Source organism: Schistocerca nitens, chromosome 4 (genome assembly GCF_023898315.1).
Source record: "Schistocerca nitens isolate TAMUIC-IGC-003100 chromosome 4, iqSchNite1.1, whole genome shotgun sequence".
In the NCBI taxonomy this organism is placed as follows: Eukaryota; Metazoa; Arthropoda; class Insecta; order Orthoptera; family Acrididae; genus Schistocerca; species Schistocerca nitens.
In genome coordinates this window covers 552,557,961-552,702,139 of record NC_064617.1, presented here as the reverse complement: position 1 = coordinate 552,702,139, position 144,179 = coordinate 552,557,961, and the positions used below count along the sequence as shown (strand labels likewise).

The 144,179-nt window shown below is 41.6% G+C and overlaps 1 protein-coding gene across 1 annotated transcript; it reads right to left on the bottom strand.

Moving 5' to 3' along the window:
• Positions 1 to 61,284: 61,284 nt before the first annotated feature.
• LOC126253066 (para-nitrobenzyl esterase-like) lies at positions 61,285 to 142,554 on the bottom strand. Its single transcript, XM_049954152.1, has 10 exons — positions 142,444 to 142,554; positions 129,945 to 130,079; positions 120,539 to 120,815; positions 117,512 to 117,697; positions 114,207 to 114,409; positions 108,513 to 108,663; positions 96,316 to 96,497; positions 82,601 to 82,730; positions 74,328 to 74,460; positions 61,285 to 61,955 (listed from the first exon to the last, which is right to left on the bottom strand). Exons 1-10 carry the CDS (start codon positions 142,504 to 142,506, stop codon positions 61,787 to 61,789), a joined length of 1,629 nt encoding a protein of 542 aa, XP_049810109.1. The 5' UTR covers positions 142,507 to 142,554; the 3' UTR covers positions 61,285 to 61,786.
• Positions 142,555 to 144,179: the final 1,625 nt, after the last annotated feature.

The window sequence follows — 144,179 nt, the reverse complement described above, 5'->3', positions numbered from 1 at the left end:
ATGTTTGGGACTGGATGAAGCGTCGTCTCACGCGGTCTGCACGTCCAGCACGAACGCTGGTCCAACGCGCCAGGTGGAAATGGCATGGCAAGCCGTGGATATACACTGTATTAGTGCCGACATTGTGCATGCTCTGTTGCCTGTGTCTATGTGCCTGTGGTTCTGTCAGTGTGATCATGTGATGTATCTGACCCCAGGAATATGTCAATAAAGTTTCCCCTTCCTGGGACAATGAATTCACGGTGTTCTTATTTAAATTTGCAGGAGTGTATGTAACGCGCTGTTGAGGATGCGATTATGTTGTTCCCAAGAGTCTTCTGCTATCAGAATATCGTCCACAAATAAGGGGATGTGACGTTTTAAGAACGCAGGTAATATGGAATTTAGCCCACGAATGAATACTGCGGAAGAAATGTTCAAACCAAAAGGAGGTTTCCGAAATTGATAACAAACGCAGAAACAAAGAAAAACTGTGTATTTTCTACATTCTGGATGAAGTTCGGTCTGATAAAAGCTGGATCTGAGATCAATGGAAGACAACACTTCCACACCATTCAAATTTTGCGGCCTATCTGTTTAAGTAATGATGATAGTATTGTTTTGCCTCGAATCCAAGACAAGCCTGATCGATGCATTTTGCTTCCTAAAAACATGTAATGGATTGTTGTATGAGCTTACTGCAGGCTCAATAATGCCCTCGTCAAGCATAGATTGTATTTCTGTTCTAGCACAGTCCCTATAATGTGCTGGAATTACGTATGGTCTAACACAAAATTTAGTGTCCTCACGAACACGAAATTGGTATTGAAATCCCTTGATTGTTCCTGCTTTGTGATTAAAAACTGTGGAATGTGCTTGTAAAATCTCAAAAAGGTCCTGCCTATCAGTATCATTACAATTATCAATTGTTTGAATTTTATTATGAATTAACTCATTAGCATCAAATACGCCGTCGATATCATCCCGGTCAGTACTTGCAGAGTGATTGTTGCTGTCTAGTTCCGTCGAAAATTCCGAACTGTTGTCTAACAGAAGGCAAAGCCGATTAATGTCCTCTTCATGGTTTGAGAGCCATCTTCAAATTTCAAAGCTATTGACTTGCCTTCTTTCTGTAAACTTATTTAAGCATCGTGAAAGTTTAAGATCGCTTTGTATTCATTCAAAAAGTCTACTTCCAATATAATTTCCGTCGACAATAATGGAACAATAAGAAAGTTCATAGAGAAGGGGTGGCTTTGACAAAAGAATTCTACGTTGGTTTATTGACGTACATGTACACTTTTTCCAACGATTGCACCTTGTAATCTAATCTTACGTAAAGGAAGTGTGGGGCAATCATTCGATTTGTTGCATTTGCTAAAGGTTGTTTCACGAATTACTAAAATGGGACAGCCAGAGTCAAGTACTGCCGTAAATTTTACGTCATGTGAATTACAGGATATGCAATGTTGTTATGTTTTACGTCGTGTTCCTGGAGTAAGATGTCCCTAATGTCTTCCTAGCCACGGCAGCTACGTCGTCAGCTTCAAAGCACGTTTTGTGGCTGCCAGCAGTGTGAGTCATTGCCTACTCTCTCTTTGTTGGCGCGCATCGTTATTGGGATTAGGAGACCTAACTTCTACAAATTCACCTTGCCGAGAGGGTCCTGCCCTGTTTGAATCCCTCCAGTTCTGATGAAATTCAGGTCTGTCGTTATGTCGGTAGTTTCCATAGTTTCTTGTTTGTCGCTCATGTGGTGTAGAATTTCTCCCTGAATCGTAACTGCGCGGTGGACCGTTGCGTCTGAAGTTATTCTGTCTCCCTTGATAATAATTATTTTGGTTCCCATATTGTCTGTTTCCCTGACTGTCTCTGTCATAGTCATTAATGCGGAGAGGTGATCTTTCCCTGTAATTATTACTACTCTGCCAACGGTTATCATACGGGTGGTGTCTGTTTTGTTCACGAACTGCGTTGTAAGAATAGTCTTGTCGTGTCCAGTTATTATTTCTTTCATCGCGGAATTGTGACGGATGTGACCTGTAATAGTTGTGTTCCTGTTTTCGCATCCCGCGATTGTCAGTGTCAATTTCCAATTCTTGTAAGAGTACCCGAAAAGCTTCAATGTCGTCTTTGCAACGTCCTGCCTAAATAATATGCCGTAAATGTTTAGGCAATTTGATTAAGCAAATGCGGATGAGTTCTGAGGGGCTGTATGGGTTTGACAGGTACTGATTCTTGTGCAACATTTCAAAATATTTCACAAGACTGGAAAATTCAGTTTGTTCCAAATGTTTCATCATTATGATGCTATGTGTTACTCGGTCTTGTGTAGCATGAGATCAATATGCTGAGAGGAAGGCATGATAAAATTCTCCTCCCACTGTGACAATTGTGAATGATCGATCGCATTCTCACAGCTGGTTCATTCTCTAAGTAGCCACACATAAATTCTAATTTGTTCTCCAATGACCAGTTGGGAGGAAAAGAATGAGAGAATTGATGAAGCCACGCTTGTGGATGAATGTCGTTGCCCGAATTCTGAAATGTTTTGAGTTTACATGTAGTAATGAACAGCTTATAGTCAAAGTCATCGTGTCGGCTAGTCGGATATCAGACATTGTTACGTCGTGTCGACCGTTCCATCTCAAAATTCGGTGCACCTTGCCAATTTCTTTCATAACTTCCGAAATGCCCTGTGTTATTATTTTGTGGCTTTTCCGTATTTCTAAGTCCCTCTTCCCATGTTGGAGCGCGAGTCTCCTCTGAAATATGTAATTCTTGTATTACTTGTGCCAACAGATCTTGTACGTCCCGGATTTCTCTTTTCTGTTGCGTATTAATTTCATTCTGATTTTATTTGAATTTCCTAATTTGTTAGTATTCTTCTGTGTCATTAAAGACTACCGGTCTTCTGTCATTCAGATTATCATCTACCTTCATAGATAAATTATTTAGCTGATCCAAAAGCTTGACTACTTTATCTGATAATGAACTAATTTCCGCCATGTGTCTTTCTGAACCAATTTTCAGAGTGTCAGTAGGGGGACAACCTTCGTGCCAGCACACGTTGCATTGTTGCCAAATTTATTCAAGATGACGTCATCCAAGATGGTGGCAATTGGAAACATCGCATGACATCATCCAAGATGGCGGATTTTGGCAAGAAAATAGGCCAATTCTGCTACGTCCACTAACCTCAACAAAATTTCAGACATTACGGTCATGCAGGTGTGTCCCAACTGACTTCTCCATGCTCACACAGCGAAACTCCAGAGCGCAGCTGACATACGCGCGGCCGGCTGAGCCCGCTCCGTTGACAGCTCCCTGGCCAGCAGTCGTCAAGCAACCAGCGGAGCCCGCACACCCCCACGGCCAGCGCGGCAGGTGGGTGGTGAGCGGCGCCTCAGGGTCCCGCTATAAACGGTCAGCCGCGCTCGCCTCAGAGTCTGACTACATAAACATATTTCCGCGCCCGCGAGCACTTTATGCTGGACAGGATGGAACCTGTAGACCGTGTGCCGGACAAAAGATACGTTTTGCGCCGGAGTTTGACTGACAGTGGAATCCACCATGACCATATAACTCACCACCCCGCTATATTAATAATTGAATTTACAATTTCATATACATATGCAAACATGTTCAACTCCCTAAATTCAACTACTTTTCGAGGACCTGACCGCCACCTTCTCCTCCTAGGAACTAGCGACAAGTTTGAAATCCGCCACTAAACAAAGCTCACTTGCGCTTCCGCCACCAACCTAAGAAAATTGTTTCAAACTAAGCCACCAGCACTCAACCTCTTCCTACACGTTTCTGGTAAACGGACTTACCCTGCACTGGGTCCATTGATGGGGGAACGAATTTACTTTATTTAGGAATGGAGTATATGTATCACACCGACATGTGCCACATCATACAGACCTGCAAAACACTCCTACATAACTCATTTATAATGTCCTAGACACACGCTTGCTAATTGTAAACAGTTAAAAATAACTCATAGCACAGCCTACAGACATGCGAACCGCTCGTAAATAATGCAAAACATTTACCTCGAAATGGCCAAACAACTGCTAATTTTCGGAAATAATTTCAGTGCATAGGCTGATGGAAGGAGGAACGAGTGTACTTTTATTTATTTGCGACATATCTTTTTGAAACTTTTATTTCTCATAGGTTGCGATATCCCCCCCATGAACAATGGACCTTGCCATTGGTGGGGTGGCTTGCATGCCTCAGCAATACAGATAGCCGTACCGTAGGTCCAATCACAACGGAGGGGTATCTCTTGAGAGGCCATACAAATATGTGGTTCCTGAAGAGGGGCAGCAGCCTTTTCAGTAGTTGCAAGGGCAACAGTCTGGATGATTGACTGATCTGGCCTTGCAACAATAACCAAAACGGCCTTGCTGTGCTGTTACTGCGAACGGCTGAAAGCAAGGGGAAACTACGGCCGTAATTTTTCCCAAGGGCATGCAGCTTTACTGTATGATTAAATGATGATGGCATCCTCTTGGGTAAAATATTCCGGAGGTAAAATAGTCCCCCATTTGGATCTCCGGGCGGGGACTACTCAGAGGATGTCGTTATCAGAAGAAAGAAAACTGGCGTTCTACGGATCGGAGCGTGGAATGTCAGCTCCCTTAATCGGGCAGGTAGGTTAGAAAATTTAAAAAGGGAAATGGATAGGTTAAAGTTAGATACAATGGGAATTAGTGAAGTTCGGTGGCAGGAGGAACCTGACTTCTGGTCAGGTGACTACAGGGCTATAAACACAAAATCAAATAGGGGTAATGAAGGAGTAGGTTTAATAATGAATAGGAAAATAGGAATGCGGGTAAGCTGCTACAAACAGCATAGTGAACGCATTATTGTGTCCAAGATAGATACGAAGCCCACCCCTACTACAGTAGTACAAGTTTATATGCCAACTAGCTCTGCAGATGACGAAGAAATTGAAGAAATGTATGATAAAATAAAAGAAATTATTCAGATAGTGAAGGGTGACGAAAATTTAATAGTCATGGGTCACTGGAATTCGGTAGTAGGAAAAGGGAGAGAAGGAAACGTAGTAGGTGAATATGGATTGGGGCTAAGAAATGAAAGAGGAAGCCGCCTGGTAGAATTTTGCACAGAGCCCAACTTAATCATAGCTAACACTTGGTTCAAGAATCATAAAAGAAGGCTGTATACATGGAAGAACCCTGGACATACTAAAAGGTTTCAGATAGATTATATAATGGTAAGACAAAGATTTAGGAACAAGGTTTTAAATTGTAGGACATTTCCAGGGGCAGATGTGGACTCTGACCACAATCTATTGCTTATGACCTGTAGATTAAAACTGAAGAAACTACAAAAAGGTGGGAATTTAAGGAGATGGGACCTGGATAAACTGAAAGAACCAGAGGTTGTACAGAGTTTCAAGGAGAGCATAAGGGGACAATTGACTGGAATGGGGGAAAGAAATACAGTAGAAGAAAAATGGGCAGCTTTGAGGGATGAAGTAGTGAAGGCAGCAGAAGATCAAGAAGGTAAAAAGACGAGGGCTAGTACAAATCCTTAGGTAACAGATGAAATATTGAATTTAATTGATGAAAGGAGAAAATATAAAAATGCAGTAAATGAAGCAGGCAAAAAGGAATACAAACGTCTCAAAAATGAGATCGACAGGAAGTGCAAAATGGCTAACCACGGATGAGTAGAGGACAAATGTAAGGATGTAGAGGCTTACCTCACTAGGGGTAAGATAGATACTGCCTACAAGAAAATTAAAGAGACCATTGGAGATAAGAGAACCACTTGTATGAACATCAAGAGCTCAGATGGAAACCCACTTCTAAGCAAAGAAGGGAAAGCAGAAAGGTGGAAGGAGTATATAGAGGGTCTATACAAGGACGATGTACTTGAGGACAATATTATGGAGATGGAAGAGGATGTAGATGACGATGAAATGGGAGATATGATACTGCGTGAAGAGTTTGACAGAGCACTGAAATACCTGAGTCGAAACAAGGCCCCGTGAGTAGACAACATTCCATTAGAACTACTGACGTCCTTGGGAGAGCCAGTCCTGACAAAACCCTACCATCTGGTGAGCAAGACGTATGAAACAGGCGAAATACCTCAGACTTCAAGAAGAATATAATAATTCCAATCCCAAAGAAAGCAGGTGTTGACAGATGTGAATATTACCGAACTATCAGTTTAATAAGTCACAGCTGCAAAATACTAACGCGAATTCTTTACAGACGAATGGAAAAGCTAGTAGAGGCCGACCTCGGGGAAGATCAGTTTGGATTCCGTAGAAATGTTGGAACACGTGAGGCAATACTGACTCTACGACTTATCTTAGAAGCTAGAATAAGGAAGGGCAAACCTACGTTTCTAGCATTTGAAGACTTAGAGAAAGCTTTTGACAATGTTGACTGGAATACTCACTTTCAAATTCTGAAGGTGGCAGGGGTAAAATACAGGGAGAGAAAGGCTATTTACAATTTGTACAGAAACCAGATGGCAGTTATAAGAGTCGAGGGACATGAAAGGGAAAGAGTGGTTGAGAAGGGAGTGAGACACGGTTGTAGCCTCTCCCCGATGTTATTCAATCTGTATATTGAGCAAGCAGTGAAGGAAACAAAAGAAAAATTCGGAGTGGGTATTAAAATCCAGGGAGAAGAAATAAAAACTTTGAGGTTCGCCGAAGACATCGTAATTCTGTCAGAGACAGCAAAGGACTTGGAAGAGCAGTTGAACGGAATGGACAGTGTCTTGAAAGGATGATATAAGATGAACATCAACAAAAGCAAAATGAGGATAATGGAATGTAGTCGAATTAACGAGTGATGTTGAAGGAATTAAATTAGGAAATGAGACACTTAAAGTAGTAAAGGAGTTTTGCTATTTGGGGAGCAAAATAACTGATGATGGTCGAAGTAGAGAGGATATAAAATGTGGAGTGGCAATGGGAAGGAAATCGTTTCTGAAGAAGAGAAATTTGTTAACATCGAGTATTGATTTAAGTGTCAGGAAGTCGTTTCTGAAAGTATTTGTATGGAGTGTAGCCATGTATGGAAGCGAAACATGGACGATAAATAGTTTGGACAAAAAGAGAATATAAGCTTTGGAAATGTGGTGCTACGGAAGAATGCTGAAGATTAGATGGGTAGATCACATAACTAATGAGGTAGTATTGAATAAGATTGGGGAGAAGAGAAGTTTGTGCACAACTTGACTAGAAGAAGGGATCGCTTGGTAGGACATGTTCTGAGGCATCAAGGGATCACCAATTTAGTATTGGGGGGCAGCGTGGAGGATAAAAATCGTAGATGGAGACCAAGAGATGAATACACTAAGCAGATTCAGAAGGATGTAGGTTGCAGTAGGTACTGGGAGATGAAGAAGCTTGCACAGGATAGAGTAGCATGGAGAGCTGCATCAAACCAGTCTCAGGACTGAAGACCACAACAACAACAGGTTTCTATATGTAAGGCTGACATAAGGTAGTTTCTAAACTCCAGTAGTGCACTACACTTGGCAACACACCCATCAAGATATTCATTCCAATCCACACCTGTAACTCCTCTACACATAAATTTGTCCACTTCTTTCTCTACTCACTCACATTCTGACCAGATTGCCGTTATTGCGCAAAAACAGCTCAGACTGCGTTGTGCTGCTCGAGGAAGTAAGAAAGGGCTGCACTCTATTTATGTGGAGCCCTTTTATTTAGTTATGGAGTATATTTGTCACAAAACACCCACACTTATCCGACTGTGGTCATCTGACACCGGCCGCAAACACGTAAAACAACTCCTAATTTCACCACACAATAGCAAACAGCTCTTAAATAATGCAGTACACAATATTAGCAGACGAGCTCTGTACTCTTAAACTGTCCAAATAAAGCACCACACATTGCACAGACATGCTCGCAAAATAGTCCAACAGACGCGCCCAAACACCACCAGCTGCCAAACCGACCAAGAGTCTCTGCTCGGCCTCCCCCCCAAACATGACCTCAACACAGTCGCATTCGCACCTATCACCGGAGAAATTGATATCGCCTATGCGTCTTAGATTACACTCCAAAGCAGGCCGCGTGTGGGTGTGGTCGGCGGGGAAGGGAGTTCCAGAGTCTCCAGCCATGTTCAGCTTCCTAGCACTCGTGACAGCCGACACATGGGAAAGCTGCATTGTTCTTCTCATGTATACCGCCAGCGTCTCTGGTCTGGACCTGCCTTCACGTCTATTGTCAGAATAGCTCATAGCTCGTTGACACACTCGATTAACGCAGCTGGGAAAACATTTACTACTCGCATGCAACCAAGATGGTGACGGAAAACCAATCACACTGATCTGCGCTGCAGGCGCGTGTAATCATTGAGAACACTCTATTTATTTTTTTCGAACAACTTATTTAACCATACAGTATATCTATCACGCTACCACAAAACACCAATCGCAGATGTGCCCTGGGCCATGTTGCACAGCCCACAGACACACACCCAATCATAATTTCAGTACATACTATAGCAAACTGCTACTAAATAATACATCACACAGATGTGTAGATACGCTCAATACTCGCAAACTATCCTAATAACGTATAGCAGAGCCTGCAGATCCGCTCGCAAAATAACTGAGCAGGCGTGCGCAGGTACCCCCACTCTGCGCCTTGCCCACAGGATTGTGAAGTCACCCATTCGTCTGATTTCAGACCTCGCACAGCCCCTGCTCGGCTTCCGCAAGCGTGAGTTGGCGCGTATAGCGTCCCCAGTGCTATATTACGAAAAGACTTAAAAAACAGTATTTATAAAGAACTGACATTTAGATATTGAATAATGTATTTTTATCATGTAGCCGTAAAATAATAATTTATTTGGGTAGGTTTCGACTGCAAAGGAATAATTTATAAGAAAATGATCTAAAGAGATGACAAGATACGCTCTTTTGGTAATTTTTTAGACGTCTTCACTTCTTCTCTTGTCTTGATTGTGTATCGACGGACATCTTGCGAGTGCTGGCAAATGTAAGCATATTTGTATGAGTTAAGCATATAATATATTCATTTAATATTATTGCGCACTTTTAATTTGTAAGAGGTGATCCCGATTTCATGTCCACCTTCCTTGAATTAACCTGCATTCAAATAATATACAGTTCAACAATCGCAGCGGCCGATGTAACCAGCGACGCCATTACGTGGCGATATTAACTTATGAAAAATTAGCGAAAGCGAAATACTCGCCCGCTATTAACATAATATTAATTTTTCTCCACAGCCGCACGAAGTTGCAGAAATACGTGGCTTTAAGATTCTTATTTTCAGTACCATAGCCGAGAGCCAGAGCCAGGACTCCGACTACAATACAATGGTTAACGGAGGTAAGAAAAATACTCTCGCGCGTGTGTAGGCCGCAATTGTAATTAATAACTAAAGATTTCTTGCTTTAAAGTGAACTGACTAACCGAGGAAATTAATATGAAAAGTTTATTACATTGTTCAGCTTATATACTCATGTTTTAAAAGATTCAGCGAGTCTAACATTCATTAACGTAACAAATAATTTGAGATTAATATTGTCAAAAAGGAGAACTTCAGGAAAGCATTTAATCGTATATCAAAATTAAATGAAATATCATTTTTATTAATGCCCACCACGTAAGTCGGCAACAATCAAAAAATAATAATAACAATAATAATATATTAAATTACGACGGCCGACGGACGCGAGATTGGCGCCGCAACTTTAGGGCCCGATCAAAGAAAATACGAAATTTTCTAAATCTGACTCTATTGTAATGAATGTAATTATGTATGTGTCTAATTGTTCTAAAATATTAATGCCTATATGAATTCCTTTACATGTACAACAACAAAACCACACCCTGAGGAGAGCTGGAGAAGAAAAAGTGTAGAAAAGAAAAGGGATTACGAGAAAGAAAAATAAAGGTAAGGCCTATTGTGCAAGCATCCTGTCTAGCTCTGTGCGGAATATCGAACCCATATGCACATGAGATACCCTCGGTGAAAAAAAAAAATAGTAAGTAAAGTGCAATTTAAATTGTGTGCATTTGTGTATTTATGCGTTTATTTTTGGAGGGGATAATTATTCGTGTGTGTATCAGTGTTAAAGATTTGTCAGTGGCTTAGAGTGAATGTATTATGGGTAAGATAGGACAAGCTAAAGCATCCGTACCAGACGAACAAAATTTTGTTATTATGGAAAGTGAGGGTCATTTGCAATACGTAAACGAATCCCAAGCCACCGCCTCGGATAACATAATTTCCGGAGGGGGGGGGGGGGCGAGGATCTGTGGACGGCGAATGACGCTCCACAGCAGAATGGGAATAGAGTAACAACTCCACTGCCTGGGCAGGGGGGGCAATCGAGTGCTAGATTAAGCGGAGCACCAGTATGCTCAACGATAGCAGACCCATTTGCAGAATTTCTGCGCAGGTTAGAGGAAAGAGATAGGGAAAGAGATCGGAAACTGGCTCAGATGCTCTATGAGCAAGAGCAACAAAGAGAACCGAAAGAAAGGGAAAAAGAAAGAAAGTCAGAACAGAGGGAAAAACAAAGAGACGAGAAATTGGCTCAGATGCTACATGAGCAGGAGAAAAAATTAACGCAAAAGCTCACTGAGCAAGAGCAGCGCAGTGAAGCGAAGCTAGATAGTATCCAAAGCGAACTTGCCGAGATGCGGGACGCTTGCAAAGAAATCCCCGATCTTGTGCAAAGCTTAGCAGGCGAGGTGCAAAAATTACAGATATCGCAGGCTAGGCTTGAAGACAATGTCCAGGCTTTAACCAACCGCGTGGATAATGTGGAGATAGATGGACGGAAAAGTATTGACGCATATTTGGAAGTGCAAGCTCAAAAAGTAGAAAACGAATTAATGAATGGCTAGAAATAAAGGAGCGCGAGATATCTGCAAAGATTGAAAGCGACGTAAAAACAGCTGTAGAACAAGCGACTGCGGCCGCGAATGTAAATATTGACGCTAGCACTGCCGCACTACGTGCCGAATTAACACAGATCAAATCCCGTGTGACAGCGGAGTTGCCAAATTGGCAACAGGAGGTCGCGCGGAGACTGTCTGCGATGGAAAGCAATGTAAGCAGTGGCGGACAGATAATGAATCCAACTGATTACTATAATAACGCAGACTGTATGAAGGGTGCGAGTGCGCAACCGCAACCTAATGTGAATTATGAGCACGAACAACATGCGATGCCGTGCAGCGCACATCACGAAGTAATGAATGTCCCAGAATGTAGCAATCAGATGTGCAAAAAAGAGGACAGTGTAATAAAACACAGGACATTCCAACCCTTCAGTAGCGAAAAACGAAATGTCCACCCTGTTGTATTTATTAAGAGCTTCAGGAATGTGTTTCCTAGGACATGGACGGAAAGACAAAGAATACAGTTCGTGGTCTCCTTTATTCAAGGTGACGCGGCACTGTGGGCGACCGACGTGTCCAAAAAATGTCTAACGATGCAACAGTTTGAAGGTGTTTTCTTGCAAAAATTCTGGTCCGATAGCGTCCAAGAAAGACTACGAAAGGAGTTGTACAGTCCAGAAATGTACAATCCTAAGATGGGAACGTTACGCAAATATTTCGAAAAGTGTATAAACAAAACCAGGTACTGGGACGAGCCAATGTCCGATCGTGACATAATCAGATTAATAAAAATGAAGTTGCCCAGTGAAATTAAAAGATATTTCATCAATGTGCCAGAATACGATATAGAACAATTCATGGAAATAGTGGATTCTGTTGACTTATTGATCGAAGATATGAAAACCGAAAACAAGTGGAACCATGCAGGCTGTAATCAACAAAGAGCCGATTACAATAGCAGCCACAGTAACGGTAGTAACTTAGCACCAAATGGTAGTATGTAGACATACCGCAGAAATGTAACCGAACCGACAAAAGTGTTGTGCAGGCTATATTGCAAGCAGATATGTACGGAGCACCAATACAGATAATAGTCGATACCGGTGCGTCAACCAATGTCATGAGTGCAAATTTTTACAAGTACTTGAGTCAAAATAATAAAATACCAGTATTTCCAGTGAAGAATTGTCGTGTAACAGGTGCAATAGGTGCACATTCTCATATCATAAAGCACCAGGTGCAAGTCGAGTTTGCGGTAGGAAATGAAGCAATGAAAAGCTCGTTCCTAACAGTTAAAGGATTAGGTGTTGCTTTCATCCTGGGGATTGAATTTTTACGCCAGAGGGACGCCAAAATCGACCTCTTGTGCGGGGAAGTAAGCCTTACGAATGAGGGTAGACGGGTAACTTTGCCGTTGTTGAGGACACGGGAAGTGCACGGTAAATATTGCCGGAGCTTTCAGTCGAGATTCGAAGGTATACAGGTAATGAATTTATACTCTGACTTAAGTACAAGACAAGCATGTTATAAAGAATTTATTACTGAAGACAAAGAGGAAAAAAGGAAACTGATAGCCATGAAAGTCAGGGAGTCAGAACATTTGACTGAAGCACAACAAAACGAATTGACTCAGCTACTTACAGATTATGAGAATGTGTTTCCGGAAAAACCCGGTGTTATCGAGGGCTACACCTATAACATCGAAGTGGTACCTCACGATACTTTCTGTCACGCAAGCTACACCATCCTGTGGTCAAAGAAGGAGGCAGTTACGAAGGAAACAAGAAAAATACATACAAAGACTTAAAGATGTTCGCTCAGTAGAGCAACGTTTACATAGTATATGAGTAGTAGATTAAGTTTATAGTGTATTTTTTTTTTGAGTAAATGTTCAGATTTTAGTGTAACATTTAAAGACAATGAGGCACACAAGATTAGTGCGATTCAATTTTGTAGATGTTAAGGAATAACAGTATTTTTAAGCAATAGCATTTGGAGAGAAAAAAATGAACGTAGGGTTAAGAATATTTTACAGATTTCATGTATAAAAATGCGTTAATAACATTTTTAAAAAAATTCAACAGCATGTAATGATGAAAGAATTTTTCATTAGTGTGTCATGAATGTTTTTGAACTGTAGTAGTAATGAAAGTTATGAAATTCCATATTATAGAGTATATGTTGTTCCATGTATTTATGTCTGTACCGATTTTGAAATATGCTTAATCATAATTTACTAAACAACATGAGTGCAGGATGTACATCACCCAAGGTACCTTATGTGTTGTGGTCAAGGTACAAAGCACATCAGTAAACGCGACTACCGCTAAGCACTGTTAAAATATATTGCCATCTGCTAAGGCACAGATTTGCACGAATTTATCGTGTAAACAAAAGTCACAAATCTAACACTAGTCTAGGAACTTGCACGCTAGGCCTAGATTATAAAATTTGTACAGTAATGCGAGAGGCAAAGTTTTGTGAAGTCGAGCCTGGCTCTGGAGGGCAAGTACGCAATGAGTGGGCAGACATGACGTGGGGACTTACCTCAGATGAGACGGAAGTACAATTGTATAGTCAATAGTCAATCTGAAGGCAAGTACTACTCTAAGTGGAAAATGAAAAGAGATAATTAGTGCGAGAGACTGGTAAAGCCGGCCGAAGTGGCCGTGCGGTTAAAGGCTCTGCAGTCTGGAACCGCGAGACCGCTACGGTCGCAGGTTCGAATCCTGCCTCGGGCATGGATGTTTGTGATGTCCTTAGGTTAGTTAGGTTTAACTAGTTCTAAGTTCTAGGGGACTAATGACCTCAGCAGTTGAGTCCCATAGTGCTCAGAGCCATTTGAACCATTTTAGACTGGTAAAATCCAGCACGAGTCAAAATCCGGTTCAGACTGAATTAGGAACAAATTAGTGTTTGTGAACTAATCGAAACAGTTACTTTAAGCAGTGTGAGAATCTGTGAAGGTGAAACTGTGATACGGACAGTGAAGTGCTAGTATTGAACGTTCAACAGCGGTGAAGACGCCAAACGCCAATATTACGCACGAAAAACTGTGAATTTACTTATAAATGTGAACGGTTAACGTGAAGTGAACCCACAGTCAATATTTTTGGGACAGACTGTAATTTCAGAGAGTACAACAATGCGAGATTGGAATGCGATGCGTGGACTGTTGCAAAACAGCGACCGCAGAAATGGCGAATGTTTGTGCTAAGCTCGTATTGGGACACTCACCAGTGCCTGCGAGTGCGGCGAAAACATAAATAATTTTGTCAAGACAAAAACTGACGTGTAATGGAAACAGTATTGCATCAAAACAGCATTCACGGGAGAAGATCCATGTCATGTATTCTGCAGGACAGTGCTGGCTTGACACTCGGAAACTGGCGAAAACTTAACAACAACTGCCGCACTAATAAATGCTTCTTTCCCACTAGCGTAACCATCTGCAGCAGGAAACAAATATTACGTTGGTTGTGTGTATGTTTCATGTACTACGTCGGAGATGCGTAGCAGAGCTGACTCCCGCCAACAAGCGCGCGGGGCGAAATAATGTATTAAATTACGACGGTCGACGGACGCGAGACGCGGTCAACGCGCTCGTCAGCGGTCAAAGCACACACATACGTCCGTCCAGGACCGCGATCCCGAGCCGCGACCACACAACGCGGATGAAAGTCAACTTTATATCAACATAGCATAATTCCAAAGCGCAGCCTCCATACGCGAGGCACATCATAGCAGCAAATGTCTTTACCTCCTATGACACTGTAGCATACTGCGCATTGCTCCTCACACGACATTACACGGCCCTTTAACTAAACATAACTACACATCCCTGCTCTCGCCTCGTCGCGTGACCAGCCATCTAAAAACCTTCTCAATATTATTCATACTTTACAACATTTTTTTAAAAAATAAGGTCTAATTTACACCTCCCATTCACGAAACATATCTTCAAATATGTAAACACACTTACTCAACTACACAGCGGTCCCGCTGAGTACATGACCTTCAGTATTACAGTTCTTAATCCAATAACCACCGTAACTAGTACTAAATGCTCAAACTAATCCCATAGCGCCTTCAAAGCGAGTGTCCGAGCGCCGCCGGCGACATGTCAAAGCCACATAGCTGTCCATCTAAACAGCCATCCACTCAGCGCCAGGACCAGAATGCTTAAGTGGCCTTTCCCTATACCTGCTCTCCAGCTGTTGTCTAACGACATACAGTGCACAAATGGATTCCTGAATAGCGCATATCTCTATTTCCCCCTTGCATCTCCAACAGGACATGTAAACAGTGTCTCCCCAAGCCAGCGAACCCGACGTCATTCACCTTTCGCTTACAATTTCCACTCGCATATATAAAACCATATTCACTCCAGCCAAAACTCACTTAACAATAAAAAAGCATTCTCCCTTTCTAAGCATAGATGAGTATGCATTTATCTTCACCCATCTGTCAATTTAAGTCGGAGAAAGACATATCTATTATCTTCTGCAACCTGTCTATAAACAGAACGATCTCAGTTACTACAACAGGACCTTGTTTTGACCATTCGCCGTAAATGCAAGCAATGTTGTACACGGGAAGAAGGATGTATGCCTGACAGGACGGAAAAGTAAGCGATCTAAGGTTATTGCCCGTTTTTAAGTGCTCAACGTTCTAGTCTTAGGAGTGTGTCTGTGTTTATGTTCTGTCTCTCTCTCTTTCTCTCTCTCTCTCTCTCTCTCTCTCTCTCTCTCCTACCGGTACCCTCAATGCACCGATCATGGACTCTAGAACAATACTTTACACATGATAGATCGGATGATTTGCTTGAAAATCTGTCGAAGTACGTTGTTTATAAATATCGCTCCATTCTTGTTCTTCTTAACTGTATGCTATTAAATTAAGGCACTTTGAGATCTGTTACTATAGGTCGATATGGTGTGCTAAGCTCCAAGACTTGGTTACATTTCGAGATATGTGGTGCACTTGGATGGGTTAGGACTAGGAAAGCTCTATTCAGTCAAGAGAGGTGGAGTGTAGCTGTATTCGTCTGCTCGGTTGAGGAATAATTGGGTAGCCATGTTGCGGGGTAGGTAGGTCAATGCCAAGGTGAGGATTGTCTTTTAACGTAAGAGGACTAGATAGCTCTGTGACCACCATACGCAGAGAGATTGATCGAGTACTATGCGCAAGGTCCTAGAAATATGTATATCATTGTATGGTATAATTTGATCGTCTTTATGTGTTCGAGAATTAAGTGAGAATGGAAATGCTGAGCAGTCATCTATGAATGGTCGCAATGATACTTGCAAAGTAGAGGATGTATGGTTTAGCTATGATGCTGAAATTAAGAAAACAAGCTGTCACATGATTAAGCAGTGTTGGACTTACTGTAAAGTTTTTCGCGATATCAGCTGTGATGAATCATATTAAAGTAGATCGATGGTGTCTTATCCATCGCATCTGTGCATTGGGTACGACATAATGATTGACTGACAATGCTTGCTTGAGTTGGGGGAGAATGGCTCTGAGCACTATGGGACTCAACTGCTGTGGTTATCAGTCCCCTAGAACTTAGAACTACTTAAACCTAACTAACCTAAGGACATCACACACATCCATGCCCGAGGCAGGATTCGAACCTGCGACCGTAGCAGTCGCACGGTTCCGGACTGCGCGCCTAGAACCGCGAGACCACCGCGGCCGGTAGTTGTGGGAGAAATATTGGTTGATGGACCGCAACTTCCAGGGTTGCTAGCACCGAAAATGGTGATCCTGTACTTGTGTGCAACAATGACCAATCACTAGAAATGGAATGCAGAGTTATAAACTATTTAGTCACTGCGACATATGAGTTTAAATGTAGAAGTGGTCAATCACTTTCGAGGGAAGTCGCTACAACGCCAGCAGGCTCTTCTAGTTTCCTTGTGTTGTGGATGTGCTTTATTTAAAATCATTCACCGTTATGCTATCGACTGTAAGAATATGATTTATAAGGTGCAAAGTATAGTTTCCTGCGAGAGGCCATGCATCAGTCCGTGTTAATGTCTGTTTAGAATCAGACAGTTACTTCAAAGACGTGGCAGAAAGACGAAATGCTCGGCAGTGTGCAAAAGTGTGTTAGAAAACACTGTTTGAACAAGAGCTAGAGGCAGCTTCTCATTCGCTTAGAGTATTGGCGATCAAACTTTAAAGGGGTCTCTGCAGCGTGTGTGTATATTTAATATGATCTTGTTCATATAGGCATCTGTAGTTTGAGGTGTTGGATTTGGCGAGCTGTTAGGAATTCTTGGATGGTTGCACTCTGAGTTATTCGGGGGGGAGTACAGTGAATTCCGTTTATCCACCCCGGAGGTAGATCGCATTGGTTCCTTCCTGACTTTTTCACTGTTTGATGGTAGAGGATAAAGATGATAGGGTGTTGAGGATATGTTGTACTTGTACCTAGTTTGAGGTGTACAACATTGCGTGCATTTCTGGCGAATGGTCAAAACAAGGCCCTGTTGTAGTAACTGAGATCGTTCTGTTTATAGACAGGCTGCAGAAGGTAATAGATATGTCACTCTCCGACTTAAATTGCTGAGATCAGATGGGTGAAGATAAATGCATACTCATCTATGCTTAGAAAGGGAGAATGCTTTTTTATTATTGAGTTTTGGCTGGAGTGAATATGGTTTTATATATGCGAGTGGAAATTATAAGTGAAGGGTGAATGACGTCGGGTTCGCTGGCTGGGGGAGACACTGTTTACATGCCCTGTTGGAGATGCAAGGGGGAGATAGAGATATGCGCTATTCAGGAATCCATTTGTGCACTGTATGTCGTTAGGCAACAGCTGGAGATCAGGTATAGGGAGAGCCCACTTCAGCATTCTGGTCCTGGGGCTGAGTGGACGGCTGTTTAGATGGACAGCTATGTGGCTTTGACATGCCGCCGGCGGCGCTTGGACATTCGCTTTGAAGGCGCTATGGGATTAGTTTGAGCAGTTAGTACTTGTTTCGGTGGTTACTGGATTAAGAACTGTAATATTGAAGGTCATGTACTCAGCGGGACCGCTGTGTAATTGAGTAAGTGTGTTTATGTATTTGAAGATATGTTTCGTGAATGGTGATGTAAAGTTGATGGCGCAGTTTAGCTACCACTGTAAAAAATAGCTGTCTGCTGCTGAAAGAAAGAAAGAAAGAAAGAAAGAAACGGATGACCTTGCCCCAGACCTGATGGATGAGTTATTAGATAAGGGCAAGTGATAGTTGAATGATGGTATGTGTTTGGACATAGGAGTCTCTAAATGGAGGGGCAAGATTTTTTTATGTGGAAATTTATGCAATCTATAGATAGTGATATTCGACTGCTAGTGAGAACAGTTAAGAGCGGAAAAATAGGTACAAATAGAACGCCGGCAGAATGTTGCGGCAATGGTAATAATATTTAATTGAAGGTGGAGGTGGTAAATATGGACCAGGCTTTGAATATTGGTGTGAGTGTCGTATGTGCTTGATCCTCTGTTTAAAAGTTTGACTCTTGATTTGCGTTTGGTATTTTTGAGAGTGTGTAAAACTAATTATACTGTTGAAAGTGCGAGAAAGATGAGTTGATTGGTGTTTAGATAGAGGCTACGTTTGTAATTCGAAAAGAGGGGATGAGAATGTAAATTGATTGATGGGCATGGTTTGTGGGGTGATATATGACTGTCAAGCTAGGGTTAAGGACGTATGTTGATGGTGGGATGGGTGTGAGGTTAGGTGCAGTGGGAGGTGTAAATTAGACCTTATTTAAAAAAAATGTTGTAAAGTATTAATAATATTGAGAAGGTTTTTAGATGGCAGGTCACGCGATGAGGCGAGAGCAGGGGTGTGTAGTTATGTTTAGTTAAAGGGCCGTGTAATGTCGTGTGAGGAGCAATGCGCAGTATGCTACAGTGTCATAGGAGGTAAAGACATTTGCTGCTATGATGTGTCTCACGTATGGAGGCTGCGCTTTGGAATTATGCTACGTTGATATAAAGTTGACTTTCACCCGCATTGGGTGGACGCGGCTCGGGATCGCGGTCCTGGACGGACGTATGTGTGTGCTTTGACCGCTGACGAGCGCGTTGACACCGCCAACTCACGCTTGCGGAAGCCGAGCAGGGGCTGTGCGAGGTCTGAAATCAGACGGATGGGTGACTTCACGATCCTGTGAGCATGGTGCAGAGTGGGGGTACCTGCACACATCTGCTGAGCTATTTTGCGAGCGGATCTGCAGGCTCTGCTATGCATTATTAGGGCAGTTTACGAGTACTGAGCGTATCTACACATCTGTGTGATGTATTATTTAGTAGCAGTTTGCTATAGTGTGTACTGAAATTATGATTGGGTGTGTGTCTGTGGGCTGTGCAACATGGCCCAGGGCACATCTGGGATTGGTGTTTTGTGATAGCGTGATAGATATACTGTATGGTTAAATAAGTTGCTCGAAAAAAATAAATAGAGTGTTCTCAATGATTACACGCGCCTGCAGCGCAGATCAGTGTGATTGGATTTCCGTCACCATCTTGGTTGCATGCGAGTAGTAAATGTTTTCCCAGCTGCGTTAATCGAGTGTGTCAACGAGCTATGAGCTATTCTGACGACAGACGTGAAGGCAGGTCCAGACCAGAGACGCTGGTGGTATACATGAGAAGAACAATGCAGCTTTCACATGTGTCGGCTGTCTCGAGCGCTAGGAAGCTGAACTTGGCTGGAGACTCTGGAACCCCCTTCCCCGCCGACCACACGCACGCGCGGCCTGCCTTGGAGCGTAATCTAAGACGCATAGGCGATATCAATTTCTCCGGTGATAGGTGCGAATGCGACTGTGTTGAGGTCATGTTTGGGGAAGGCCGAACAGAGACTTTTGGTCGGTTTGGCAGCTGGTGGTGTTTGGGCGCGTCTGTTGGACTATTTTGCGAGCATGTCTGTGCAATGTGTGGTGCTTCATTTGGACAGTTTAAGAGTACAGAGCTCGTCTACTGATATTGTATACTGCATTATTTAAGAGCTGTTTGTTATTGCGTGGTGAACTTAGGAGTTGTTTACGTGTTTGCGGCCTGTGTCAGATGACCACAGTCGGATAAGTGTGGGTGTTTTCTGACAAATATACTCCACAGCTAAACAAAAGGGCTCCAATTAAATAGAGTGCAGCCCTTCCTTACTTCCCCGAGCAGCACAGCGCAGTCTGAGCTGCTTTTGCGCAATAACGGCAATCTGGTCAGAATGTGAGTGAGTAGACAAATAACTGGACAAATATATGTGTAGAGGAGTTACAGGTCTGGATTGGAATGAATTGTAAGAGGTCCAAGCAGATGTAATTTCGATGTATTGCTCATGCGCTGCCTGCGATATGCAAGGTATCTGACCAGAGAGCAGTGTTCACTGCAGTAGGAACTGTGTAGCTGTAGCAGTAAGTTGTTGGTAGTCTGGAGTCTGCTCTGGTCTGGTATGGTGTATCGTGTTGGCTGGCCCGGTCGCGGTGCAGCGATGCCGGAGCCTGAGTATTATTGTATAAGGTATAAAGCAGCCTCGCGCATATGTAGTAATGTTATCTCAAGTCGCATGTAAATGTTTTAAAACTCTCGTAATAATAATCTTCCTCTTAAAATGTAACTTTTAACACCCATTCATTTCAATTTAAAGAATTTACTAATTTCTCCCATCCATGATCATCCCGATTATTGCAATAGAAAAATCAGTTGCTCCCTTTCATGAATGACAGATAGGTCGGCCAGCATTGCACAGAGCTGTGCCGGAAAAATTTATTGTAAGAGCAGATATATCCAGCGACTTCATTGAGGTAAGAATTTTTCCTTTTTTTATTCAGAATGATCTTTCAGGGCCATGACGCAGCACTGCTGTCGTCCAAAATTTACCAGGTTAAATTCACAGTGAATTATTGAAAAGTCATAAGTGAGCGACAATTTAGTTGAGAGGTTAGTTACATTGTTTTATTACCAGGTTACTGAATTTATTTTTTTTATTGGGACGTTACACTGAATGTGAACGACATAATTATAATTTTTACTGTTGAGAGGCTTAGGAATTTTTCTGTTTTGAAGTTACACTAAATGTGAATGAATTTTGAGCTTAGATTAAATCAGAAAGAATTTAGTGGGGAGATTAAATGTATATGATTTTTGTGGGGAGGTTACACTGTGAAAGAATTTTGTTTTGAGGTTACACTAAATCAGAATCATTATCCATAATATTTATTTTATTTTATGGGGTGGTTACACTTGGCGACCCTGCCAGGATCGTATTTCTTTGTGAATCTCTGAGAAGTAGTCATATATCTGCTCTTATTTACTTAAATGTAGTTTGCATCTGGCACAACGCATTTACTAATTTGTCACTTTTTCTTTCACAGATCATCGGCAATTTATTGCTCTTTGTTGTAATTGTGTTTGTTCCATTTTGCTTTGACTTTGTTTCATTTTGTGCTTAATTTTGATTTGTGAAAAATGCCGCGAAAAACCGTTAACAGTACATCGTGATGTGCAATGAGTGAAATAGCCGACTCGATTAATTGGACCGATAATAATTGCGACACTCAGTGTAATAGTGATAATCGTCTAATTACAGATAATCAGTGCCTACCGATCACTAGTAATGATTTTGATTCTAATGATGAACAAACAAATTCAATTATGTCCACAGTAAATGTAACAATTGATGACGCAGCATGTTCCGATACAATGAACGCTGCCCAGTTTGACACACCCGGTTTGCAAAATCTGAATTGTGAACAGATAAATTTTTCTCACGAAGTTGAACAATGTAGTCAATATGCGTCAGATTTATTTGATTCCGAGGTAGTTACTAATAGTGCACATCCGATTGGCAAACCTTTTCAAGAATCACAGAATGACCAAATGGTTATACAAAACGTGACACATACAGACACACCACCACACAGCTCAGTCGCTAATTTTGGCTTGATTCAAGTTATGGCATTATTGCTACAAATTAATGAAAATAACGAAAATCTCAAACAACAACTTAATGAAAAACTAGACAGCAATTCCAAACAACAGAATGAAAGACAAGACAACAACTTCAAACAACTTAATGAAAATCTTAAACAATTGAACGAAAAATACGACAACTTTAATGAATCGAACAAACAACTTAGTGAACAGATTACAGCCGTTGCCGTGCAATGTCATGCTACTAAAGAACAATTACGTGAGGAAATTAAGGCTTGTGCTAGGAGCAGTAGTGAAGAAATTAGATCTGTGGCTCAAAAATTAAGTAATACACATGCAGCCACAGCTGAATTACTTAGAGATGAAATTAGTGCAGTCGCTAAACAATGCTCTGATAACGCAACACAGTTACGCGACGAGTTTAAATTAATGTCAGCAGAACTTTCACGCACGCTGGATGCAAAAGTAGACGCGAAATTTGACCAACAGAACAGCCAAATCGACGAACGTTTTAATCACCACTTACACAACAGCGAAACGCGTTACAGTAAATTTATACAGGAACAGAATAAAGTAAAGCAGCAAGTCATGGAAACAATTACTGCAGAGAGACAGGAAGATACGCGTAAATTATTTACGAAAGCAAAAACATACGTAGACAACAATATTGCTACAGTATCGGACGAAATCAAACAGTTGAACACCGAATTGCATGATGAAATCTGCGATCTTAAAACAAAAACAGACACACACACATTAGAGTTTCAGACAATGACCAACAGACTTGAAAAGTTGGAACTAATACAGGACCCGGATGCCATCAAAGCAGACGTTAAAAAATTGAACAAAAACACACGTAAATTACAAAAACAAATTAATGCTTGTGATAGTAAAAACGATGATCAGGTAAAAGTACTGACTGAAAAATATGATGAATTGGCCAGTCGTATTGACGTTATCGAAAGTAATAATGACACCAAATCAGACGATACTTCACCAGTTTCGTTTAATCAAACACCCGAATTCCAAAATTTACAGCAGACAATCAGTGAGATAGGTTCGTCCAATAATACATTACGTAGAAAATTGTCATCTTTACAGCACGAAGTGACGGAGATGAAACATATTTCAGCCTTTAACACATCACAGTAAACGCCACTCTCCGAACATTTGTCAGACTCACACAGCCAGTATAATTTAGGTAATTTACAGAGTACGTGAGTTAGATTCCGAACAGTCACAGACAAACAGATTATCATACAATCCTGAACCTCTTCAGACATACAGAGACGATAATTTTGATTACAAGCACTTTCTATCTGTGAGAAAATTTAAAGTATTTAAAAATGACAGAACACAGATTCACGATTTGGACTGGATACAATTACTTGTTTTTGAATTTTCACCGGCATTGCCTGTAATGCAGAAACTAAAATTTATTTGTAGCGCGTAAGAGACTTCAGGGGATTCATTACACTTCGATGAATATGTGCCGTAGCGTGCACAGGGCCCTGAGCCGTAGTAGTGCTATTTCATCTTTAGTTTTCTGCAATGCTGCCTTCTCTTCTACTATCCTTTATATCTATCAAAACAGCTCTTCAGCTATCGATCTATCTAGGATTAAGAATGAGTAAAGAAAACCTGATATGACAAATTTTACCCAAAGTGACAATTTTCATTAGACACTTCAGAACTACCAGCGTAATTTTAATGAAAGACAGAAGAGTAATCATCAGTATGTACAAAATTTTCAGCTATCGCAGACGCATTTTGGCAACAATAGAGCGTTTTCCCCGCAACGGCATCAAAACCAGCCGGTTAGCATACCTAACCAACAATGTAGTCTGCAAGGTCAACCAAGCTTTAATGTTTCGCCGCCTACACGTACAGCGTCAGCTCCACCAAATAGTAACGCACAGCAACAAGGAAATAACTACGTACAGAAAACACATCATTTCAACTCATATCGCAATGCACCATATGGAAATGACTATCATGACAGACGTAAAAGTAATGAGCACAATTTTCAGCGTACGTTTAATAACAGTCGGTCTTATCAGCAACGGAAGAATCACCCGCAACAACAGATTATCATGAATGAACCAGACAGTCAGTATCATTGCGAACATAATACGTCAGGAAGAAATAACAGAACAGCACAAATAGTCGAAATGCCACAGCATCCTCCCGCAAATAATAGCACGTCAGATAGAATTTTACTAGATACAGTACAGGTTGCATCTTCCAGCAACGCGAGCAATACTTTTGACACACAGAATCTTGTTCACCAAATTGTTATTACTTTTGACAACATCCGAGACACTCTTTTGCAGGAAAAACCAGTTATTCAAAAAACCATTTCACACCCTGCCATTGAAGTAAAGATTGGATCATCCAAATTTTCAGCAGTAATCGATTCTGGATCACCTATGTCAGTTATAAATGAGGAAACTTTCAACGAGTGTAACAAAGAGAATACCTATCCTACGCTACCATTAGACAAAGTTAAAGTAAAAGGAGCAGTAATTGGTAAAGGAGTAGATGTAAAATAACAGACACACTTATCGTTTTGTACTGCAGGTCATACGTTTCACTCAAATTTTTGGATTGTTCCTTTATTGACAACAGACGTTATTTTAGGTACGAATTTTCTGGTACAACACGACGCAATTATTGACTTTCAAAATTCCTATTTAATGTTAAAGGATGAAAATGTACAACTGGCATCCGAATTTCAGCACTCTTTATCTGCAGAAGAACAAACAATTAATCGGACAGAGGTCATTTCTGCATCACGTAACACGGACTGTCATTCCACATTGTTCACAGATACGTATGCTCACAACTATTATACACCAGACGAAGCCGACTATGACGTTATGCAGATGATTTCTGATGAAGTTAAACAGACCAGTGCAAATACAGACGACGAACGCACGCAACTACGCAAAATTCTTTTACAGCAAGCTCCAGTTTTTGACAACGTCCCTGGTACTATGTCCGGATTTATGTATGAATTTCAAGTTAAACAGCACGACACGTTTAAAGCCAAACATTATCCCATTCCGTATATTCACAGAAAACAAGTTAAGAAAGAATTGCAAGCTATGCTTGACCAAGGAATTATTGAACCGGCAGTTAGTCCGTACATAAACCCGCTCCATATTGTTAAGAAAAAGGATGATGCACTTCGCCTCGTACTTGATTCGCGTCACATCAATGACATTATTATTAATGAAACAGATCGCCCACAGACACTAGAAGAACTTCTACAGAAATTTCATGGTACTGCTATTTATTCCACATTAGATTTGAAATCGGGATTTTGGCAAATTCAGCTCCATCCGAACTGCAGAAAGTACACGGCTTTTCTCTGTTTTGGTGACTTATAAATTTTGTAAACTACCGTTCGGTTTAACTATTTCTTCAGCAGCATTTATTCGCGGTTTGAATACTATACTTCCGACAGAATTAAAAGACAGAATCACAACGTATGTAGACGACATTCTTATTGCAGAAGCTAACTGGTCTGAACACAATTTGATTCTTGAACAACTGTTACGAACTTTTCGTGCACAAGGACTCACAGTTAATCTCAGTAAATCGCACTTTGGCAAAACTTATATAAAATTTCTTGGACATGTAATTTCAGCAGAAGGCATTGCGCCTGACCCGGAAAAACTTCAAGCTTTACGTGACATTACTGTTCCTACGACGAAGAAACAACTACGCAGCTTTTTGGGATTAATTAACTTTTTGGTAAATTTATTCATTATTCTGATTTAGACACCCCTAGATTATGTCAATTGAGGGGTAAAAACACTATTTGGTCTTGGGATAGCCAAGCGCAGTCTGAATTTGTCAATCTGAAACAAGCTTTGTTTAATGCACCACTTTTATCACATCCAGATCTTACTAGAAATTTTTCCATTGCCACCGACAGTTCTAACACCGCTTTAGGTGTACACATTTTTCAGGATATTAAAGTAGACGGTTCTACAGTAATTAAAAACATCGCCTTTGCGAGTCGCATTCTGTCACCTGCTGAACGCAATTATTCTGTTACATAACTTGAAACAATATGTGTTGTATGGGCATTTACGAGATTTAGGCATTTTCTTTATGGAAGACATACAACCGTTTACACAGATCATAGAGCGATACAGTTTATACTTTCAGCAAAATTTACACACGACCGATTAAGCAGATGGAAACTTTATTTAGGAATTTAATTTTACAATTGTTCATATTCCCGGTACGAAAAATATTGTAGCAGACGCACTATCCCGTTCTCTCAGCAACAATCAGCAAGACATCGCAACCAACTTCTGCAAAGCAAATTTCAGCGTCATGTATATTCAACAAGTTGCATTTGAAAATCTCATTTCGTCGTCATTACGAAACATAGCACAATAGCAGAGTAAAGACAACGTATGGAAAGAAATTAAACACCTTTGGCAAGATAGGAATAATGTTACCATTAGAAAGCATTACACTGTACGCAATAATATTCTGTTTCTCCACTCTCACCCGGACAGCAACAATTGGTTATTATGTATTCCTGACGAGCTTGTTAACAAATTAATTTGTATACTCATTTAAGTTACGCACATTATGGAGCCAGAAAATGTTTTCTTATACTGAGACAGAACTGTTATTTTGCCAATATGGAGAAACGTATTCGACGAGTTTTAGCGTCATGTAAAATCTGCCAGAAAGGTAAATCAGACACGACTTCACATATTCCTCCGTTACATCCCATTTTACCTGTTAAATTAAGACACATGGCCGCTGTAGACATTTTTGGTCCGATTCCCAGATCTAATAGAGGTTTTTGCTACATCTTTGTCGCTGTTGAACTCACTTCAAAATTTGTTACCTTCACTCCGTTACGCAAAGCTACTGCTAAATATGTTTCGAAAGCATTTGTAAAACATTTTCTATTTCACGTAGGGCATGTATTGAAAGTAATTTCCGACAATGTACCACAATTTCGATCTGCTAAATGGACACGTATGTTACGAGCAAGAAACATTTCTCCGATCTATATATCCAGGTATGACGCTTCTTCGAACCCTTGTGAACGACTAATGAAAGAAATTGGTAAACTATGTAGAATATATTGCTATAAAAAACATATTGATTGGGATACACACATACTGTCATTACAGGATGTGATTAACTCCATACCAAATGAATCTACTATGTTATCTCCGATTGTTATACTAAAAATGTTGAACCACGTAATAAAATTAAAGAATTAGTATCCTTTCCTACATCTCGTCGACTACGACACCATGAAATAATTGACATTGCGCTGAACAACATCAAACGTGCCGCAGAGCGCCGGAGAAGACAGCAAAAACAGGTTTGAACACGCCATGACTTTCACATTGGACAGAAGATATTAGTACGCACACATTATTTATCCAACAGAGGAAAGAGTAGATGCAGTAAATTTGAGCTTCTATATGCAGGTCCATACAGAATTCGCAGCCCTCACCCCAATGTAGTACACTTTGAAACTCTGAGAACCAGAAAAAGTAAAGGCAATCACCATGTCTTCAATATTAAACCCTTTATTGAATGAACATGCTTTATGATTTATCACACTGTAATGCCATTTTCTGATTTTTATATGACCACTTATGCAATTATATCTATGTGACTACTTACTGATGATTATCATATTTTTTCTTGGCAAGTGCCCGGCAAGGTAAGGTTAGCAGGTCGCTTTTCTTGTCGTTACACATCAGACCGTGCACATTTTTCCAGATAAAGTTACATATTTTATGACCAATTATGCAATTCTATCTATGTGACTACTTACTGATGATTATCGTATTTTTTCTTGGCAAGTGCCTGGCAAGATAAGGTTAGCAGGTCGCTTTTCTTGTCGTTATATATCAGACCATGCACATTTTCCATTTTTCGTGTATGTATTATTGTTTTCCTGTTTTGTTTGTATGCACTATGAAATCTTTAAGATATTACAAACACCAGTTGACTTTAACATTTTTCCTTATGATATCTCAATATCTTGACTATTCTACACTTTTGGCTACTGCATTATGAGACTGTGTCTACATTTTTGCACCTGAACACTCTCTATGTTTTAGACATAATACGTTTTCTGTCATGCTATGCTGTATGCTTAATTATATCACTAGAAACAAGTTTTTATTTAATAGGTATATGATTTAAATGCAAGATATTAATCCTTTTTCATCATTTTCAGAAAGCAAGAACGTGTAAAAGAAATAACCTAAACAAACCACAGTGGATTACTATGAAATGGGAATTTGACCTTCGGAATGAACGAAAGAAAATGGAATACCTTGTGATGAAGAGTGAATGGATCAGAATTAACAAGCATTAACAAGAATATACTATACACATCGTATGATAGCAGTCTTAACTAATTTTTTCTTTCAGAATACGAGGCGATTGATGCAGGCTGTCAGACAGTACTACACATCTCAGTTTTAGTGATGAAATATGCTAGAAATAAGAAACTCTATACTATGAATAGTTGTATGAAGTAAATGGTAATATGAATAATGAATAATGAAGTGTCTTTTTGCAGATGATAATGAATGATGATGAATAGTTGTATGAAGAATATGCTAATATGAATAATGAGGTTTTTCTTTCCAGGTGATGATAGTAATGAAGTTATGGTAATATGAATAATGAAGTTTTCCTTTGCAGATGAGGATAATGATGAAGTTTTTATATTTACTGTTAGTAGTTATTTAAGTATTTGTTGCAGTTCGTTTTGACAGTATGTCTTATATCACATGGTATAATGACTGAATGTTTTGGAAAGGACAGCTAGAGTACATACATATTGAGTACACGTTTCATTACCTGTTAATTCGAAGTTCATTACTTTTCAGCATAATATGCGTTTCTGCTTTCAGCTTAATAATCCATTTTGTATTTTTTCCAGGAGAAGCTATTCATGAAATTAATGTGCTATAAGCAGTTAGTTATTAAACCTGTTCTGGTACTTGCATTTTTTTTTACCCATTTGTGTGTGTCATTCATGAATGTGATCACATATACTCTACTTGTTCCATAACCTTGCTACAGCTGACACATGACGAATGATGTTACTAATCCTTATTTGCAGCAATAAGCCAAAAGCCAACATTTTCATGCCACAGCAATTAATTATCGTTCCCAATGCAATGCATTGCTAGCACAAAAAAATGTATTACCAGTCCCAAATAATGCTACTAGTTTAAGAGATATTTATAGTACTAAATATAATGCAGATTTGCCAGATGTATTAAATCCATTATATCTATGTATTATTGGACCACTGACCTTGAGTAATAGTTATAGTGTGTTACATTTTAAATATGTCCTATGTCACTTGAATGATGAGTTCTGAGTAATACTGAATGATGTTTTGTAATAATGCATAAATGCTATGCCAATAATTTCTGTAAATAATATTTTTGTTATACTCTATAAATGCTATGCCAATAATTAACTCTCATTTTGAATGATGACTTCTGAATAATACTGAATAATGTTTTATAAAACTATATAAATACTTTGTAACTGGCCAATGAATGCCACTGTTTCTTATATTTTAAATTTGTCTTATGTCACTTACATGATAAAACTATATGAATACTTTGTAACTGGCCAATGAAAGCCACTCTTTCTTATATTTTAAATTTGTGTTACATCACTTACATGATAAAACTATATGAATACTTTGTAACTGGCCAATGAATGCCACTGTTTCTTATATTTTAAATTTGTCTTATGTCACTTACATGCTATTATATATGAATACCAGTAGCTTTCTGCTACACTCATTAACTCCTGTTTTGAATGATGACTTCTGAACAATGCATAAAAATGTTTAGTAACTGGCCAATGAGTCCCAACGATTACTATAACTAGATATGTTAATCCTATGCCATTAATTAACTCTTGTTTTGAATGATGAATTCTGAATAATGCGTAAAAATGGTTTGTAACTGGCCAATGAATGCCAATTATTACTATAATTAGATGAATTAAGTAAATACTATGCCATTAATTAACTCTTGTTTTGAATGATCACTTCTGAATAATGCATAAAAATGGTTTGTAACTGGCCAATAAGTGCCAATGTTTACTGTAATCAGATGACTTATGAATAATGTTCTGTAATACTCCATACATAGTACAGAAATGTGTAGTAACTAGGCAATGAGTGCCAACAATTACTCAAATCGGTTAATAGACTAGTGTAATTCTCAATTATGACTAGCATAAGACTTAATGTCCTTCACCTTCTGACCTAATTACCAGTAATTACTGCAATATCAATTTGTCCTGTCTATCCTCATGGTCATGGAGCACTATATTTGGTTTTTGCACTAATTGTACGTTGGTGTACCTTACAGGAATGTGATGTTGACACATCATGCTGTCCACCACCTTGAACGATGGAGATATTATTATGGTCCCACTGTTTGGTGTACCTAATGTACTACCAAAATGATAACATTGAATATTAATACGACATTTCAGTGTCTTGGCTACACTGATTAATACTTCAGGGAAGAGAACTTCAGATTGTCTCACTTGGTGTTGTGCTTCTGTAGAAAGTTATGGACTTTCAGTGCAGCTACGTGCAACCTGCTGTGCTACAACCATGATGCAATCCTTCCCTTTCCTTTCCTAGTTCTTATAAAATGGTAATACATACATATATATATATATATATATATATATATATATATATATATATATACAGTGCGTGTGCTCTTTATGTCATTTGTTAATGTGTTTTGTACTCATTGCGTATAAATTTTGTCATTGCTTGATATGTTCTGTGTGCAGTGCATGTGCACTCTATTTCATTTCAAGTTCTGCACTTATATATATATATATATGTATATACTCTGTGACTGTAAACTTAGTTAATTAAGTAGATTTTACAAAATTCTGTTGCTCATGGCAAGTCCAATTGACTCACCATCACTGCCAAATTTTTGCCCCCCCCCCCCTAGTGGAGGGTTATGTAAGAGGTCCGAGCAGATGCCATTTCGATGTATTGCTCATGAGCTGCAGAGAGCAGTGTTGACTACAATAGGAACTGTGTAGCTGTAGCAGTAGGTTGTTGCTAGTCTCCTCTGGTCTGGTATGGTGTATCGTGTTGGCTGGCCCGGTCGCGGTGCAGCGATGCCGGAGCCTGAGTATTATTGTATAAGGTATAAAGCAGCCTCACGCATATGTAGTAATGTTATCTCAAGTCGCATGTAAATGTTTTAAAACACTCGTAATAATAACCTTCGTCATAAAAAGTAACTTTTAACAACCATTCATTTCAATTTAAAGAATTTACTAATTTCTCCTATACATGGTCATCCCGATTATTGCAATAGAAAAATCAGTTGCTCCCTTTCATAAATGACAGATAGGTCGGCCAGCATTGCACAGAGCTGTGCCCAAAAAATTTATTGTAAGAGCAGATATATCCGGCGACTTCATTGAGGTAAGAATTTTTCCTTTTTTTATTCAGAATGATCTTTCAGGGCCATGACGCAGCACTGCTGTCGTCCAAAATTTACCAGGTTAAATTCACAGTGAATTATTGAAAAGTCATAAGTGAGTGACAGTTTAATTGAGAGGTTAGTTACATTGTTTTATTACCAGGTTACTGAATTTATTTTTTTTATTGGGACATCACACTGAATGTGAACGACATAATTATAATTTTTACTGTTGAGAGGTTTAGGAATTTTTCTGCTTTGAGGTTACGCTAAATGTAAATGAATTTTGAGCTTAGATTAAATCAGAAAGGATTTTGTGGGGAGGCTACAGTGTGAAAGAATTTTGTTTTGAGGGTTACACTAAATCAGAATCATTATCCATAATGTTTATTTTATTTTATGGGGAGGTTACAGAATATCTTGATGGGTGTGGTTGTGTTGCCAAGTGTAGTGCACTACTGGAGTCCATAAACTGCCTTATGTCAGCCTTACATATCGAAACCTATGAGAAGTAAAAATTTCAAAAAGATATGTCGCAAATAAATAAAAGTGCACTTGTTCCTCCTTCCATCAACCTATGCACTGAATTTATTTCCGAAAATTAGCAGTTGTTTGGCCATTTCGAGGTAAATGTTTTGCATTATTTACGAGCGGTTCGCATGTCTGTAGGCTGTGCTATGAGTTATTTTTAACTGTTTACAATTAGCAAGCATGTGTCTAGAACATTATAAATGAGTTATGTAGGAGTGTTTTGCAGGTCTGTATGATGTGGCACATGTCGGTGTGATACATATACTCCATACCTAAATAAAGTAAATTCGTTCCTCCATCAATGGACCTAGTGCAGGGTAAATCCGTTTGCCAGAAACGTGTAGGAAGAGGTTGAGTGCTGGTGGCTTAGTTTGAAACAATTTTCTTAGGTTGGTGGCGGAAGCGCAAGTGAGCTTTGTTTAGTGGCGGATTTCAAACTTGGCGCTAGTTCCTAGGAGGAGGAGGTGGCGGTCAGGTCCTCGAAAAGTAGTTGAAATTAGGGAGTTGAACATGTTTGCATATGTATATGAAATTGTAAATTCAAATATTAATATAGCGGGGTGGTGAGTTATACGGTCATGGTGGATTCCACTGTCGTCAAACTCTGGCGCCAAACGTTTCTTTTGTCCGGCACACAGTCTACAAGTTCCATCCTGTCCAGCATAAAGTGCTCGCGGGCACGGGAATATGTTTACGTAGTTGGACTCTGGGGCGAGCGCGGCTGACCATTTGTGGCGGGACCCTGAGGCGCCGCTCGCCACCCACCTGCCGCGCTGGCAATGGGGGTGTGCGGGTACCGCTGGTTGCTTGACGTCAGCTGGTCAGGGAGCTGTCGATGGAGCGGGCTCAGCCGGCCGCGCGTACGTCAGCTGCGCTCTGGAGTTTCGCTGTGTGAGCATGGAGAAGTCAGTTGGGACACACCTGCATGACCATAATGTCTGAAATAAAGAGTCATTTTCCAGGTATTTAGAGAAGGCTATGTCCGTCGTGTGTATGGAGGGTGTGTGACGTAAGTGGGGCGGTAGCACAACGATTGTACCATTATTACACGCGCGCGAGAGCGAGTCAAATAGCGGGCGATCTAGTGCGGTCCAAATGTGCTGTTATATAGTCATGGAGGATTGCACTGTCGAGCAAACTTTGCCGCCAAAAGGTAGTACTGCGTTCTCGCTCACACAGGGACACGTGGTGGACAGTGAGCGGTCTGCATCGACATGTCTGAATGTGCCGAGGACAAACAACTTTGGCGCCGAAAGTGTTGCAGGGAAACGCCCGACCCTTGTGTGATTCAGCTCCGAGGCAGACAATTTTGTGCGGGAAACATGCGGAGGCGACGAATACACATGGTGAGCGGACAAGGGGCCACTGTGATGTCAAACTCAGCAAGTTCCAGCGTGTCCAGCGAAAACATGTTTACGACGTGGGAGCGATCCTGGGCTCGCCACCTGTGCTAGTGGTCGGCCGTCTCACGTGACAGGTGTAGGCAGTGTCTCCGTGTGCTGGCCAGGGGGTGGCGAGGATCTGAACTAATTCAGTTGGAGTGCGGACGTTGTGGTGACTGCACTGTGATATCAAAGTTGTACGTAATGACTCTTTTGGAGAACAAGTGATGACCGTACTGCTTGAAATAAAGTTTTCAGTTCCTTCCCCCCTGCAAAATCAAAGGACTTGAATTACATTACAATAAGTGCAGTTTATTATTTGATGCGATTATGATAGGCTACCAGTGAAAAAAGATAAGTGACAGAGAAACCTCGTACATGTGATCAATTATGGTGTTGGGATTTGAACTTGTGATAGATTTTGTTGTGGATGTAAGGAAAATGGCTTTCTCACCGAGAAAATCGGACATCTTGAATAAATAATAAATGATAATAATTAATAGAAGTACAGTTTTCGAGAGAATATCGTGTTGGAATTTGAATTTGGCGCAATTTTCTAGTGGAAGTAGGCCTATAATAATAAATGATAATGAATGATAATAAATGACAATGAATGATCATGAATGTTAATAAATAATAATGAATAATAATGAATGTTAATGAATGATAATCAATAATAATAGAAAGACATGTGCGGTCTTTGCATGCATTACCCTGTTGGAATTCAAACTTCCCGCCATTTTTTTTTCTGGAGGCTTAGGTTAGTGGACATAGCCAAAATTCAAAATTCCCGCATTTTTTCTTGAGGTTAGGTTAGTGGACGTAGAACAATTGTCCTATTTTCCCGCCAAAAGCAGCCATCTTGGATGACGTCATCGCCGCCATCTTGAATAAATTTGGCAACAATGCAACGGGCACTGGCATGAAGGTTGTCCCCCTACTAGTATCTACTGTGTCCTTTAAGTTTTCCTGAGTTTTTTCAAGTTGTGTAACCGAATCGGTAGATGCTGCTGAGTCAATTTGAGCCCGCAAGGTCTCGTTATTTTCATGAACAATAGTTTGCAGTTCTTTTATGGCTGCTTCGTGATTCTGCAATGCATTTTCGTGACGCGAAAAAATAGGTTGAAAATTCTCACAAATTTGTGTTTTTACGTCATTACAGACTTTTTGACATTTCGATTCGATTTTAAGTAACTCAGCAGTTAAACCTTCACGTGTTTGTTCAATCCTTTGTTCCATTAAGTCTAACTTTTGAAGCTGTTGCTGTGTTTGTCTCTTATTTTGTTCCATTGTTGTGTCTAACTTGTGAAGAGCTTTTGCGATTGTGTCTAACTTTTGAAGCTTTTGTCCCATTTGTTACATTAATTGTAATAACAATGCACTGCTGTCTGAAACATGTTCCTCAGTGCTACTCAGCAGTGCATTTGAAAAGCCAATATTCGCATTTTGAAAAGCAGAAAATGTGTCATGACTTGACTGAGAAATGGGTAATGACTCAAAACCTGAATTTACGATATTTGCAAAATTGTGTCCTGTCGTTTCAGATCCTTTAGGTGAGCTGTTGCCAACCGACCGATCGACAATACTACCCTCTTCACTAGCTGTTTCACTGTCTACACGATTATTTATTGCCTGATCCATTCCCCTATGCACAATTACCAAATACTATGTTGAACATCAGGTAATTCTTTACACAGTGGCGCTAACACACTGCTTTCGTCTTCACTGTCATTTCTCAGTTTACTTTGGAGCCTAGTATTACGTTTTTCACACGCCATTATTGTCCTAATATTTCACATGATAACACAGAAAAGCACAATTTGAAGAGCTAAATAAGAAAACACATTAACATAGCATTGAAAATAATATCTAATTAATTGCAAGCACCACTGCGAAATACTTGGTGCCAATCTACGTGCATGCCACATCTGTTTTACTGTAAACAATGAAAAACTACAACTACAAAGATGATTCTCTCTACAATTACGTGCTAGCAGTAAACAATAGCTACACTAATTACACAAACTACAAGAAAAAATCAAAAGATTCCAGTGAGGTTTCCTTGGCTAAGGGTCGACATATGAAACGTCCCCTTAGAAAAATTAGTCAATTACCGTGCTGATCAACCCCTTACGTTATTTGATTTTCAAACAGCTGAGCAAAACTGACCGTGCACGGACATATCTCTCTTTACTTGTACAGAACATCAATAAACTGACATACAATATTTTTAGCACAACGCAATCTGACTTTCAATAATCCCTACAAAAGAATGGCCCTGACTAACAATAACCAATACCTGTCATGAATCACTTACCTCACAAAAATCTTCCTTGCTCGAACTACTGCAATACAGCGCGCTCCAAAACGGCCAGCTAAATAAAAGATTCCAACTACTGAAGTCACTAACTACTGATAGTCATAATTAGCAAATGAAAGATTTTGATAGAGAACAAACAATGTATTTACCTTAATAGTGTTCAAAAGTTATTATATATATATATATATATATATATATATATATATATATATATATATATATATCAGTTCATGACATCCAGTGTTACAAATTTACTGTTTCTGATGGACATACGTCCAGATCATCCGCTCTCAAAACTCCGCCATCTCTCTCCCCACATCCACCACTGCTGGCGGCTCACCTACAACTTCGCAACGCTACGCGCTGTTCACATTGAACTTCCCAACACTACAATAGCGAATATTACAACAATGCCAACCACCCACAGACTGCACACAGCACAGCCAGTGATTTTCATACAGAGCGCTACGTGGCGTTGCCAATATAAAAACCTAAACAGCCTATTTACACAGGTAAAAATTAGGTATTCGGTTCCAATTTTAAGACTTCCTGAGAACTACGAGAATCATTCCATTACATAACATGCCTGGCCACATTCATATCTGATCTTATCAAATTATAGTGAAAACCCCTGTTGTATGAGAGTCGTGTGTTTTCAGTGAAACAGTTTCGTTCGAGATTTTTTTCGAAGACATCTCTTGTTGCGATAGTGTCGTCTTGTTTGAAACTACGTGATATATTTTAAACTCACCTTGCTTAGAATTTTAATGGTCGCTCCACTATTTGATTATAAGGTAAGGATGCCTATTTGATGTGAACCTGCTGATTCTCTTTGAAAAATTTTCCATGGATACCATTAAGGTGCCTCTTATGTCGTGCTATAAAACCATTTCTTTAAACATATGGGACATTTCTCTGGATTAGACGACCTTATTGTGGCATATTGTAGTTATTCCTTTTATTCTCATGTAAATAATAGAATTACCTCTCTCTATAATCTCTTTAGCGTAGTGTGCATTTAGTCTGCCTACTGTGCCATCCGGTGCTATTGAATTATCACTGCATGCCGTAGCTGATGACCCTCTGACATCTCCATTCTTCTGGATCGAATTATTCACTGATTCTACTGAACTAAAACAGAAAAATATGTCGGAAATGTTTCGATTCATTCACGTAATACTCCGTTTACCAGCGTCCACACCTCTATTCACTATCTCGAAATGGCAAAATAACAATATTTAAACTCAAATACGAACAATACGCTGGAAATCAAAGAGGATAATCGATAAATAAACCTTTAGCAACCGGAATACCAACATGCAAAACAAAAACGTTACGAAATTATGCACCAGCCTAATATAATTGAAGACGAATTACGTGAAATATATTCGCAGTTGCAAATGTGAACAACCATCAGATTTGTAAGGGAATGACGACAGTGGAAATTTGCACCGGGCTGGGACTCGAACCCGGATTTCTGACCTTATGCAACTGGTTACCTTTACTGCTTTCGCTATTTACGACTCACAGCTATCCCCATTTTCCCCATGTCGTCGTTCCTGCTTCACATCCTGTACTCGTACAAACATTATGTAACTCCTGTACAGATGTGGACATTTTAATTGAAATTCTCTGCACGGTGTAGCCAAATAAATACCATATCGCAGTGAGTGTATTGTTAAGAAGAATGATCCAGCGTTCTTTCGGATATGAAATGTATTCGGAGTTGCGAAAACGAACAAACGCCAGCAGTACAAGGGAATGACGACCATAAATAAGTGCAATACCAAATCTCTGCCAGCGTATTCAATGTTCCATGGGTCTAAAAAACATTATTTCGTCCTCCCATAGAGTACTACTACAGGTCACCATATGACCTGGTAACAAGTGTTTTGCGACATGTATATCCCACTAAGCTAGTAGAGACTACATTATATAGTGGGTGTGTTGCAGGCAGAAAAAGACAATCTGAGTGCTGCATATGGGCATGTGTCACATTACCTTAGTATAAAGCATTACACAGCAGATGTATTCTTAATTGACAATTGAAGCTACTTCTTTTGTAAGTAGGCTGTTTATGTTTTCTTATTGGCAACGTTACGTAGCGCTCTGTATGAAAATCACTGGCTGTGCTGCGTGCAGTCTGTGGCTAGTTTGCATTGTTGTCTGCCATTGTAGTGTTGGGCAGCGGCAGCTGGATGTTAACAGCGCGTAGCGCTGCGCAGTTGGAGGTGAGCCGCCAGCAGTGGTGGATGTGGGGAGAGAGCTGGCGGAGTTTTGAAATTTGTCATGAACTGCTATATATATTATTACTATTGAGGTAAATACATTGTTTGTTCTCTATCAAAATCTTTCATTTGCTAACTATGCCTATCAGTAGTTAGTGCCTTCAGTACTTTGAATCTTTTATTTAGCTGGCAGTAGTGGCGCTCGCTGTATTGCAGTAGCTTGAGTAGCGAAGATTTTTGTGAGGTAAGTGATTTGTGAAAGGTATAGTTTAATGTTAGTCAGGGCCCATTCTTTTGTAGGGATTATTGAAAGTCAGATTGCGTTGTGCTAACAAAATATTGTGTGTCAGTTTAAGCACAGTCTTGTATAATTATTCAAAGAGGACGTTTCATACTTTTCTTAATGTATCAACTATATGTTGGATGGAAAAAGATATCATGAATAATTACTTCACAGAGGGACGTTTATACTCTCTAGAAATATTGTTCCATATTACATAGTGAGAAATTGGTATGGGTGCAGCTGGAATATAAAAGAAATCCTTCTAAAGTTCAAGTGATGCACGATGAAATGCACCATCAGCCGTTACTATAGCAATTTCCTTCTATAAGCGATTACTAGCTTATAGATTCGTATAAATTTCTATAATTTTTTGTAAGAATGGATATGTGCGCCTATTAACATTTGGGAGAAACGTTTACTTCTTTTTCCACTAGAAACAACCTTGGTTTTTAAATTCTGATTTATAACTATGGAAATGGACTGTTCGAATTCGATCCTGTCTAAATGCTGTAAACATAGAGATACCTTCCAAAAATCCATATTAGTTGTATATGATGTGGAAGGTTCTGGTTTTAATGGAATATTTGTAAATGATGGGAGTACCCTGCGTAGCATCACTGCACTTAAATAGTGATGACAGTTGTCTGGAATATATGTTACATGCATCTGATTCCATTGCACTGAAGACATTATGGGTTGTAAACTTAGAACTATGCATGATATTACCTGCAGGATGACGTCATGGAGAATTCCATTCCTCCTGCTTTGTGGTTTACTATGTTCCAGTGTCAGATGTAATAACACCCTAGAAATTCATAGCAGTGACTTCAAACTTGATGGGTAGTAGGCCTGGACACTACAAGCATGTAGTGGATAAGAATATTCTGGAATAGATATCATGTGTACAACGGAGAACACTTATGTGAGAAATCACTTAAAAATGCAGCGCCAGCCCAGACATTAGAACATATTCTGTTTGTAGGAAAGACAGATGGAAATTAACATTGTGTCTGCGTCAATATTAAATTCCCATCAAATCAAGGTATGTCTACAGTGGAAATTGGTGTTAGTTTGAAAGCTTTGCTGTCATCCATGTCAAATTGTTTGGGTTTCTATGGTACAGCTAGCTGAGAATACTTTAGTTATTTGGGGGCCTACTATAATTTACATTTATCATGTGTACTACTGTTTACCTCATTTGAATCTACTACTACAGATGCTGGAATTGTACTATACCAACTTATCCAAAGCAACACACAAGTCAGTATTAACTATTACAGCACATTTTTCTTTTACAAACACCAGTAAAATTAATCAAAAGTGAGAGATGTGATGTACAGTTTCTGGTGTGTGTTGAGGGTGGTGTTAAAGGCTTTGATGCTGTCTCATGCCAACACATTCTGAATGGGCAGTAAGGCTGCATACAACACGCTGGCGAGAACGTCAAATATCACTGCTAGTCGGTTCCTTTTTCTATTCCACTAGCATACAAGGCGTATTTTCATGTACAGTGTCAATATTGCAGAACTTGGATTCTCCAGTCTGGATCAGTATACCAGAATTTCACACTGGTAACTGTTATTCTCCATCTTAAACGGCACTCCTTTCTTATTCTTCTCCTCGTCTGCACTCATCTTCAAAACATCTCGGGTTTGTATATCTCGCACAACTTTTGTATGTATATATATAAACAGCTACAGACATTCACACCACACACACACACACACACACACACACACACACACACACACACACACACACACACATTCGCATACACATAATGCAACAGGATTAGCTTGTCTTCTAAATAACGAGAACAAAGGCGTATGGTATCAAATACATTAATTGACTTTTCTGGGACATAAATATATATAAATGGTAGGAACATTTCAATTCTTTGTTATACAGTTTAGTTCTTTAAAAATTTCACATCAAATCCATTTCGTTATTCACAGCAGTATTATATTACCCAAATAACTGTTTCCTGCAAGCGCAACATATACACAACATATTTCCCCCATTCTGAAAGACTAAACCCCACACTCACCACATTACATCTCAGTAAACTGTACCGGTAACCTAAGACCCTTCACTATTTCTCAACCTCCATCACCATACACCAGTCACCATCTGCTTCTATATCTACATTCAGATGCTTTAACTCACTAACAGTTAAATTTCATGTAGAAATGAACAGTAGCACTAGGGCACTGGGAGCAGTTGATATCTCCTTTTCGACTACGTTCACAATCTGACCTTGTAGTATCACTGGAATGTCCTGTGGTTCTGTCGATGGTGCCATGATGGGTGCACTGCTAATAAAGGTCAGCAGGTTAAGGCTGTGGAAATTGTAAGCCTCTGATGTACTTCTGTGAGATGTGGACCGTTATACCCATTCTCAAATGTTTGGTGTCTTCATTGATGAGTGGCTCAGACAATAGAAGATCTCTGTCCTGTTCCTACATGCTGACCATTCGGCTGCGGACTGCTTGGTGGAGGTCCCTGTCGCTGCTGCAAGTCCCAATAATATGGGCTGTTGTGCTGCTGCAGGTCTTGACAAACTGCAGGCCACCACTATTCCAGGTCTCGATGAGCTGGAAGGCACCATTGCTGCAGGTTTCGATTGTACTTCCGAACAAAGAAGAAGAGGTCGAACCGTTACATGCGATAATAATAATGACAAATGCAGACATAAATGTGTGAGTTGTAGATGTAATATTGTTAAGCCAGGTGTTCTTACTCATCCACTTCTTCCTATGCTTCTGGGAAGCATTGGATGATCTCAGGTGTTGCTAATGTGTCATGTTACCTCCACTGACTGTGGCTGGGACAAGTGTTCGCCTTACATCTCTGGTGTTGTCTCGCCCAAGTGTCTGTTAGTCTGGGACTGTGGAAGAGTATGGCTTGGTGCAACTTCAGCAGTTTGACTGTGAGGAGAACCGTTATTAGTTCGGCATATTACCATTCGTGTGATGTCACCACACAGTGTAGCACCTAAGAATAAAATCATTTTCCTGCTGGAATTGTGGCTATCGCCTCTTCTGCAGTGCAAGACGCAGACTGACTAGCCGTTTCAAACAAGGTGGGCAGTTTAAGTAGCAGCAACTGTCTGTATCAGTTGCAAAATCCAAGTTATCCTGATGTTTTTGGTACCGTCTTTTGCATTATGTATATATCTGTAAAGGCAAGATTTTTGTTCCTATTCCTTGCAATATGAAATTGGATCAGTTACAGTCCTTGTGATTATTTTTGTGCTGGTGATCTACAACAGTTTAATTAAGTAGAAGATGTAGATGCAGGACATAGTAAAACCTGCAGTTTCCTGAAATTTTCTGGAAAATTTCAAGTGGTATTTGGAAAATTCATTCAACAAGATAACACATGCACTGTGCGATACACAGATAACTATAAAAACAAGTACTTTTAAGTTGTTAAATCATTAGAGCTTAAATGCAATCCCATGGTATATCCTTTTCCGTATGATGTTCTGGAAGTTGAGTGCACTGCAAGGTTATTTAGCTATCTTAAACACATATTTATGACTATTGATTCTCACAAAATCTCACTCTGTGACCAGCTAATGAAGGCGACGCATACTTTCACTTTATTGTAAACTAATAACTAGAATATCAGTGAACTGAAGCTTCTTATATATCTAAGGATCTAAGATATATGCAACCATTGAAAATAATGGACGAGCAACTGATATTTTCTATTTTTAAGTTTGTAGCCCAGTTGCGCTATTACGTGAACGTTTTGCTTCATTATGAGAGATCCACCATACGCTGCCCTGGACCCAAAATGGATGGATACACTTACAAACTCTACTGCACACCTAATGAGGAGGGATGCCATTACAGTTTGTAGTACAATGTAAAGAGTAGTCCATACCTCACCCTTTCATAAACGATTATAGACATCTGATTTGATCCATTATAAATGGTTTTTGAAAGCCTGCGACTGTAATGAAACAGTGACTATCGACATCAAAAGACTAAAACCGACTGGTAGCAGAAGATTTATTTATTTATAAACAAACCTATTGATTACAGACATTTTTCTGATAATGGTGTGCATGCTATTCTTGTTATTATACATTTACAGTGTTCTTCTTGAGGAGTCCTTCACACACATACTATGGAAATACAGTAAAACTGTCAACATTTGAGATCTACACATTGGCGTTAAAGATATTAACAATAGCTAGTTATGAGAGTTCTCTATGTAAAGTTATAGAACATTTTTGTATACTGCACTTTGTGATAATTTCATTTTCACGCAAGATATTTTGTTGTAGAGTTTGCTGACAGATTGGGTATTTTATTGTAGTTTTGGAGGTAATTTTGCATGTTTTGCGGTCGATGTATTGCAATTTTGGGGCGGTTTGCTGCTATTTATGCCAAAAGAAGGAACAAATTATTAAAGTTTTTCCTAGAACATGGGAGAAATTTATTTCATTTCAGGGGCAGTCTGTGTGGCCGTTGTTACAGTCTGTGTGGCCGTTAGTTGCAGTTTTTTGGTCATTTCTTTCAATTTTGAGACAATTTGTTACAGTTTTATAGATATAATATTACAGATTCAATTAACTTTGCTACAGTTGGGGATATTTTGTTGCAGTTTACGGCAATTTGTTACAGATTTGGGGATATTTGTTACACTATGGGTGAAACATGTTATGGGTTGGTGTATGTTGTTGCAATTTCACAACAGTGTGGTTCTTTCGTTAACAATTTTACTTTAATACACCAAAGTACAGGGTAAACTACATTTAATGTCCAAACCGTATCTAAAATATTTCAGAGTCCAAACTACAGTTAAACATTTTGTAATATCCTACAAGACAGCAATGAGGTTTCAGTGTAGACTGATCCAATAAACAATAACAAATGAGCACTCACTGTGGGCTGATGTGGGACATGAGCATAAGGATAATGTGCAAACAGTCTATCAAATCAAATATGACTGATGGTTGTTAGAAACGATTTAAATATCACATCTAACAGTTTGATGTCCATGCCTGCGTTTATGGTTAGGTTAGTGGTGTTTAACGTCCCGTCGACAACGAGGTCATTAGAGACGGAGCCCTAGCTCGGCTCAGGGAAGGAAGGGGAAGGAAATCGGCCGTGCCCTTTCAAAGGAACCATCCCGGCATTTGCCTGAAACGATTTAGGGAAATCACGGAAAACCTAAATCAGGATGGCCGGAGACGGGATTGAACCGTCGTCCTCCCGAATGCGAGTCCAGTGCCTGCATTTATGTATATTGAAAAATGGCTCTGAGCACTATGGGACTTAACATCTGTGGTCATCAGTCCCCTAGAACTTAGAACTACTTAAACATAACTAACCTAAGGACATCACATACATCCATGCCCGAGGCAGGATTCGAACCTGCGACCGCAGCAGTCGCAAGGTTCCGGACTGAGCGCCTAGAACCGCTCGGCCACCGCGGCCGGCTATGTATATTGAGGTGGAGGATATTTGCAGCCCACTATAGTGAACATCAGGGTGGGCATCTGGAGTGCCAGGCATCTGTGGTAAAGGTGCAACATTGCACTATGTTAGTCTGCTGGCGTATAAAGGGTGAATCACCTAAAACTGCACCACAAATACTTCATGAATGGAAAGTGCTATTGATGCGCGGTTTTCACAAAATGGATTAATTGTCAGTGGCTTTTATTGTTAACCTATAAACATTTTATAATAATACTGATAAAGTGTATTTTTGTGCAAACAAACACTTTTTCAAGTGAAACAGTGACTATCGACATCAAAAGACTAAAACCAAAGTAAATTAGAATGTCAGTGGTATTTGTTGCAGGATTCTAGTGCGAGACGTTTCCGAGATATCGAATTTGGAAAATTGTCTATACTGACTTGTTTGTGCCATTCAACCTGTGCATTTGCTAGGTACAATTTTGTTGTGTTTGGTTACAGTATGCTTTCGTCATCCTTGAGTGCATTGCGACCATCTGGTCAGTACGTGTATGATAGTCCAAGCAGTAGGTCGTGAGTGGACGTTTGGATTTACCAATGCAACATGTCAACATGCTTGTGGTTTGTGGAGAGTGTTGGAAGAATGCAGATCATTCTTGTATGGTGTATGAGGCAAGATATGCCAACAGAAACAACCATCTCGGCAATTATTTATAGACCTCTTCAACCAGTGACGTGAGAGTGACACTGTAAACACCTGGACAGTGTAACAGAAGGAAACAAATGATGACAGGACATGCGGGATATAATGTTTTCGCTGCTGTTGCAGTTAACCCACATGTTACCTCCTGTGAAATCGCACAAGGAAGTAATATGAGACAGAGAAGCCTCATACATATTCTCCATCGACATGGGCCATCCATGTCTCATCTCTCTCCGTGGAAAGCTCCATGGAAGCAGTCATGAGAATGGTTTTAACTTCTGTGTCTGGGGACATGGACAGTATACTCCAGATGTATCTCATATGTTGTTTAGTGATGATGCCATATTTACCAATCATGGCCTGATAAACCACGGGAACCTATTAGCCTGCTGACGATTTCCATTAGCTTCGTGAGGTTGAACCCCAGCGTCCATGGAGTGTAAACGTGTGGTGTGGGACGGTAAACTATCAGCTCACAGGCCCGTTTTTCATAGATGGAGTACTGAACTCACACAATATTTGCAGCCTCCTAATAAACCATCTTCCATGGGTGCTATAAGAAGTTCCTCTGCAGACTAGGAGGAACTGTGGTACCAAAATGATTGCTGCCAAAATGATTGCTGCCAAGCATGTTTTCACGAATAGTTTCCAAATCGTTGGTCTGGACGTAAAGTACTTATACCTTGGCCAGCCCATTCCCCGGATTTGACAGCTGTATACTTTTTCTGTGGGGAAGCTGAAAGACACACAAGTACACGGCAGCTATAGCCAGTGATACGCAAAGACGTATTACTGCAGCCTGCTCGAACACCTTAGCAGAAATGTTAACACATGTGCATACTGCAAGCAGGTTCCTGCTGCTGGTGGTCATTTTGAACACAACCTGTAATGCTCACTTGTCTCGTTACTAGTCAGAATCTACATAACTCTTACATGCACTTGCATTCTTCTTTAGTGCGTGCTACCACATGTATTGTACAACAGTCAGTGTGGGAATTTTTCAAAATACGACATCTCGTAAATGACTCTCATCAGAATCGTGCAACGAACACAACTGACATTATAATTTACCCTTTTTTTTTGTTAATTTCAATAGGCATTGTTCCATTCAATAAGTGTATGTTTGTACAAAAATTACACTTTCTAAGTATTATTAAAATCTGTTTATTGGTTAACAATTCCAGTTCCTGACTGCCAATCCGTTCTGTGAGACGTGGACACCAATAGCACTTTCCTTTACCGCAATATTTCCTGTACAAGATTAAGTTCACTGCAATGGCAGTCCAATACATACATTCATTACACTCCTCTTACCAATACTGTACTGTACTGAGTGTAAACCATTGAAGGCATGTATAGATTAACTGTAGGAAATACCGTACTGTAAATTCTGTATCAAACTCATAAAGGAATCTTCCCTGCCCCATCTATTACATTGGAAAACGGGTTTGACTAAAATCATCTGTCAGCACTATGCAATATATTCTTTTGCTACTTTCCTGACATTTATTGTGGGAGAGATATGAGGATGATACAGTGTTCTACTCTATTCGTGGTGTTAGTAGATCAATAAGATACTGTCAAGTTCAGAACTAAATGCACTGATACCCCACTTATCGATAATACCCAGTTTTTGAGGTTTATCTTCATAAAGTTATGCAGTGCCACTGCGTTTACATGGGAAAAGTAATGAAAATTCGCTGTGTGTATGCACTATACTTCCAGCAGAATAATTTCATGGTGTATGTAGTTCATTGTAAGGACAGTCTAATACAATGTCATGAAACTCATACTGGCCACTATGTTACTGTGTGCTTTTGGATGTAGCGGTGCTGCAACTATCTTAAGATGAGTTTTGGGTAATGTACTAATGCTAAAAACCGTATCAAACTCCTAAAAGATATTCTCTGTTCACACCAAAAACGCTTAAGCCTTTTATTTATTTGTTTCAGTCTAGGAGCTAGCTTTTGACGCATTGGCTGGCGAGAGGTGTGTTGATGATAGTCGCTTTTTTTTTAAAAAAAATATAATCAATTACGAACTGTTGAATGCCGACAGTTTACTGCAGCCATTGGTTATAAAAGTAAAATATGTAACACCTGTGTACAATATCATTCTTGAGACTTGAATCACATATCAATAATGGAATACTGAATGTGGTCTGACTGAGGATAAAGTAGAGACAAACATATGATATTATCTCATGTATTCCTGCAACTACTCTAAATTTTTAGTTCTTCCAAAGTTCCTCACATCTCACTTTATTTAACATTATACTTGTCTGATATACTGTTTCTTTAGATTGTTTAAAACATATGATGTCGTATAGCTCTGGAAACCTGGAAGAATCCACTGTAGAAGTAGTTTGTTATTAAACGCAGTCTGCTGATGATCCTTAGATATCGTAAGCAATCTACTTTGAATTTAACAGCAGACCTTCCTATCATGGCTATCTGCCACCTTGGTCAGAGAAAGACTTAAGCACCTTGTTGAAGGAACCGCACCAATATTAACAAGAAATGATTAAAAAATCTTGTGGAAAAATAAGATGTTCATACCTCAATGTATAGATGCGTATGTAGCAGATTAAAGCAGCTAGAACAAGTGTTCGTCACAAACGAAAACCTCTGGAAGTAACAGTGCAAGCGTTCATTGACTTAAAAAAGTACAATTCGTTTAGGAAAATGTAATAGATTACTGGATGGAATTCACATTTGTGTGTAGTATTCAACATTTATCAATGCTACCGGTAATATTCTCTTCTTGAGTATCACAGATTCGGCACAGTGATGTACATCGATATGTAATTTAACAGTCATTCTCATTTTTGAAGAACTTCGCACGTTTTCGAATGTTAGCACTAAAGATAAATTGTTCTGACTGACTGGCTTAGTCTTTAAGTAGTCATTTGTCTGTGAGGTGAAAGACTTACGCATGAGTTCTTATTTTTATCATATCTTTGAGACCATTACATGAAATGCGTGTTTATCATTGTCGCAAATGTATTTTCCCTAACCTTTACCAGCACAAGATTGAATTAATATATAAAACGGACAAGATGCACTGCAGAGTGGCATGTGTGCGTTAAGGAAATGTCAAATAGAAAATTCCACTGGCAATCGCTACAATAGAGGCATTGTGGATTGCGGAGAGGCCTACTGTTGAAAATATGCTTCAGATTATGATCTGGGAAGGATACTATATCCTCCCACAAACGTCTCTCGAATTGAGCTGGACATGACTTTACAGTTAATACGTAGATTTACCTTAGCTGCCCAAGCTAAGGTAAACCAATGTATTATGATTTCCACTGCAGTGTTGATTTCTAATGTAATGCTGCTATTTACATAGTCTGTTGCTCAGTCGTAGGAGTGTACTTAATGCTATGCAAGGTTTGTGTGTAGGCTGTGTGGTAATGGAATTGCAGAAAATTTTACTCTGGATCCATACTCCACTGTAACGGTAATTCAACAGTAATTATTTTATGTTATGTGGGGTCTGTGTATAGGCAGTATGATATTGAAATTACAGCCGTTTTTTCATTGAATGAATGTCAAGTGTGGGTATAATACAACAGTAATTGTGCATATAAATCATAAATAACTGCTGACAGTGTAATTTGATGTCTTTGTAACATCATATATGCTTCATTTAGACATTCGTTTTAAAAACATGAAGCAATTGGGTCATTTTTAATTTTTTTTTAATTTCATGACATTATAAACATGGGATAGCTTATTTAGGTTTGGGTAATTTAATACTTGTTTTCATTTCTGACAGTGGAAATTGTTGACTCTCGTTTTAAAGCATAAAATCAATCTTTCTTATTGGGGATGGGGGCTGTGCTCTGCTTCTGGCACTTCATGATCCTTTGAAAGTTATTTACAGCACACGAGTTGGTCAGATGGTTAGTGTGCCTGAATAAATCAGGCAACCTTACAATCTGGGCCAGCTTCCATGACCAATAGGAGGTTGTGAGCAGTGCGGAAGGTGGGCAAATCTGGTAAGCACACAGTTTGGACCAGCCTTTGTGACCATAACTTTAAATGTCTTTACACTCACCCCTCCACCGCTAGAGGTGGTTTACGTGTATTAATCCTCCGACATGTTTATCAGAATTATTATGCACATAATGAGCCATGTATATACAAAATTTGAAACTACTCTTGACGCTCCTGAGCTGTACTTCTACATTAGCCGCTTTTCACTTACTTCTGCGTTACACCTTTTTCAGTCTCACCCAAATTCCTATATGAGGAAGGTACTTCGTGGGCTTGGGCCCATCAACTTACTAAAGTTTCGTCATAATCGCATGAATGGCTCAGGAACAAACAGAAGATGAAAAAACAAATCATAATTTTTTTTATTTTAGGCTATCTTTCCGGCCACGGTTTCGCCCACGTATGCATATGCCATATATGTTGTTGTTGTTGTTGTTGTTGTTGTGGTCTTCAGTCCTGAGACTGGTTTGATGCAGCTCTCCATGCTACTCTATCCTGTGCAAGCTTCTTCATCTCCCAGTACTTACTGCAACCTACATCCTTCTGAATCTGCTTAGTGTATTCATCTCTTGGTCTCCCTCCACGATTTTTACCCTCCGCGCTGCCCTCCAATACTAAATTGGTGATTCCTTGATGCCTCAGAACATGTCCTACCAACCGATCCCTTCTTCTAGTCAAGTTGTGCCACAAACTTCTCTTCTCCCCAATCCTATTCAATACCTCCTCATTAGTAACGTGATCTACCCACCTTATCTTCAGCATTCTTCTGTAGCACCAGATTTCCAAAAACTTCTATTCTCTTCTTGTCCAAACTATTTATCGTGCATGTTTCACTTCCATACATGGATACACTCCATACAAATACTTTCAGAAACGACTTCCTGACACTTAAATCAATACTCGATGTTAACAAATTTCTCTTCTTCAGAAACGCTTTCCTTGCCATTGCCACTCTACATTTTATATCCTCTCTACTTCGACCATCATCAGTTATTTTGCTCCCCAAATAGCAAAACTCCTTTACTACTTTAAGTGTCTCATTTCCTAATCTAATTCCCTCAGCATCACCCGACTTAATTCGACTACATTCCATTATCCTCGTTTTGCTTTTGTTGATGTTCATCTTATATCCTCCTTTCAAGACACTATCCATTCCGTTCAACTGCTCTTCCAAGTCCTTTGCTGTCTCTGACAGAATTACAATGTCATCGGCGAACTTGAAAGTTTTTGTTTCTTCTCCCTGGATTTTAATACCTACTCCGAATTTTTCTTTTGTTTTCTTTACTGCTTGCTCAATATAGAGATTGAATAACATCGGGGAGAGGCTACAACCCTGTCTCACTCCTTTCCCAACCACTGCTTCCCTTTCATTCCCCTCGACTCTTATAACTGCCATCTGGTTTCTGTACAAATTGTAAATAGCCTTTCGATCCCTGTATTTTACCCCTGGAACCTTCAGAATTTGAAAGAGAGTATTCCACTTAACATTGTCAAAACCTTTCTCTAAGTCTACAAATGGTAGAAACGTAGGTTTGCCTTTTCTTAATCTTTCTTCTAGGATAATTCGTAAGGTTGGTATTGCGTCACGTGTTCCAACATTTCTACGGAATCCAAACTGATCTTCCCCGAGGTCCGCTTCTACCAGTTTTTCCATTCGTCTATAAAGAATTCACGTTAGTATTTTGCAGCTGTGACTTATTAAACTGATAGTTCGGTAATTTTCACATCTGTCAACACCTGCTTTCTTTGGGATTAGAATGCCATATATATTACACACATATATAAATTTCACATACATTTAACGTATTTCACACTTATTTGTACACTTACTTTACCGTAACCCTAGCGAATTTCGCTCTGCAGTTTGATCTGAATTTTGGAGGAACTTCTAATTCTGCCAGGAAATGACGGTCGTTTCGAAAAGGTATTGTCTCTAGCAACTGAGTGATTCTCTGCAATTCTAGGCTAGGTATAAATTATAGCATGTGGCATAATCGTGCCCCCTTACACACGTCAAATTGCTTACTCACTGCAGTGCTCTTGATGACGGTGTTGCCATTGCCTTGGATAACACAAATAAGAGACAGGTTCAAATCTTTATTGTATTCCAAGCAAACTAATTTCAGGAAAGGAATACGGACACGCCGTTCACGGACGTTTCCACATGTCACGCATTCTCATCATCACCCACATTCCTAATGGTAGTAAGGGCACCATACACCCACGGCATTTTATGCAGATAATAGTCACGTATACACCAAATTTGGTTGAAATTTCTCCATGCGTTCCAAAGCATACTTTTATGTCACTTTTTCATCCCAAACCCTCACTTTTGATGAACAGACGACCACAGTTCCCTGGGAGATGCGACGAGTTCTGTGCTCTGGATCCTTAATGAGCGGTGATAGGACAGCGGCTGATACTTCATCCACAGCCGTTCAATTTTTGGGAGAACACTCATATCCGCGTTGATGGCGATAGTCGAAATCGTCTTGACAACGACATGACTTTGAATTGTGTCTCCCATCTATTTCTTTTGTAAAGATTGTTTCACGCCTATGGACGAACCTGTATTTTCCTGTGTAGTCCTCAAGGATATATTCTAGGAAATCTAACAATCATTCCTTCACCAAATTTTTATGACCACCTTCTGTGGCACACTAGCTCCTTGTGTACGTCAGTTTCTCGTCACTGCCACGAAAGTAGTAGCAGAAGTAGTAATAACTTCGCTCATCTGTAGATCACTTTTATATAGGTGATGGATATATCATGTTACTACATTTTATGAATAAGAAACATACTTACTACTTAAAGCGATTTACACACCTAAGGTCTAGTTCGCCAAAGATGGGCTGTCCATGACTCTGAGGAGGAATCACCTAACAATTTAGGAAAACAACGAAGAAAGGAAGGTCAGGTTTGCCAGACAGGGATTTGGTCATTCATTCTTCCGAATACAGGGCCACATTGTTTAAACGGGGTAATCCGATTCGATTTATCTGTAGTGAACAGCACTATTTTGTGGATAAGTTCCAAATAATGTAATCTATGACATAACATGCTAGAGCTAAACTGCTCATTCATTCTTCAACACCAGTCATTTCATACACAACAGAGATTAACAACTGACATTGTTAGTTAGTACCAGTTATGTTCTTCTCCAATGTCTCATACGGGTTACGAATGTTTCCTTTTTCCTTCTATTGTTATTTGGTGTAAACAGGTTCTTTCATTTTCCAAGTAATACACATCACATAATCCAGTTTTCTTGCTTTGTTCTCTCTGTGTCTTTGTCATGTTAGTTTCATTATCTTGCACTTACATTTTAAGCTTATTAGTTCGTACTTCTCTTATTCGTTGCTACTGTGTTCGCATAAGTATACGCCTGTCATTCGAAACCTTCGATGAAGCTCCTTAATTCTTCTCAGTAATTGAAACCACCGGCCAGCACGCATTCTCTGCGTCCATAGCAGTGTTGTCTGCAGCCTGGACAGACGTACTGAAGCACTTTGGTATTCTGTTTTGCTGTATAATACTAACTGTATATGCAGCTCTTGGCTGTTTCTTTGAACCGCAATTAACGAAGACCTTCGATTGACCGACCACGGCATAACAGCCCGGATAATTATAATGGACATGATATTTCCGGCCGTGAAAGTTTACATTTTAGTAACAGTACTGAAAGTCCTGAATCGGCCCCGGGAGTAGACAGCATTCCATTAGAACTACTGACGGCCTTGGGAGAGCCAATCCTGACAAAACTCTACCATCTGGTGAGCAAGATGTATGAGACAGGCGAAATACCCTCAGACTTCATGAAGAATATAATAATTCCAATCCCAAAGAAAGCAGGTATTGACAGATGTGAAAATTACCGAACTATCAGTTTAATAAGTCACAGCTGCAAAATACTAACGCGAATTCTTTACAGACGAATGGGAAAACTGGTAGAAGCGGACCTCGGCGAAGATCAGTTTGGATTCCGTAGAAATGTTGGAACACGTGAGGTAATACTAACCTTACGACTTATCTTAGAAGAAAGATTAAGGAAAGGCAAACCTACGTTTCTAGCACTTGTAGACTTAGAGAAAGCTTTGACAATGTCGACTGGAATACTCTCTTTCAAATTCTGAAGGTGGCAGGAATAAAATACAGGGAGAGAAAGGCTATTTACAAATTGTACAGAAACCAGATGGCAGTTATAAGAGTCGAGGGGCATGAAAGGGAAGCAGTGGTTGGGAAGGGAGTGAGACAGGGTTGTAGCCTCTCCCCAATGTTATTCAATCTGTATATTGAGCAAGCAGTAAAGGAAACAAAAGAAAAATTCGGAGTAGGTATTAAAATCCAGGGAGAAGAAATAAAAACTTTCAAGTTCGCCGATGACATTGTAATTCTGTCAGAGACAGCAAAGGACTTGGAAGAGCAGTTGAACGGAATGGATAGTGTCTTGAAAGGAGGATATAAGATGAACATCAACAAAAGCAAAACGAGGATAATGGAATGTAGTCGAATTAAGTCGGGTGATGCTGAGGGAATTAGATTAGGAAATGAGACACTTAAAGTAGTAAAGGAGTTTTGCTATTTGGGGAGCAAAGTAACTGATGATGGTCGAAATAGAGAGGATATAAAATGTAGAGTGGCAATGGCAAGGAAAGCGTTTCTCAAGAAGAGAAATTTGTTAACATCGAGTATTGATTTAAGTGTCAGGAAGTCGTTTCTGAAAGTATTTGTATGGAGTGTAGCCATGTATGGAAGTGAAACATGGACAATAAGTAGTTTGGACAAGAAGAGAATAGAAGCTTTCGAAATGCGGTGCTACAGAAGAATGTTGAAGATTAGGTGGGTAGATCACATAACTAATTAATTTCCACCAGTTTTATTTGCATTTTTCCTTTGATTTAGATGTAACCCTTTCCTCCCTCTTTACCGACAGATTAACTATGGTGACGATTGCTTTTCCCAAATTTCCATTAGGTACACGCGGTTTAATTTTTCACTGTCATTAAGGTCGATAAGTGAGGGGGAGGTTACACGTGCCGACCTCGTGACAGGACAATCTTCAGTTTTGAGGTTGTTCTGGACACGAATTTTGTATGGTGCAAATCTCGTAACAAAGTACTGTTTATGTACAGGCCGTTACGTCAGCGAGAATAAGTAGTGGGAGTAATCCTAATTATATTTGAGATTTGGCATTTATATTGAAAATTATTAAAATGAGTGAAGGCAACAATTGCCAAAATTTGGTAGACTTGGATACGGAACAATCGGTCGATCAGTGGGAAACACGCACCGCGGTACCCATTGTTCAGGGGCAGGCGGCTAGCATGAAAGACGTGACCGCCGAAACGCAACAAAGAGCAGAAATGGAATTCCAAACTTCAGAAAATGTTTCGGAATCGGAAGTGAAAATCAAATCTGAATCCCTTGATGACGAATACGGGGGGACAATTAAAGAGGAAGCCGCTACGGAAGTAAAACCGGTAGTTTCCGGGAATTTAACTGATTTATTGAATGTTTTGATTAACGAAATCAAGAGTCAATCGGCCAAGCAAGAAGATCAGGCTTCCAAGCAAGAAGCTCAGGCTGCCAAACAAGAAGCTCAGGCTGCCAAGCAATAAGCTCGGGCTGCCAAGCAAGAAGCTCAGTCTGAAAAAATTGAACGGATGCTAGACAATCAGAACAAAGCTATTAACGTTGTTATCAACAATGTTGGAGTTGTTAACACAAAAGTTGATAATATCAAAGAAGATATTGTTGTAATTAATACCGAAATCGGTAATCTTAAACAGGAAATGATAGGCGTTCAGGCGGAAATTGCGAGCGTAAATACTCGTTTTTATTCCGAAATTAGCAGAATCGAGAAAAGTGTCGGAGAAGCAGTTGCTCCGATCATCGAGAATAAGGTGACGGAACAAATTCAATTAGTGAAAAAAGAGGATCAACAGAAGGTGGAAACTTTAAAGGCTTTAGTGTCCGAGGTTGATGCTAAAGTGACGAAGCAGGCTAATACCTGCGAAGAGAAAAAAAGGGAAGTAGAAAGTCTTGCGACAACCACTTGCCAAGTAATTACGAGAGTGTCGGAATTAGAAAAGAAACTTGACGAAAAACAGAGCTATGTGCCAATCTATGCACATAGTTCGGAATTGTTGACGAAAGAGGAACGGTTCGACCCCTTGAAAAAAGGCGGTATACACGCGACGGATTTCATTAAGAATTGTGAAAGAGTTTTACCCAGATCATGGACTAATGAGAGAAAAATTAATGCGATTATTGATGTGTTGGCTGGTGATGCCAAGCGTTGGGGTTTAAACCTCAACATTACGAACCTGACTTTTGACGAATTTAAAAATTTGTTTCTGGCTGAATACTGGTCAGAGCAAAAACAGCAAAGTGTCTGGCGCGAATTTGTCGTATCGAGGCCTTTCGATGCGAATTCGCGCGGCTCGATGACGGAGTTTTGTGAGGGCTGGATCCGCAAGTTGGAATATTTGCGTGATCGCCGCACGGAATCCGAAATAGTCTAGGAACTCTACAAGAAGCTTCCAGATGATACAAAACGCTATGTAGGAAGCAATCACAGGACAATCAATGATTTCCTGGAAAGAGTGGAGGACGAGGACAATTGGCGCAATAATCGCGACAGTGGTAGAGGCCGTGGTAACAACAACGGGTACCACAGCTACCACAACAACGATAACCATGGGAATAATGCATACCGCAACCATGGCAGCAATAACAATAAAGGTTCGGACCGTAATAACAATCGGTACAATGCAAATAATAACAGGAATGACGGAAACCAGTATCATACTAACGTGATACGTGCTTCACAGAATAGTAATAACGCCAGAGGGTGTGATCAGCCGCCTCAGCAGCATCCGGGGAGCGTATGCTGGGACGAGACAGGGAAACCATTAGCCACGCCGGTGAGGGGCCGACCGGGCGTGGAGAAATTTTGGCGGCCCAATAACAGGAGAAAACCCGGGTGTCGTCGTTATGAAAATTCCGTGTGGAATAATCAACGGCGGGAGAGTGTGCCAGTGTTAGGAGAAAGGAGTGCGCCCACAAGTAGTAGATCAGCTGTATACACGGCAGTAGGAAGTACATTCACTGTCAGTGAGAACAATTTAAGTAGTGTTCCGGAAATCGATTATAAAGTGGCAGCTGTAATACCCACAGCGGAACTGTAGATTGAGTTTAAGAATGATTCGCAAGTGTTGAGAGAAGATCAGATGTCGGATAACACGTCCGTCATCGAGCGAGGGGATGCAGAGAGGGATGAGGTCTGGTTAAGGCAGTTCGGTCGCTTATACGACGAACTAAGAGATTATAGGGGCCTGTATGGGAGAAGTGTTTCTGGGGAGCGCGTGCAGGATTTTCCGCGTCTCGTCCCGCAGGAAGATAGTGTTTGTGAAATGATAAAGAGTTCTGGCCCTAACCGGCAGACTTTACCAGAAATAGTTGATGTTAATGGGGAGCACGACCAAGATTCGTCGTGTTTCGTCCCGGAGGGGTTGGATGTTGAAGTAGTAACGGAAAGTTCTGGCCCTGACCGGCAGACTTTACCGGAGGTTATAGTGTTATAAGTGGCCGACCCATCCGACGCAAAACTCCAGTTTAAACATTGCGGAAGTATTGAGGAGAAAGATTACGAGAGTTTTAGTGATAGCCGGACACGATTAGTAGAAAAACACGTAGATTACAGCGTGTATGAGGTTAGAGCTGACGTTATACGGTCAGACGGTAGCAGTGTGGGTTGCGCAGATCCAGAGGAAGTAATTGCAGATACTACTGGGCACATTCCTCCAGGTAGATTGGCAGATGAGATCAATCTGACTAACGAGGAATCAACGAAGGTGACAATTAGTGAATTGATAGCAAAGCAACACTCACTAGTTGACGAGTTACAGAAAAAGGTTTCGGTATTGGAGGCGAAGCTACAGACTAAGCCTCAGGACAGACGTGTTGAAATTAAAACTATATGTGAACAGAGGCTGAAAAAGCCGCCAGATAAACCGGATTTAGGATCAAAGCCGGATGGTTTTTTCTGGAATGACCTGGATATAGACGAGGATTTACTGTGGGAAAATAAAGAAACAGCCGAGGGCAAGTGTAGACAGATAGTAGTGTCTGTTAATATGCACGACCTACAACTAAACGTGTTGATTGACACCGGTGCAGAATTGAGTGCTGTATCTGGGAAAATATTTGAGTTACTGAAAGACAGACCTGGCATCGTAGTTATGCCAGTAACAGGATTGAAAATAATCGGTGCTACTGGGAAGGCCAGTAAACCGGTCTCAAAACAGATTTTTGTCAACTTCGAGATATGTGGGGTACGATTTGAGCAAGAGTTTGTCGTCGTGCCAGACTTAACTACGGAAATAATTATTGGGTTAGATTGGCTATTAAAGTACCGTGCAGTGATTAATTGCGAAAGCAAACTTTGACATGTACGTCACAAGATAAAACAATAGTAGTTAGTTTTGACGAGGCAGGAGACGGTGTGCATAGGCAATACCAGCCTATACACACTGTTAACTGGCCGGATGGTATTGATGTAGGTATGAATTTGAACTGCCGTAACGTGAGGAATCTCGGCATTGACAATAGTGTAGAAAGTGAACTGGAAAGTATTGTAGACGGTGTGTCAAATGTAACACACGAACATAGACGAGCCTTGTATGAAGTAATAATGAGGAATAAGAGTGTGTTTTCAGACAAACCGGTACTTGTGGAAGAGATAATCAAATTCCCTACACGGATTGACATTTGTATTGGTGTGAAAAAAGATCTTTTGCGAGAAATAATGAAGCTAAAAGCCGATGCTCGCATACGTCGACATGACGCTAAAGCGCGTTTCGTGAAGTTTGCAATCGGAGACTTAGTACTTGTAAAAGCTCATGAGAAATCGAGCGAGATAGACAATGAAATCTCTAAATTTAAGTTTGTTTATAATGGACCATATAAAGTCATTGGTATACCTCACACAAATGCTTATTGCTTAGAGTATCCAAGCTCTGGAAAACTATTAGGTATACGGAACATTGTAGACTTGAAGTTGTACCAACCTAGGATTGATTAATACCACAGAATGGGTAATTTGTACAGTATGTAAATATAGAGTGTAAGATTTAAGGATTTGCTAGGTTGCCATGCTTATGCCTGACCAAGAGGTCATTAAAGAAGTTGTAATTAATAAGTAATTAATTTTGATTAATCAATTTAATTTTAATCAATTTAATCATGATCTAATCAACTGAAAAATCCAAGCTGCTAGTTTAAGTTTTCAGCTGAGTCACAGTAGATTAAGGTATGTAAATAAGATTTTGTAAATAGCTGTAAGATTTCATAAATATGTGATTTACTAGTCATTGCCGATGTACTTAGACGCTGTTTTAAGTTTCAGGCTAGTACATGCGTGTGATGATGGACAGTGTTGAGTTATCCACTGTGATAGTGTTTATGGACTCCTTGAGATTACTCGGGAGTGAGTTTTTCCGAAAGAATTCAGTGAAACGGACGTTCTGGAAACGCCGTTACACAGGCGAGTGAGATCAAGCGTGCCGCACAGGCGGGCGCAACAATACTTGCGAGGCGGAGCCGCTGTCGGCTCTTGTGCCGCTGTTGGCTCTTGTGCCGCTGTCGGCATTCTTTGTACTTGCGAGTACGGAAGGTGCAGTTGTTTTTTTCTTCCCGGACAGCTGATGTGAAAGAATTTTGCTGTTAATATTTATGTTTTTGTCGATCTGCTGTACATTATTTTCTTGTTTAGCGTTAAATAGATTCTCGTGACGAGAATATTAATTATGAAAAGGTTATACAAAATGTGTAGTCTATTTAATTATTTATTTGCGTATTTTGATCTACCTGTTTTTATGACCATGCACTCTAATTAATTTTGCAAATAGTATTCCATTTCTTATAGTGTTACGAATTTCAATGATTTTGGAATAGCTAAACCATTTTCTATGTTTTCTATGAATTTTGATATGTTGTCAACCTGTTTTATTTTGTGCAAGATGACAGAGTGGAATAAGATTAGGAGTGTCTCCACTCAATTATTATTGAATGCTAATTTTTTTTTGATGTTTTGAGCATATGCATTTCCGCTGTTTCTTTTTTGGGACATTTTCTGAGTCTGTTTACGTTACACGAACATCCTCAGACAATGTGGGGTACGTGTAACGCCGGAAATGCATATCCTCCTATTTCCATCTATTGTACTAGAATTTGTTTTCCTTATTTTTGTTACCTGAATATATGACATTTCTGTGTCTTTACATATTGTAATTGTTTTACTATTTGTATATATTATATTTATGCATTTATGTCGATGTATAATTGGTTTGTTTCGTAAATATTATTTGTATTTTTACGCTGGGTCTTGCCTAGGGAAAACTGCTATCGAACGATTACATCGATAGGTCGTGTGAAGAATCAATGTGTGTAGGATCTTTGGTAGTGTTAACTCTGCCGCGTGGAACGCGGGCAGAGCAGAGGAGTCTGGCTGGAGTAGCGAGTGGAGCAGGTGTGTTGTGTGAAGCTCCCGCGAGTTGCCGCGCTTTCGGGGTTTGGCAGCATGTAATTGCGCTCGACTTGCGATGATAGTTTCTGGCATGGTGTCGCGGACGGGAATCATTAGCTGGCGCACATCAAGAGCCCGTTTCGTCTGGTGACCGTGTCGAGAAGAAGGCGCGCCAACATCCAGCTTCTGCAACAGCGACGGCCGACAATGAGTGACTGTCGCCACCTCCTCGATCGACGGCTTCAAACCTTCAATCAACCAACAAGGAAGACTAAAAGCACGTAAAGTTTCAGAACTGTATGGCAGACCTCAGCTTTTCAAATTGTTCCATTTGCCTCGCAAAATTACAGCAACTTAGCATGAACCTTTGTTGCTCATTGTCCCAATTGCATTACCAAGCAGGGTCCCTTCCTTTTCCGAAATGAACCCGAGTGTCGTTGAAATTCAGACGCCAGCATTAAAGTACAATCATGGCATTTCACTGCTTTAATTTCAAAGTTCAGTTTAAGTATTCATAGCTGGCTATTATTAATTGTTCAGAATCATTTAATTCAAGTTCAAAGTTAAATCTCTTATTTCTAAATTGCGTAGATTCAAGTAGCTTTTGAAATGATTGTGGAGGTAGTCCAAGACTAACCGTATTTTACTGAATTTCAATGTGCTTCAGAAAGAAAGCTCACTATTAACTTCAGTCACTAAATTAACTTTCGATTTTCCGGTTTTGTTAATTCTTTTGCTAAATTAAGTCAGAGTGTAGCTAAATTTATTACTTCTGACAAACTTTCAGTTTTCACACTACACGTGTCAACCTTCAGTTGCCACGCTTCTAGTGCTAATTATATGTGTAATAACCTTTCTTTTTCAGTTACTATAGTAATTGTCCTTAGGACTGGCGACCACAATTTCCCCCAAATCTCAAATATCTAATTACCACTAGTTAATTGTTAACGTAACGGCCGCACATTTACTTTCTTTATTAACTTTACCCCTTTTCAAAATTAATTTCCACCAGTTTTATTTGCATTTTTCCTTTCATTTAGATGTAACCCTTTCCTCCCTCTTTACCGACAGATTAGCTTCAGTGACGATTGCTTTTCCCAAATTTACATTAGGTACACGCGGTTTAATTTTTCACTGTCATTAAGGTCGATAAGTGAGGGGGTGGTTACAGTACGAACAGCGCTTTGTAAAGCGTAGCTAACTGCACGGTGGCAACACTACCCTTCGGCAACTGCAATTCGTCAGTCGCAAATAATTTTAACCGGACTATAGTTACGACAGTCAGATTTTCCAGAATTACGATACCAGCTAGTAATTACGATCGCACCGGGATCTCTGAATCCTCCGCGCCATTGCTACGATAATGTTCCACGTTCAACTGCCACGCTCAGTAACGCTCCCATTCGCCCTCAAATAATTATTCATTATGCAAGCGTCGTCTGATTACCTATGTGTGTAGTTTTTCTTGAATGACCCAGTGTTGTCTGTCACTACAGTAATAACTTACTCGTAACCCGGCAGTTTTACATCTCATTTCAGTGTCTTTATCTTGTTCAGTCGTGGGGGTTCCTTGTTAATATGTTTTTGAGTCGTTATCAAAATGTACATATTTAATTCACTCTGCAGTCTTATTTAGGTAATTTTGTGCTTCCCTGTTCCGTCGTTAATCTGTCATTACTGTGATGGTGAAGACAAGATAGAGTCACATCTTTAGTTGGAAATGAATTCTGTTCTTCACACATGGTCACCGCAGGGAGTAGGGTAGTGGGTGTTCGGTTCCAAGCCCACAGCTGGAGACGCAGTTTCATTTTTGCACAAGAATAGTAAGCGAAAGTAATAATTCTGGAAATGGAAGGCGTCTTGATCTGTATAACAGCATGTCATCCATTCATCCGGGAATGAATCTCGACGCTACTGTTTCCATAATCACCGATACTTCTCTGCATATTTATCAAGTGGACATACAAGTACGCTGCTGGCCGTCTAGCATAGTACCAACTGCTCTGACCTTCGAATCCACAGATACTGTGACACTGCAGACCAATATTTTCCAGAAGGTCATGTCAATTTTTTGTCTCTCTCTCTTTTTCTTCAGATCATCACCAAAGCAAAAGGTCCTTTAGTACAATTTAACTTTCTGATTGCACAACAATGAAGATAAATACAGCACTAGAATGCCGTTGTGCTAACAAGAGGAAATCCGAGCGTCAATTCAATAATCTCTGGCAGTGAAATTTTGACTTATTAACGAGTGACATTACTACAGCACCCAATATGGAGCTATGTAGACTGAAGTTACAATCGTAACAGTTTTTGAGAGGTTTTCAGCAATGTATTACGATTATATAAAGCTTAGGCTTGTTTCTGTTTATCCTTTTGTCGTTAGTTTTGGGCAAAAGTAGCATTCTTTTGCATCATTTCACGCCCGAAAGAGGAATAATGAGAGTTCGTAGGTCTTGAATGTCTACTGTGTTGCGAGCGTCTGGGGAGAGGAAAGGATGTTTAACATTAATACGATAGTAAAAATATGTCGTATCACTTTGTATTTTATTTCGGTATGCCAGTGCTACATAGAAAACCTCATACATACTTCTACATTTTTTTAAACTTATTACAACTCCACAAACATTTTTATTTTGTTAAAATCAGTTTAATCGAAGAAGAACCACCAAGAACTCGCAGAGTTACATACATCTTCGTTTGTATATTTGTCTAAGGGCAAGTACGTATTTTCCACAGAGCAGTGTTTGATGGAGGATAAAAAGTACACATGTATGGGTTTAGCAACAAGAGCATTAACTTCCAAATATTCATTTGCAGTGATGCGTGGAATTAATGAATATTAAGCCACTACCAGTGGATTTCAACCTACCATTTGATACTGCTATTTGTCAAGAGACTGAATATGAAGAACTGAGTTTATTATAAAATATACCAGGTAATGCTCAAATCTTGGTTGTGGCGAACCACGCATTGTATTATACAACTTGTTTTGTATCTTGTGCAGCGTCGTGTGAGCCAGTGCTGTTGGAAACGTTTCTCACTAGTAGGTGCCAGGGTACGGCAACAGTGGTACGTTCTCGTTCCAGAAGTCCATGCGCTCGCCAAGCCTGTCGTGTGCGAGCGAGAAGTTGGCCTGCATCAGCAGGTAGCTACGGCTGCTCAGGTTGTACGGCTCCCACACCACAGGGTCCGCCTCTGGAGTGGGATTTCTGGAAGAGGAAACCACAAGAATGACAGTCGCACTTTTTTTATCCTTAATTAATGTCAACATTGAGTCTATTAACAGTTCGCTGTCAACATTTTACACTCTGCTTCTGCACAGTCCTATAAACTGAAAACTGCTTGCTATTTCTACATAATCGTCGCTTTGATCTTAATTCGTACTTCCAGCATTCAAATTTACGTTGTATTAAGTAAAATAATTTCTGCAGACATATTTTCATCTGAGAATCTGTTTATTTAAGTACTCGTAAAACATCCATATCGAAAATACCTTGCAGGAAATCACAAGCATTTTCATTAAAAACTGACACGAAATTACGTTGTTCATCATGTATTTATCTGATACAGAAGATGTTTCATAGGCGCGATAGGCAGAATGTTCCAGATTAATTTTCTCCAGTTTAACGTTCTTTCCACACCAGTTTCTATTGAAGCTCATGTGTTCCATTTATTTCCAAACCCAATATTCTCTACAAAAATTTCAGTTATTACAGTTAATGTTTTTAACAGACAACCTTGTGAATAGGGCAATCACAGCTGCGAGTAATCATCTTGGGTATTAATCAGCCGCTTCAGCTGTATTTACTCCTTTATCTTTAGATCATTACAAGTTTCGTGGCACTAAAAGCCACGTCTTCAGGTTAACGTCTATATAACGATAATTCCAGAAGGACAACAACCCTGAGATTTCTATTGATATGATAATTTTGAAAAAGTGTTTTAAGATTTAAAATTTTTAGAAAAACTATTAGAAACTTTTACATAAGAATATTAAAATATTTCTACTCACATAACTAAAACATTAGATATAGTAAGCTCAGAACTTTGTACACAACATTCGTTGTCCGTCAGAACAAACCACCGTTAAAACGCGGAATGTCATGGAACAACACAGCAGAATTCTAATCCAGTATGGTGAATGGGTCCTAAACAGATTATACCATAGTGATCCATTGATAATGTGAGAAATAATGAAAAACTCTTAAGACCTAATTTGCTTGCGTTAAAAAGCGTCTTGTGACTGACTAGGTCTTCCGTTGGGTAGACCGTTCGCCTGGTGCAAGTCTTTCGATCTGACGCCACTTCGGCGACTTGCGCGTCGATGGGGATGAAATGATGAGGATTAGAACAACACAATGCCCAGTCCCTGAGCGGAGAAAATCTCCGACCAAGCTGTGAATCGAACCCGGGCCCTTAGGATTGACAGTCTTTCGCGCCGACCACGCAGCTACTGGGGGCGGACAGGGTAGCGTTAAAAACCGAGAAGTACTTGCAACACATTGGAGGGATGTTGTACCGGAACAAGACCAGTCAAGCGAATAGCTATTAACTAAAAAGCACAACCTGAAAATCCACGGTCTGCACGCAATCGGCAACAGGAGCCGCGGCCGCGTGCTGTATCGTAGAGCCACGCGCTGATAATGCACGGGGTCAACTGAATGATCGGTGGTCTTCTGAGGGACACACGAGTGGAGGAAGAGAACAAGTCAACCTTGTTGCTCATGTACTGTAATACACTTCCGTCCAAAACGTTCTGAGACTGATTTTATTCCTGTCGGGTCAGGCAGCAACAGCCGTCTAAGACACTAGCAGCAACGGGGAAGTAACAGAGGTTGTGAAATTTTACGAGTTCCTGACCGGGAGCGAATTGTGCATTCGCAGTTTAGTTTCTTAAGTTTTTGCGTGTTAATTTAATATTTAATAGACACAATTCTCGCACTTTCGATTGTATTGGAAAGTAAACCGATTCTGTGACTTATTACAAGTTCCTAATAAGCCGCGAAATATTTAGTCTCACCTGAGTGCTTTGGTTGTATTAATCTAATTAATCTAATTTTTTAGTCACAGTTCTTGAGTTTTCTTCTGTGCCTACAGTGGATTTCCGCAGCTCGTGTCGACTGACCTTTGTTTGGCTGTGTAGTGCAGTTTTCCACGGTCTTTAGTTCGGACAGGGTCTGTGACATTTGTGTGCGGACGCGAGCCGAGCTGACGACACTTCGCTCTCCGCTCCAGGCTGTGACGGTTTCGGGTACACAGCTCACAGCTTGAAGCTGCAGTGGACGGGTGTCACTATTGTGGGCCGGCTGTGGAGATCCAACGGACGTCCACCACTTCTCAGTTCGCCGATCGGTCAGCACCGGTGGCTAGCCCAGTTACTGCTCGCACTGAGGTTGGCCCCTCACGTATGGTCGATGGGGGTTTGCCTCGGGACGTTGCAGGTGGAGACATACACCCCTGTGGGCTGCGCGTATGGCCTCCCTGTTAGTCTGACAAAAGGGTTCTGGGTGCCGTACGTGGCTGACACTGCCTTCAGCCAGACGCAGTCGCTTGTCCTGTTCCAGAGGAAACCTCTCAACCAGCAAGATCCGGGTAGTCACCTAAGGTGGGGTTATTTGTAATTGGCATCTCCAATACTAGACGCGTTATCGGGCCACTTAGGGACATGGCTGCCAAAGAGGGGAAGAAAGTCAATGTGTGCTCCTTGTGTATAGCGAGTGGAGTCATTCCAGACATGGAACAGGTCCTTCCGGATGCCATGAAGAGCGCAGGATGCAGCCAATTGCAGATTGGGGCTCATGTTGGTACCAATGATGTGTGTCGTTTTGGATCGTAAGATGTTCTCTCCGGTTTCGAGAGACTAGCAAAAGTTGTGAAGGATGCCGGTCTTGCTTCAGAGATGAAAGCAGTGCTCACTATTTGTAGCATAGTCGACAGGATCGATTGCCGATCTCTGGTACAGAACAGAGTGTAGGGTCTGAATGAGATACTCAGACGGTTCTGCGACGGTGTAGACTGCAGATTCATCGACTTGCGCCAAAAGATAGTTGGTTTTCGTATTCCCCTGAATATGTCAGGTGTCAACTACACGCAGGAGACGGTTACACCGGTAGTTGTGTCTCTGTGGTGTGCAGTGGGCGGTTTTTTAGGTTAGAGATTCTCGGGAAAGCACCAAAAGCGCTTCAGTCTCCAAGGTTGCAGGCCGAACACAGGATGAACGTAGATACAGGAACCTTCGGTATAACAGTTGTAAATTGTCATAGCTTTGCTGGGAAAGTACTAGGGCTTCAAATGCTAACAGAAGTCACAAATGCTCAAATCCTAACAGGCAGCAAAAGCTGGCTAAAGCCGGAGATAAGTTCAGCCGAAATTTTTGCGAAATACCTAACGGTGTTCAGAAAGGACAGGCTAAACACATTTGGTGGTGGCGTGTTTGTTGCTGTTAGAAGTAATTTGTCTTGTAGCGAAATTGAAGGACATGGTTTCTATGAGTTAGTACGGGCAGAGGTCATTCTTGGCACCCAGAATGAAATAATAATGTGTTCTTTCACCGACCTCCCAGTTCAGATAATACAACTGCTGAGAGGTTCAAACAAGACTTTCATTTCGAACACGTACGCGACTCATTTAGTTAGTGGTGACTTCACCCTCTATACTTTTGTTCAAAAAATGGGTCAGAACACTGTTACAGAAGCAACGAGAAAAGCATGACAAATTTAGACGAACCCAAAATCTCCAATATTAGCGATCTGTTACATAAGTTCGAAATTTAGCGCGATCTTCAATCCGAGACGCTATTAATAGTTTCCACAAAGAAACATTGTCATGAAACCTGGCAGAAAATGAAAAGAGATTCTGGTAGTATGTAAAGTATGCTAGTGGAAAGACTCAATCAATGCCTTTTCTGCACGATAGAAATGAAAATACTATCGACAGCAATACTACTAAAGCAGAGTTACTAAACACAACCTTCCGAAATTCCTTCACCAAAGAAGTAAACATTCCGGAATTCGAATTAAGAGCAGCTGCCACTATGGTAAACTTAGAAGTAGATAACCTCGGAGTAGTGAAGTAACTTAAATCACGTAATAAAAGGAGGCCTTCCAATCTAGACTGCATACTAGTTAGGTTCCTTTCAGAGTATGCTGATACAAAGCTCCATACTTAACCATCATATACAACCGCTCGTTAGACGGAAGATCCACACCCAAAGACTGGAAGGTTACACAGGTCACACCAATATTCAAGAAAGGTTGCAGAAGTAATCCGCTAAATTTCAGGCCCGTATCATTCAAGACAATATGCAACAAGAGTTCTTTTGGAACAGATTTGTGTTAGAGCGTTATAAATTACCTAGAAGCGAACGGTCTACTAAAAAAATGGTTCAAATGGCTCTGAGCACTATGGGACTCAACTGCTGAGGTCATTAGTCCCCTAGAACTTAGAACTAGTTAAACCTAACTAACCTAAGGACATCACACACATCCATGCCCGAGGCAGGATTCGAACCTGCGACCGTAGCGGTCTCGCGGTTCCAGACTGCAGCGCCAGAACCGCGCGGCCACTTCGGCCGGCTGAACGGTCTACTAACACATAGTGAACACTGATTTAGAACAAAAAAATTCTTGTGAAACACAACTAGGCATTTACTCGCACGAAGTGTTGAGAGCTATCGACAAGGGATTTAAAACTGATCCCGTATTTCTAGATTTCCAGAAGGCGTTTGACATTGTACCACCCAAGTGGCTTGTAGTGTAATCTCAAGTTTATGGAATATCGTTTAGGTTATGTTTGTGGATTCGTGATTTCCTGCCAGAGAGGTCAAAGTTCTCAGTAATTGGCGGAAAATCATCGAGTAAAACAGAAGTGATATCTGGCGTTCAGCAAGGTATTGTTATAGGCCGTCTGCTGTTCCTTACCTACCTAAACGATATAGGAGGCAACTGAGCAGCCGTCTTAGGTTGTTTCCAAATGATGTTGTCGTTTATCGTCCAGTAAACTCACCAGAAGATCAAAACAAATTGCAAATCGATTTAGAAAAGATATCTGTACTGCGAATAAATTGGCAATTGTTCCTAAATAATGAAAAGTGTGTGGTCACCCACATGAGTTCTAAAAAGAATCTGTTAAACTTAGGTTACATGATAAATCAGTAAAATCTAAAGGCAGTAAATTCAACTAAACACTTAGGAACTACAATTACGAACAAGCTGAATTGAAAAGAAAACAGAGAAAATGTTGTAGGGAAAGCAAACCAAAGACCGTTTTACTGGCAGAAACGTACAGATTTTTAAAGAAACTGCTTGCACTACTATTGTCCGTCGTCTTTTGCAGTACTGCTGCGCGAACTGGGATCCCTACCAGATAACATTAATGTTCAAAGAAGAGCAGCACGTTTTGCATTATGATATGGGCGAGGGAGTGTCACGGACATGATACAGGATTTTGGTGGATATCATTAAAACAAAGGCGTTTGCCGTTGTGGCGGAATCTTCTCACAAACTTTCCATCACCAACTTTCTCCTGAGAATGCGGAAACCTTTTGTTGACGCCAAACCCCCCTCACCCTTGTTTTTTTTTGGGGGGGGAGGGGGAGGGGGGGGGTTGGTCATCAGTCTTCTGGCTGGTTTGATGTGGCCCTCCATGAATTCCTCTTCTGTGCTAGCCCCTTCATCTCAGAATAGCATTTGCAACCTACGCCTGGATGTATTCCAATGTCTGTCTTCCTCTACAGTTTTTGCCCTCTACAGCTCCCTCTAGTATCATGGAAGTCAACCCTCATGTCTTAACAGATGTCCTATCATACTGTCACTTCCGTTCAGTGTTTTCCACATATTCCTTTCCTCTCCGATTCTGTGCAGAACGTCCTCATTCCTTACCTTATCAGTCCACCTAATTTCCAACATTTGTCTGTAGCACCACATCTCGAATGCTTCGATTCTCTTCTGTTCCGGTTTTCCCACAGTCCATCTTTCACTACCACACAATGCTGTACTCCACACGTACGTTCTCAGATATTTCTTCCTCAAATTAAGGCCTATGTTTGATACTAGTAGAATTCTCCTGGCCAGGAATGCACTTTTTGCCATTGCTAGTCTGCTTTTGATATCCCCCTTGCTCCGTCTGTGTCTATTTTACTACCGAGGTAGCTGAATTCCTTAACTTTATCTACTTCGTGACCATCAATCCTGATGTTACGTTTCTCACTGTTCTCATTTCTAGTACTTCTCATTACTTTCGTCTTTCTTAAATTTTACACTCAATCCATATTCTGTACTCATTAGATTGTTAATTCCGTTCAGCAGACCATGCGATTATTTTTCACTTTCATTCAGTATAGCCATGTTGTCAGTGAATCGCTTCATTGATATCCTATCACCTTGAATTTTAATTCAACTCATGAACCTTTCTTTTATTTCCATCATTGCTTCTTCGATGTACCAATGTACAGATTGAACAGTAGGGGGGAAAGATTACATACCTGTCTTAAACCCTCTTTAATCCGAGCACTTCCTTCTTTGTGGCCCATTCTTATTAATCCATCATGGCTCTTGTATGTATTGTACACTCCTGGAAATGGAAAAAAGAACACATTGACACCGGTGTGTCAGACCCACCATACTTGCTCCGGACACTGCGAGAGGGCTGTACAAGCAATGATCACACGCACGGCACAGCGGACACACCAGGAACCGCGGTGTTGGCCGTCGAATGGCGCTAGCTGCGCAGCATTTGTGCACCGCCGCCGTCAGTGTCAGCCTGTTTGCCGTGGCATACGGAGCTCCATCGCAGTCTTTAACACTGGTAGCATGCCGCGACAGCGTGGACGTGAACCGTATGTGCAGCTGACGGACTTTGAGCGAGGGCGTATAGTGGGCATGCGGGAGGCCGGGTGGACGTACCGTCGAATTTCTCAACACGTGGGGCGTGAGGTCTCCACAGTACATCGATGTTGTCGCCAGTGGTCGGCGGAAGGTGCACGTGCCCGTCGACCTGGGACCGGACCGCAGCGACGCACGGATGCACGCCAAGACCGTAGGATCCTACGCAGTGCCGTAGGGGACCGCACCGCCACTTCCCAGCAAATTAGGGACACTGTTGCTCCTGGGGTATCGGCGAGGACCATTCGCAACCGTCTCCATGAAGCTGGGCTACGGTCCCGCACACCGTTAGGCCGTCTTCCGCTCACGCCCCAACATCGTGCAGCCCGCCTCCAGTGGTGTCGCGACAGGCGTGAATGGAGGGACGAATGGAGACGTGTCGTCTTCAGCGATGAGACTCGCTTCTGCCTTGGTGCCAATGATGGTCGTATGCGTGTTTGGCGCCGTGCAGGTGAGCGCCACAATCAGGACTGCATACGACCGAGGCACACAGGGCCAACACCCGGCATCATGGTGTGGGGAGCGATCTCCTACACTGGCCGTACACCACTGGTGATCGTCGAGGGGACACTGAATAGTGCACGGTACATCCAAACCGTCATCGAACCCATCGTTCTACCATTCCTAGACCGGCAAGGGAACTTGCTGTTCCAACAGGACAATGCACGTCCGCATGTATCCCGTGCCACCCAACGTGCTCTAGAAGGTGTAAGTCAACTACCCTGGCCAGCAAGATCTCCGGATCTGTCCCCCATTGAGCATGTTTGGGACTGGATGAAGTGTCGTCTCACGCGGTCTGCACGTCCAGCACGAACGCTGGTCCAACTGAGGCGCCAGGTGGAAATGGCATGGCAAGCCGTTCCACAGGACTACATCCAGCATCTCTACGATCGTCTCCATGGGAGAATAGCAGCCTGCATTGCTGCGAAAGGTGGATATACACTGTACTAGTGCCGACATTGTGCATGCTCTGTTGCCTGTGTCTATGTGCCTGTGGTTCTGTCAGTGTGATCATGTGATGTATCTGACCCCAGGAATGTGTCAATAAAGTTTCCCCTTCCTGGGACAATGAATTCACGGTGTTCTTATTTCAATTTCCAGGAGTGTATATTACCCGTCTCTCCCTAAAACTCTCAGAATTTCGAACATCTTGCACCATTTTACACCGTCGAAAGCTTTTTCCAGGTCGACAAATCCTATGAACGTGTCTTGATTTTTCTTTAGTCTTGCTTCCGTTATCAACCGCGACGTCAGAATTGTCTTTCCCCCACCATTAAGATTTCTAAAGTCAAACTGATCGTCACCTAACACATCTTCAATTATCTTTTCCATTCTTCTGTATATTATTCTTGTCAGCAACTTGGCTGCATGAGCTGTTAAGTTGATTGTTCTATATTTCTCGCACTTGTCAGCTTCGGAATTGTGTGAATATTTTTCCGAAAATCAGATGGTATGTCGCCAGACTCATACATTCTACAGACCAAAGAGAATATTCGTTTAGTTGCCACTACCCCCCAATGATTTTAGAAACTCTGACGGAATATTATCTATCCCTTCTACCTTATTTGATCTCAAACCCTCCAAAGCTCTTTTAAATTCTGATTCTAGTACTGGATCCCCTATCTCTTCTAAATTGACTCCTGTTTCTGGTTCTATCACGTCAGACAAATCTTCCCCCTCATAGAGGCATTCAATGTATTCTTTCCACCTATTCGCTCTCTTCTCCACAGTTAGCAGTGGAATTTCCGTTGCACTATTAATATTAACATCCTTGCTTTTAGTGTCACCGAAGGTTGTTTTGACTTTCCTGTATGCTGAGTCTTTCTTTCCGACAATCGTTCCTTTTTCGATTGCTTCACATTTATCATGCAGCCATTTCTTCTTAGCTTCCCTGCACTTCGTATTTATTTTATTCCTCAGTGACTTGTATTTCTGTATTCCTGAGTCCCCCGGAACATATCTGTACTTCCTCCTTTCATCGATTAAATGGAGTAAATCTTCTGTTACCCATGGTTTCTTAGCAGTTACCTTCTTTGTACCTACGTTTTTTCTTTCTGACTTCTGTGATGACTCTTTTTAGAGATGTCCATTCCTCTTCAACGGTACTGCCTACAGAGCTATTCCTTACTGCTGTATTTACAGCCGTAGAGAACTTTAAGCGTATCTCGTCATTTCTTAGTACTTCCGTATCCTACTTCTCTGCGTATAGATTCTTTCTGACTAATGTCTTAAATCTCAGCCTACTCTTCAACAGTACTACATTGTGATCTGAGTCTATATCTGCTCCTGTGTACGCCTTACAATCCTGTACCTGATTTCGAAATCTCTGTCTCACCATTATGTAATGTAACTGAAATCTTCCCGTATCATCCGGCCTTTTCCAAGTATACCTCCTCCTCTTGTGATTCTGACGTCGACCTACATAGGCAAAACCGATCATGATAATGTAATAAGGAAAATCGGTGCTCTCACAGAAAGATAAATCTGTTCACCATTTTTATGCGTGCATTTCGAGATTGGAATAATAGAGAATTATTGTGAAGTGTGATTTGCAGAGTAATCATGTAGAAGTAGATGTATACGTGACGTTAGCGCAGTTAACTACGATCCAGCTTCAAATAAGGAAAGTAAGAGATGGTTTATAGTAGTCATTTATGAGTAGGTGGTATGAAGTTGTGGATTAGGTTCAAAATGGTTCAAATGGCTCTAAGCACTGTGGGACTTAACATCTGAGCTCATCAGTCCCCTAGAACTTAGAACTACTTAAACCTAACTAACCTAAGGACATCACACACATCCACGCCCGAGGCAGGATTCGAGCCTGCGACAGTAGCAGCAGCGCGATTCCGGATTGAAGCGCCTAGGACCCCTCGGCCACAGAGGCCGGCTGTGTATTTGGGGTCGTAGTGTGTCAGCATTGTTATGTCACCAGTCTCAATGGGGAAACATATCTAAATCAAGCGTTCAAGACATTCTCCAGGATTTTTTGAAGAAGATAAAAGTGTATGCAAAGATTTCCGCGCACACATTGTCCCCGTACAAAACCAACGACGCGTGGATGCCTCCCACGACTGGATTGAAATACAAAACGCGGACAGTTCGTTTCTGTAAAAAATCATCATGCTGTACGAGACCTGGTGTTATCAATAGGAAACTATCACAAACCGATAGTCAGAAATTAACAAGTACTGTTAACGTGTTAAAGACATAACCGACCTCGAAGCCAATGTGACATCCCCAAGAAGGGCTTTTCTGACAGTTTTACTTGGTTGTATGAACGTTCTGAGCGTTTTCCTCATGTGGTGGCGGTGGGAGGGGGGATGAAGAACACCTGAAGCATTAAAACCAGTATTATAACTTTTCTCTGTTTTTTTTTTCTTTTTATAATCAACTCTCAAAACGTTCTTGGGATATGCTTAGGTACACCATGGTATGCTGTCCACAAGGTGGTCGAGACGTGACTGTTGATGGCCTGTCCCTCTCCTTCGGTTGCGGCTCTACCGAGGTCATCCATTACGCGAAGAAGGTTCTTGCGCGAATTCCTGCAAGTCTTTTTTCCAAGTTTTCTCAATCGGATTCACGTCAGAAGAAACAGTATGCTATTACATTCAGTTCGTTCAGGTCCCCTGGAGAAACATGTTAACGAGATGGACATGGCGAGCTGATATTCATCGTCTTAAATGAATTTCTGGCTGAACGATATGTAGGAACATCACGCCTCCATAGGACACAGCTCCCAGGTTTCCCTCGCTCTGATAGGCGGCTGACATCGTAATTGCGAACCAGATTAATAGTGAGCCACCTTACTGATGTGCCGGGGATTACACGTCTCCTCACTCCTCTAGGATGATTATCAGATGTCAGCAAAATCCTGAACTCTTCGACTGAGAGAACTCGACGCTATTGATCCAAGTTCTGTTCTATATCTGCTCCACAAGACATTATTTGTCGTGTGGACATGGCTACGTACTGTTCATTCGACCCAGTCATTCTACTTGTCTTTTAGAAACACCACGCAGCTCTGTCTAATTCCCTTCAGAATACCTACTCTTGTATTAGACGAAACAACACTCGTCAGTACAGTGGTGGGCTCTTAGCTTTACTGTTGTAGGAGGCCGATTTGATAGTGCAACATACAAAATGTTAGATCACTTTTTTTTTAATTGAACAAAATGAAAAAAAAATTAGCTTTGTTACCACCCATGTGCACAGGAATGTCGTGAGTATTTACTACTGTCACAGAACACACTTGATACAGAGTAAGATAGTAGTCTCTTCTCACAGTGTACAATTGAAAATTTATTCAGAGTACCGTCTAACACAATTGTTGCACTGATGGCTCGGTAGAAAGACGATGCTGGCATATTCGGTGATGATTGTTGACTGGGCTGAGCGGCACTTCGCTCTGCCGTAGGTAAGCGAGCTGATGTGGTGGCGTGTGGAAACTCTTCTGGGCGTGTCTACGCTATCGTCTAAAATGGTTCAAATGGCTCTGAGCACTATGGGACTTAACTGCTGAGGTCATTAGTGGCTGGCTCTGAGCACTATGGGACTCAACTGCTGTGGTCGTAAGTCCCCTAGAACTTAGAACTACTTAAACCTAACTAACCTAAGGACAGCACACAACACCCAGCCATCACGAGGCAGAGAAAATCCCTGACCCCGCCGGGAATCGAACCCGGGAACCCGGGCGTGGGAAGCGAGAACGCTACCGCACGACCACGAGATGCGGGCAGGTCATTAGTCCCCTAGAACTTAGAACTAGTTAAACCTAACTAACCTAAGGACATCACAAACATCCATGCCCGAGGCAGGATTCGAACCTGCGACCGTAGCGGTCTTGCGGTTCCAGGCTGCAGCGCCTTTAACCGCACGGCCACTTCGGCCGGCCGCTATCGTCTCTCATTCCTCGTTGCTTCTGGCGGCGACTATGTTTACTTGTGTTTTCGTCGCGAAGTACCAACTTTGCCGCAGCACCTCGTTCTTTGAGCAACGCCACACCTACGAACCATAATTGGTGGCAGGAAATCTCTACGATGCCTCTATTCATTGTTCTGTACTTAATATAGTGACAGTATGTTTGGAAGTAGTCACTGTGATGTACTGCAGTTAGGCAATCAGCTTCCCCTGCTCTTGTCGCAAAATTTTGGCCACCAAAGGACACTATACACATGACCTGTGCTTAAGGTTACGTTACCTTACCAGGCGTGGTGGCAGTCCGAACAGTGTACAAACGCCGCAGTTCCCGTTGACGATTGGAGACTAGGTGCAATCTACTGAACTGCATTGAGAATGCAGACTAACCTCCATTACACGGGAGCCTGTACCTAATAATTGTATATGGTTAAAAGGATATTAAGAGAAGTAAAACGAACTATGCAAGATTTTTTTTTATTTCTGATGTTCATCTGCAGTCAAGAAATTGAAACGCAAAGCCTCATAGGCATATAGGGCATTGTAAAAGAGTCATCGTCTCAAAAGGAAAATGAAATGATTACAGTAGGAAGTAACTGCTGTTGTGTGAATAATTCAAAGAAATCATGGGAGAACGAACCAAAAACGCCAGAGGTATACTTATTACAACAACCAAGATTGTACATAACATTCACGCGAAAGCGGCAGAAACACGCGAACAATATTAAGCACAGAAAAAAAGGAGCAGAATTAAAGATAGTCTACATTTATTTCATAGACACGTACCCGTATTTTGCAAAGTTGGTCCAGAGACGTAACACGTTTCTCCGTACTCGGTCCTCCTCGGACTCGGGATCCAAATTATACTCAGTATCCTTCCGCACAAAGAGAGACGGCAGTTCTCCGCCATGTATGACGCCTGAAGAAATTGTTGTTTTCATTATTCTCGTAGAGAGACTAATGAAGATGAGAATATGAAAGTACAGGTTTTACATAATACTCTTTTGCTGACATTATTACATTTAAGATTTGTTCTTGGTCTAGTTCCACTAACAAACTCTAGAAATATGATTACATGGAATTCCAAGATGTGACTACAAAGAAGTTCTTTTACGACAAATAAAAGTTAAGGTCACACACCAGGCACTGTACTGTGACTTGAGGAGTACAGACGTAAATTTATATACAAATTCTGTTCTTATGCTTACCCATTTAGCGCATTGCAGCATACTTACAAACTGGGCCCCAAGTTTCGTGGTCATTATTGGTACTCTCCTATTAGTTATCTGGATTAGCCGTATCACACCATACTCATTACATTGCAAACTGAGCATTTTTGGAGGAATTTATACTCATACATTGCAAACTGAGCATTTTTGAAGGGATTTATATTCATAACTGCTTTTTTAATAAACAGTTCAACAAGAGTGTTACTCGCAGGCTGATTCTGCAAGTATCAGACGACAAATCGATTGTTTCCGGTGCAGTTCTCAGTCGTACTTAGGATTTATGCGTCAATTCATCTCATTTCTATATTATGTGGAAAATTGAAGCTACACAGTGATTGGACGTCAGCGATAAATGTATTATCTCTTACAACTCGCTGGTTAAGTTGGTCCAAGACTGAGGAAGGCATGCCCTTATGATCACCAAGAAGTAAGGCTCTGTGGTTTTCTGACCATCCTTTGATCGACGAAAATTTCAGCTTCTAATTCAATATGTTCTGAAACCTCTATTATAAGGTAGGGATCAGGATTTCTTATGTGAGCTAACAGATTCACTTTCAAAATGGCAAAGATTTTCCGTTTTAAGTCCTTCTCACAGGTCCAGAAGTGTAATCCATGGGTTTTAGCGCGATATAGTATAGCCAGGAAAACTGAAAAATGCACTATAAATTAAATTATTCCGAAACAAAAACAGTTCATATCAATTTAATTTTTTCACGTGAACGGTACAGTCAACAGCAGCAGGAAGACTAAGTCAGAGGCTTGTTTTCTCAATCGAGAGAAATCCATGGCAGTTACCTACATGAGTACACATATATAGTGCGTCGCGGAGGTTACCTTGCACCACTGTTAATTAGTTACTTAGTTACGTTTTCCATTGATCAGCAGCACGGAAAAATCGTTATGATGTGGAACATGTCAAATGCCAAGAAATGCACACAGGAAACAATTTTTTTTGTTTACAGTGTATATTTCTATTATCTATCTATATATTATATATCTAAAATGGCACAAAATGCATATATTATATGTCCAGATTTATTTAGTCATATTCAAGAATTCATCTATGGTATAGAAGGAGTTGTCAAGGAGGTATGATTTCAATTTGTTTTTGAAACTATTACTGCTGTCTGCCATACATTTTATTTCTTCTGGTAATTTATCAAAAACTTTTATAGCAGCATATTTTACCCCTTTCTGTGCCAAAGATAGGTTTAGTAAAGCGTAGTGTAGGTCTTCCTTTTTTTGGTATTGTAATCATGAATGTCGCTGTTGATTTCAAACTGGTCCATGTTGTTGAGAAAAAATTTCATTACTGAGTAAATGTACTGTGAAGCAGTTGTAAGAATTCCTAACCTTTTAAACAAATGCCTACAAGATGTGCGACTATGAACCCCACACATTATTGTAACTGTTTTCTTTTGAGCAGTGTATACGTTTTGCCTAAGTGTTGAGTTGCCACAGAATGTTATTCCATATGACATCAGAGAGTGGAAGTATGCAAAATATGTTAGCTTACTAATTTCTACATCCTCAGAATTGGTAATTATTCTTATTGCAAAAGTTGTTGAACCTAGTCGCTTTAGGAGATCCCAAATATGAATTTTTCAATTAAGATTCTCATCTATATGTACACCCAAAAACTTAGTATGCTGTACCCTGGCTACTGACTTCTTTTGATGTGTTATGTTTATTGAAGGAATTATACAGGGTGATTCAAAAAGAATACCACAACTTTAGGAATTTAAAACTCTGCAACGACAAAAGGCAGAGCTAAGCGCTATCTGTCGGCGAATTAAGGGAACTATAAAGTTTCATTTAGTTGTACATTTGTTCGCTTGAGGCGGTGTTGACTAGGCGTCAGCGTCAGTTGATGCTAAGATGGCGACCGCTCAACAGAAAGCTTTTTGTGTTATTGAGTACGGCAGAAGTGAATCGACGACAGTTGTTCAGCGTGCATTTCGAACGAGGTATGGTGTTAAACCTCCTGATAGGTGGTGTATTAAACGTTGGTATAAACAGTTTACAGAGAATGGGTGTTTGTGCAAAGGGAAAAGTTCTGGATGGCCGAGAACGAGTGATGAAAATGTAGCACGCATACAGCAAGCATTTGTTTGCAGCCCAGGAAAATCGACTCGCAGAGCTAGCAGAGAGCTGCAAATTCCACAATCAACTGCATGGAGAGTCCTACGAAAAAGGTTAGTTATGAAACCTTATCGTCTGAAATTGGTTCAAGCACTGTCTGCAGCTGATAAGATTAGAAGAATCGATTTCTGTGATTTTATCCTTGCTCAAATGGAAACAGATGAATATTTCGTTTCAAAGATTGTGTTTAGCGATGAAGCAACTTTCCACACTAACGGGAAAGTCAACCGTCACAATGTCTGTATATGGGGAACTGAGAATCCGCGGGAAACAAATCAGTATGAACGTGACTCGCCTAAGGTGAACGTTTTCTGTGCCATTTCAGCCAATAAAGTTTTTGGTCCCTTTTTCTTCGAAGGTGCTACTGTAACTGGACTACAGTATCTGGAGACGTTAGAGAATTGGCTGTTCCCTCAGCTCGAACAAGAAGCACAACAATTCATATTTCAGCAGGGTGGAGCGCCACCACATTGGCACTTATCTGTCCGTAACTACCTGAACGTCAACTACCCGAGGCGATGGATCGGCCGCCAGGCAGCCCGTGACAGAGCACTTCATCACTGGCCTCCAAGAAGCCCTGATCTTAACCCCCTGCGATTTTTTCTTATGGGGGTATGTTAAGGATATGGTATTTCGGCCACCTCTCCCAGCCACCATTGATGATTTGAAACGAGAAATAACAGCAGCTATCCAAACTGTTACGCCTGATATGCTACAGAGAGTGTGGAACGAGTTGGAGTATCGGGTTGATATTGCTCGTGTGTCTGGAGGGGGCCATATTGAACATCTCTGAACTTGTTTTTGAGTGAAAAAAAAACCTTTTTAAATACTCTTTGTAATGATGTATAACAGAAGGTTAGATTATGTTTCTTTCATTAAATACACATTTTTAAAGTTGTGGTATTCTTTTTGAATCACCCGTACTTTTTGCAGCAGAAAATTGGATGTACTATGTTTTTTCAAAGTTCAGAGCAAGCCCACTCGCAGCAAACCAACTAATAACTTTTCCAAAGACCTTATTTGTACCATTTTCTATCGGACTTTCTATTACTGGATTAATATTTTATGCTTGTATCATCAACAAACAGTGTCAGTTCAGCATCTTGTTTCACATAAGAAGGGAGGTCATTCGCATATATCAAGAACAGGAGAGGACCCATGATCGAACCTTGTGGAACACCTAATGTAATTTCACCCCATTAGATGAAGTGGCAAACTCCTTTTAATCACTTGAAGCATATACAGAGACTTTTTGCTTCCTGTTCTGTAGATATGACTTAAACCACGCATATGCTGTTCCATTTACACCATAGAATTGTAATTTCTCTAAGATAATGTCATGGTTCACACAGTCAAATGCTTTGGATGAGTCTCAGAATATTAATAATGGTGACATTTTACTATTTAAAGACTCTAATATGTGGACAGTGAAATTGTATATTGCCATCTCAGGGAACAGCATTTCTGATATCCGAACTGTGATTTACTAAGTATCCCATTACTGTTGAGATGGCTAACCACTCTTGAGTACATTACCTTCTCAAAGATTTTTGAAAATGCTGTAAGCAAGGATACTGGCAGGTAATTATTGACATTTGTGGTTTCCCCTCATTCTCTACAACATTCCACTCGCAAAAGGAGCGAGAGAAAAGACAGTCTATATGCTTTCGAACGAGCCCCGATTTGTCTTGTCTTCGTGGTCCTTAAACGAAATGTACGTTTGTGACTGTGGAGTAGATGCTGCAGAAACGAACAAATTGATATGGGGTACATGTGGTCTATGAAGCCGGGAAACCGCTTCAAACTGGCCTACAGAAGACATCCAACCTACGGCACATGATCATCGCCCGAGATTTTGGCTAAATTCGTCCTTGAATATTAAAACCCCTTGTTTTTGCATTTACAAAGTGTAAAACTGTTGTTTGTTTAAATTTCATTTAAAAATTATCGTGAATTTTAACAGCACAAACCACCAGGCTTACACAGGTTAATTTTAAATCGAATTTTAAACGTAATTAATTGTTGCATAACGTGTGCTGAAACATTTTTTTCATTCATTTCCTTCACGAAAAATTTTAAATTAATTATGTTATCGAAATAACTATCTAAGGCGGTGACGAAGGAAAGCAAAAGGATTCTGTAAAACCCGTTCTGGGCACGTGTGCTGTAGCTTAGGTGGCTATTCTAGGCCACTTTGAGGCAGTTCCCCAGTCTGTATGTGTCTTGCATTATACTGTGAGTCTCGACTTCGCCTACACTACTATAGTACGTTGTAAATAGTTATCGTTTATACCTCTGTGTGCGGGAATCACTGCGCCATTTTCCAGTCGCTTGGGACTTACTGCTGGGCCAGAGATTCACAATAAATGCAGGCTGAGTATAGGGCCAGTGTGGAGGAGTACTCTCTCTGAAACCGAATTTGGATTTCATCTTGACTTGAATTAAATTTGTTGAGCTCTTTAGGTTGCTTTTCAGGGCTAGAGATGCCCATTTCTGTGTCCTCCACACGGGAGTTAGTGCAGTTGATGGTATCGCTGCACGATCTTCCCGCATGAAACGTTTTTTAAACGCGAAATTTAAAACTACATTTTCGTGCTGGTGCGTTTTATTGCCACATGAGACTGGTGTACGTGTACCTCGATACAAGTCATCGACTCTTTCCGTAATCAGGACGACAATTTTGTGGAATTTTTGGCTACATCTTTTCCCTGACATATGACGATGGAAGTTGTAAGCTTTCTATTGATAGAGGAATTAATACCCACTTTTGTCTGTAGATATTTCAGCATTCTGTTTTAAGCCGGCAGTGCAGCAATCTTGACACGGTAATGATCCATTCACATATTATATTTTTTATTCTGTGGTAAAGTATTAAATTTCAAATGCAAACCTAGGATAATGAATCTCAGATTGTCATTAAGTGATGGAAAAGGGAAGACAAGAGGGAAGAATTCATTTATTAATGATTGTGAAAAAAGTTATTACATGTGTACTTGAAAGAACGTCTGAGCTGATATCCAGCTTCATGGTCCAGGGAACCCAGTACTTGTGAAACTGATATGAATGTGAGTCTAAGAGGGACAGCATTGAAAACTAAGGGTTGTTTGCAAAAAAAGACGGACAAATATAAGACTGTAGTAGTGAGGTGTTGTTATGTATTCATTCCAGACACACCGATCTGTTATTGCATCACGGGTTTCGCGTTTACTATCAGTATTTTTTTAAGGCTGTTAGGAAGTTATTCGGCCGCGCAGTGAAACAGAAGTAGCATAAACGAGTGTTTGTTCCCAGCATCAATGTACACCGCGACGGCCATCCTCCAGGCCATCCAGCACGCATGCCGGCGCTATGTCGATGGCGCTCGTGACGTCCGCTACCCATGGTCGTGGGCGGCTTTAGCAGCCGTGTGGTACACGAGCAGGCGGAGAAACGAGTGCAGCCCGCTCACAACCTCCGGATCTTGACCGCCTATGCACCCACAGGCTTACCCGTGGCATGTAGTGTGCTGGTTGCGACAGCCGACACTGTATGTTCGATGCCGAGCAGCAACGGCACCGGTCACGCACCAGGGGTCGACAGGTACGGTAGCCGATGACGTCTAGGTGGCTAGGAGGCCGCGAGGGCGCACCACCCTCAGTCCGACTGCAGAAAGGTTGCAGTCCGTTGGCCAAGGGCAGAGGTTGGCCACACATCGGCTTCTCTCACCGGAAAACGTTCCCTGTCCAGCAGTGCTTCTGGCCACAACTTGACAAGTTGTCAGCGGACATGCAGCGAGCAGACTTCCATCATACTAAATATTGAACACAGACACTCATTCTCTCCAGTTGAAGATGCAGACTGAATGACTGCACCACTGAATACCTTGAGCCTGTAGGCTCGAATGTTAATACATTTATTGCTACGCTTCGGGCGTAGGTTTATTGGAGGGGAGGGGCGAATTTGTTCCACATTACTCGTCCCTTTGGCTTTTCGTGGCTCGCTGCAGAGCTCCCCACTGGGTACGAGCTGATAGAAGCTGTCATATTTGCAAACGTGTGAGTTTTCGCAGCACGCAAGTGCTCCAAGTTACAAAACGTTATACTACGTTGCGGCGTTAGTGGGTCTTCGTGCTTCGCTCATCGGCGGTGTCGCAAAAGCAACCGGCAACAGTGTTTGAAATAATGTAGGAAGCTCTGCCGCGTGACTACCTGATTATCGGACTGAGTTACTCTTTATTACCTGGCAGTCGTCGGAACAAAACTTTAAAAAATATAGCAATTCGCAAGCTGAGCTTTTATAGATTAAATTAATTTGAAAATGAGGTTATTTGTTTTCAGTAACTTTGTGCAGTGTGCAGTTTTTAAATCGCTACGTGAGGCCAACACAGACATTCATTCTCTGTTCTAACATCTTGTTTTGGAAGGTGCATTCGGAGCGACGGAACCATTTTTAAGGCAGTCAGGTTCTAAATCTAGGTCCCCACTCATGCTTTCTGTACTGGTAACTTTCCAGGTGATTTATAGCTAACCCCGCTATTTCTGTTGTTCGGCCAAGATTAAAAGAAGAACTTTATTGTCACTTTACTGCGCCGTTCCGGATTGGAGGTAATCTTAAATACTCTTCAGAAAATGAACGTCTTAATCTGAGTTAGGGAGCTGCCACATTGGGTTCGCTTACTCCACCTGAGACCACCAGAGATGTGTCCAAAGTCAGTATCTGAGGCCACTAGGAAGGAACAAAATGAAAATGAGCGTATGGCATTCTTGGCCGGGAGGCCCCTATTCGGCGAAGTTCGGCCGCTAAGTGCAGGTCTTATTTCATTCCCCGCCACACTGGGCGATCCGTGCACCTGTGATGATGATGATGAAATGATGATGAAGACAATACAACACCCAGTCCACGAGCGGAGAATATCTCCAACCCGGCAGGGAATCGAACCCGGGCCCGCTTGCACGGGAGGCAAGCATGTTATCACCCAGCCAAGCAGGCGGACACAAGAAAAGCATTAGACATCAAAGACGAATTTACTTATAAAATATCCGGTAGTGTACGGTACAAGATATATCAGGCCGTATACTACACCCTCCCCCTCGCGACATGTCCTTTATCCGAAAATCACTGAAATGATAAAGAGATGTACTATCAGCAGCTGTACGGCGCCTTAAAATAATCAGACAGGTCTGAAATGCCCCCCTTTTGATGGTAACAGTAACCTGTTTTATCACAATCTCAATTTTACAATTGCCGAACGAGGTGGCACCATGGTAAGAAACTAGATTCGTATCTGACAGGACGCCGATTGAGATCTCTCTATGGACATCCAGATTGAGATTAAGAATAGGGCTGGAATGGTTCCTTAAAAACCGTTTTCCTTCGCCGCCTGTCCCCAGACTCGCTTATGCTGCGTAGCTAATGACGTTCTCCCTGACGGGGCGCAAAACCTTTGACATTTTGTCTGCGAAATGACTTGTGAAAACTGTCCGTAAAAGTGTTTCTGCTGAGTGATCAAAGTTCCTAAAAACATATAGTCTGATTAAAAATAATTTCTCTGGCAACATGTAGAAAAGCTGTTGTGGATCTCATTTACTTTATATTTGCTTAACTTTTAACTAGTAACATGTTAAATTACAAGGAAGTTTTATCTTAAAGCCTTTTCTATTTTACGAGTCTGTGTTTGTGCAATAGAATACAAATTAATGTAGAGCTTACCCCACGGTGAAGTAGGCACGTTCACTCCTGCGTAGTCGAAGGTGTAATAATAAATAGTCACGTTGGAGATACTGCTCAATTTTCTTATCAACGAATCAGTGGGCTCGAAGGTTCCAATATCGTTGTTAAACTGCAACAACGGGAAAATCATTTAAATACGTTACAGCTTCATGAGTATAACGCTGGCAGTAGAAAGATCTTACTCCATCTGAACGAGTGGGAAAATAAAAAAAAGTAGTATCGTGGCAGTGTCGAAATAATGTATTGAATGTTACGGAGAATAATTTATTTACTAGAACCCATTTTCCTTAGATCAGATTAAACAACTGGCGATATGATTTTTTGAACAACCCAACAATGACTTCCTGATCCCCAATTGTCTGAAAGTTGCAACGGTATCTTTAATTTACCTTGTCTTCCTTCATTTACGTTATGATAAGAACTGGCAACCAAAGCTGATGCCGAAGGGAAAAGTTGAACAACTAGATTAACGGTGAAAAACAGAAGCTTGAAGATTTGATGATACTTATTGAAGATTAATGTTTTGGGAAAAAGGTGATACAGGCAAGAGCAAGTGAAATGGAATCGACATTAAATGAGAAAACATCGCAATGGGCAATAGGGCAGCCGTTATTAATTGGAAGGTTGGAACAACTACAAAAAGGAAACGAAAGTTATAGAGAAAATGCACAAAAACTAGAAAACAAACGCATATGCGGTGCTCAAGGCGTGACCTAATGGAGATGTAACCGAAACAACTGCTGCAACTAAAATAGCGGCAGCGCAAACAATGCAAGAAATATCTCCTCGTAAAGTCAAGAACAAATGAAGAGGCAAAGGTAGTGCATCAAGACATAATGACCTTAATAAAACCCGCCAAGGAGAAAATTTGCACAAGGAAGGTAAAGCAAAGCAATAATGTAGTCGTCATGGAATCTGCTACGCAAAGTGTCACGGGAAATGTAATGAACAACAAAAAGGTGCAAGAGACACTGATTTGAAACTGATGCAAAGACACTAAAAAACACAATATACATGGAGAACGTTGAAAAATTAAGAAATGCTTTGAAAGCGGCTTTGAAGTGTGAGACGTGTGTTCCAGGTCGGGACCAAGGGGAAGAAAAGTGGTCCGTCAAGTACTTTATGTGTGCCATGAGATTAGAACAGCTCTCATGAAAAGACAAAAAGTACATCTTGAGTTTCATTCGGTTTCAGTGAAGGTATCTAGAAGCGAGACGGTGCGTTCCATTTCAAGATCTTGGTCATTCGGCAAAATACAGTAATAAACAAGTAGCAATTTTTGACATTGTGGCGAAGAAGGTCATACCGGACAAGATTGCAATAAAATCAAACAAGGGGCAGTGTGCATGCCATGTAAATACAGGGGAAAATGTGCACAGGGAACATAGATGATTTTCAAATTATCAAACCCTCCTAAGAAGGCAGATTTTAAGAACGGATTATCGGTACTCCTCTCGTAACACTAGAGAGAAATGAGGACTCTAATGACATCAAGTGCCGTCTATGTAAGAAACATTAATCACCATCGAGGTGGAGGAGGAACCCCGAAAGAGCGAGGAATTTCTGACAAAAAGTGAGCAGTAAGTAGCACAGAAAAGAAAGTGCGACACAGACCGAAGCAGACCATCATGCGCTTACGAAAAAGCAGCAAAGACGTTTTTGCCGAAATGTCAGAACTAGGTAGCATAGCAGAGAAGCAAAAACAGAGGCAGATGTAGGAGTGACGAATGATACAGGCGATAAGGTTTTGGTGACATAAACCGGGCAGTTGTACGTAGAATGCAACAACACACATCCTGAGGAATTCACTGTCTACTCAAGTAAAAGAAGATCCGCCGATGTAGGACGTGAAGCTGCAACAAAAACGGTACGAGACTCGGTGCAGTTCGTACAGGAAACAAACTCCTACTACAAGGAAATAAACAATAAAACACAGACTAGAACAGATCCGCGACAGATTTATGAAAGCATAGAGAACGTTATGCATCTCATTAGACTGGAAGAGCCGATGACGCTTAGTACAGCGTTAAGACATATAAAGGTAAGAGGAGTTTACTACTTTTTCCGTACCTGATTTCGTAGATAGAATCCATCTCAGAGTGAACAATCTGCCAACAGTTGTGGATAACTAGAGAAGTTGTTGACGCAGTTTCTGCCAGTGGACATGAATCATTCTCATTAGAAACGTTGTACAAGCACTCTGTGATGACGCATGGTAATATAGCATGGGATTACAGGGGAGCAGGGCAAGATTGTGGAATATACACCCATCATCCCTAATGGTGATCAAGAGAGGACTGCTTAAAGCCATGAGACCGTATACAAAGGCAGGAATGATCACGCTGATAAATGCCTAGATAGTCACAAAAGGGAAACGTCCTACGGTAGCAATAACAGCGTTACACAAGGCCATAACACTGACAAAAATATCACAGTACTGTTCAGAACGCGCAATATAAAAAAACCGGAAGAGAGAGCTGCATCCCAGTTTAATGTATTTCCAGTTTGGTTATGAGATCGACGAATATCTGCTAAGACTGTCGTGTTCTCCACTGACACAAATGTGAAGTCAGTAGTGCGACATTTCTGCATGACTGATGGCTGTGGAAGACAACCTGAATAAGCCATTATCGAACTCAAGCTACAAGTATTGAATGCGCCTCACAATCCGGAAACCTATGTATCGAGGATCGAAGCAAGGTCATATACTGACGTCACATTAGCAAATACGGCAGCAGCGCGTCGTGTCAAAGGTTACATGTTTGAGAGTGCAGTGATATCGAGTGAACACAGTATCGTACATTTTACCATCACTGGAATGGAAATCCAAGACGCCACAGAAAACGTGCGCATGAGGCCCAATCAAGGATGCTGACTGGGAAGAACTAAGAAGAGTGTTTCAGTGTCCAGGAAGTCTATCGCTGGGTGATAATGCAAATTTTAAGGCGCAAGAAATGCCAGTGGCTATACATAGAGCAATGGAGGTATCAGTACTTGTCAGCAGAGGTCAGGAATAACTTGCATCTGGATCGAGGTGTAGCAGAAATTAAGACGTGAAACGAGAAGAGCCAGGAAGGTGTACCAGAGCAGCACGACCCAAGAAGAAAGAGTCCGCACGTTTCATAAATAAAGGTATGGTAAACAAAGCTTTAAGGGAGAGTTTTGGGTAACAAAAATAGAACAATGAAAGCAATTCGAGGTGGCGAACTCGGGAACCCATCCTTGGAGTGTACCATAAAAAATAGTGTGCGAGAAAATACGAACACCAATAGTATTACCGAAGGTCAGAATGAATGATGGGACGGTAACAGAAAGTTTGGAATAGTCAGCTGTCCTGGTAATGGAAACACTACTTTCTGACGATGAAGAAGAAGTGGAGACAGATGTTCAGCACGGGTTACGAAAAATGTTATGGGAAGACTTGATAATGTAGACAATAAACTTGTGTACCGCTTGGCACAATAAGAAATTAGGCATATAGTTTTAAGATTGAAAAAGAAAAAAATTCCAGGAGCCGACGGGAGCCATGGCGAAGTAATACAAGCCCTATGTGAACAATAGGGTAGTTTCTTGTGTGAACTGTACAACGAGTGTCCCTTGCAGGGAAGGGTCCCTGCACCTTTGAAGAACCCTGAAGTTCAAGTAATTAGTAAAGGGAAAGTTAAGGATCCAATGATACCCAAAGTCTACAGAATAATTTGTCTTTCGTACGTTCTCGGTAAGATATTTGAAAAACTATTATGCAAAACATTACAAGATCAAGCTATTGAAGCCATCCTTGTTAGTGAGAAGAGTAGAATGAGGAGTGCTACTAAGATTAACGGGTGCCTCTTGCACTACCGCGAATGATGCTTCGTTAATAATTCTAGGAATATCCACTGAAAATGGAAATTATGGAAAGGGAATCTTTTACTGGTTAAAGAAAGGCAATCAAATGGAAGAACAAAGGGTGCCTGGAACTGAGGCCAGTTCAGAAAAGACAATGAAAGATCCAACTGTGGCAAAATGAGTAGGGCACTTCATGCACAAGCATCAGCGAGGGGTTATAAATGAGATTTGTTAACGCGACGAGTAGATTGATACATTATGTGACTAGCCATGGCCCTTATGCTACGTATCGATACAAAATCAGAAGACGGATGAATGATAACTGCGCCTGCGGAGGTGTGGGCACACCGGAACGCACATTGTGCGCTGCACGCTCTATGAAGATGCGGCGGATAATGGATGTAATGTTTTAATATTGTTGAATCCCAAAGCATCACTAAGGAGTGAGTCGACCTGGCGAATCTTGAACGAAACTGTAGCCGCAGTATCCGTGAAGGCCAAGGAAGACATCAAGAGACAGTCAACCGCAAGCCAGCATGCTTCCATCCAAGCTATATTACGTACTCTGCAGATGGAGAGAAGATAACTAAATAAATAGTTAATACATAAATTATTACTATCCAAGGAAATTCGGCTTCTGTGGCCTATTTCAGCTTTTCAGATAATAGGCTGTAATTATGAAGAATAAATAAATAAATAACCAAACCTGAATGTGTATACATACAACTGTCCAATATCAAATGTGCACTAACTACATAAAACCGGCATCCAGTAAAGACAACGGTTGAAATATCGTGAGAGATATTTTCACTCGGAAATTTTTGTGGCCAAACAACATAAAATCTGTTGAAAAAAGTGATATACGATAGATTACTTGTTTGTTGTTCTATACAGCACGAATTGGAGGAAACATACTGTCGTTCACACGGCAGTACGATACCAGCGATTTAAAGGTCGGATAAGACTCTTACTGAGATCAGATTATTCAAAACATGCAGTAGTCTTTTCAAATTATGCAGGTTGCATCTCCGATTCCCAGTGAGGCCGGAAACTAGTTCTGACTGTGTATAAGTAATTCTGTGAGCGCCTCTTACACCACCACTGGTCACTTCGTCGTGATACATCGATTTAGAGAAAGTTAAGAGTTTCGCAGCACATATGATGTCACAGTAGGCTCCTCGAAACTTTGCTTAGGGCCTTCGAATACCTCACTTCTTACGTGCCAACGCTGAATTAAAACATCTAAGATAAGACAGGTTAGTTGTCTAATCTAACGCAGACAATCTACATTATCGCTCAGCGTGATTAGCAAGCACAATGGAAATTAAGATTACGTGTCAATTTTAATACTCAGTCTATCACTGTCTCGTATCCCTTTCGGCCCCTTCCATTATCAAGGGCTTCTTTTCAGCACTGTCAGAGGCCCAACCTTTTTTTTAAACTTTAATTAGAGTTACGTAAGTCTTAATCCAATTCTCGCGTGTGTCAGTCATCTATATTATTTCATCCGAGACTATCTGGTCTAATTTCTAAAACTTACAACCATAAAAGAAGCCTGCTGATAAGACTTCAAAATTATTTTAGAGATATACGGGAAAAACTTATTATACATTCTGTCGAAAGCTGTACACTTTTCAGATGCGTTAGAGCCACTTCTAAGCTAAATATGAGCGCTCTACAGGTTGTGAACAGATTGTCAGACACTAAAAAAACCTGAAGTTAGCCATTTGCCTTGTTTCATGCAGCACCAGCAAGTCCATTGCAATAGACAGGCACCTCGCCCAAAACGAAACATGTGAAATGGAGAACATCGTAGTTCCTACATCTCTAATATTAAACACATTAAAGTGTCCAGAATGATATTTTCACTCTGCAGCGGAGTGTGCGCTGATATGAAACTTCCTGGCAGATTAAAGTGTAGTGTGTTTCCGCAGAGAAGATACTAGCTCTACTAACGGCCCTTTCCACTATTTCGAGCTATAGTGATCTCTGAAAGTGCCGAAGATCCCACATTGAGCAAAATAATTCACTGAGTAGGATGGGCTGCAATGAACGATTGTCGTCGGGAAAGGCATAACCAGCATTGCTGCAAACTATAGAACAACTCTACTATGCCACGCGAGGTAGCCGCGTGGTCTGGGGCGTCTTGTCACGGGTCGCACCGCTCCCCTAGTCGGAGTTCGAGTCTCTCTATTGGGCATGGGTATATGTGTTGTCCTTAGCGTAAGTTAGTTTAAGTTAGATTAAGCAGTGAGTAAGCATAGGGAACGATGACCTCAGCCGTTTGGTCCCATAGGCTCTTCTCTTACCACAAATTAAAAAAAAGCCTCTTCTACCTCCAACGTTCATCTTGCATAAGGACGTTAAGGATAAAATAAAGATTATGACTGGTACAGACGCACGGAGGCAATCAGCTCTTCTTCGCTACATTTGCAGATGAAACGTGAAAGATAATAACTACTAATGGTGCAAAGCAACCTCTGCCGTATATTGTAGAGCTAGCTATAGTTGTACCCATTTTAGACCCGTCTTTGCATATTACCTCAAATCCTTTGTCATTGATTAAAAAAAATTAAATTTTGTTTTACGAATACTACTTTGGGAAAACGACTTCACACACATCATCAAGTATATAAATGTACAGTGCCTTCCCAGTAATCAAGGTCGTGATCCACTCATATCCTGACATAGAACACTAATGCCTACCGCATGAATCTATCAAAAGCTGCTTGCCCTAATCGTACTTAGCCTAACTACTTTCTGGTGTCATTGATACAGATGCAACATACCCAGATAAGTAAGTGAATAATAAGTATTCGACTGATCTATGGAGTGGCATCTGTAACGGTTTCGCATCAAAAGAAGCTGCAGGCTGAAGAGTAAAAGCGAATTTTCCGACTCTGCCCGGAAACTGGATAAGGCACATCATCTGTAAGCCCCAGTAGCCAGCCTAATGCCCTCACGATTGGCATGTACCTTCTACAGATGTGTCTGGCTGACACATATACTTTACGGTTGTAAGCGAGGCAAGAACAAATGAAATTTCTATGAGTTTGCAGCTAACAAGTTAAATCTGTCCTACAAGTATTGTCATTGGGGTACTTTGAAATATCATGTGCTTACATTAACTTAGCCTTCAGATCAGATAACTAAGAATCTCGTCACATGCTATGGTCAGGAACCGCGTGGAATTCTTAAAACCAAAGGAAACACGAGGAAAATGTTTAAAAACTAGCGACCATAGTTTCACTTCAGTAAAAAATAAAACCAATATTCTCTGCACATTTCTCCATTCTTTGAAGAGATACACAGTCCATGCATATTAATGTGATCACTTCTATGTTCAGTGTCAACGTGCAATAACCACACACATTGGCAGCGTCATGTGGCAGCTCTAGCTGTGGATGGTATACAATACAAGCCGTGTCGAGTGAAAACTGTTCGCGTGCCTCTATGGTTAAAGTATATAGTTCGTGGCAAAATGGCTCTATCAGAAACAAGTGCCTGGTTCATGCACCTATGCTGACTGCTGTCCATTAGCGACGACGTTTGGGATTTTCCCGACAATACTTCAACCGGACGTCCAGTGAATGCCGACAGGTGTCCTTTTCAGATGATTCACGTTTTATGCTGCATCGTTCAGACAGCTGTTGCCGTGTAGGACGTGAAACGACAGAAAGCCATTGGGGTCGGCATGGCTCCACATCACTGTAAGTTTCTTCCAGAATCTCAAATCTCACTGACTCTCTTTCTCAACGTCCCCCAGACTTCCACGTTAAAAAAGGTGATCGTTCAGGCTTTTGACGTATGGTCACATTAATGTGACTGGACAGTATATTTGAAGTTATAATACTGGAAGACGAACTTTTGCACATAACGCGATAATTCCACAAGACGTTAAACAGTGAAAGAAATACTATGAAAATGTCCGCAGCTCTTGGTCCAGTGGTTAGCATCGTTGCCTTCAGATCACTGGGTCCCGCGCTCAGTTTCCAGTCTGGCCTGACATTTTCTTCACTCGGGGACTGGATCTTTGTCTTGTACTAACCATTTCATCTCATCCTTACGAAAAAGACGCTCAGGTCTTCGAAGCATCGCAAAGTTGAAAGAGTTGCATTAGGCGGCCGAATAATTGCAGACGGTGTCTCCCAGCCAGTAATGCCATAAGGTCATCATCATTGCTATTCAAATAACCAATGAAAAAAGTAAAATGAATACTTTTTTAAAAGCCAAAATGTTTCCGAGTAGAACTATGTGAGTGTATAGAGCTCTATATTTATACTAATAATGAATCTGTAAAACTATCACGTCTGAAGGTTTGAACAAATTTCTCCTAAATTACTAGACATATTTTCTTGGGGTTTTCGCAGGTAACTTCAGAATAGCTTGGGGTACGAAGAATCGGAACCAGAATCGGATCACGTAAGAAAATATATTGTTATTGAAAGTGGTATTCATACTAATATTATAAACTCGAAACTAACTCATTCTGTTATATTTTAACGACTAACCATCTGAACCGATTTCCCTGGAATTTTGTACTGAGATAGATTGGAATCTGTGGAAGAACGTAGGCTACTGTACGAAGGGTATAGTAGAAGATTGTTATACTATTACGCAGATTAGGTGAAAGCTGTTTACTATGTGACTTTTTATGTTTATTGCAATTGTGAAAATTATTTTGTTGGTTGATATATGCTATGTGATACGATTCAAAGTAATGAATACAGAGCTCATACAATCATCTGTTTGTTTAATCCATAGTTCCTCACTATTTGTTGCATGATACACATGTTGTGTACTGTCGTATATTATTCAGTAGCACAAAGAGAAGATTTGCACTCCTGCCCATGGTCTCTCCCCTCCCCACCCCCCTCCCCCCTGTACGCAATGATTGGCAAGGCCAATAAAATCACAATAAAATGTAGAAACGTCCTTGGAATTTCCAGCTAACGTAAGGTATGACTTACGCCTTTCAAAGATAAGGACACAATTTCTCTGTTATAGCTCCTACTGTAGTTCTGTCCATACTTCAAGAAATCTTTCTGATTAATTTATTACACTGAGTACACTTACTGCCAGAGTGGAACCACTTATCAATTTCTGAAACCCTACTTTAATTGTTCGCCTAGCCTTTGTCCACGCTATCCAAAAGCTTCTGATGGTCTTGGACTGCCGAGGTGCAATTCAAAATAGCGTAGCAACATTCGTCATTAAACATTTTCTTTTGTCCTAAAGTCAATGAGATGGTTGCTTTAGCAGCGCAATGGATCACGGGTTTCATCCCCTGTGGAGAGGCAGGAAACACACCGGTTTTGAATCGCTTTTACAATCAAAGCTAAGTGCAAGCAACAAGACATCTAACGTCATGGATGGAAACCACGTCTATAGTTGAACTTTCCGATAATACGATCACAAATACCATCTCCTACAGTTTAAATTCTGTGTTAAGTTTCTCACTTTGCTAGAGCTCAAATTTTATTTACGTGTATAATATGCATGTCACCTCAAATTCTGAGAGCAATTTCACAATCATAACGTCTCATGTAGCTGCTTCTCCTATGTGGCGTTAACCTTCGATGCATCAAACACTTCTTTTAGAGCCAGAAACCTTTCATTTTCTCAATAAATTTCATTAACCTTCCTTTAATGTTGTTGGTGTCCGGTGCAATCCTTTGAAATACAATTGATTTTCTTCGGAAAGACACATGATTCGTTGAAAATCGAATTAAATATTTTGTATTATGAGCTTTATAATCCTACATGTCTGATGCATGACAAAGGTCTTTTAAACTCCCTAGTGAACCAGCCATCTTCCAGCAGTTTATTTATCCTTTAACTTAATGGTGGGTTAAAACAGCTAGATTACTGATAACAGTTGTCAGTTTGGAAGCATTAAACTCTTTGTACTGTGAAAGCTATAACCGTGTACTCGTATGAAGATCAGTTTAATTCTCAGTTTCCTTTCACAAACAGAACAACCATTATTCTTTACTTAGAACACGTTTTCCATACTATCTGTAAGAGGAAAAACTATCAACTGAAATCAGCACAAGTCATCGAAATTTTGTATCAAGAATGCTGAGGCGTTAGTGTAAAGAAATTTCTAAAATTCTCCAAAATAATCTTAAATATTTTTTTATTGAAAATGAATTACATTTCTTCAAAGTCGCATTAGCTGTATATATGTTCCTTTATTAGGCAACACAACCCGATTCATATCACTGTAGTCAAATCTTCAGGCGATAACCTGTATTGAATACAAAAAGTGTGTTTTACAAAATTCTATTAATACAAATCACGTAACAGCGAGCAAAAGGAACAGGTATTTACTCACAATTTCTCGCTTCATAAGGCTATAGAGAATGCACGATGTCTTAACTCCCAAGCTCGATTCATTTCGTAGCCTCTTCAAAGGTTGATAAACGAAAGGCTAAACTTTGAATTTATACATCTTAGTTGAATGTCAAAAGCCACAAAACTGATGCCCCAATAAAATACCTAAAGAATAAGGACAATTCACTGCAGATAAGGCCTGTAGGACAGAAACAGTGCTAATGCCCCAGTAAGAGACATGGGGAACTAGAGCGTATCATTGGAAGTTAAAATGTATAGGGCAGAAACAGTGGTAGTGGACGCCGTGTAGTGAAAGATGTCGCTCACCAAATCTGTAATATAACAGACTAGAGGGCTAATAAGTTGAAACCTTATTGAACGTAGTGCTGAAATGCAGTCCACATTAAAAGAGGAGTGCAGTCAGGACATACAACGTCTGCATCGGGTGGATAAAACCATTTTAGCCAACTCTGGTCTGTCATAAATAGGAAAAAATTGGGACATTAAGGGACACTCATTAACCGCGAAGAATTGATAAAAAAAAAACTTACCAATGGAACTGTGTTAAGACAATGATGACATAACTATGTAAGTTTGAAGTGATCGTCCAGCGACAGCTCGTTGTACTAGGGTATTGAGAGTCCATCTTCTGCGGTATGAATTACAGGATGACTTGATGATCAAACTCTCTTTGATCAAGGAGACCGCAGAGTTTCAGACACCGATGCCAGAATAATGAACCCAAGGGAAACAAACTGTGAAGAATTAGATGATACAGTGGACAGGATTTCTAATTTCCTTGTACGTCATGACGGAACTCATTAGTACGTGTACACAGTATCATGAAAATTGCACCCGGTCTATCAAGAGGTAGTGTAACAAGAAAAATAGAAAATTCTACTCCAACTGAAGGCTTCGGCGATATTGCTATAGTAAGTACGCTACACCACAGCACCACTGTAGCCGAAGAACATAAAAACCAAATAAGAAAATTTTATTCTATAAAGAGTGTAAATCAGGAGTTGATTCATTTGACGAGAAGGCATGTACATATATCAGAAAGGGACAGTTATAAAAATGGTACATTGTCTTATGGACAAACGTAATGGATGGAGTATGAATAAGTATCTTTTCACAGCAACATCCCAAATACATGGAGGGAAGGTCTGATAAAAGAAGTATTTTTCTCTAATGGAGAGGATAATTAACAATCCACGCCTCCGAAATAAGATTACTCGTCAAATGGAAAAGCTTGGGAAAGTGGAAAATCACGAGAAGCAAGCTGCTTCACCGGCCCACATTGATTAGACAGAGAAAGTGGTCAGTTATTCTACAAACGCACGAAAATATTTACAAATAATATAATGAAATTGTTTGTGAAGTATATTACTTTTAATTTAGGAGTGAATCAGTAAAACTGAGATTTCCTTATTCTATTCAGGAAATTACGACATAACTCATATTACTGTATTTCACATTGTAATCAAATAAATGTCACAATATTATAGTAATTACTTCTTTACTCATTGTGTGTGACCAAACCCTTAACCTGTTGGTAATGTTTTCTGTAATACTGACATGTAGAACTTTTGTCTAGTTACCGCTCTTAGATAGCTCTCATGTATTTTTGTGCGTCCAGCCATTCGTACATCCAAGATGTACACATACCTTGCAGTGTATCTTGTTTGTTTTTAAACTCTCAACTTAAAAGAATGGGATGCAACGTGAAAGTAAATTTTCACGACGTCTTAGCAAATACGTCACTATCCATACAGGATGTAACAACATGCTATGGCAAACTTTCAGGAAACATTCCTCTCACTAAGAGGAGAAAAATGTGTTATACTGTCGTGGGAACGGGAATGCTTTATTTTCATATTAGAGTTCAGTTTTTACTACTCTCTAAAGCAATAACCATGGAAAACACACAGGACAACAACGTATCAGCACAGTTTGAAATATTCAAAATTCTCACCGTTAGCAAGCATACATTCATCAACCCGCACATGCACTGAATCTTCCCACGCCCGGGTTCCCGGGTTCGATTCCCGGCGGGGTCAGGGATTTTCTCTGCCTCGTGATGACTGGGTGTTGTGTGACGTCCTTAGGTTAGTTAGATTTAAGTAGTTCTAAGTTCTAGGGGACTGATGACCATGGATGTTAAGTCCCATAGTGCTCAGAGCCATTTTTTTTTGCACTGAATCTCTGATGCTCCGATGTACCCCTAGAGAATCGCTTGTTTCACAATCTTCCACAGTACAAGTACGAAGACTCTGAACATCTTGCACCGGGCTTCAGTACGCAACAGCTTTCGAAAGCCGTCACAAATAAACGTCTTGTATGTTTAGGTTCGAGGTGCATGTAGCCCAAGGAATTGGCCCACCTCTACTCATCCGTTTGTCGCGGAAACTGTTATTTAGAAGCGTGCGAACATTAACACTGAAGTCAGGAGGAGCTCCATTGGGCGTGAAGTATATGTTTTGTCTCACTCGTAAAGGCACATGTCTTAGCAGAACAAATAGAGTATTCTTTAAGAAACTGTGTTTATGTTTCTCCGTTGAGCCTAAGAAATAGTCACCAACAATGGCAGCCAAAACGTTGCTGCACAATTTCATGAAGACGCTCGACAGCCCATACGTTCTGAGTGTAATGATCACGCGGAAACTAAATCTCATCCGTGAAAAGCACATTTGCACTTACGTGCGACTGGACACATAGTTGAATGAACGATTGGTTGTAGTGTAGCGCTGCGGGAAAATCAGCTGCTGGTAGGGCCTGCAAACTCTGTACTTGGCACGAATACAGCAGGCCACTCTCCAGGCAGTTACGTGGTCAACATTACTTGTTGCAAATGATTGTACTAGGGTTGTCGTCAAGTGTAAGAATAAGTTCCTACCCAACTGTGGTATCCTCTTCCTTCTTGGCCTCCTCCAGTCGCGAGTAGATGGCTTAAACATTCCTTGCCCCCTATGACAATTGTAAATTTCTGCAAGCGTCCTCCTCTCTGAGTACCATTGTTTTGGATATCTCTTCCGATAAAAAAAACGTTGAGCTCCACAGCCATCACTATCTGCTAATTCGCACAGCAAACAGGCATCTGCCAACCACGGATCTGAGTACATTTCTACTGCACTCCACTGGAAACAACGTTCGTGATGAACAGTAAACAGCTGCAGCTATGTTCTTGACGTTAGTAGAGCAATGATGTTAACCACATGTCGACACGATCAGAGAATTTATTCACATGTCAGCACAAGAAAGGAAGTTAGACGCATATTAAGACAGTCATTGAAGTGAGTTTCATGTTAACATTACCTTCGTTCAAATTGAAGCAACAAACACTAGCTATGAATCTAAGAGCTAAAAGTTGGTAACATATTTTATTCCTCAGTGTGTGAGGAATGTTTCCTGAAAGTTTGGTCACATCTTTTCGTTACACTCTGTATGAGATACTACACAACATTTAATAAGCAACTATCTATAAGTTTCTCAGGACATAAGGTGATACTAATTACTAATTGGGTACTTACGTTGACCAGATTATCCGAATCATTCAAGGAAATGGTGCCATTGCCAAAGTAGAAGTCCCTCAACTTATCGGCCGCATTTGACTGTTGTTCCACCGTCGGCAAATGAAGGCAGGGGCCAACTGTATCCTCGAACTCATCACTGAGACCAGCAATAAGAGTTGGGTCTTCTAATATTGAAAATCCTATGGAAAAGTGAAACACATAAACATAAAAACTAACCTCTAGAAGGAAAAAATAAGAATATGGTTCTATTATGGATAGTGGCACCGCTCGGGGAAGTCGAGCGGTCTCAGGCGCCTTTCCACTGTCCGCGCTGCTCCCTCGTAGGAGGTTGGAATCCTCCCTCTGTAATGGATGTGAGTGTTGTCCTTAGCGTAAGTTAGTTTAAGTTAGGTTAAGTAGTGTGTAAGCCTAGTGACCAATGACCTCAGCAGTCTGGTCCCATAGGAACTTACCACAAATTTCCAATTTTCCATCAGTGGCTACGAGACAGTTGTATTAAAGAACACCAGACTAAACCAGCTCTACAATAGATTTGACACTAAAGGGCTTCGGTGACACTGATGACTGATGTGCAAAGTTATCGCTCGCTGAAAGACGAGGTCTTCCACTACTTCACTAAAATTAATTTTTTTCTTCTTCTTCTTTGACACTACAGCCCTTGATGGACCTAGCCCTTCTCAACAATCTGCGTCCTTACGTATCTGTTATTCTCTTCCATCCTCGGCTCTCCGTATTTTTAAGGACATGTTTGACGTCTTTGTCGTCATTTCAATCTGGTGGAATACAATCTGTATTTCGTTATCGTTTGGGCCACCACTCGCCTGCCGTGCTCTTAATATGTCCTAACCAGCGTATTATTCTACATGTAATTAATTGTACTGTATTTTTCGCCTGAAGAAGATGTTCCAGCTCGTTGTTGTATCCTAGTCTCTAGACCTCTGCCTCTCTCACAAGCCCATAACATTTTTCAAAGGATGTTTCTCTTTAATGCCCTTAAGTTGTTAATACGTGCCTCTGTCATCGTCCGCTTTCCTCACCCACATGTAACAACTGGTCGTACAAAGGAATGGTATACTCTTAAATTTGGCTGTACCTCTTATTAGACCAAAATTAAACGAGTAACCTACATCTGCCATAAATTGACATACGTTACTGAAAATGGCTCCTCTTTCCCTCTTCATATATTAGATTCTTCAGTCATTCACATCCTGTGATAGAGGACATTTGCAGCGTAGTTTTGAGAAACTGTATCCTTTCGCAAACAATCTGTAGTAACACTTAAAACTGCTGGGCTGATAGAACGTGGTGTATGTTTAAAACTCTCCCTCGACGTTACGTCTCCGACTGCGGGAGACATCCTCCGAGGTAAAGCGGCGAACTGCGAAGAGAACTCGAGGAAGCGCCGATTTTAGGAGGGTTCTTTTTTAAGTAAGGGCCGTTTTTATTTTTAAAAAAATATACAAATACTTTTGTAAAAAACTTTTATTTTCTGATTCTACACACTTTTACCTATTTTTCTACATAGTTGCCTTCTTTATCTAAGCACTTGTCATACCGTACAACTAAGTTTTTAATTCCCTCTTCAAAGAATTCGGCCGCCTGCTCCGACAGCCAAGAGTTCACGGCCGCTTTCACTTCATCGTCGTCATTGAAGCGTTGCCCGCCAAGATGGTGTTTCAGGTACCGGAAAAGTTGAAAATCGCTAGGAGCAAGGTCAGGGCTGTATGGTGCATGGTCCAAAACTTCCCAGCCAAAAGAATCAATCAAATCCCGAGTCTTTTGGGAGGTGTGAGGCCTAGCGTTATCGTGCAGAAGCAAAACTCCTTTTGTCAGCATGCCGCGCCTTTTGTTTTGAATTGCTCTGCGGAGCTTCTTTGAGTTGCACAGTAGGCATCTGAGTTGATTGTCGTTCCTCGTGGCATAAAGCCCACTAGCAAAACACCGCGCTGGTACCAGAACACAGTTGCCATAATCTTGCGCTTTGACAGCGTCTGTTTGGCTTTGACCTTGACGGATGAGGTTGTGTGTCGCCATTCCATCGATTGTCGCTTGCTTTCGGGAGTGATATGGGATACCCATGTTTCATCTCCAGTGACAATTTGACTCAACATGTCATCCCCTTCTTCCTCGTAACGAATCAAGAAGTCCAATGAAGTGGCAAATCTCTTCCCTTTGTGGTCCTCTGTGAGGAGTCTGGGTACCCACCGAGAACACAGTTTCTTAAAGTTTAGGTTTTCAGACACAATTTTGTACAAAACCGATCTTGAAACTTGTGGAAATTCCAAAGAAAGAGTGGATATTGTGAATCTTCTGTCCTCACGAATCTTTATTTCGACTGCATCCACCAAATCATCAGTGATCACAGAGGGCCGGCCTGAGCGTTCTTCGTCATGGACGTTTTGACGGCCATTTTTAAACTTTCCAACCCACTGACGCACTTTACCTTCACTCATTGCATTCAAGCCATAAACTTCTGTTAACTGACGATGAATGTCTGCAGCTGATAGGCTTCTCGCGGTCAAAAAACGTATCACTGACCGTATCTCACATGCGGCGGGCTATTCAATAATCGTAAACATTATAAAGTAGCACAGCAATGCGTACACGTCTGCTACAGAGCTGCAACTTGCATCAGTGTGAACGGGAAGGATGCCGGAAAGTGGCGCGGTGGCTTGTTGCGGCGTCCGCGCGAACTACGGGACTATACGCGCGAACGGCCCTTACTTAAAAAACAACCCTCGTATACACAGTACAGAGGGCGCCACTGTCCATCAAGTGGCGTCGGCTATGAGGTTGCCTCTGATAATGCCAACGTTCTCGATATGAAGTAATCGATCGTCAAGCTTCCGGTGCAACGCCGACATCCCAATTTTATCCTCTTTCCTATTAAAATTATTACGGTGTTTATCAATCTCGGTGGCCTTTCTATTCATGCACGCATAATAAAGCGATGTTTTAGATGAGACGCTCGTCTCGCTGAATTTTACCTTCCTGGTAAACATGTTCTGCTTCGGCCGATTTATCCATGCGACCCAGGTGGCAATTCCTCTTATGTTCAACAAGACGGGTGTTAACACTTCTCTTCGTGGTACCAATATAAACCTGTCCATAACAAGAAGGAATTTTCTATACCCCCGTTGTAGCCTCAGGATGTCGTGCAACTTTTGCGGATCTTAAATATTCTTTTAATTTCGTGGTGGGTCTGAAAATAGTTCCACGACATACTGGCTTAACGCTTCCCCAATGCGATCTGAGACCTTATTGATGAACGAAAGAAAAACCTTGCCGTTGGGCGGCTGTTGTTCGCCGTTGCTTCTGATTCTCTGCCTAGAGCGAAGTGCTCGATCTATCTCGCTGCTAGAATAGCCATTCTTCACGATAGTTCACCGTAGATGTTCAGTATCATGTTTGAAATAAACAGGTTCACCAATTTTGTACACCCTGCCTACCAAAGTTTTTATTACATCTCTTTCTTGTGTAGAGTGGTGGTTCGTATTTTTATGCAGATAACGGTCAGTATGTGTGACCTATCTATATACATTATGGCTCAACGTTCCGTCCCGTCATTTAATCACAGACACATCCAGAAAATTCAGTTGCCCATTACTCTCCGTCTTCATAGTAAATTGGATTTTCGGCTTAATGCTGATTGATGTGTGAGGAGGGCATCCAGATCCTCTGCTCAGTGTGTCCATACTACGAACGTGTCACCGACGTAGCGATACCATCTGGCTAGTCTCTTAATGGCAGTCTGCAGCACCCGTTGATCAAAAGTCTCCACACACAGCAGGATTAAGAGCACTGCCTATAGCCACCCCGTCAATCTGTTCATAAAAGTTACTATTGTATTGAAGTAGGTTGTTGTGACGCAGTGTAGGAATAATGCCACAGTATCGGTTGGAAAAATATCCGCTATATATGAGATAGCTTTACCTAGTTGTTTTTATCCTAATTACATCAGCGGACTGCTGTGGAAGCTGACAGACCCTCTATATACTCCTTCCACATTTCTGCTTTCCCCTCTTTGCTTAGAACTGGGTTTCCATCTGCGCTCTTGATATTTAAACAAGTGGTTCTCTTTTCTCCAAAGGTCTCTTTAATTTTCCTGTAGGCAGTATCCATCTTACCCCTAGTGAGATATGCCTCTCAAATGGTTCAAATGGTTCTGAGCACTATGGGACTTAACATCTGAGGTCACCCGTCCCCTAGAACTTAGAATTACTTAAATCTAACTAACCTAAGAACACCACACACATCTATGCCCGAGAAAGGATTCGAACCTGCGGCCGTAGCCGTCGCGTGGTTCCAGACTGAAGCGCCTAGAACCGCTCGGCCACACCAGCCGGTTCGATATGCCTCTACGTCCTTAAATTTGTCTTCTAGCCATCCCTGCTTAGCCATTTTGCACTTCCTGTCGATCTCACTTTTTAAATGTTTGTATTCCTTTTTTCCTGCTTCATTTACTGCATTTTTACGTTTTCTCCTTTCATTGATAAAATTCAATATATCTTCTGTTACCCAAGGATTTCTACTAGCCCTCGTCTTTATACCTACTTGTTCCTCTCTCTATATCGGTACCACAAACAGAAGTATTAACACTCGTCTTGTTGAACATAAGAGGAGCCGGCCGTTGTGGCCGAGCGGTTCTAGGCGTTTTAGTCCGGAACCACGCTGCTGCTACGGTCGCAGGTTCGAATTCTGTCTCGGGTGTGGATGTGTGTGATGTCCTTAGATTAGTTAGGTTTAAGTAGTTCCAAGTCTAGGGGACTGATGACCTCAGATGTTAAGTCCCATAGTGCTCAGAGCCATCTGAACCATCTGAACATAAGAGGAATTGCCACCTGGGTCGCATTGATAAATCGGCCGAAGCAGAAGGTAAAATTCAGTGAGACGAGCGTCTCATCTAACACTTCGCTTTATTATGCGCGCATGAATAGAAAGGCCACCGAGATTGATAAACACCGTAATAATTTTAACATGAAAGAGGAAGGTGTTAAACTGGATAAAATTTGGATGTCAGCGCTATACCGGAAGCTTGACGATCGATTACTTTATATCGAGAACGTTGGCATTTCCACAGACAGTCTCATAGCCGACGCCACGTGGTGGACAGTGGTGCTCTCTGTGCTGCGTATATAATCGGCGCTTCCTCGAGTTCTCTTTGCAGTTCGCCGCTTTACCTCGGAGGATGTCTCCCGCCGTCAGAGACGAAACGTCAGGGGAGATTTTGTACATCGACCACGGTCTATCAGCCTGTAGGTTTCTAGTGACGACAGTACCTGCCGTCAAAGCCTACATTGTATGATCAGTCTGTAGTAATCTTCAAGTTTATCTTATTTTCATCTACCTCGCGCTGAAACACAATGATGGAGCAAATCATTATCATCACAACCCACCGGTAGAATGGATGGCTCGTAATGGCTCTACGGACACTTGACGCAGAAGCAAAGGATATGGGGTGATCAGAATCAGTGTAAAAACCTTGTGAGGGTGTTGCAGGGAAGGTTGGCTGTGAAACAATAAGTGAGAAAAATATTCGGTTATTTGCGCCGTTTTCAAGCTAATTAGTGTTGAAGTTAGCCAATCAGATCGTTATTCGTGTAAATTCAAGCGTCCCGCCAGAGACCGTGTCGCAAACTTGGGCTACGTTTGGTTTCCTAAATCAGAAAACAAGAGACAGATACAAAAAGTTAGACATGGGACGGCGGTAAGGACCGAATCAGAACCAACGGCTGAGCAGTCTCTTGCGCTATCATCTACACTAATTGCATCTGGTGGCGTGCTTAAATTAGACTGTGTAGCGGCACAAGCGCTGGAATGGCGTAAGGTATCGAATTTTTTGCTTAACAGTTATTTCTCAGCACAACCTGTCCTGCAACACTGTTACAGGCTTTTCAGAATGTTTCTAACCGCTCTGTATAAGCGCAGCAGAGACAAGTTGACTCGTTCTAGCGACGATACTTGTTACAAACGGGATAAGAAATTTTGACAAAGGGCTATTACCCGTCACCTGGGAAACCTCGGAAACTGCGAAACTGTTTGGCTGCTCGCCGTGAGCACTTGTAGATTTTGGTTGACAGGCTGTGAATCCATGAATGGAAGACAAGGTCTTTGACGTCCACGCGTCACCACAGTAGGTGAAAGTCGGTGGTTCGTCCCCTTTGTATAGCAGAATTGGAGACGATCTGACAACAGCACAGTTCTGCTGCAGGCGCAAGAGTTTCAGAACACGCTGTTCAGCGCACACAACTGAGAGTGAGACTGTGCAGCAGACGACCGCTGCGTGTATCACAACGGGCCACAAGACATTGTCGCTTACGATTGTTGAGAGAACGGAAAGAAATGAAATGATCGTATGGCTTCATTGCCAGAGAGTTGTTCGGCCACCAGGTGCGCGTGATTCAGTTTGTTGCCACTTCGGTGTATTACGTGCCGATAAAGATGAAATGAAATATATTAATCCCCGAATGAAGAAAATCTCTGCCCCGTCGGAAATCGAACCCGCGACCCCGCGATGGAGAGTCATTAACGCTAACTAGAAGACCATGAGATCTGGACGTTGGCATGTGACCATTGTGGTCAAAGGAAACATGTGGCCTGGTCGGATGACTCACGTTTCATGTTACATCAGATATCACTGTGTCCTGACACGCCTTCACCCAGGTCAGTGTAGTTCTATGCTACGGGGGACATTCACATGAGCTTCCAGGTGGTCTTAATGATAACTGTGAACAGTTTTGTGCTCCCCTCATACACATGGTGTTTCTACAATGAATGTAAAAACTGGGAGCCCTGGCAGAGTGGCTCGTAAGAAGAAACTCTCACAAAACAGCCCATGTCCGCATCCTACCGCGCTAGCCGTCATCTTCAGCGCCGCGAACCGCCGGGAAGTTAGGCATCTAACCCTTCATCCAAGTCAAAGTGGTAGCAGACATTCTTCGTGGGCGAATACCACGGAGTTGCTTCCAGCATTTGCTGGAATGCGTACGATTTGCCTTTGGCAGTGCAAATGCCTGTTTGTTACGATGTGACACCAGCGTGCCACTCGTGCACACCGCAGGGTCTGGTTCACCCTGCGTTAGTGTGTCAAGAGTCGGGGACGCTCTTTTGTTCGGTGTTGTGAGCATCAGACTAGAAATGGAGCGCTTTTCTTGTGAATAAAGGGGAGATATGTACTGTGCTTCCGGGACGGGGATGGAAATGCTCTCTCTGATCAATGGTCGTATGTTTAGCTATTTCCGAATCGTCGAGTGCCAGCGCCAAGCACAATCACGACCATCTACAGGTGCCTAAAAGAGACAAGTGCACTTGAGGTGCCGGCCGCGGTGGTCTAGCGGTTCTAGGCGCGCAGTCCGGAACCGCGCGACTGCTACGGTCGCAGGTTCGAATCCTGCCTCGGGCATTGATGTGTGTGATGTCCTTAGGTTAGTTAGTTTTAAGTAGTTCTAAGTTCTAGGGGACTGATGACCACAGATGTTAAGTCCCATAGTGCTCAGAGCCATTTGAACCATTTTTTTGCACTTGAGGTGAGTTTACTCCTGACAAGAAATTGTAATGGCGTGTGTGTATTTAATACCTTCATTGAAACCCAATGCATTTATTATCTGATAGTCCCAACAGGTGCTATAGCTAAATGGACTCGATTGTCAAAACACAGTACGATAACTAGAGTTTGATGGGGAAGCGTCAGCACCGCTGCATATCACGTCCTCAGCAAGTTCATGGAGTGTTGCTCGAGAATTGAGTGTAAGCCAATCGACGGTCTGGCGTGTGTGAAGTGAGGATGGTCTGCCCTTAGCCCAGAATATTTTCTGCATCCCAATGATATTTGCTTTTTGTGTGTACCAAACACTGTAATTTTTGCGGAAGAGCGAGCCCTTACAAGCGAATGTGTGTTCATCAGCCACAACAGCAGGAGCGGGCACGGGAAAGTCCTTGCGTTGACTTTATGATCACTAAGAGTGCTTCGCCATCAACGTTTGGGCCAGTTTCGTATGCGATGATGTGACTAGTCCTTAGATGCTTCCCTGACGACTGAACTCAGATACTTCATCTTCTTAAGAGAAACGCTGCCTTAATATTTCTTAAAATTCGTGATGAATCCTTCAGCTGTGATTTATTTTTTACAATTTGCTACTAGTCTCGGTCATTGACCATTATCAAGCTTAGCTGGCATAAACGGCAAGAAACTTGTACAATAATTTTAACTTGCCTTTTTGCCAGTTGTTCTTGATAATGGTCACTGATCGAAACTAGTAGCGAATTGTGCAAAATAAATCACAGCTGAAGATTTCACCACGAATTTTAACAATTATTCGGCAGCCGAATATCCCCACCTGCAAACATACATAAACTACCTTGGTAATTGGAACATGTCTCACTCAGTGCGCAACAGCGCATGCCTTACCACCATGATGGTGCATCTGAGCACTTCGGTCATGCGGTGCAAAATCATTTGGAGGAGACGTTTGATGGAAACTGGATACGGCACGGTTGGCCAGTGGCAAAGCCTGTACGTTCCCTCGACTTCACGCCAGTTGACCATTTCGTCTAGGGACGTCTGAATACTACTGTTTACGAAACAACTGTCCAAATGGATTAAGAGCTGATAGCTCGAGTTATAACAGGCTGCGACGCAGTCCCCACTTTACCTGGGATGTTTGAAAGGGTGCGACAATCATTCAGGCGTCGTTGCATGTGAGCTTTCGAGCAGGACAGCGGAATTTCGAGCCGTTTCATGACTCATTTACAAATGAGTCATGAAACGTCAAACACTACTCTCCTTTACCTTGATGTCGCAAAGAAACGGAGAACTTTGTAATACCGACCTCCTATCATGTCGACCCGGATGGCGGATTGTAAGCCTACCTTCCCGGCGGCATTCGACGCTGTTAAATGACGCGTTGCGGTGAATGCTGACTGATGCGGACATGGGTTACTTTATGAAAGGAGAGTGTTATAACCCGCTGGACCATCCTTTTACATTTATTTGTGGAACACCCTGTACGATACCTTCCCCAGTTTCAATGGGTTCTTCCAACAGGATAACTCTCTACGTCACAAAGCCAGAGTCGTGCAGGGCATGATAGAGAAGTAATGTTGATTTCTTGCCAATCAAATTTGACTCGTTTCAACGCAGCAGAACACATCTGGGAGGCGGTCGGGTGCCAGCTCCATGCGTATAAATCCCGTAATTTACGGGAACTGAGTGACCTGTGCGTAGATATCTGGTGCCAATTGCTTCCAAGGTCATGCAAATAATTACGACGCCCATTTTTTTTGGGCTCCAAAGAAGGACAAATATAATGTTTTAGCTCATCAGTGTATATTAAAACATCATCTCCAGGCGCATCCATTGCATCATAAGGTGAAGTACATTATGTACCTCATTTGACAATGCTTCCCCAGTACCACCACTTTCTTTATTGGCCAACGTTGGTATTTTTTCACCTCCTGACACACCACATTTAAATAAATCTTCGTATACTTTTATCATTTTCTCTCAGCTGTTAATTGGGATATGCCATTTTAAGTGATGGTAACTCAGTGTAAATATCAACGTCTTCTTCGTCGTGATTTATTATTTTCAGTTGTTTGTCTTGTCAGCTTGTCACCGTACCTTCTCCTTACCACTCAAAACATTTCCTAATAGTTTTGTTTAATTCCCCGTACTCCATTATGTTTTTATAAATGTTTGCCAACAACTCTTTCCTTCTCTTTGGTCATACTCCATTTCTGAATTTGTTTTGTTTTTACTTCTTCTGATCAGCAATGTATTTTTCTGTTTCCTAAATAATTTCATTTTTGTCGATGTCTGTATAATTTTCATTTTCTAACTCTGTAGAGTTATCTCAATTGTGTCTTTTATACCTGCTTTTCCTTAAATAACTTCACAAATTCCGCTTTCTAATTTTCTGTCTGCTAATACTGTTTCTTTCGACTATTGTATGCAAATTTATTCAAAATCTTAATGGCTTATCGTAAGTTAAAATAATTTAATATCTGGACATACAGTTTCTTTACACTCTGAGAAAACGTAATCAATTTATCATTTAGCTGCATTTAGTCATTACTAAGTTATTTTTTGTTTGTTTACTTCTGAATCAGTGGCTACGTTGATAGTTATCAGATGACGAATAGAACGCTCGGGAGTCCAGTTCTGAGACGGACATTGTTTAGTTATTGCTTCTTTGACGTCCGGAAATGATTCTTTAATGTGAAAATTATCAAACTGCGAAGTGTTTCTGAATACATGCTAAATATTACTTTCTCCAGTAAATCTGAAGCTTGTAGGAAGGCAAGGGTTAACCATCTCCACTTGTATGATTCCTAATTACGCACTGCAGTGTTGCACCATCCTTATGATTTTGGTTAGTTTTGCTTTCTGGAAGGAAGTACTGAGGACAAACCCTCAAATGCTCTAACGTATACATTTTTATCATTTCTGCTATTGTATCTACCCAAGCTACCCTGTGCCAAGCTTACTCATTAAAATCCGTCATTATCATCCCGTAAAGGGGCTTATTGTCGTTTACCACTTTTATCTACTTTTCAGAGACACCCACCTCCTCATTAGTAAATGATAATGTTGGTGCACAGCTCTATTATTTTTTCTAAACAAGTCTCGACATTCCTTACATTCATTTAAAATTACTTTTAAGTTTATTGTTAGTGATAATATGCTGCTTTCAGCCATTTCAGTACCCTAATGCTTTCTGTATCTCGGAGAGTAAGAGGCTTCGATGGAGAAATACTGACGAAAACCGAATGTTGCAGGTCTTCAGAACACATTCTGCGACTTTTTGTTTTTGATTTGATGGCCATAATTTCCGTTTCCAGAATTCTCTTATTTCCCTTTCTTTTCCCTTATTACAGTACTAGAGGGATATTAAAGGTAATCTAGATTAAAGGTGATCCAGCAGCGAAGCATTATTTTTAGACGTAATTTTCTATTAAGCTAATGAACGTTTTCAAATGTATTGTCCTGTGAACGGATTCCATCTCTGGGGGGTGCAGTTGCTGGAGGTATACAAAATATTTTTCTACGTACGCCATCTTCAGTATACTCTAAACGTCCTTCACCCAGGATTTACCGTAATTATGCTAGTAACTGAAACTCAAATAATGTCAAAACGGTGAATAAGGTGCATCTTATAATCATTCGAACTTCAGATATTTGGGATTTATCTTTCCTCCTGAAATATACTCCCCTCTTAAACGAAAGCTTTTTAATTATGCATTATACTTCGAACCATTCCTACACGGTGAGAAATTCAGAAAAGAATTATCAAAATCTTCCCAGGTTTCTAACCATGTCGAACCGCTTATTGGAGCGGTAACAACCGCAGAAGATTTTGTAGCACTGAGAAGTATTAAAGGCCTTCACGTCCAAGTCAGATTTAGTGTAGCAAGGAAGGGACGTAGATGAGTTACACTTCCTCACAAAACTGCCAGTTGGTCGGAGTTAGTCTCACCGCGCTTCACACTTCGATCTTATGACATGACCCATCAATTTGTCACAGGTGTTGCAGTCAAAAACTAGCTAATGGTTTCTGTCCCAACTCAGATAGCTTTGTTTGTATTAATTGTACGTTTTCCTTGCCTATTTCAGGTTTCTGTAACAAAATTTTGGATGTAACATCCCAACGGAAGCTTATTTCCAGAAGTACGTAATAATTTACCCATCTCATGAGCTAAGGTTTTGAGAATGAGAGGCACGGAAACTAATGATTAGGAAATAGAGTGTAATTTGTATTCGTAGCTACTGACAGCAGCAGCAAGTACAACTCATCGCACACTGTAAATGAAGCTCTGCAGTTATTTATCAGTATAATTGACGTTATTAATTCAGCGATATGATCATGTAAACATGATGTCATTAGTGGGTCATAGTGTAATGGAAACCAGTTACGTAACCTCCGTTTGCTGTTAAAATACGACACCAATATCCGACGTTGCATGGGTAAGGAATTTTCAACAGGCCAATAATTGTACTGTGTTTGTTTGGAGAGCACATAGAATTATAGAGGTACTAAACATCACTAAGTACAACGCTACTATCATGATAGAAATCAGTACTTCCGAAACGATACGACCGTCTCCATCAACATCCAAAGTACTGATGAGTGTCTTGCATTAGTGATTCTGTCGTCTCAACACTACAAAATAAGTGTTGCTACTTAATGGATACTAACCGATCTCTGCAGAAGTAGTCCCTGTCATGACAGGCATCAGGCTGAATCGACCTTCGATCAGAGCCTGAACTGGAGACTCTGGAATGAAGGCGCCCTCCAAATCTGACTCTATGTTCGGAGCCCACAGCTGAGGTATGATGCGACTTTTCTCCTAGAACAGAAACATACTTTTACGTTACATGCTAACTTCCCTTAAAAATTTAACTCGTGCATTCAGCAATTAGGAATTGTTATCTCGTAGCAAAATGATGGATTTGTGCACTGGCCGTACAGTATCTTCATACATGGTCCAGTCACATTAATGTAGCCACCTACTATGTCCGACGTCAATGTGGAACAACAGCTCACAGATAGCAGGTGGAAGTAAAATGCATATGTAAATACTTCACTGTTTATCATACTAAAAATACTTTAAGACAAAGCTTCGTAATTATACATATGCATGCGCTATTTCATTAATTGCAAAGGGTTTATGCATTCCCAGTTCTTCAGACACCTGATGTACACCATGAGGAAAGGGAACTTAATCATTAAAAATTAAGAGACAATTCATTTTTTGATTCTAAGAAAAAAACGTGAGGAATTAGTCAAAGGGGACTAGAAAGTAACGCCTCTGTAAAAATTTCGGCAGAACTTATCTCCAGCTTTAGCCAGCTCTCTGTTCCTATAACGAAAGTAATCATTTCTGTACAGAAGATTCCGGTTCCACATATACCTGTTGTGATGATGTTCTATTAGAGGCAACATTGGGTTTGTGTTTCTTGGGGTACACAGGTTCTCTGAAGATAATACATTCACGTACGTGTATGATGAGAAAACTGTTAGGAAAGACCCAAACGAAGTTGTTTTTCTGCTAATGAGTATTATTGAAAAACATGTAACTATTACTGTAAGGAAAGGGTATGTTTTTTTTCAGATGCATGTACGAGTCAAAATAGGAATCGTATGGTTGTTCATTTCTGGTACACTTTTCGTGCTCAACACTAGGTTTTCTGTACTACGCCATATTTCTTTTCACTTCGCCATTCATAGATGGTATGTGATCGAGACTCCTGTGCAATAGAACCAACAAAAAAAATGTTACAGTAAAAAGGAATATATGAGCTGTAGCTTCTTAAAATATTTGAGTTCTCAGCAGCATCAAAATATGGTTCAGAATTTCCTTATTGCCGTGGCCTAGTTACATACGATTTTTCACTTGTAAAAACTGGTAGGCATCTTGCTATGTCCGGCGTGCCCCCAGCCTACTTTGTCCTAGTACCAATAAAATCTGCCAAGGCCAATGATGTTGGTAAAATGAGTGCATTGATACTTTTACATTATCAGAATTATTTCAAGATCATTACTGAGCAATTTTCTGACAAAGGACAACAAAAAACACCGCAAGATTCAGAAAGAGTAGCATGGGACACGGAGTTATTTTAAATTTGCCTGTGTCATCCATTAGCAATGAATCTAAATTTGTTCAATTAACTTTTCTTGAGTGTACCAGTGTATAAAGAGATTAAATGTATAGGTAATTTTTATATTGCGTAATTATTCAAAATATGGCGTTCATGTTCAGTGTAAAAAGGGGATTTGTTGGTAGTTTTTATAGTCATTTTTATGAAGCAGATTCGAAAATTTGCTTCTAAACATGTACGGTATCACACCCAACGCCCCAATTAAGCTTATTGCAAAACTATACAATTTATATATTTTTTGTTATTTTTTCAAAATGATTGTTTATGGACTTATCCCCATCTTGAACTCAGTGCTTCACTTCTTATCCCAACCATACACAGCTGATTTACCATCAACTAATCAATTGTATTTTAAAAGGAATGGCAATCACTACAACCACAGAAACAAATGGAAGGAATTGTCACGCTTGGTTTTCGGCAAAAGCTGTTTTGGCTCAAAAATTCTCTCCGACAATAATGAGTTCCGTAAGAGAGCTAAATACATCCCATGTGGTAAATATATCTTTCTGATAACACCGAAAATTCCAAACATTAATTTTCAGTTACAATCTTATGGCATACATTGCCCAAAAGAAGAAAGTAATTACATTATTAATTAATTCCACTGTTCCATGTATTTATGCAAATAACTCTGTCTCTAAGTGTCCCTAAAGTTAATACTATCCAGCGTATAATTTGTATACCTCATATGTGAAACTTAAGGCTAAGGAAATGTGGAGCTACCTAGGGCATAGACAAAATCGAAATGAATTGCTATCGGCTTTCCTTTTACATTTGCACATGGGCTAATGAATTAGCACATTTTCTGGAAATAACATCTTTGTAGCTCAAAATAATGTCATATAATGCTGAGTCGCGGTTATCGTATGGACACGTCCTTAGGGCCCTGGATTTTGGAACTCAAAATTCATATTATACCATGAGAATTCCTGCACAAAGACTGTTGTGGTCGTAGATAATATCTTGTAACCTGGGACAAAAAGAACCCTGGGTACCGCCTCTACTACGTTTCTAGACAGCTGCAGCAGCAAATCCTACACCCACGTTTAAGATGATGTAAACTGCGTTGCCCGCAGGCACTGCACTTGCTTATAAGTTGTGCAGCAGACGGAAGAGACTGAAGGGTGAGTTCTCGGTGTTTTAAATAAGACTTTCGGCTAAGAAAGAAAACCCTGACAGAAAAACGGGACAGGAGACCTGTAGATGGCAGACCCAGCACCGGACTACTCTAAGAAGTTAGGCTAGTAACCTCTTCTAGAGGGAAGTGGAGAGTCCTCAGAAGAATCAACGGAATAGCTTCGAAACAAAACCGGAGACGCACCATTTAATGACAACAGGATTATACACTATATGATAGAAAGGATCCAGACATCTCCAAACACATACTTTTTCATGTAAGGTGCATTGTGCTGTCACATACTGTCAGGTACTCCATATCAGCGATCTCAGTAGTCATTAAACATCGTGATAGAGCAGAATGGGGCGCTCCGCAGAACACGCGGACTTCGAACGTGGCCAGGTGATTTTGTGTCACTTGTGTCATCCGTCTGTACGCGAGATTTCCGCACTCCTAAACATCCCTAGGTCGACTGTTTCCGATGTGATAGTGTAGTGTAAACGTAATGAGATACGTACAGCACCAAAGCGTACAGGCCGTCCTCGTCTATTGACTGACAGAGACCGCCGACATTTGAATAGGGTCGTAATGCGTAATAGGCAGACATCTATACACACCATCACACAGGAATTCCAAACTACCTCAGGATGCACTGCAAGTACTATGACCGTTAGGCGGGAGGTGAGAGAACTTGGATTTCAGCGTCGAGCGGCTGCCCATAAGCCACACATGACGCTGGTAAATGCCAAAAGACGCTTCGCTTGGTGTAAAGAGCGTAAATATTGGACGATTGAACAATGGAGAAAGGTTGTGTGGTGTGTCGAATCACGGTACACAATGTGGCGATCGGATGGCACGGTGAGGGTATGGCGAATGCCCGACGAACGTCATCTGCCCGCGTGTGTAATGCCAACAGTAAAATTCGGAGGCGATGATGTTATGGTGTAGTCGTGTTTTTCATGGAGGGGGTTTGCACACCTTGTTGTTTTGCGTGGCACTATCACAGCACAGGCCTAGATTTATGTTTTAAGCACTTTCTCGTTTCCACTGCTGAATAGCAGTTCGGGGATGGCGATTACATGTTTCAGCACGCTCGAGCACCTGTTCATAATGCACGGTCTGTGGTGGAGTGGTTACACGACAATAATATCCCTGTAATGGGCTGGCTTGCAAAGAGTCCTGACCTGAATCCTATAGGGCACCTTTGGGATGTTTTGGAACGCCGACTTCGTGCCAGGCCTCACCGTCCGACATCGATACCTCTCCTCAGTGCAGCACTCCGTGTAGAACGGGCTGCCATTCCCCAAAAATCCTTCCAGCACATGACTGAACGTATGCTTGCGAGAGTGGTAGCTGTCATCAAGGCAAAGGGTGGGCCAGCACCATACTGAATTCGATCACTACCAATGGAGGGCGCCACGAACTTGTCAGTCATTTTCAGCCAGGTGTCCGGATGCTTTTGATCACATAGTGTATATGAGGAAAAATATTATGTTTAATTACAAATTGAATTTCAGTACCTGGAATGTACTTGCTATAAAAAAAGGTAATGAGTTAATACAAATACTAGGACAAAGGAGAATAAATATTGCTGCCATAACAGAAAGAAAAAAGTTTAACGGGACTTAAAATCTAGGAATCTTATGATACACAGCAGGGTGTATATGTAGACTATAGGACAGGCGTTTGTGGCACTTCTGACAGATACAAAATCCAAGGAAAAATTGGTGTCCTACAATTATATTAATGAATGGAGAGAGAGATATCTAAATTTAAACTGGAGCTCTTTTTAGTACACGCACCAGTGGAAGGAACGAGCAATCAGGAATATTCTATGAGACTATTAAGAAACAGCTGTATGAACTGAACAATAATGACTGCCTTATTACGAGAGGACATTTACATGCTGTAGTTGGCAATATACCAATACCAAACGTAGTTCAAAACTTTGGGGTACCTTGTGAGACCGACAAATTAGGAGAGCTGAGAGATTTGTCAAATTTTATTCAGCTGAAAATAACGAATAGCCTTAACAGGAAAAAGGAGATCAATTAGTAGCATTTAGGATGATTAAAGACCTAAGCAAAACGAAAAGAGACGTCGTTAGAATGAAAATTATAAAGAAAAGGGTCGTATTAAGTACTATAAAAAGCAATGACATGACGAAACATAACTAGTGAGAGATTTTTCACAAGAAAATTTAAGTGTTAGCTTAATATCAAAGGAAGAATTAAAATAAACTCTGTAAACGAATAGGAATAGTAAAGCTGTCTAGATAGATAAGATAAATGAGAAACTTCTGAAGCATGGTGGAACATCCGTTGCTTCATTTGTACGATTTGTGTTGAGAACAACAACAAATACTGCAGACTGGACGAAAATGATAGTTATCTCAGTTTTTAAGAATTCGATATTATGACAACTGGCTACAAAATCTATACAAAATCAATGAATGAAAGAACAACAGCGATTATAAAGATGTTACTGCTTGAGGAACAATATGACTATAGGCCAGGCAACTCACGTGTTGATAAAATATTTGTAGTGAATAAACTTACTGAAAAACATAGAGAATTCAAACCAGAAACGCGTCTCGCGTTTACAGACCATGAAGAGGAGGGGGTTCTGAGGAATGATGGATAAGAGGGGCTGGTAAAACGAGCTACCCCAGACAGTTATTTAAAGTTCTTAACAGTCTGTACAATCGTATAAAAATAATCAAAGAAACCAATAAAAAAGTGAGTAAAGCAGTAAATGTGAGAAAGGACCTACGTCATGGCTGCAGTATGTCACCTTTCATTCTTTTATATTTATGCTGACAACATCCTATGAGAAAGGGTGGATGAGCACTATGGTTTTAAAGCAGGACGTGAGAAGATTCTAAGCATTCTTTTATTTGCGTACTATCAAGTAATCTTTGGGGAAACACAAGATCCTGGTACACGGGCTTGGCAGAACGCCTTTGTTTAGTGTACATTCTCAGCTGTCTGTACTGGGAATAGGGCTTTAAACAAGCGGTAAGGTATAAAGGCAGATAATTTTCCAAAATCTAGATGTTTATGAAAAGCTACAAACCAAATCTTGTGAACCATTACAATGCGAGATTTCACGCACCTCCTCTGTCAGGATGAGTGAATTGTCTACCAGTAGGTCTGTAGCGTTCAAGAACCGCAGGAAGGTGATGAGCTGCTGCGAGTCGTCCGTGTCAAAGCCGAGGACGGCGCCCAGGCGGAATGCATGCTGCCGCGCCACTGCCGCCGGCAGTGGAGGTCGGGCGATGAAGTTGCCGCTCTCTATGATGAGTCGTGAGAACAGACCTATGGAAGCAAGCAGTATGCATGTGAACACAAGTGGTTCTGTTTTCACTGTTGACCTTTCTATTCCCTTCCTCTTATGTGGGATAAGGGGCGGTCTGGTACGACCACATTTCTGCTCATCAAGCTAGTAGAATTTAGGACATGAGTATTTAACATTAAAAAATAAGAAGTATTATAAAATATTTATATTTATTGCAGATATTTATGAAATATAGGGGTCGATTATATGGTTAGTGCAAAGAAGTATGCAGCTGCATTTGGCTACTGAGCGGTGGGTATTGTTGCACTATGTGATCAAAAGTATCGGGATACCTGGCTGAAAATGACTTACAAGTTCGTGGCGCCCTCCATCCGAAATGCCGGAATTCAATATGGTGGTGGCCCATCCTTAGCCTTGATGACACCCTCCACTCTCGCAGGCTTACGTTCTATCAGGTCCTGGCAGATTGCTTGGGAAATGGCTGGCCATTCTTCACGGAGTGCTGCACTGAGATGAGGTATCGATGTCGGCTAGTGAGGCCTGGCACGAAATCGCCGTTCCAAAACATCCCAAGGGTGTTCTATAGGATTCAGGTCAGGACTCTAGGCAGACCAGTCCATTACAGGGATGTTACTGTCGTGTAACCACAACGCCACAGGCCGTGTATTATGAAAAAGTGCTCGAAAGATGCAATCGCCATCCCCGAATTGCCCTTGAACAGTGGAAGCAATAAGGTGCTCAAAACAGTGTAGGCCTGTGCTGTGATAGTGCCCCTAAAAACAACAAGGGATGCAAGCCCCCTCCATGAAAAACACGACCACACCATAACAACACCGCCTCCAAATTTTGCTGTTGGCAGTACACACGCTGGCAGATGACGTTCATCGGGCATTCGCCATACGCAGACCTTGCCATCGGATCGCCACATTGTGTACCATGATTTGTCACTCCACACAACTTTTTCCACTTTTCAATCGTCCAATGTTTACGCTCCTTAATCCAAGCGAAGCGTCGTTTGGCATTTACCGGCGTTATGTGTGGCTTATGAGCAGCCGCTCGACCCTGAAATCCAAGTTTTCTCACCTCCCGCCTAACGGTCATAGTACTTACAGTGGATCCTGAGGCAGTGTGGAATCCTGTGTGATGGTGTGAGTAGATGTCTGCCTATTACGCATTACGACCCTCTTCAAATGTCGGCGGTCTCTGTCAGTCAATAGACGAGGTCAGCCTGTACGCTTTTGTGATGTACGTGTCCCTTCACGTTTCCACTTCACTATCACATCGGAAACAGTCGACCCAGGGAAGTTTAGGAGTGTAGAAATTTCGCATACAGGCGGATGACACAAGTGACACAAAATCACCTGACCACGTTCGAAGTCCGTGTGTTCTGCGGAGCGCCCCATTCTGCTCTATCACGATGTTTAATGACTACTGAGGTAGCTGATATGGAGTACCTGGCAGTAGGAGGCAGCACAATGCGCCTAATATTAAAAACGTATGTCTTTGCGGGTGTCCGGATACTCTTGATCACATAGTGTATGTGTGATGATACGCTCAGGAGAAATGTGGTAAGCCTAGAAGGGAAGTACACTGTGATGAAGGATGCATAATAGGACAGTGTAGGAACTAGGTACTATACCTGCGGAGTAAATTTGGTTGTTGGATGTTCGGAAGTATGGGCGACGGTGGTCAGAGCTGGATCAGGCTGTTGGGAATTAGTCTTCACTTACGTGAGGATGAATGAATGGTATACTGCAGCACTGACGTAAATATTGCGTAAGTGGAATATATTCGGTAGGATCTGTTGATAGGGTGAATTTATTGTTCAGGTAGCTGGTGCTGTTAACGTAGGCGAGTATGTCGGTACAGGTTCTACAGTGGCCCACGAATGGAAGGATCTACGATACAACCTCGTTTTGCTCTTAGAGTTAACGAGAGGTGTCGGAATTATTGGAATGTTGTAAGGTAATTCAGTCAGCTGGCAGAAGAAGCATGCGGGAGGAGAAAGAAGAAACAATACGAAAAGTGACGCGCAGTTAATGACGGTTTGATAGTAAAAACAAGCTTACGTTGGCGAAGGTGAGGGCTACATCACCCTGCATATCTACATCTATGTCTACGTGATTACTGATGGCTCCAAACAGGAGAATTTCCTTGGCTGTTCTGTGGTGTTCCCTGATCATGTTAACCGGCTTCGCCTCCTTGATGAATATACTGTTTTCGCAGCGGAGCTCCACGCGATCCTGAAGGCACTGGAACAGATGAATCGTGTTCTTGGCGATCGATTTCTTCTCTGCTCCGATTCTCTTAGTGCCTTACAATCACTGCAGAATCTGTACCCAACTGAGGAGATGGTCCAGTTGATATATGACCAACTGTACTTGCTCCAACGGCGGTGTAAGGAGGTATCCTTCTACTGGATGCCTGGTCATGTACGAATATGGGGCAATCAACAGGCCGATCGGGCTGCCACCGAATTTCACAAATTTCGAATTTGTCTAATTTTAACAAAAGCATTTAAATTTTCTGACTTACCGGCAACAGGTAGTTATTCAGGCTTTTGCTAGGTCGTCACATTAATGCGACTGGACCATCTCGAAAAGGAAGCTCCAGTAACTGCGAAACGCAATACTCGACCACAGGAAAAGTGCTGTTTCTCATTGTATTTTACTCTGATATTCTTAAACTGAACTATATTGCTAATTGAGCTTGTAATGGCTCTGGCAAGTTTTTGAAAACATGTGTTTGTGAATAATGGATGCCTTTCTTGATGAAATTATGTGCCTTCATTAAGAAGATTATTCTTGTAATACTGATTCCATGACGTGAACTGTGGGTTTGGAAAACTGCTATTTTATTTGTTACAAATTTCATTAAGGAATGAAGTAAGTGTATCGTATACAGTCATGGTCCAATCTTATTTTGCTGAAGTGTGTTATTACTTCCTTATAATACTGAGTTGTAGAGGAATACATTCAAAATGTATCCCATTCAGTTTTTGAGCCATTCACACCACCACCATATCCGCTCTTAAAATGTTCCTTTTGTGCTTGTTCGAAGTCTTATGTCTGTAGAACGAAAGACTGACCGGAAGCAGCAGTGTGGTGCCGGACGGTGCTCACCTGCGGACATGGGCGACACGAAGTGGAGTGAGACGGACACGCCTCCAGCACTCTGTCCTTGGAGAGTCACTTCCTGAGGGTCGCCGCCGAAGTTGGCAATGTTGTTCTGGACCCAGGTCAGCGCCAGCTGCTGGTCCTTGAGTCCCGCGTTTCCAGGTGCGACAGCGTCTCCCGTACTCACAAAACCTGAAAGAACAGGGCTGATATTTAAGCAAGCGGCTCCTTACTCATCAGTTTATTGGGATATTACTACCGGTCTCGTTAAATGCTAACAGCCAATCCGAATAACATCTCAAACACTTTTATTCAGTACTTCACTATATATATACGTAAATAGTGATGACTGTCCGTCAGAAATAAATTCGGAAAGGCAGTTTCCCTGTGGAAATACAGTATTCTAACGCTTATACATATTTCCTCATCTGAGCACAATGGGTCAGAATTACGAAAGCATGACCGAAATTTGAAACCTCGATGAGCTTCAAGAGAAGCGAAAGATAGAAGAAAGAAGAGAAGAGTGCGTTTTCTGTCTTGCTAATAAAGAATGTGATAACGAATTCAATGAATTGAAAGTGACGAAAAAAACGAAAGGAAAACAATTTTATTCAATGAAAATTGGTATCCCAATTTTTGACCATGCTACCTGCGAATTTGTTATAATAACATTGTAAAGATGAAAATGATGAATCCAATATGGTGGAAATCCTAAAATTTTCGACATTTTTCTCTTAGACCGACATCTCATTTGTCGATAGTTTCAGAAAGTACAGCCAAATTTCCATTGCTCTCAATTTTTTCCTAATATGCTCAATTTAAACCCTTCTCTTTGTTAGTTCCTTGAATCGGCTGGGAGACGATAACTCTTTTACAATATATGATGCGTCCAGTTTCTCATTATCATCAGTTTCGAGTATGGAAATTGAGCAATCGAAGATCGTAGGATGTTCTTCTTTTTGAGACGGACCTGACAATTTCTTACCTGCTCAAGAATAGGAAAGAATACATTACTATTCAGCAAGTTGCCACCCTTCTTTTAAAATGTTGTTCATTCCTTGCCACCTGATACTTGGACGTCAGCTTGACATATGAACTTCAAACAATTTTCCTTATATTCCCTGACACTATCATGGTAGGTCCACTTTTTTCTGACAAGGACTTTTCCAGTCTGCTGACAGTTGTCTGTAGTGTACTTCACATGGACTTTTCAGCAATGCAAAAATCTCCCATGATGTAACGATGTGATATCAGTTAACCAGATAGTAACATCAACAGATAGTACTTATTCGATGCAATGCTTCTATAACTTCAGTTCTAGCAACCTTGGATATTGGGTTTTGTCACTAGTATTCATTTTTACTATCTACACATAAAATACACACAAGATGCATTGTATTTTCATTTTTATGCTGTGGATACCGATTAATACCATTTCTACGTACATATGGGCTATGGTTTACTTTTTTTTAAACATTATTTTCAAAAAACATTCAAATGACACATTCTAACAGCCGTTCCTTTATTTTAGTTTTATTATATTTTTTTCAGGAATAGTTACTTCAAAAAATATTCAAATGACACATTCTAACAGCCGTTCCTTTATTTTAGTTTTATTATATTTTTTTCAGGAATAGTTACTTGTGATTAAATTTCTCAGCACTGAAAATATATCTATGGCTTTTCATAATGCTTCATTATTCTTTCACTCGATGTTTAATACGAACATTAACTAAAAAACAACAGTTACTGATTTAACGATTAAGTAAGTCTTTGAATTAAGTACATGTCTTCTGCAGCAACCACGGATTTCGAGTAAAGTTTACAAATACATTTCGTGGTAATGTCTCCTCTTTCTTATGCATATTTTGTAAGCCTAATGTGACAGAGTGGTTTAATCATTGTATGGAGTAACTACCATCTGATGATGGCAATACATATTGCCCAAACAAGTAATCCGCTAACTGTATTAACATAGCGATTTTGCACCTCTCCAGGTGCACTAATTTGTTTCCCGGAAGTGTAGAAAGACTTGCACCTAGCCACCGAACAAACCAAATGGGCCAAACTATCATGTTATTTGCGTACTGCACAATGTAATTGTATGACAGATTCATAACTAAAAGGGAAACACTTATCTATCAACAAATGCGAACCGTTATACAAATCTGAAGCCCCACATAGCAAAAACGATGAATTTGTGAGTTTGTTGAAATGGGCTCTGCACTAAAGGTGATCTTTCTGCTAATCGTGACATCTACAGATGTCGTCCGTGTGTCTAATTTACACTGATAGCTAATGGGTTTCCTAATACGTGGGAATGCGAATTACAGTGTGAAGAAGTTTTGACGCCAGTACCATCAAACTTCTTACCCCTACACCCACGGAATAACGCATTTCCGGATAAGAGTTCCCTCTGCAAAATATAATGTTTGCCATCCTACACAATTTACTAAGCGTTTACCGCATTTTATTTTTCGATGCAGCCTGTATATATCAGGGATAATGGGAGAAGTACCGATTGCGGCCCGTCAGCGCAAGAACGCATTTACTGCTAAAAACGTGGCACAGTGTCATTCATTGGCCTCTATATGTTCGACAGTCTTTTGAGCCATTTGCTAATGTTTCCAGTCAAGGGCAACTACCCGCAGTTTTCCTTGAACATTTGACAGTTTGATTTTCATATATTAACTGGTATGACCAAGGTACATAAATTAGCGAAACAGTACAGATAATCGTTGAAACATACAGATCGACCGTGCGAGCACCTCTAGCAGGATTAAACTGCAAAGCAATTAACCATTAAAATCAAATTCATGTGACTAGAAGTAGAGAGGGTAATGACGATGAGGAAGAGAAGAGGAAAGAATCGTTTAAGTTAAATCTACAGAGAGGCGGAATTTAAAATGGAAAAAGGAAGAGTTATGGATGTATGGAGAGAAAATTCCAGTAGCTCCATAAAAAGCAGCAACTGTTTCAGTATCAAGAAATGAAGTTAGTCGTATCACTCTGATGGAAGTGCAACAGACGTACCTATCGGTCCTAGGCGATAGTTGATGGTGACCAGTATGACGCCATAGGAAACGAGAAAGTCTGGGCCGTGTTCGTCGTCTGAGCCGCTGCCGGTAAAGAAGCCTCCGCCGTGCACCCAGAACATGACGGGCAGCCCGGCGCCCTCCTCTGGAACTCCAGGCACGAACACGTTCAGGTAGAGGCAGTCCTCCGAACCGGTGTCCGTGTTCTGCACGCAGTCGCTGCCGTACTCCGTGGCATCACGGATACCTTCCCAGTTACGTGGTGGTTGAGGAGCCTGAAACAGCAGGGGCGTGATGTCGGAATGATCTCAGTCTCCAAGACCACCAGTATGTTCCGCGTGCTTTGACTCTGAAGTAATGGAACCGGGAAATAATCTTCTTACAGACGATTCTTAAATTCGGCAAATGTTATAGTCATGCCCAGTGCATCGGACAGATCCAAGAATAATTTCAGATCTCAGGCTTCGTTGCTGATTCTGATTTAGGCAGATTGTTTAGTGTTGTAGTCTTCTTTTGGAAAACTTTTAATTTGCCTAAATTGCAAGGAGGGATAGAGCGGTTACTACCTTCGAATAGTTAAATGGTCGTCTTCAGATAACTTAATATAAACCCGTGTCTACATGGGTTAGTAATTCGAGTCCCTGTATCACCATCATCTTCATAATTCGAAACTCAAAAATTTTAGTTACAATATCACTGCGCAAGAATGTAATTAAAGTATTACTTTTTGGAAACTCCGCAAATGCTTTCTATTGTAAATGGACATTGCGACACGTTTGAAATTTAGCTCAAAGATGTCTACAAGCTTTCTCTGTAACGATGCAAAGGCACGGAGGCTCGCGACTTCACTCTCAGGCTGGGAGACACTTCGAACACGAAGGTGTCAATTCAAGCAAGAGAGAGGCTACAGCTCAGTTCATGTGAGCTGTACAGTAGGTTACTGATGTCATGTTGACACTAAATGCTAGCACAGTTCTGCCCAACGTCACTGTGAATGTGTCACATTATAGGGAGATCGACACAGCCCCTATTACTCACATTTCACCCTTTCTTTTGACGCCTCTGCAATGTAGGTCAGAATCGCGACATCCAGTATTGGACTCACTCGATTTTGTTATGGGTGGCTCAGAATCAGCATGAAAAGGCCTCAGGGGTGGGATAAAGGACGTCAATGAAACCACGCCTTCCTTTGGGGCTATGATTGCTGCACATTTCGTGGTCAACTTTGACAGTTCGCAGTGCGACGAGCCACAGATCGACGTTCTAGACACTTCTGCGAACCCGCGGGCGTTTCAACCCAACTCTAAGGACATCATGGGGCTTTAGGCCAATTAAAAGTCATCTGACGTCCGTGGAGTGTAGCACAGCAGCAGTTTATGGCCCGATATATTGGTTGGAACCACAAGGATCGAACTTATTCTATTGCATTTGAACGTGATCCTAAGCTTAAAAGCGTTTTTATGTTTTGTCATCCTTCCTTTATCGCACCCTTTTGTGCCATATCAAGGGGGAGGGGCGGAGAGGGGGGAGGGGCAGCTGCAATATTAACATGAGCTTGAATTAGACGGCAAAGAGCCCCAGAAAGTCCTCCAATCAGGCACATCATTCGTGGCACCCGTGCAGCTTTTTGAACAAATTACGAAAGTAACTGTCAGGAACTTAGACACACATTCACTTCGCGGTTGCTCTAGCACCTGAGAGTTACATAGCCCCTTCGGCACCATTTAGGTGCAGTTTGACTCCTTCAGGCGCTAGAGCTTCAGCGATTCTGACGTCTATCGGAGAGAAGCCGAAAGAAGGGGTGAATTTTGGGTGACAGGGGGTGTACCGACTTCCTCGTCGTGTGCAATAAATGGTTCAAATGGCTCTGAGCACTATGGGACTTAACATCTGAGGTCATCAGTCCCCTAGAACTTAGAACTACTTAAACCTAACTAACCTAAGGACATCACACACATCCATGCCCGAGGCAGGATTCGAACCTGCGACCGTAGCGGTCCCACGGTTTCAGACTGAAGCGTCTAGAACCGCTCGGCCACTCCAACCGGCCATGTGAGAAGTCCACTGTCGCGTTGGACAGAATTATCCTAAAATTTGGTGCCAATTTGATATCAATAATCCTCATTGTGACCCTCACGAACTTCTGGGCTGTGGACTACATTCCCGAATATGTCGACACATTGCCTTTTCAAGAGTCGCCGAATCCGAGGGTTACGTTACAGGTAGGTTGTAGGCACGTTTGAGCCAAATTTAAAACTTGTGCATCGAAAAACTGAGCCTTTAATATTGTTGCGCAATACGTTTATGCTGTGCAACGTTTTATTGTGTGGCATGAAAGATGCATAATCGTGGTAAAATGACGCAATATAAGCAGCAATCTTGTCTGTCGACAGTGTCGCAAGGAGCTACCCAGGTGACATTAATTTCCAGACTTCCAAAGGAAAACTACAACACTATATTTAAATATCGCTTTCTACAACACTGACAGTGTCAGGTTATTATAATATTTAGTCTGCTAATTTCTGTTTGTTCTTAAGTCCTCTGTGCAGTAGTCTTTTGTGATCTCGCTGCCTAGACTGGAGTAATACCTCTTTTTCCTTTTGCTTCGTGTTTTCATTCCCTTCGCTAAATGATAGGACAGTCTGTTACAGAACTCGATTCTCATTGGTAACTGGAAAAGAGCCTTGAGTAGCAGAAAAATTTTTCCAATTGGAGATGAACAGAAAACGCCCGTCATTCAAAGCAAACCTCCAGAAAAGCTCTATCGGAGCTGAGGGACAGACTGTCTGGTACTGTGGGTTCTCGTCTGCATTTATGTTTATATATGATCCACGACGCCATCTACGTCCTTCCTTTGCTTTTGCTTGTCCATGCCGTTATATGGCGAACTAAGCATCTACTCGGTGTTTTTCAGCTCTCGTGATTCAGATGAGTAGCTATATCTCAATAAAGTGACTTTTGGACTCTAAGCTTTTCTGAAATTGAAGTAGCTATCCGTTTTTAGCAGATATTTTGACATACTTATTTTATAGGTTGCTTAGTCACAGTGGGGAGTTGACTGCCAATTGGAGGTAACTATGAGAAAAAGACCGGAGAACCAACGAAAGGACAACGTTCTAGGAACCAGGGCATGGAACATCAGAAGTTTGACCGTGGTTGGGAAGCTAGAAAATCTGAAACGGTAAATGCTAAGCGTCAATCTAGATATAGTGGGGTCAATGAATAGAAGCGGGAAGAAGACGAAGATTTGTGGTCAATTGGGGTAACATCAACAGCAACAGCAAATGGCATAATGTGAGCAGGCTTCGTTATGAATAGGGTGGTAGGACAAATAGTGAGTTACTATTCTCATCAGAATCAACAGCAAACCAACACCAACAACGATAGTTAGGTATAAATGCGGAAGTTGCAAACTGAAAATGAAGATACAGAGAAAGCGTATGAGGATATTGAACGGGTAATTCGGTACGTAAACCAGATGAAAATCTAATCGGTTGCAGGCGTAGAAGAAAGGATTACGAGCGAATATGGACTTCGAACTGGGAATGTGAGAGGAGAAACACTATTTATAGTCGGCACTAAATTTCGGCTATTAACAGCGAATAAGAATCAGAAGAGGAGGAGATATACTTGGAAGAGGCAGGAAGGGCGTGAAGATTTCAGTTGGATTACACCATGGTCAGACAGAAATTCCGAAATCAGGTACTGGATTGTAAAGCGTAACCAGGAGCAAACATAGACTCAGATCACCATTTAGTTGTGATGAAGAGTAGAATGAAGCTTAAAAGACTAGTCAGGAAGAATCAATGAACAAAGAAGTGGGATATGTAAGTACTAAGGAATGACAAGGTACGCTTGAAGTTCTCCGAGGATATAGATTTTGCGATAGGGAATAGCTCAGTAGGCAGTTCAGTTGAAAAGGAATGCACCCACATCTATAAAAAAAGATAAATGTGAATAATCCATGAATAACAAAACAAATACTACAGCTGATCTGTGAAAGGAGGGAGTAAAAAGACGTTCAAGGAAATTCAGGAACACAAAAACGGAAGCTACTTAAGAATGAAATAAGAAATGCAGGGAAACTAAGGTGAAATGGGTACACGGAAAATGTGAAGAAATCTAAAGATAAATGATTGTCTCAAGAACTGAGCCAGCATAAAGAGAAATCAAAACAACTTTCGGTGAAATTAAAAGCAAGAGTGGAAACATTAAGAGCGCAATGGGAATTCCACTGTTAAATTCACAGGAGACTGTGGACAGAAGGAAAGAGTACACTGAAGGCCTCTATGAGGAGAGGGCTTGTATGATGACGTGGTAGAAGAAGAAACTGGAGTCGATATACACTCCTGGACATTGAAATAAGAACACCGTGAATTCATTGTCCCAGGAAGGGGAAACTTTATTGACACATTTCTGGGGTCAGATAAATCACATGATCACACTGACAGAACCACAGGCATATAGACACAGGCAACAGAGCATGCACAATGTCGGCACTAGTACAGTGTATATCCACCTTTCGCAGCAATGCAGGCTGCTATTCTCTCATGGAGACGATCGTAGAGATGCTGGATGTAGTCCTGTGGAACGGCTTGCCATGCCATTTCCACCTGGCGCCTCAGTTGGACCAGCGTTCGTGCTGCACGTGCAGACCGCGTGAGACGACGCTTCATCCAGTCCCAAACATGCTCAATGGGGGACAGATCCGGAGATCTTGCTGGCCAGGGTAGTTGACTTACACCTTCTAGAGCACGTTGGGTGGCACGGGATACATGCGGACGTGCATTGTCCTGTTGGAAAAGCAAGTTCCCTTGCCGGTCTAGGAATGGTAGAACGATGGGTTCGATGACGGTTTGAATGTACCGTGCACTATTCAGTGTCCCCTCGACGATCACCAGTGGTGTACGGCCAGTGTAGGAGATCGCTCCCCACACCATGATGCCGGGTGTTGGCCCAGTGTGCCTCGGTCGTCTGCAGTCCTGATTGTGGCGCTCACCTGCACGGCGCCAAACACGCATACGACCATCATTGGCACCAAGGCAGAAGCGACTCTCATCGCTGAAGAGGACACGTGTCCATTCGTCCCTCCATTCACGCCTGTCGCGACACCACTGGAGGCGGGCTGCACGATGTTGGGGCGTGAGCGGAAGACGGCCTAACGGTGTGCGGGACCGTAGCCCAGCTTCATGGAGACGGTTGCGAATGATCCTCGCCGATACCCCAGGAGCAACAGTGTCCCTAATTTGCTGGGAAGTGGCGGTGCGGTCCCCTACGGCACTGCGTAGGATCCTACGGTCTTGGCGTGCATCCGTGCGTCGCTGCGGTCCGGTCCCAGGTCGACGGGCACGTGCACCTTCCGCCGACCACTGGCGACAACATCGATGTACTGTGGAGACCTCACGCCCCACGTGTTGAGCAATTCGGCGGTACGTCCACCCGGCCTCCCGCATGCCCACTATACGCCCTCGCTCAAAGTCCGTCAACTGCACATACGGTTCACGTCCACGCTGTCGCGGCATGCTACCAGTGTTAAAGACTGCGATGGAGCTCCGTATGCCACGGCAAACTGGCTGACACTGACGGCGGCGGTGCACAAATGCTGCGCAGCTAGCGCCATTCGACGGCCAACACCGCGGTTCCTGGTGTGTCCGCTGTGCCGTGCGTGTGATCATTGCTTGTACAGCCCTCTCGCAGTGTCCGGAGCAAGTATGGTGGGTCTGACACACCGGTGTCAATGTGTTCTTTTTTCCATTTCCAGGAGTGTAGTAGAGGTAGGGAAGCCTGTATTAGAATCACAATTTAAAATGTACTTTAAAGACTTGATCGATAAAGGAAGAAGGAAAAGATAACATTCCATCAGAATTTATAAAATCCTTTGGGGAGGAGACACCAGAACGAATATTCACATTGGCATGTAGAGTGTATGAGTCTGACGATATACCGTGAAACTTTCGGAAAAGTAACATCGACACTATTCCGACGACTGCAAGAGCAGACAAGTGCGAGAATTATCGCACAAGCAGCTTAAACCTCATGTATCCAAATTGCTGAGAGAAGTAATATACAGAAGAACGAAACAGAAAATTGAGGATGCGTTAGGTGGCTATCAGTTTAGCATTAGGAAAGGCAAAGGTACCAGGCACGCATTTCTGACGTAGCGGTAGATAATGGAAGCGAGATTAAAGAGAAATCGAGACATGTTCGTAGGATTAGTAGGCCTAGGAAAAGCGTTGGACACTGTCAAGTGGAGCTAGACGTTCGGAATTCTGAGAAAATTAGGGTTAAGCTATAGAGAAAAACAGGTAATATACAATATGAATAAGAGCCAGGAGGGAACAAAAGAGTGGAAAACCAGGAACGAAGCTTTCTGATTATAAACGGTATAAGATATGGATGACAGGTATGTAACCTTTCGCCTCTACTGTACAATCTCTACGGTGAAGAAGCAATGACGGGAACAAAACAAAGGTTCAATGGTGGAATTACAATTGAAGATCAAAGGATATCAATGTTAAGATTCGTTGATGACACTGCTATCCTCAGTGAAAGTGAAGAAGAATTACGGGCTCTTTAGAGACACACACCGAAACATCACCCCTGTCGCAGAATGACACGACTTGTCTACTCCACCCCAAGCTGACGTCCCGATTCCGCAAGCTCCGAACGGTTCCGAGAACATATATGTATTTTTTTTTAATTTAGCGCGTACAGCCATTGAGCCTCAGTAACTGAATTGAGGGGTTCTCATTTGTCTCTTCCGGCTTCTGTTGCTCATTGTATTCTACAGGAGAGAACTTACTACCAAGGCATTACAAAATTGGGTGCGAACGTGTGCTAGAAAACAGCGGCCATGCTAGGGAATTTACTCGTGTATAAAATCAAGTTAGTATGCCTAGACCAAAATCTATTTAGTCTTACAGGAACGGTGAACCATCACTTCCTGGCTAGAGTGAGACCTTCTCTATCCGTATACCAGACACTGCCTCTGGCGTTCACTATGGCGAACTAGACGAGCCAAAACATAATGACCACCTGCTTAATAACGTGCTGGGCCAGGTGTGAAACGCAATACAGTACCGGCTCTGCGTGGCATCGATGTGACTAATCCCGAGGTATGTGGCACCAGATACGTGAACGCACATGTCACGAAGTTACGGTATACTAGTGGCCAGTGGTATGGAGGTGTGAAGCTGGCGCCAGACAGCGTCCCAGATGTTTTGCATCACGTTCAGATCAGGTGAATTTAGTAGCCTTGTCATCAACATGGATTCACAATGTTCCTCAAACTACTGTGACACGATTCTAGCTTTCAGGCTCAGTTAACGTCCTGGAAGATGAGATCAAAAAATGCTCAAATGTGTGTGAAATCTTATGGGACTTAACTGCTAAGGTCATCAGTCCGTAAGCTTACACACTGCTTAACCTAAATTATCCTAAGGACAAACACACACACCCATGCCCGAGGGCGGACTCGAAACTCCGCCGGGAGCAGCCGGACAGTCCAAGACTGCAGCGCCTTAGACCGCTCGGCTAGAAGGTGACATCACTGTCAGAGAAGATTTCATTAATGATGAATGCAGATGGTCTGCAGTAACCTACACGTAATCCACAAATATCATTCTGCCTTTGATTACTGCCCCAGGTTCCATGAAAGCCCAGGTGAATGTCTCCCCATACTATAGGACCGTCCCAATCGTCAAGTGTTCGTAATGGCAGTCCATAATTCGAGCAGCCGTTCGCCTGGATGATGGCGTATCGGGACACGACAGCCGACCTAGCGGAATAAGAAATGTGATCCGTTCGACCAGTCCTGCAGCAGCATTGTAATCTGACAAACAAAAAGGTGAAGCATCCAGATGACGTGGCTAGATTTCAAAATAACTTTGTTGACGTACCTGGTGTACAAATTATTGTCATTGCAATTCTCTTTGACGGGTAGAATGGCTACAGAGTGCAATAGTGTTATTCGTGTTCAGTGTTGCAATTAGGGCTGATCGCGTTTATAATGAACCTGGACAGCGTCAGGTGGTATCACTGTGAAGGATAGTGGTTTGAGACAGCGTTATCAACACCAAAAAGTGTTTCAGAGAGGCTTAACTGGCGTCTCCATTTGGCCGGCTGGTAAATCGAGGTGTATCAAAATTTGTAGGCCATTCAGGTGTGTCAGTTGCGCGACATTGGACTGCATGGGAATGTTAGAGGAGACAAACACATTGTCAAGATTCTGGTCAGCCACGTCTCTTCATCGAGCACATCGTAACCCTACAACACCGGCGCCTGCCATCCAGGAACATCCTGCAACTTTTTGTGTCATCTCACATCCTTGGCCGACAGCAGTCGGTCTAGGGACTTACTGCCCAAAGCTTAGGCTACCGTCAACAGCACAATACCAACGGTACTGTTCAGAGTGGTAGCATGACATGGAATCATGAACTGCTGAATAATGGTGTCACGTTTCCTGCAGCAGCGAATAACGGTTCTGCACTACCCCAAATAACTATCATCAGCGAGTATGGTGGCGGTCAGGTGAGAGGTCAGCTTCTAGCGTCTTTGAGGGGAACAGCGGTGTTACTGCTGGCATCACGATAAGGGGAGCCATAGGGTGTGGCTTTAGTTCGCGGCTGCTAATGATTGAGTGAACACTGACGGCACTATGGTAGCTCATGGATATCGTGCGTATTCGTGTTTTTTTTCTTTCATGCGACAGCGTATGGGTACAATTTTTTGTCAGTACAGTACGTGCCCAGACATGCTACGGGCCTCTATGAACTGTCTGCGTCATGTTGTGGTGCTCCTGAGGCCAGCAAGGCCCCCAGATCTGTCCGCAACGGAACATGTGTGGGTCGAGCTCAGACAACTCCGTCCTAGACCCAGTACCCAGGTTATCAAGGACTATTATAACAGTTGCGGAGCGGCTTGCCTCAGGAGTGGGCGCAACAGCTTTAAGACACTCTTCCCATCCGATTCGGTGTGTGCATCCAGGTTAGAGAGGCTGCAACGCCAATCTGCTAACTGGGCGCATACTGCGAGGTTGTTTGCTAATTGGACTTTAAATCAGTGAAGTTTCATGTCGTTCCTCCTCCCCTTCTGAGTGCTTCTCCTTTTTTTCCACACAGTGTACGTCTCCGACCGACATGGTACAATCACGTGAGAGTCGTTTCAAAATATGCCTGAGAGAGGTGTGAACGTCAACCGAAAGGTGCGGCATACTTAGATGCGTCAGATGATGGGTGATGCTCTTGAAACGGAAATAGCTGCATCAAAGACCAGAAACGACTCTTTAATCTGAAAGAGGGTTGACTATTTGTTCTACTGTAATCTAGAAAAGACATCTTCGGTAGACATAATTTGTTACTTTGTGGAATAAAAGTTACAGTGTGGTTCACACAGTGGGTACTCACCTGGAACCGCAGCTCTCCAATTGGAGGCTGAGCATATGGGATGCCCAGGAAGGCCGTGTAGGACGTGTTGTAGAGGCTCGTGGCCGTGGTCCCTCTCAGAGTGCCCTGCTGCACAGTCACCAGCACGTCCTCCGCCTGAAATACGTTCAATTTTTGTTGGCGAACATAACCTTACGTGATTTAGTGTACTCAAAAATGTGGCCACAGAATTATTTGTTAGGAAGAATGCAACTGTTCTTCAGATTTACGTTGGAGATTAAACTGACATAAGAGCATTTTGAAACTTGTTGCTTCAAAATTTTGTTCAGATTGGTTGTATGGCAAATTGTTTCGCGAACGATGAAGATAGTTAGCAAAAAGTATATTTTTTTCACACGGTCCTTGGTGCGCACTAACAGTCATTGGAGTCATTTAGACCGAACAGATACGCATAACACACTTAAGCAATCCTTTGTGAAAGACGTTGGAACTGCGTACGCAGAAGGAAAACCTTTTACAATCATGGAGGTGCCCAATGTCAGTCTGAAGAAACGCGGAGCATGTAATGGAAACTGACAAATAGCAAGTGCACACAGAACGGCGGCTCTGGATTTGACTACAGTTACAGAAAGTAGCACGTGTTTTGTACTTTAATAAATCGTCAGAACTTGTTCTTATTGTGTTCTTTAATCTAAAGAAAGGTTTGATGTAACTCTCTACGCTAGTCTATCCTGAGCAGACCTCTTCATCTCTGCATAATCAACGAAACCTACATCCATCTGATTTCTGTATTCAAACCTTGTATCCCTCTACAATTTTTATCTCTCACACTTACTTCGATTACCAAACTGACAATTCCTTGATGCCTCTGGATATGCCCTATCTTCTCACCCCTTCTTTTAGTCGAGTTGTACCATACTTTTCTTTCTAACCCCACTTCGATTCATTACCGCTTCATTAGTTACTCGTACTACACATCTAAACTGGAGTACTCTTCTGTAGCATCGCATTTCAGAGGATACTGTTTTCTTCTTATGTGAACTACTTATCGTTCATGTTTCACTTCCGTACAAAAAAGTGTTTGTAACATATAAATTGGTTTTAGACGCTAGCAAATTTCTGGTTTTCAGAAATTCTTTTTGTGCTGTTGCCTGTCTGTATTTTGTATCTCTCGACCTTAACCATCGTCAGTGATTTTGCTAGCGAAATAGCAGAATTCTAGACTTCCTTTTGTGCATCATTTCGTAATCTAATTTCCAAATCGTCTCCTGATTGAACTCGACTATGTTCCATTAATATTTTTCAAAACACTTTCCCATCCCTTCAACTGCTCTTCCTAGTCCTTTGCCATACCTCACAGAATTGCAATGTCGTCGGGAATCCGTAAAGTTTTTATTTCTTCCTCATGAACTTTAATTCCTTGGTTAAATTTCTCCTTAGCTTCTTTTACTTCCTAATCAGTGGACAGACTGAATACCATAGAAGAGAGCGTAAAACTCCTAGTCTTTCCCTCCTCAACCACTACAGCCTTTCACGTCCCTAGGTTCTTACAACGGCAGCCAGCTTTCTGAATATGTTGTGGACAACTGTTCACTCACTTTATTTTATCCCTGACACCTTCAGATTATAAAAAATAGTATTCGAGAAAACAGCATCAAAAGCTTTCCCTGAATGTACAAATGCTATAAATATTGGTTTTCCTTTCTTTAACCTACCTTTTAAGCTAGTTGCTAGTATCAGTATTGCTTCGCGTGCTTCAGTATTTCTCCGGAACCCAAACTGGCCTTTCCTGTGGTCAGAATCCACTGACTTTTCCATTCATTTATAAATTATTCGTGTCAATATTTTGCAACCATTATTTATTAAACTGCTGGTTTGATAATATTCACACGTGTCGGCACTCGCCTTCCATAGAATAGGAATTAATAAATTCTACAGTTACATCTACATAAACATGACTACTCTATAATTCATACTTCAGTGGTTTGCAGAGGGTTCATCGAACAACCTTCAGACTCTTTGTCTACCGGTCTATTCTCAAACACCGGGCGGGAAAAACGAACACGTAAATATACCCTTTTAAGCTCTGATTTCTCCCTTTCTACATGGGTGTCAACAAAATAATTTCGTTTTCGGGGGATAAAGCTGATGACTGAAATTTCGTAAAAAACTCTCCCCACGACGAAAAACCCCCAAGTTTTAACGATTGCCACCCCAGCCCTCACACCATATCCATAATACTCTCTCACCTCTTTCGTAATAATACAAGACTAGTGTCCTTTCTTTGAACGTTTTTGGCGGCCTCTGGTAAGTATCCCATAAAAGACAACACTGCTCTAGCCGGGGAGGGCAAGCGTTGAAGGCAGTTTCTTTAGTAGATCCATTGCATCTTCCAGGTATTCTGGCAATAAAACACACTCTTTTGTTCGCCTTCCCCACAAAATTATCTATGAGCTCGTTTCCAATTTAAGTTGTTGATAATCGATATATTGTAGGTATTTAGTTGAACTGAAAGCCTATATATTTGCGTTATTTATAAGCGAAATTTAACCGATTCCGTTTAGTACTGATGCGTATGATCTCACACTATTCACTACTTACAGTCATTTGGTAGTTTATGCACCAAACAGATGTCTTGTTAAAATCATACAGTATCTCACCACAATGACTTGGTTGAGCATGTGAACGGAATTGAGAAATCAATTCATACTCATCATATGTTATATTACGCCAATACATCATGCTTTTTTATGTGGAGCCACTAGTATGGCGATGGAAAGCTGCTAGCACGTGTCATGCATCACTTTTTAATGTCTGATGCACCACATATGAAGCATGCCTTTTCCTGATCCTGACATGGTGTCTGTGCATTGGTTGTGGTGGCCATGATGGCTCATGGAGCAGATCTACACAGCAGAACGAGTACTGCCTCCGTGTGAAAATAGGTGTAGGGGAGCTGAATAAGTAAATGCACAGTCTTAAAATACGATATCATTTATTCGTAATCCAATGTAAAAGTATTTGTGGATTATTTGAAATACACAAACATTTGACTCGGTCTTCAAAAAATGGTTCAAAAGCCTCTGAGCACTATAGGACATAACATCTGAGGTCATCAGTCCCCTAGAAATTACAACTACTGAAACCTAACTTACCTAAGGACATTACACACATCCACGTCCGAGGCAGGATTCGAACCTACGACCGTAGCGGTCGCGCGGTTCCAGACTGTAGCGCCTAGAACCGCTCGGCCACGCCGGCAGGCTGAATGGGTCTTCAGTTGATGAACAGTTTTACCCTTTGAGATTTCGGATTCATGCGCTTTTAAAGATTTCACCCACTTACAAAACATTTTCATGGCCTTTCGACTGTGTGATGATAGTTTCGGCGCGGTGTCATATTATTTTCAAGAGAAGTTCGCTCAGTATCCCAGTCCTTCCCATGGCAAAATTGAGTCAATCATACAGTGGCTCATTGGCTCCTAGCAAATTGTTCTACACTAAACGGTATGGGTGAAACAACGATTATAAAATAGCATGACATGAAATAGCATAGCTCATCCATTGTTAGATAATGCAACGAACGCAACATCCTTAAACACAAAGTGGCCAAACTTATTTTGAAACTGCTGCGCATCCAATATGGTGTTTCAACTCAGAGGCACTCTCGTAAAAAAGCGTACGCGTGTGCAATACATCTACATTTATACTATACACTAAACGATTCGTCTGAGATATGAGTTGTTTATGAGACAGTCAAGCAGCTATAATGCATATGCTCCGGTGCGTGGAGGGACGTTTTTTGATGATTCAATTTAAATATCTGTATTTACAGTTCTAGTTTTCACTGCCTCTTTTCTACTGAACGGTCTATCATCGCTATGGACTATAATTCTTTAAACTTCTGTGGACTGAGCATGCATCCAAATTCATCGCCTTAATACTAAGAAGAGCAGAACTTTGGGTACATGCCATAAAATAGACTGAAATTGTTATTGCTCGAGTCAAGCTATAAGTTACTTATGGGAAAAAACTCAGAATTTATGTACACCATAGAATTGCTTGGTTTACATTGCCAGATTAACTTTTTCACGCTTGTAAAGTTCCTATGAACGGAAGGTTACAGGTAACTGAGCATCTGCATACAATACACGTAAAAGTTTCAGATGCTCTTCATCTAATACAAATATGTGAGACACTTTCCACAATAATTCACCCAGCAAAATACACTCCTGGAAATGGAAAAAAGAACACATTGACACCGGTGTGTCAGACCCACCATACTTGCTCCGGACACTGCGAGAGGGCTGTACAAGCAATGATCACACGCACGGCACAGCGGACACACCAGGAACCGCGGTGTTGGCCGTCGAATGGCGCTAGCTGCGCAGCATTTGTGCACCGCCGCCGTCAGAGTCAGCCAGTTTGCCGTGGCATACGGAGCTCCATCGCAGTCTTTCACACTGGTAGCATGCCGCGACAGCGTGGACGTGAACCGTATGTGCAGTTGACGGACTTTGAGCGAGGGCGTATAGTGGGCATGCGGGAGGCCGGGTGGACGTACCGCCGAATTGCTCAACACGTGGGGCGTGAGGTCTCCACAGTACATCGATGTTGTCGCCAGTGGTCGGCGGAAGGTGCACGTGCCCGTCGACCTGGGACCGGACCGCAGCGACGCACGGATGCACGCCAAGACCGTAGGATCCTACGCAGTGCCGTAGGGGACCGCACCGCCACTTCCCAGCAAATTAGGGACACTGTTGCTCCTGGGGTATCGGCGAGGATCATTCGCAACCGTCTCCATGAAGCTGGGCTACGGTCCCGCACACCGTTAGGCCGTCTTCCGCTCACGCCCCAACATCGTGCAGCCCGCCTCCAGTGGTGTCGCGACAGGCGTGAATGGAGGGACGAATGGAGACGTGTCGTCTTCAGCGATGAGAGTCGCTTCTGCCTTGGTGCCAATGATGGTCGTATGCGTGTTTGGCGCCGTGCAGGTGAGCGCCACAATCAGGACTGCATACGACCGAGGCACACTGGGCCAACACCCGGCATCATGGTGTGGGGAGCGATCACCTACACTGGCCGTACACCACTGGTGATCGTCGAGGGGACACTGAATAGTGCACGGTACATCCAAACCGTCATCGAACCCATCGTTCTACCATTCCTAGACCGGCAAGGGAACTTGCTGTTCCAACAGGACAATGCACGTCCGCATGTATCCCGTGCCACCCAACGTGCTCTAGAAGGTGTAAGTCAACTGCCCAGGCCAGCAAGATCTCCGGATCTGTCCCCCATTGAGCATGTTTGGGACTGGATGAAGCGTCGTCTCACGCGGTCTGCACGTGCAGCACGAACGCTGGTCCAACTGAGGCGCCAGGTGGAAATGGCATGGAAAGCCGTTCCACAGGACTACATCCAGCATCTCTACGATCGTCTCCATGGGAGAATAGCAGCCTGCATTGCTGCGAAAGGTGGATATACACTGTACTAGTGCCGACATTGTGCATGCTCTGTTGCCTGTGTCTATGTGCCTGTGGTTCTGTCAGTGTGATCATGTGATGTATCTTACCCCAGGAATGTGTCAATAAAGTTTCCCCTTCCTGGGACAATGAATTCACGGTGTTCTTATTTCAATTTCCAGGAGTGTATTTTCGTTTTCCTTCACGTTAGTTGTTATTAATGTATATTATCCATAGACCTTCGAACCAAAAACAGTTCCTGTTTATCATTCCTAATCAACAAAGTACCTCATAAACATTTTGATTGGGATACATGCACTAAAGTGGTCACTTACTATCGATCTATAAACCATCCTGCATTTAATAAATCCTTCAGGTCGGTAGTTGATGTCGATGCTCTATGTGATTCTAACGTTTCTTGTATAATAGATCTCAATACCATTAAGTTTATATCGGGTGTTACTTTCAAATGAGGACATTGGAATATCTCGAAAACTACACATCGCATCGAAAACAGTTATGATTCCAATTTATCAGTCTCGGAGGTGGCCATCCAACGATACACACTTAACACACCATTGCACCCTGTGCATGGGTGGCGGGGAGCAAATTTGAAATCTTCAATGGAAACCCCCGTTTTTTATTGCAGATTACGATCTACGGCAAGATTTGGAATACGTTTTGTCTGAAGCATTTTCTTCAGTTCGCAAAAGATGTCGCTGTATTCGGAGGAATAGAAACGGGTACACAATAGTCATTTCCGACATGCTACTCAAGGCCCTTGAATATCCAATGGCACATGGGACCTCACCTCCACCATGCGAGGATAGGAACAGGCCAGTATTCCATAACTTGTAATTCGAAACCCCGGTTGCAACGTTGTATTCCTCCTCCACATAGAACAGAGGATCGCTGCAAGCGCCACCGCGGCCGTGTAGCGAACTACGACGATCATGACAGGCAGTACACTGCGACTGGAGTTCACGTATCGTGCAGGAGAGACGCTCAGTAGCTCGGTACGGGCTTTTCTTGAAGTTTCGAGAACATACCTTCACCGAGGAGTCAAGCAGTATATTGCTCCCTCCTACGTATATCTCGCGAAGAGACAAGGTTAAAACCAGAGAGATTAGAGCTCACACAGAGGCATACCGACAATCTTTCTTTCCGTGAACAATACGAGACTAGAATAGAAGGGAGGACTAATAGAGGTGCTCAAAGTACCCTCTGCCACACACCGTCAGGTGGCTTGCAGAGTATGGATGTAGATGTAGATATAGACGTAGGAGAGGTAGCGTCTCTAAAAATACAGTAGTTGCGCAGTGTTTATTGACAGCACACCTAGCTATCATTTGCAGAAGGCAAGTAGACGATGAATGTTGCAACCAGAGAATAAAAAAAGTACAATGATGCGGGGAATGTAGGAGAAATTCAAATGGTTCAAATGGCTCTAAGCACTATGGGACTTAACAGCTGAGGTCATCAGTCCCCTAGACATAGAACTGCTTAAACCAAAACTAACCTAAGGACATCACACACATCCATGCCCGAGTCAGGCTTCGAACCTACGACCGTAGCAGCAGCGCAGTTCCATACTGAAGCGTCTAAAACCGCTCGCCCACAGCGGCCGGCGTAGCAGAAATGTTGTGGCTGTTGTTGCCTTGTATACCGAGTGGTTCAAATGGCTCTGAGCACTATGGGACTTAACTACTGTGGTCATCAGTCCCCTAGAACTTAGAACTACTTAAACCTAACTAACCTAAGGACATCACACACATCCATGCCCGAGGCAGAATTCGAACCTGCGACCGTAGCAGTCGCGCGGTTCCTGACTGCACGCCTAGAACCGCTAGACCACCGCGGCCGGCGCCTGTATGCCGAGTGTTTTGCAAAGAAATCTCGCTCGTGTTCGTTCTTGCGTACGGACCGCCAAAAGCAATAGTGTTAGAGGAGAAGTTAATGAAATGGCTCTACTAAAGATAGTTCACCGCAACCCACGGATAAGCGCCGGGCATTTACACCGCAATTCTGGTATCCCCATAGGTAATGGTACTGATACAATACTGCATCGCCATAAGTATCATCCATACCATGTATCACAACATCTAGAACTTCATCCGCCGTCTTCCATAATCGGGTAGTGTTTCCTGAATGGGCACGTCAAAAAATACAAACGAGGTACTATTTTCGGATGAGTCTACATTCACAAAACTTGTTAGTGTTAACCGGTATAATATACATTTCTCAAGTATAGACAGTCCTCACTGGTTACGGCAACTTGATCAAATGGTTCAAATGGCTCTGAGCACTATGGACTTAACATCTGTGGTCATCAGTCCCCTAGAACTTAGAAGTACTTAAACCTAACTAACCTAACGACATCACGCACATCCATGCCCGAGGTAGGATCGGAACCTGCGACCGTAGCGGTCACTCGGTTCCAGACTGAAGCGCCTAGAACCGCACGGCCACACAGGCTGGCGCAACTTGATCGTTAGCGTGCTTTGTCGGTTGAGGTATAGTTAGGCATCATGAGTAACAAACTAATTGGTCGGTATTTTATCGGCGGCACGTTGAATTGAAGCAAATATTGAAAGTTTTTGGAACAGGAACTACCATTACTACTGCAGGATGTTGCTGTGGACATTCGAGAACTACGTGGTTTCAGCATGACGGCTGCCTAGCGCGTTACGCGATTGAAGTACGGGAGATATTAGAGCCCGTTTACTCTGGTCGGTGTATCAGCAGAGGTAGCTGCATTGATTGGACCTCTGTGTCGCCGGATTTGAAGCCACCGGATTTCTCTACGTGTATTTAAAACGTAAGTTATATCAGCAGGTGCCAACAGGCCGGGAAGACGAGGTCCAGGGACCCACATTCTCGCATTCTACATCTACATCTACGTTTATACTCCGCAAGCCACCCAACGGTGTGTGGCGGAGGGCACTTAACGTGCCACTGTCATTACCTCCCTTTCCTGTTCCAGTCGCGTATGGTTCGCGGAAAGAACGACTGCCGGAAAGCATCCGTGCGCGCTCGAATCTCTCTAATTTTACATTCGTGATCTCCTCGGGAGGTATAAGTAGGGGGAAGCAATATATTCGATACCTCACCCAGCAACGCACACTCTCGAAACCTGGACAGCAAGCTACACCGCGATGCAGAGCGCCTCTCTTGCAGAGTCTGCCACTTGAGTTTGCTAAACATCTCCGTAACGTTATCACGCTTACCAAATGATCCTATGACAAAACGCGCCGGTCTTCTTTGGATGTTCTCTATCTCTTGTCAACCCGACCTGGTACGGATCCCACACTGATGAGCAATAATCAAGTATAGGTCGAACCAATGTTTTGTAAGCCACCTCCTTTGTTGATGGACTACATTTTCTAAGGACTCACCCAATCAACCTTACCAACAGTTGATTTTATATGATCATTCCCGTTCCACTTCAAATCCTTCCGTACGCATAATCTCAGATCTTTTACAGAAGTAACTGCTACCAGTGTTTTTTCCGCCATCATATAATCATACAATAAAAGATCCTTCTTTCTATGTATTCGCAATACATTAAATTTGTCTATGTTAAGGGTCAGTTGCCACTCATTGCACCAAGTGCATATCGGCTGCAGATCTTCCTGCATTTCGAAAAAAATGGTTCAAATGGCTCTGAGCACTATGGGACTCAACTGCTGTGGTCATAAGTCCCCTAGAACTTAGAACTAATTAAACCTAACTAACCTAAGGACATCACACACATCCATGCCCGAGGCAGGATTCGAACCTGCGACCGTAGCAGTCGCACGGTTCCGGACTGCGCGCCTAGAACCGCGAGACCACCGCGGCCGGCCCTGCATTTCGCTGCATTTTTCTCTGTATTCTACATCATCACCCGAGAAAAGCCGCATGGAACTTCCGACACTATCTACTAGGTCATTTATACATATTGTGAAAAGCAGTGGTCCCATAACACTCTTCTGTGGCACGCCAGAGGTTAATTTAACATCTGTAGACGTCTCTTCATTGAGAACAACATGCTGTGTTTGCTAAAAAGATCTCAATCCAGCCACACAGCTGGTCTGATATTCCGTAGGCTCTTACTTTGTTTACCAGGCGACAGTGCGGAAACTGTACCGAACGCCTTCCGAAAGTCAAGGAAAATGGCATCTATTTGGAAGCCTGAATATAATATTTTCTGGGTCTCATGAGCAAATAAAGCGAGTTGGGTCTCACACGATCGCTGATTCCGGAATCCATGTTGATTCCTACAGAGTAGATTCTGGGTTTCCAGAAATGACATGATACGCGAGCAAAAATATGTTCTAAAATTCTACAACAGATCGATGTCAGAGATATAGCCCTATAGTTTTGCGCAGCTGCTCGACGACCTTTCCTGAAGACTGGGACTACCTGTGCTCTTTTCCAATCATTTGGAACCCTCCGTTCCTCTAGAGACTTGCGGTACACGGCTGTTAGAAGGGGGGCAAGTTCTTTCGCGTACTCTGTGTAGAATCGAATTGGTATCCCGTCAGGTCCAGTGGACTTTCCTCTGTTGAGTGATTCCAGTTACTTTTCTATTCCTTGGACACTTATTTCGATGTCAGCCATTTTTAGTTCGTACGAGGATTTAGAGAAGGAATTGCCGTGCGGTCTTCCTCTGTGAAACAGCTTTGGAAAAAGGTGTTTAGTATTTCAGCTTTACGCGTGTCGCCTCTGTTTCAAAGCCATTATCGTCCCAGAGTGTCTGGATATGCTGTTTCGATCCACTTACTGACGTAACCTAAGACCAGAACTTCCTAGGATTTTCTGTCAAGTCGGTACATAGAATTTTACTTTCGAATTCACTGAACGCTTCACGCATAGCCCTCCTTACGCTATCTTTGACATCGTTTAGCTTCTGTTTGTCTGAGAGGTTTTGGCTGCGTTTTTATTGCCAGTGAAGTTCTCTTTGCTTTCGCAGTAGTTTCCTGACTTTGATGTTGAACCACGGTGCGTTTTTCCCGTCCCTCACAGTTTTACTCGGCACGTACCTGTCTAAAACGCATTTTACGATTGACTTGGAACTTTTTCCATAAACACTCAACATTGTCAGTGTCGGAACAGAAATTTTCGTTTTGATCTGTTAGGTAGTCTGAAATCTGCCTTCTATTACTCTTGCTAAACAGATAAACCTTCCTCCCTTTTTTTATATTCCTATTAACTTCCATATTCAGGGATGCTGCAACGGCCTTATGATCACTGATTCCCTGTTCTGCGCTTACAGAGTCGAACATTTCGGGTCTGGTAGTTATCAGTAGGTCCAAGATGTTAACTCCACGAGTCGGTTCTCTGTGTAATTGCTCGAGGTAAATTTCGGTTAGTGCACTCAGTATAACGTCACTCGATGCTCTGTCCCTACGACCCGTCCTAAACATCTGAGTGTCCCAGTCTTTATCTGGTAAATTGAAATCTCCACCAAGGACTGTAACATGCTGAGGAAAATTATGTGAAATGTAGTCCAGATTTTCTCTCAGTTGTTTTGCCACTAATGCTGCTGAGTCAGGAGGTCGGTAAAAGGAGCCAATTATTAACCTAGCTCGGTTGTTGAGTATAACCTCCACCCATAATAATTCACATGATCTACTGAATGAAATAAACAATCTAATGAGTTCAGAATATGGCTTGAGAGTAAACCGAAGAAAGACGAAGATAGTGGGAAGTAGAAGAAATGAGAACAGCGAGAAACTTAACATCAGGATTGTTGGTCACCTAGGCAGTAAAATAACCAATCACGGACGGAGCAAGGAGCACATCAAAAGCCGACTAGCAAGGGCCAAAAGGGCATTCCTGGCCAAAAGAAGTCTAGTAGCATCAAACATAGGCCATAATTAGAGGAAGGAATTTCTTAGAATGTACGTCTGGAGTACAGCGTTGTATGGTAGTGAAACATGGACTATGGGAAAACAGTAACAGAATTGAAGCATTTGAGGTGTGATGCTACAGACAAATGTTGGAAACTAGGTGGGCTGATAAAGTAAGGAATGGGACGTTTCTGCATAGAATCGGGGAGGAAAGGAATATGAAGAAAACACTGATAAGGAAAAGGGACAGGATGATAGGACATTTGTTAAGACATGAGGGATTGACTTCCACGGTATTAGCGGGGGCTGTAGAGGGCAAAAACTGTAGAGGAAGATAGAGATTGGAATACATCCAGCAAATAATTGAGGACGTAGGTTGCAAGTGCTAATCTGAGTTGAAGAGGTTTTCATAGGAGAGGAATTCATGGCGGGGCACATCACACCAGTCGGAAGACTGATGACCAAAAAAGAAATGTAGACATGAAGAATAAAGATGTTGACTATTAATGACGTTTACTTTATTGAAAATGTTCGAAGAGTTTTTAGAGTGAAACTTAAGAAGCATTAGAGCACGCCCTTGTACTTTCTACTTGTGTCTTATTGGGAGCGAGGAGCAGAGAATAAACTAAATCTCTGCTTTGATTAAATAATCAGTCCGCCAATTTTCAATTCCTTTATTATAGTTTATCTGTTAAAGTTTTATACGGTAATAATTCGGCCACAAAAGGTCTTTAGTTGCAACTCATTGTGATATCTTAAAATAGTCTCTTCAGTAACATAAACATCATGGAATACCTTATAGAGGTCACAGTACAAATAAGTGCCAGTTTACCAATACATAGAGCCATGGTTGATTCAAAGGCTGTCCAGAGGTTTATTGTGACATTTTCTCTTCTCTTCAAGTAATAATTTATTAATTTGAAAATGTCGTTCAAACAAACCTCCTGGTTATTGATAGATTCGTCTGAAGTAAATGAGATGCTCATTTATCAGAAAAAGTACTTGTAGGAACTGAACATATTATAAGTTGGCTCTTAATATTGACCAAGTGAAAACAAACACATATCATTAAATACAGTAGACTTTTCACTACATAAAAAAAAGATATTTAAAATTAGGGAGGTGCTACTCAAGATTTGAAAATGATCATGGCCGTATTTCGCTCTTGATCTTCGATTTTTTTCACAATGACCTACAATGAATATGGGTAAGAGAAAACCATTACCTGGATGACTGTGGCGAAAGCGAGCAGCAACAACGCTATGATTAGTGACCAATCAAATTGCATCGCGGTGGCTGTAGCGCAGGTTCCAAGCAAAGCAATACAATCACAGTAGGCTACTCGCCGAATTGAATCAGTACAAGTCGGTTTGTAACCCAAGGACATCAGCAAAGTGTCCGATAAGATTTCTTTAATTGCCGTGTGTTGCCACAGAAGATGTAACAGATTACTGTGCTCTGATTAAGGAGTCTTACTACGTGGAAATGAAATTAGATTGCTGTTAGAGAGGTGACGCAGCGGTTAAGACTTTTATCTCCTGTTCGGTTTAAGTACCTGCCCAGACAGACAGATCAATATTTTTCTTGATTGTCTCAAACCTCTCAAGGGAAATGGCGGTATGGATGTTTTGAAAAGAGTACTGCCGATTTCCTTTCTCATCTTTGCCCAACTCGCGCTTGGGCTCTACGTCGTTGTCACTGGGTGCTAAACCCTAATGTTTCTTACGGCGATGAAATCAACATACGCTATACTGTCCGCTATGAACATCGCCTATGTTCGACTTAAACGTGGAATAAACACTCACAGAAGGCATGTAGCAGCACTAGCAAGTGAGGACTTGTCGGGCACACGCGGGAAGCATGGCGGTCGTTATCGCTACGTGGAAACGGAGCAATTTTTCTGATGTCCCAAAGAGCATGATTACTGGTTTTAGGGCGAACCATTGAATCATTTCAGAAGCGGCTGACTCTGCAATCCATTCGTGTGCATGGCAAAACAGCGCTATCCAAAACCGGCGACGAGGCAACTATTAAGCACCACGGACCATAAATGACAGTGGTGAAAGACAGCTGCGGACATGTGTACGGACGAATAGGCGTGCAACTGTTGACCGCCAATATGAAACAAGCAGCTACCAAGAGTGCCTCCTCAACGACCGTTCAGCGAACGTTGCTAAGCAAGCGCCGGTTCACGCACTCATGCCGACTGCTGTTAATCGGCGATAAAGGCTGCACTTTGCATGCCAGCACAGCAACTGAACGTCCAATAAGTGCGGACAGGTGACTTTCTCATTTGCATCACGTTTTATGCTCTACCGGACCGATGGCCGTGCCATGTACGGCGTGAAACGTCGAAGGCAAAACACTGAATTTATCTTCAGTAGGGTTAAGGTTGGACGGGGGACCGTTATGTCCTGGAGAATGTTTTTGTGGCATTCTCTGGGTGATTCTGTCATTATGGACGGTACGATAGATAAACAGAAGTGCGCATTCTGTTATTCTGGATCATGCACACCCCTTGATACTACTTGGTTTTCGTTGGCACTATGGCACGACAGTGCAACGTCTCATGCAGGCCGCCCTATACGTTAGTGCTTTAAAAAGCACCAAGATGAGTATATCGTGCTCACTTGGTCACCAAACTCCGCGTTCTTAAACCAATGGAAAATCTTTGGAGCCACCTAGATCGGGCTGTACGCGCCGTGGATCTTCAACTAGGAAACCTAGGCAGCCTCTTCCTGCACGTCTCGAAGCAGTTCACGCTACGAAAGTTATTTTTGCAGGATTTTTAGAGGGACATTAATATGACAATATAGAGTACGTGAAAACCAGCTCAGAAGACACTGACTATGACAACTGGTGTTACACATTATTCCCTGGCCGCTCCTGTGCGCTTTTGTGGCCGTCACAGCCAGTTTCCTCTTGCAATTGTAAGGAACTTTTTGTCGAACTGATAATAAT

Coding starts and splice junctions, on each gene's coding strand:
- LOC126253066 (XM_049954152.1), bottom strand. CDS start 142,506: ATGCAATTTGATTGGTCACTAATCATAGCGTTGTTGCTGCTCGCTTTC. Junction 120,816..129,944: donor TTGGAGAGCTGCGGTTCCAG/GTGAGTACCCAC, acceptor CTGCTGTTTCAG/GCTCCTCAACCACCACGTAA. Junction 74,461..82,600: donor CGTGCCTACTTCACCGTGGG/GTAAGCTCTACA, acceptor CAATTTCTTCAG/GCGTCATACATGGCGGAGAA.